A 135,022-nucleotide genomic window follows, 5' to 3' on the forward strand; every position below is an offset into this window, starting at 1 on the left:
AATTTTTTTTTATTTCCGCTTACATTGGCTCTCTAATAATAAATTATATTCTTCTATGGCAAAGCAAACGTTTCATTGCGCCAATACTATCTATCCTGTAAGTACAGAAAATAGCTAGTAATTAAACGTTATGGCGAAAACGCGGATTGAAATTATACGATTTACATTTTTTTTTTTTTCGATTTTTGATAAAAAATATTTGGTTGTTTGTCGATAGCAGTGAAAATAGTTGTCCAAAAGTGGAATACCATACCTCGTTAAATTCGTAACAAAATTCCCTATCGATCCATGTACATACATTAAAATGCTAATTTTTTGCCATTTTTCGCAAATTTTCATGATGAACTTATCGAAAATGCAAAAATTTTTCAAAAAATTGTTTTTTTCGAAAACCGAAAAAGAAGAGATAGACATTGTTAGCTATGTTTATTAACAGCACAAAACAGTATTTATTTTAGCTGTGCGGCCATTTTTGTCCAAGTTATGGCAAAAACGCCTATTGAAAATATACGATTTTTTACAACAATTTTTTTACCGATTTTTTGCGATAGCAGTAAAATGATGATGGTACCCCTTATCAAAAATGTGATTGTGATTTAGAATCAATGGCTAACTGCCAATTTTCGTGGGAATTTTGCTGTCTCCCAGTTGATTCATGAATTTCTAAACATTTATAAAACTTTGCTTCTCCATTTAAAGGTTGATATTAAAAAGGCAACCAAAAGTTAGACTTTAAAGGGCTCAACAATGCCGAAGTCAAGCCATAATTTTCCAAGAACATGTTGGCCAGCCACGCCCACGTCCTCGACTGCAAGACCCTGCCACCAAGGATGTCAGAAGTCAAGATCGAAAACAAGTGAAAGTTGCAACAAGCCATTCTGTTTGAGGTCTGCGTTTTATTTCGATTTTGAGGACACTGTAGTAAGTGAGTCGAATTCGAACAGGACCTCCTTCTTTGACCAAATAACAAACTTTGGCTGAATGGTTGGGAACATCTGCGCCACGAGTTGCGGCACGCAACAAACATCGAGCCCACAAAGCCACCGAACTTTATTGAATGGAAAATTCGGTTTCGTTTTCAGAAAACTTCATATTTCTGTAGTTGGTGGTTCCTTCCTCCGCACGAGATACTTTTTGGCCAGTTGCTGTCTGGCGGCGATTCGGTTTCCAACTGTTAAACATACCCCTTTCTTAAACATGATGCTTTTTTGTATCTTCTTAACTTGGCAAGTAAAGGGGTTATGCCTAAAATCACGAAAACACAAACTTAAATAAGTAATTTCGGTATACAATTTATTGTTGATTCGAAATTTTCTGAAGACAAAACGTAATTATTTTTACATGAACAAATGGCCCGAAAGGAATGAAAAAGTAATGCAGCTCTAAAGCCCCAAAACCAGAAACAAAATACTTGGCAGCAATTGGCGCTGCAAGGCGAGGCGTGTCCGTGCTGACATTTGGTTCCTGGCCAGCACCTTCCGACGCATTCGATGGAATTCACGTGGCAGGGAACTGGAACTGCTAAAGTCCAAATGACTGGCTCTGTACAAATGGTGATATTTGTTGGAGGACACAAAATGAAGCTATCAATATCTTAATATCCTTGTAATAGGTGAAAGTCAGTGTCAAGATTGAAATTGCTGTCGATTTTAAGCCAAGATAAGCTAAAATAATGAATTCTAACCTGAGAAAATCTTTAAAAGCAATAAATATTATATAATAATAATTATTAAATAAAATCAAAACTATATTTTAATATTTTTTAACTAATTCGGTATTTTTGGGAATTGGTTTTATTTTTTTGCACAAAGTGGCGCCATCTGCTTGTCGCAAAAAGCTTTAAAAGCTTTTAATCTTTAGATAAATGCTTTAAAGAGATAACAATGAGTAGTCACAATACTCTATAATTTAAGTATTTAGGCCACCTTAACTTATTTTTTGTAATAAAGTCATAAGAATATAATTTTAATGTCCAAATCATGGTGGATACCACCAGGCATTTTACAGGCATCTAAAACGGGAACTACAAATAATTAATTATAAGTAGTATATCCCTTACCCGTTTCAGTACAATTGATCGATCTGTTAAGCTAATGTTCTTTCTCTCACGTTCCACTGTAGCTTTCATAGACCTTCTAAAGTGAAGTTAGCTTTCTTATGAACCGGTTCATCGCAGTGCTCCTATTATTCAGGTTCTAATTTGACAGACGTCCAAATCGTTAAGTGAGTGGGCACAATTTTGAAGTCGTTCGGGCGAGTTGATGACAAATCGAATTTCAGAATGGCAGCTGCACAGGCAAATCCCCCGGAGGTCGAGGAGCGCCTGAAGGCGCTGACCAATTACCGCACCAAGCTCCTCGAGCACCGCGAGATCGAGTCCAAATTGAAGGCTTTGCGGGACAAGCACAAGGTCGTGAATGCCCAGTACGAGAAGTCCGAGGAGGATCTGAAGGCGCTCCAGAGTGTGGGTCAGATGCTCGGTGAAATTCTGAAGCAGCTGACCCCGGACAACTTCATCGTGAAGGCCTCGAATGGACCGCGCTATGTGGTCGGGTGTCGCCGACAGATAAACAAGGAGAAGCTGAAGGCCGGCACTCGGGTTGCTCTGGATGTGACCACTTTAACCATTATGCGCTACTTGCCGAGGGAGGTGGATCCCCTCGTGTACAACATGACCCATGAGGATCCTGGTAATGTAAACTACGCTGAGATCGGTGGACTTGGTCAGCAAATCCGTGAGCTTCGCGAGGTCATTGAACTGCCGCTACTAAATCCAGACATATTCCTACGCGTCGGCATCAATCCGCCTAAGGGATGCCTGCTCTACGGACCACCTGGCACCGGAAAAACTCTCCTGGCCCGCGCCATCGCCTCCCAGATGGACGCCAACTTCCTGAAGGTAAGTATGTACATAAGTGATTTGTATGTATTTCTAAAAACCTAAAAACCCAAAGGTCGTTTCCTCTGCAATTGTGGACAAGTACATTGGCGAGAGTGCCCGCCTGATCCGGGAGATGTTTGCCTACGCCCGTGACCACCAGCCGTGTATTATTTTCATGGACGAGATTGACGCAATCGGAGGACGTCGCTTCTCGGAGGGCACTTCCGCCGACCGAGAGATCCAGCGCACACTGATGGAATTGCTTAACCAGATGGATGGATTCGATGCCCTGGGCCAGGTGAAAATGATAATGGCCACCAATCGGCCGGATACTCTGGATCCTGCTCTGCTGCGTCCTGGGCGACTTGATCGCAAACTGGAAATTCCGCTGCCCAACGAAGTGGCGCGCATGGACATCCTCAAGATTCACGCCGGTCCATTGGCCAAACGCGGCGAAATTGACTATGAGGCGGTGGTTAAGCTCTCCGACATGTTCAATGGTGCCGATCTGCGGAACATTTGCACGGAAGCCGGACTTTTTGCCCTACGCGGCGACAGGGAGTACGTCATTCAAGAGGATTTCATGAAGGCCGTTCGCAAAGTAGCGGACAACAAGAAGCTGGAGTCGCGTCTGGACTACAAGGCCATTTAGGAATCAATGGGATAGCCATTGGCATCCTAAGGTGTATGTAAAAAATTGTACAAAATGTTTGGCATATGTACATATATATGTCTTAATACAACTAATTGCGCTAAAAACTCCTGTTTAATTACTGAAATTATATTTGCAAATTTAATGAACACTTTACGAACGGCTGGCAAATGAAATGCAGCTAAGAGGAACAGGCTCCGTAAGTAAATTTAGTTTCGGTGCAGCTCTGTTTGCCAACATCGAAATACTTATCCGCACAGCTAAAAGGAGTTGTTTCCCGGCCATCGACACACTCGATGTAGTCGTGGCATCCATCGATTTCAGCCACTTCGAAGCCATCCTCGCGGCCATCGCATCTATCATAGTCGCACTTTTGGCTCTCGCGCGGCATGCACGCCTGCCGTTCCACATTGAAGAAGTTGTTCTCGTCGCACTGCTGGAATATGGGATCGGGATCGGGTATTCCGGAGCCCAGATCCCGGCAGAAGTAGTAGCCGCGACATGTGGCCATATCCGAAACGAATTTGTTGCGCACCGCCAGTTTCTTGTTGCCACACACTTCCTCCGGCAGCGGATGGTTCTCGCAGATAACGTCCTTCTTCTGCACACAAGTTCCGGTGGCCACATTGTAATACAGGCCATTTTCGCATGTATTCGTTACCAGGACCTTCTTACTGCTGCAGGTAAAGTACATGTGGCAGTTGGCCTCATCGCGGAAGGGTGTGTTTGTGGGCACAATGTCGCAGAACTCGTATTTGGCCGCACACTCTGTGTCTTTCGGATAGACGCACCTCTTGTCCACCTGATCGAAGTACATGCCCTGGGTGCATGTTCCCTTGCCCAACAACGCATCTGCATCACAGTAGTACCAATTCGCACAGTGTATGCTATCTCCAATGTAGCCCGTTCCAGATCCTTTGCATATTTTGCTTGTGTCGCAGTAAGTATCCGCGGATGCTGTGCACTTACCACTGGAGCCACTGTAATACGACTTGGAACCCGTACAGGTTTGGCCCGGTGTTGATTCAAAGTTTTTGCAAATTATCGACTCGCTGCAGGTGCCGGGCTTCAGGAGTTCGGTGCCATCCTTGAACAGGCGACAGATATCGTCGGTGGCGTTTAAGTAACGCGTTTGGGTGCTCAGATGAACCATCGCGGCCAGCAAGATGGCTTGCAGGACCAAAGTGCTAGAGAGTCCTGTAATATTTCATACAAATTAGATTCACGTTTTTGTGTTCTTACCGCCTGGTCACTACCTCGCATTTTAAAATACCTCCCCCTTCGCTTTTACTTAGATAAATTCAACTAACAATTGGCAAGAGTCAGCTGTGTCTTTTATAGCCGCAAATACAAGATTTTCCCATTCGGATGACTTTAATTTACTACAGCAAACTAAGATTAGATTTGGCTCTTGTCACAGACAGAGATCACTGGGTTTTCAATTAAATTTTTAGTGACGGTCTAGCACACACTACCTCCCATAAGTTTACGTCTGCTTTAATTGTAATTAATAAAATAATTTCTTTAAAGCAAAGGTGTTTTGGAGATAAATTTAAAGACACTGTTGGAAGTAATAGTAACAGGTCTCACATTATGATTGTTAAAATTGATTGCTTTTAATAATTAATTGTTTTTTATATTACGTATTCCTTTATTATATTTTGTTTTTATATACCTCCACTTAAACAATAATCGTGTGAAGCAACATGGATTGTTAATTAAAGTTTTGAAATTTAGCCGATATACTGCAAAAAGGAATGCTCTTTTCCTTGAACAAAAAAATATATATTTAATAACTGCATATAATTGGTGATTTCTGCTAATTATCTGTTTCACTGATTTTTTTTTCTGTATTAAAAAACAAGAGTATGCTGCAAGTCGATATGCGAAGTCAAGGTCAGATGTTGGTAATATTTTCGCTTAGAAGAGTATTATTACGCTCCAAACAGGTGGCGAATATTTATAGCTGTCTGTTGAGATAAGAATGCTATTAATGTTAAATTACTTTACTATCTATAATGTAGATATATTCTATAAATATAAATATGTTGTGGGGCAATGAATGCTGAAGGACTAGGAAAGTTGCGGTGGTCAGAAAGTGTTTCACATTGTGTAAACATACTTTTATATCGTTTACGCATTTTAATAAAATATTTATTTATTGCCCTATCTGTATCATATCTATGAGTTTGTTAACTTGTCGATGTACGAGTCTGTTCTTGGGGAACGTAATAAACTCGATCTACTTGATGTACTTCCAGAACGGAAAAGTCCACAGTTTGGGTGAGAACACGAAACGAGTGCCTCCGCATATAATAAATTCTTAGTTCTGCAATAGGTGCCTTTCTCACAATCAATAAAAACTTGGTGTCAACTAAGAAGTCATGTCACACTTTTTCGCCAAGGCAGCGATAAGGAATCTATTCCCATTGATGACACAGCAATTGTAGTTTACTCATTCTGATCGGTGACTGAAGACCCGGTCAACGAGGCGGCTTGCACTTGGTTGGCTTCTTTCGGCAGCGCGGTTACAACTTGGCACTCATTGCATGTTTATTTGAGTATATTTTTTTTGTAATAAATTCGTTTAAAATTCGTATTTAGAGTGTTCCGATTTGAGTTATTTAACAGCACATGTGAAGTTCGCTTCGATTTGACACTTCGCTGATTGTTTCTTATCAAAAGCACTGATTTCGAATGGTGCTAGAGTTGAATTGAGTGGGTTGTCTTGATATCTATGCACCAATCGATCTCAGTTCTTCGATTCGAAGTGGTAGGGCAAGAAGGTAGCTCCTGATTCCGATCCTGCACCCTTTGGACTGATGAAACCGACTGAAAGCCGTACTAACGATCGCTTGCGAGGCGAGTTGATTCGATTCGAGTCGAGTCGAGTGTCTCTGATGACTGTGTATAACACAGGCGCGACCTCTGTTTAAATCTGAGAAACCTGTTACACCTGAGAAGATTTTTATAATAGAGACTGTATGGGTGCAATGGCAGATCCACTCATATTTCCGCTGGCCCGTCTTTTGTTGTCCCATATGGCCTCAGACGGACAACATCTCCAGTGTAATGGACACCAAAGAGTCTAAGCCTTTCCAACTCAAGTGCCAATAGGCTCTAGACTTCAGAGTTCAGACCTCAGAGCACTTTTGCTCTCCTTTCTTCCATTTGGGCCTCGCCCAAGTTTGGTAATTTAATTCAAGCGTACTTCTCTAGCGTTTGAATAATTAGAATTGCATTGTCTTCAATTTCATCTGCGCAGAGTCGTCGAGAGCAGGAAGCCGAAGCCTCTCACCGCAATCTTCTTCTGCGATGCGCCTCCGATCGTCTCCGGTTCTTCTAAGCCCATAACAGTACTTGTCATGAACCGATTGCGTTTCTGTGACAAATACACTTCCATGCCCCAAAAGACCCCCCCGAGAGAAATGACAGGGAAATGTAATTTCCGTCATTAAAATTGGCATCCAAGCTAAAATCGCATCTCCCGGTGAAACGAGTAGAACAAGTAGACTGCTATTTTGAGTTCTCAATGATTTTGTTATCGAAATACTCGTACTTGAACCGCTGTGATTGCATCCGTTTCCAGGAATTGAATAAGTGTATTCGATAGCGGTTATAGCAGCTCCTAACAATTGACGGTGAACTTCTCATTTGTTAAATTCAATTTAACTTGATCAAATTAAGATAATGTCTATACCGAAAATGTTATCAATACAAAATTCTCCGCTTAAATACATTTTCCTATTATACAATTTAGTCTGTCATGAAAGTAATCTTAAAAGATTGTAATAAAAACGCATAACTAAAATACAAAGTATCTCAAAGTCCATCTTAGCGGTTGTTCTATGTATCTGGCACTTCATTTTGAGCGACAGTAAACGTCATTTAATTTCAAGTGTCAATAAAGCGAATCGAGTGATTAGGTATACGTTATGTGCTTATCTAGGAGTGTGTGGCAAAACATAAATTAGGCGGACGCCGGGACGGAACCCATTCAGTAGTCGAGAATCCGTAGACCTATGCCAAAATAATGGGTTCTCTTCAGGTTGGAGGGACTGAAGTGCAGGTCTTGATAAGGCCGCCCGAATCCCAGTGTGCCGAGCTACAGACACGCACACCTAATTACACCTGCGATAGCGTTGTGGCGCAAACAAATCATTGCCGAATTAATCGAGAGATTCGGTAGGTGATTGGTATTATCAGAAGATTGACTACTGATTTGGCGCACTCATGGCAGTTAAATGGTGCTACTCGGTGCGGTTTGCCACTTAGTCGTTCGCGAAATTCGAACTACTTTGCAGGTGATCTCGGGAAAATGCGACTAATCGATTTTGGTGGTGAGCTGGTGCAGAGTTGGCTACTTAAAGCTGGCAACTCATTTCGGATTCATATTTTAGGTGTCTGTCTTTGGACAGTTCTGCTGCTCAGCGCAGGTTTGCACACTGTGTTCGCCCAGTTGACGAATGTCTGCCAGAATCAGGAGGATGGCACGAGACTTCCGTTGGCCACCCACTGTTCCCGATTTGTGCTCTGCCTGAAGGGAGAGGTTTCCATTATCGGCAGCTGCCCTCGGGGACTCCACTTCAATCGGGAGCTGAGGGAGTGCGACTTCCAGTGGCGAGCCAATTGCTTGGGACTCTCGGCTTTTGCCGGAGTGGATGATCAGTGCACCTGCGATTGCTGTGCCGAGGAGTGCCAAGATCCCATCGACGATGTCGATGAACCCACCACGGCCGTCACCGAGGACTGCGATCCGGATACGCCCACTTCAGTCACGAATCCCTCGGATTCCACGGAGCCGACGGATGCAACAACATATGACGATAGCAACAACTCCTCCAATACCACGCCTTCGAGTCCAGGTGTGGTGCCCACGTATTGCAAGAGTTCTCGCACGGATTGCGTAAATCAGGAAACTGGCACCTACATAGATATGCCCGGAATCTGCGTGAGGTTTATCCAATGCAACAGTGGTTGTGCCGAGGAACTCCAGTGTCCTTCCGGCTTGTACTTCAACAAGAAGATAGACGATTGCGACTACTGGTGGAACGTGGACTGCACTCCCACCGCCGATGGTTCCACTGAGATCGAGGGCCCATCGGGAACCAGCTGCTCTAGTCAGGGCAGGTGCGCTGGTCAGAGGGATGGCCACATGATCGAGGACCCCGATACGAATGGATACTTCGTCTGCCAATGCCAGTGCCCCATTGCGATGCCCTGTTCCGAGGGTCTGAAGTTCAACGAGACTGCCCAAGTGTGTGATTGGATTAAGGACACTAGTACCGCAATTGGTTCCTCGACGGTTGAATGTTACGGTGACCTCGTCTACAATGCCACCTCGGATCAGTGCGACTATCCGGAGAACTATGTGCCCAAGGTGGACTGCAATACCACCAGCACCGTGTGCCAAAATCAGCAGGAGGGCGAACTCTTTCCGGTGGAAGGCAAGTGCAACATGTTCTACAAGTGTAACTTCAACTGTGCCGTGGAGCAGTATTGCCCGAACAACTTGGTCTACAACCCCAATACCGAAGAATGCGAATATCCACAGGACTACGATTGCCCGTGGGAGTATACCCCGCCCTCTGGTCCCAACGCAGGACCTTCGGGAATCGCCTGCGAGAGTAATGGCCGTTGCTTGGGAGCACACGAGGGCACCTACTTCAATTCCACCACAAATTGTGGCCAGTACGTCGTCTGCCAGTGTGAGTGTGAGGTCGAGATGGAGTGCCCCGATGGCTTATACTGGGATCAAAAATTGTTAACCTGCAATTATAAAGACCTAGTGGCATGCACTCTTTAAGTGACCGATTGCCGAATAAAGAAATTGATTATCAAAGCAACTAGGATGTGGCCTAATCGACCCATTTATTAATGAAACTCTGGGTCCGTAAATCATTTTAATCAGTTTTGTGGCGGGAACATGTGGAACATCAGGTGTCGGCACTCAATAAGATTGGCAGAGATTGGCAAAGATTGGCTTATCGAACATATCTACTCGTTCATTTAAGACACACCCCTTGTTCCTTGAGGCAGTTTGTAGCTGGTCCAACCACTGCTATCACAATATATAGAGTTTTAAATAGTCAGATAGCATCAGTAGTTCTTATTTTTAATATACTATACTATAGTATACTGTATACTGTACGATTGCTGAGATCGCTTCTCATATGTGAGCATCTTTTAGCAACTGAAACATTCAACTTGCATGTGGAGAATAATTTCTTTTGGTCCTCTTGGTTTTATAAATAGTGACAATATCGATTGCTTGTATAACTACTGTAAATATATGCTGATAGTATCACGGATGTTTCAACATTATCACCGCCACATGCTCTGGTTCTGATGCAGGAAAAGACATTCAATTATTTTAATTGCCGGTAAATATAAAAGGCGATATGGTGCGAATCATCATCAGCAGTAAGCGTTCGATATGCGGAGTGCAAAGATGGCCCAATTCAGAACTAAACACTATGGTAAGGAAGGAGCGAGTTAATATTTGAGAGGATAATTGTTGATCCGGAGTTTTTAACCAGGAGTTGCCCTGTGCCTGATACTTTCCCTCTTCGTGGGATCGTCAAGTGCCGAGTGCTGCACAGATGGCGAGACAAAAGTGGATCCGGATGATTGCACAAAGTACCTGGCCTGCTGTCACGGCGAATTTGTATCCAAGTCGTGTGCAAGCGGATCCTATTGGAACTCGGATTTAGAAGTCTGTGCCGTAGACGAAGGCCAGTGCAATCCTCCAGGCTGTGTGGAAGGGGAAATTGCGCCGAATCCGGATAACTGTGCCGGCTACTTAGAGTGCGTCAACGGAAACGTAGTGATCCAGACCTGCCCGGATGGTGACTACTTCAACTCGACCCTGGATAAGTGCGTTGAAGATACCTGCGGAGTGTGCATAGGCTGCACCGAGGGAACCAAGAAGGCCGATCCCAGCGATTGCTCCAAGTTCCAGATATGCGTTGACGGCAAGTACGTGTCTCAATCTTGTGCCTCCGGATATTACTGGAATTCAGTAAACAACGAGTGCGAAGTGGACAATGGACAGTGCAACGGAGGTGGATCGTCGTGCACTGATGGTGATCTTAAAGTAGACGCCACCAATTGCGCAGGATACTTGGCATGCTCGAATGGCAACTGGGTGAGCAAGCAGTGCGCCGATGGAGCTTACTTCAATGCCACACTTAAGACTTGTGTGGAGGACGTCGATGGAGTATGTGTTAACTGCACCGAGGGATCTACGAAGCCCTTGGACGACTGTACCAAGTATGAGATCTGTTCCGGTGGCCAGTATGTGACCAAGTCCTGCAACAGTGGTTACTACTGGAACAACCAGACAGAGGCCTGCGAAGTGGACAATGGACAGTGCAACGGAGGTGGATCGTCATGCATTGATGGTGATCTTGAGGTGGACGCCACCAATTGCGCAGGATACTTGGCTTGCTCGAATGGCAACTGGGTGAGCAAGCAGTGCGCCGATGGAGCTTACTTCAATGCCACACTTAAGACTTGTGTGGAGGACGTCGATGGAGTATGCGTTAAGTGCACAGAGGGATCTACGAAGCCCTTGGACGACTGTACCAAGTATGAGATCTGTTCCGGTGGCCAGTATGTGACCAAGTCCTGCAACAGTGGCTACTACTGGAACAACCAGACAGAAGCCTGCGAGGTGGACAATGGTCAGTGCAACGGAGGTGGATCGTCGTGCACTGATGGTGATCTTAAAGTGGACGCCACCAATTGCGCAGGATACTTGGCTTGCTCGAATGGCAACTGGGTGAGCAAGCAGTGCGCCGATGGAGCTTACTTCAATGCCACACTAAAGACTTGTGTGGAGGACGTCGACGGAGTATGCGTTAACTGCACCGAGGGATCTACGAAGCCCTTGGACGACTGTACCAAGTATGAGATCTGTTCCGGTGGCCAGTATGTGACCAAGTCCTGCAACAGTGGCTACTACTGGAACAACCAGACAGAGGCCTGCGAGGTGGACAATGGACAGTGCAACGGAGGTGGATCGTCATGCACTGATGGTGATCTTAAAGTGGACGCCACCAATTGCGCAGGATACTTGGCTTGCTCGAATGGCAACTGGGTGAGCAAGCAGTGCGCCGATGGAGCTTACTTCAATGCCACACTTAAGACTTGTGTGGAGGACGTCGACGGAGTATGTGTTAACTGCACCGAGGGATCCACCAAACCCTTGGATGACTGTACCAAGTATGAGATCTGTTCCGGTGGCCAGTATGTGACCAAGTCCTGCAACAGTGGCTACTACTGGAACAAACAGACAGAGGCCTGCGAGGTGGACAATGGACAGTGCAACGGAAATGGAACGTCGTGCACTGAGAATGAAGTTAAGGTGAATCCTGCGGATTGCGCCGGATACCTGCAGTGCATAAACGGAAACTTTGTGGCCAGGAAGTGCTCCGCTACGCAGTTCTTCAATGCCACACTGGAGCAATGCGAGGTCGACACTGAGAATGTGTGTATTCCCAAGACCTGCGATCCCGACTGCTGCGATGTGCCCAACAATTCCATCTGGCCCGTGGAGAAGAATTGCTCCGCCTTCTACCAGTGCGTAAATGGCATTAAGTACGAACAGCGGTGTTCCAACAATCTGCAATACAATTCGAAAATAGAGCAGTGCGACTATCCCGAAAATGTTGACTGCGACGATGGATCGGCGCCGCCAAGTGGTCCAAATGCCGGACCCTCGGGAACCTATTGCGAGAGCCACGGACGATGTGTTGGCCAGCGGGATGGTACCATGTTCGGCGCTGCCAGCGGAACATGTAGTTCCGAATATGTCGTCTGCCAGTGCGAGTGTGAGGTGAACTTCAGTTGTTCGTCTGGACTTTTGTACAATTCGGTGGTCAAATCCTGCGATTGGGCCGATAATGTTAAGTGCTAAATGGTTGCAATAAACAATATTCTAAGCAGAGTATTAAACGAGTATTACATAAAACTATTTTTGTTTCCTTTTCATAGATGAAAGCTATTCACTTTAAGCAGATGATGACATTTCTTTCAGTCCACGTCGATTTAATGTGGCTACCTTCACCTTTCACTTTATTAAACCACAAAGGATATACCCTTATACCCTTATAGTTACTAAGCATTGGACTTTTTTAATTCAATCACTTTATTGGGGTCTTTAGAAAATATAGTTAGAAGCGAAGTTTTTTCGCCTTGCGAACAGGTTTCCTTGACTTGGATTTACCTTTGCTCTCATTCCGCTTCGTCTGGCATTTGGCAATTTTGGGATAATCGCAACGTGACGAGGCGGTATTGAAATGCAGGCCAGTTGGGCAGTCCATTACCAAAAACATCATGTTGCTGCAGAGCATAAACTTGCCACAATCGCTTCGATGTGCAACAAGGGAGTTTTCCTTTTCATCGGAGCACACGCCACCCGTAGTGGCAGGACTATCCAATTCTTTATTTTCTTGGGATCCCTTGGAACACTTGGCTTCTGAGGGCTTCATGCAAATGCGACGAGTAGGACTAAAGTGTTGTTTGCCAGGACAAGAGCGTAGATGGGGCTTTTTGGCCTTGCAGACATAATATTCCTGGCAGGATCCGGTCCTTGCAAGCATCACTCCATCCTTCTTGCCAGCACACATTCCGTCCTGGATTGTAGGCCGTGGTTTTTTCGTCGGTTTGACAGTAGTAGGAGGATCAGTTTTGGGCACTTCGTCTTCATCGTCTTCATCACTTTCGGAGCTCGATGTGTCATCACCCACATTATCCTTGCCATCGAAAATGCAATCCACGTTGTCAGGATCATCGCAGTGCAATGTTAAGGGATTGAACAACGTATTTTTTTCACATGTTCCGGTGACAGCGTTTCCATCAGCACACACGTAATATCCCTTACATGATCCAAACATTGGCAAGAGCCCCCCATTTTTACCCTCGCAATGGGACGTCTTGAATGCGAATCCGTTCTGTGAAAGTGGACATAGTTATTTATCATACTTTCACAGGTGTTTTCCAACATACTTGTAAAACAGCCAGGGTACTTTCATGAAGTACCAGCATTCCACAGAGCAGTCCAAATAGCTTCATTTTGTGTGGTGCTATCGAGTGTTTTATCGAACTGAAACTTTCCATTCATTGAACTGCGTTTTTATACGCTAGAATAACTTGGAAATTTGCATGATTTGTCAGCATGTAAAATGCTGGAATCTGATTGTATTGTTCATATGATAAAGGAACTCTCATATGAGTACTATCTTTATCTTCTTACTGAGAATTGATAAGCGTTCATATAAAACATATGTTACGTCTGATCAAAAGCATGCCTACATTTGATCGTGTGCCCAGACTAAAGTCCAATTTTTTGGGTTCACTGCTCTATCAATTGTTCTTACTTTGATGAAGGACACGAACCATATATTCAAGAAAATCTTATTTACTAGCTTTCAACTATCCTTTTCAGCAGGTAAGCTAGTGCTTGGTGCAAGGCCAATATACATAAAAAATCTTACTTCTATACTGGTCTTATTAACATTATCCAATGAAGCCTAAAAGTAGGTACTACCTTTCAAACAATCGACCACGTTCTTCATAAAAATGTAAAACATAGGGTTCCTACCTGCAATCACACTTAAAAAGAGATTGGAATGCTTAAAGTTTTCGGGGAACTTAATTGTTGTGATATCTCGCCGAAGTTAATTATAACGAAAACAGAAGTGAAGAGATGTTTATCAGCATTAATAAGCTGTTGTCTACTTCCCTGACCAATAGAATGTTATCAATATTATTAGTCATTATCAGCGGAAAAACGTAGAAGCAGATTTCAATGGCAGTCTCCTATAAGGGAATTGTTTTGAAACTGCCAAAAATGTGGTCCCATTTCAGTTAATTCCAAGACGTTGGCACATTGACACACGAAATTAACCATAAAGAAAATATATTTAAATTTTAAACTTAGCAGTAAATTAACTTTCGGTAATTATTCGTAAAACAGTAGAGTCTTAATCGTAATAGTAAACTCTTTCCTCACATAGCCCACACAATGAAAGGTGAGTAAAATACAGATCACAGTCTAACAAAAAATCACTCATAATTGGGTATAATCCTTTTTATAGTGTGTGCGGTTTTCCCGATTATTCTTTGGCTTTTGGGACCACCTTGCGTGGATGTCCTTTCAATCCAAGGATCGTATAGTGTTGGATGGAATAATATCAACCAAAATGCTATATTACCCTTTTTGAAACGCGAATCACATGGGTGCGTAACATCTTCGGTACCAAATTCCACGTACTGTGAATCCTTATCGAATGGTTTTTATGAATATCCCTACAACTGCAACGCCTATATATCATGTTACGATTCTTGTGCTGATTTGGAGTACTGTCCCGACGGAAAGCTGTTCAACAATCCTCTGCAGATTTGCGATACTCCAGGGACCGTCGACTGCGAACCGTTGCCATATCCAACACCTGCACCCACAGAATCTCCACTGGAAGATCCTTGTTTGGGCATAGGGAACAACACTTTACTGCCCTCCGCAGAAAATTGTAATGAGTTTTACGTGTGCGTGAATCAGCAAAGTCATATTTATCAGTGTCCCGGTGAGATGCTTTTCAATCCGGATTTGAATATTTGTGATCATAAGGATAATGTGTGGTGCTATGGTGACCGTACTACTGAAGATCCGTTGGATACCACCACTCCGGCTGAGGAGTCCTTTACGAAGTGCGAGGATCAAGAGCGGGGAACCTACTTTCCGGACCCACAAAACTGTCAGCAATACTATTACTGCTGGGGCAACAATTCCTACACCATATTTCCATGCCCCGTCGACAACTGGTACAGCCCGATCAGCGGCAACTGCGGTCCCGATATAGCACCAGAAGCTTGCCGAGAAACCGTTCCAACCACGACACCAACTATAGTTACTTCATCATCCACAACTGTAGCCCCAACATCGCCGGAAGATGATGGTGCTAATCCATGTGCTGATCAAGAACTGGGTGCTAGCTTTCCCATAAAATCCGACTGCCAGTCCTACCTTCTCTGTCTCAATAATGGTGAATCGATGACTGCAAAATGCATAGCGAATGCCTGGTTCGATCCCAAAACTGGGGAATGTGGTCCAAGTGTGTCACCCACCGCTTGTCTTGAATCCTTCGAGACTACCACAAATGCGCCAACAACACAAGTCCCGAAAGATCCTTGTGCCGATCAAGAATTGGGCGTCTCGTACCCACTCGTCACAAATTGTCAGCAATATATTCTCTGCATGGGAAACGGAGAGTCCGCCATTGCCAATTGCATTTACAACTCCTGGTTCGATCCGCAAACCGGCAATTGTGGCCCTGATGTGTCTCCGACTGCGTGTCAGGAATCTGGAGCTACCACCGCTTCCACCACAACTGAAGCCACCTCCACACCCACAACACCTACGTCCAATACCCAGGAAACAACTACCAATCCTCCGGATATTTCAGACATTTGTTCCGGAGAGAGTGATGGATATTATGCCACGTATCCCGAGGTGTGCAACAAATACATAGTGTGCGCTAGTCCTGTACCCATTGCATTTTACTGTCCAGAGAGCTTGTTTTTCAACGAGGCTCTGCAGAGATGCGTGGAGTGGGAATCCAGCGATTGTTCAAATGGAGAGACCACAACAGAATCGCCAGGACTAACAACTCCTAGCCCCGACACTCCACTCTGTGCCAATAACACTGGCCTTAAATTGCCTTACGAAGAAAATTGCCAATGGTATTTATATTGCACAGACGAGGACTCCTACATGATGGGTATTTGTAGCAGTGAGGAATATTTCGATCCGTGGACCGGGCAATGTGGTTCTGGTGTTTCGCCCGAAGCATGTCGTGAAATCGAAACCACATCACCTTCAGTTACAGAGACCACAGAAGGTACAACCACGGTAATAACACCCAGTACGCCAGGTTCGCAACCAGATCCATGTGATGGAGCTCCTGAGGGAAAACTGGTTCCCTATCCGGACGACTGCACCAAGTTTATACAATGTATTCAGCCCGATCCCATCGTCTATAACTGTCGCGAGGGTCAGGAATTTAGTGCCGCCCAGGAAAGATGTATGGCTCCGTGGTACGCAAACTGTTCTATTCCGGTTACAACAATCCCTCCCGTAGCTACTCCGACTACGACTACAACCACCATAAAGCCCTCGCCGGATGGCATTTGTGCGGATAAAGCCGAGGGAGCAATGGTGCCCTATCCCGGAAATTGTAGCAAGTACATAGTTTGTGAAGACCCCATTCCGGTGGGTTATGCCTGCCCGGAGGGAGAGGAGTTTAATCCCACGATTCTCACTTGTACGGATCCTCAGCTGGCGGGCTGCAGTCTAAGTGCGTTGCACATTTTACCGAAACACTTTTCACCGACATCTAAATCGGATGATTTAAGCTTTTCTTTGTGGCAGTCCTTAAAAAGGATTGCTAGTTTTGTTACCGCATTGTAATCATACATTTTTTATTGAATGCTTTTGTAAAAGTAATTATTAAAACGTTGTAACTTCATGCCATCTGTTTAATTGTGTAAATTTTGGGATTCGGAAGTCTGGTTTCAGAGCTCTGGTTTGCTATTACTGGCACCCATCGCTGGAAATGGTGCAGGCACGTTGGCCAGGATTCCACTTCAGGGAATCTGGGCATGTAAGAATGGTTGCTGTTGGTCCGCAATGGATAAACTTGCTGCAGTCGCCCGGATAAGGAATGTATGAATTGGGAGGACTAATATTGCACAACGGTTGGACATCAATTGGCAGTCGGTTAGATTCCGTAGGAGTCATGGGCGGTGGAGTAGCAGCAGTGGGCATGGGATCATAGGGGAGCACGGTGGGTGTAGTTGGCAAGGGAGGCAATGGGGTAAAGGGGTATACGGGGGGCAAGGCTACAGGAAACCTCTGGCAATCTCCATTCAGTGGGGGTACACAGCTCTGGTATACTGAACTCCACTCGAAGTTTTGCTCGCAGCGAAGGATACGTGTCTCGTAGAATCGACTGCAGTCTCCGGGATATGCACTAAATGTCACCCCAACATCCTGATTAGGTCTTGGATTGTCCGAGTTGCAGTTGGAGTACTCCTTGTAGTCACAGCGGTAGGTCATCTGGCTCCAGAACAAATTCGGAGGACACTGGTGCTCAAAGGCCCGTCCTTTTTGGCATACGTAATACTTGCGACAGTCGTTGGGATATGGCAACATCACATTATGGTTGGGATCGTCGAACGGTGGGCATTGTATAGAGTGTTCGGTTATTATGGGCTATAAATAAATATATAAAAAGATGTTTCACATTATCCTTTTTAACCGGTTTAATTACTTACCACAAGATTATTGTTTACTTGACCTTTAACAATTGCAATGGAAGCCAACAACCCTAGGTAGATAACAGCAGATCCTTGCAGCACTGCAAAAATTAATTTGTTAATGCCTTACGGGTTTAAGATCATATGCCTTTTGTTACTTTTGATGTTGTTTGGTGAAAGTCCTCCAAGAAAGTGGATGCTACAACTTGGAAAAAGTCGGCCTTTTATACCAGCAATATGCTGGAAGTCTTTATCTTTATCACGTTGAAGTGCTCAACACTTATTTATCGTACATCATTTTGCGTAAACAATGAAAGACAAATCTTTTAAAACTTCCCCCTAGATATGCCATGTGTACATATGGAATTCTTACTGGCCAGGTCTGCTCTTTGCAACAGACAGCTATTTTATCTAAACCATCCTCGATTTACAGTAATAGCAATTATTTTTATAGGTTATTGAATATGATGAGCAACAGCTAGTACTTATCTTACGTGTTATTTTACCTTCCACTTGACCGGACAAGCTTATCATTTCAAGGACAGGTGTGATATGAAAGCTAATAATGGAAATTCTCCTGAAAGCATCGTATCAATTTGTCAATAACGTGTATTTACTCAGCAATGATTTATAAAAATCCAGTCGCATCGGACTACCAGTCTCAGACAGAAAAATCTTCTCGAAGCAGAGAAAAGTACGAACTGAAAATACTTTCCCAACATTACTAAAACATATTTTGCTTCTACCAGTGCTAAGCCTTATAACCCTGATTGTAACACTATGTGCATTGTTCTTCGGATGTTGCATACCACAAGCTGTGAAGAGATGGCCCTATCCTAATGACTGCCATCGGTACTACGAGAGACGATTGTTTGACTGTCCGCCGGAATTTAATTGGAACCCACAGCTTCAACAATGTGATCTTCAGACCCCCACTGGCTGTATCCCCATAAATTCGAATTCCAGTCCACCAGCGATCATAGATCCAGAAAATCCCGATCTCTCGAAACTGTGTGAGAATAAGCTCAACCAACTAATACCCTACCCAGGGAATTGCAGCCAGTACATTCAGTGCGATTATCTGCCCTTCGTAATGCCCTGTCCACAATATCTCTTCTGGAACTCCCAGCTCCTTACATGCGATAAAATTTGTATTTAGGCCACAAGTAGTTCGCAATAAAGGAATCGAAACAAATTAGTTCTTTTTTGGTATGTTGTGTTTTGTTATTAAATATTAATTACAGTTGCAAGTCGTACGAAATATTCAAGAAATGGCAGTGAAACCTTTGTTTATTAATTGCGAAAAACACTTAAGTGTTCAAGAGCAAGCTGCGTTGAAATACAAATAGGTGTTTGTAGATGGCAGTTGGTTAAGCTATTCTAAAATTGAGCCCCTCTGGAACTGAACTACTATAATATGGGTGGGGTTGGTAAGAAGGGATGCGTATTATGCTTCCCTAGCACTTTCCATTGGTGGGCGCCTTGGGCCGGCAGATCTTGCTCCTTCCATTGGCGCCGTAGACAATGTTGCAGGAGAAGGTGAAGTAGCCGCATGTCGAGGACTTGGTGTAGTAGGTGGACTGGAAGTTCTTGTTCTCCTGCGGTGGGTTCTTGGTGTTGTCCATGCTGCCGGTCACAGACTTGGTGACGGTCACATAGCTATCGGGAGTACGCCGAATGGGCTTGTCACCCCGCACCGGACCCTCGTCGTTGGTGTGATCGGGTGTGATCTCCACTCCCTTGGAAGGATGCAGCTCCAGGGCCTTGGTGTGGAACTTCTTTTCCACATTCACGGTTCCTCGGAATCCTGGTGGTATGGCTTCGGTGGTCGAGGGCTCAGCATTGACGGTGGCCTTACCGTTCTGCTTTTGCACCACCTGATATTTTTCACCTGGCGCCGCCACTACGACTGCCTGTTGGCTTTGCGTGGGCGATGACTGCTCGTAGACCTTGGGTTTAGGTGTTGTCTCGGGCGGCTTTACTATGCTGGCCGACTTGGGGGTTTCCTCTAGCTTCACTGGCTTCTCGTTGTAGTACTCATCCTCGTCGTATTCATCCGGATCGGTTTCCTCCTCATCATCGTACTGAACGGGCTCCGGTTGCTCCGGCTTCCTCACTTCCTGCTCCGCTTCCTCCTTGGGCTTGGTGGACTTCAGTTGAGCCTCTGGCACTGAATCGGACTCATCAGTCAGCGCGGGACCACTGTAGACAGCATCAGCTCGATCAGTAACACTGGAAGTTAAGACGTTATTAAAAATAAAATGAAATAAAATTGTATCAATTTCTAATTTAAAACAAAAAGGGGGGAACTTACAAAAGCACGTACTTCCCTTTCAAGTAGTAAGTAAAAGTAGTTAGAAGTTTTTAAGGATTTATTCGTTTATGTATGCAACACAAATAACCACAGAAAATATACATACAAAAATGAATACGTTTTATCAAAGAATTGCTAGGAATTCTAGAAAGGCATGGCAGTTATAAAATCACAATAAATTGATTGAGCTAGAGCTTGAAACTTTTCCAAACCAATTTTGAACATATTTAGCCAATTTGAAAACCACAGGATCAAACGTTATCCCTGGTAAATACTACAAACATGTTAATATTACTTACGCATTCCCGTTGTTGCCAAACTGACTGATGGTATTGAAGAGTTCCCTGTTTGCTTCCCTGTAAGTAGCCACCTGCTCCTTGGTTCCCGACGCAGATTGTGCAGCACCATGGTAGGAAACACCAAAGCTGAAATGCACAACCGATAATGAAGCCATTCAGTGATCAATAATCCTATATCTCCACTACCTGGATGTTCCGTGAATTTGCGAGCTACTCTGACTAGAGTGAGTGCCAGATGAGGACGATGCCTGGCCGCCACCATTGGCTGCTGCCGGATTGGCCTCCTGGCCGGGACGGAAACCGATCTGCGCCTGGGAGGAGGTTTGCCCGGGTCCGCTCGACTGCGCGTCCGCCAGACCGCCCTTGTCATTGGCGTGCACCTCGCTCTGGCTCTGCTGGATGATGCCGCCGCTCTGGGACGAGGCCTTGGTTCCGCCGTCCTTGGCCACCTGTACCTGGGCCTGCGATTGGGCAGGACCTCCCGATCCCTGCGACTGACTCACTGCTCCATCGGCATTTCCGGTAACCTGGGCACTTGCCGCACGATCCGCATCGGACGTCATTGCACTGGCGCTAAACGTTCCGCCGGAGCTGTAAGTTCCCGACACCTGAGTCTTGGCCGTGCCTCCATTCTTCTTGCCCTGGGCACTTGCCGAGGCTTGTCCGTCGCCAATCGATGACTCGGCCTGGGAGAAGGCATCGTCAGCTCCACCGGTACCGGCAGCACCTGGAAAACGAACAATTCAAAACATTTCCTTCGATCCCTCTACCTTGATAGCCACTTACCAACTCCACCAGTGCCAACAGCACCAGGTCCACTTCCATCTGTATACCGACCTGGCGCCCCAATTTGACCTGCCTGGGTTCCGTAGCCTGGTTGTCCTACACCGCCTCCGGTCTGTCCGGGTTGCCCTCCAATGACTGCATTTTGGCCGCTGCCTCCTGGCTGTGCTCCATAGGCTGGTGACCCACCGATTCCGGGTTGACCTCCGTATCCACCTTGTCCGGCTCCGGTCTGTCCGCCAATTCCGGGTTGAGATCCATATCCCGGTTGTCCGCCAACACCAGGTTGTGCTCCGTATCCGGGTTGTACTGCTCCAGTCTGTCCGCCAACTCCTGGTTGGCTTCCATATCCGGTTTGTCCGGCTCCAGTCTGTCCGCCAATACCAGGTTGGGTTCCGTATCCGGGTTGTCCGGCTCCAGTCTGTCCACCAATACCAGGTTGGTTTCCGTATCCGGGTTGTACTGCTCCGGGCTGAGAACCAACACCTGGTTGGTTTCCATATGCGGATTGTCCGACACCGGGCTGTCCGCCAATACCAGCTTGGCTTCCGTATCCGGGCTGTCCAGATCCAGTCTGTCCACCAATACCAGGTTGGGTTCCGTATCCGGTTTGTCCAGCTCCAGTCTGTCCGCCAATACCAGGTTGGGTTCCGTATCCGGGTTGTCCAGCTGCGGTCTGTTGGCGTCCGTACCCGGGTTGTACGGCTCCGGGTTGTCCTCCAAATCCTGGCTGGACTCCGTATCCTGGTTGTCCGGCTCCGGCCTGTCCTCCAATACCAGGTTGAGTTCCGTATCCTGGTAGTCCCGCTCCGGTTTGAGCGCCAGCTCCGGGTTGGCTTCCATATCCGGGCTGTCCGGTTCCAGTCTGTCCAACAATACTAGGCAGGCCTCCGGCTCCAGTCTGTCCATCAATACCAGGTTGGGTTCCGTATCCGGGCTGCCTTCCGCCGGCTCCTACTTGTCCTACAATTCCTGGCTGAGCCCCATACCCAGGGACTCCACTAATTCCAGGCTGACCTCCATATCCTTGTCCGGTTTGTCCGCCAGTGCTGGGTTGGCTACCGTATCCGGGTTTCCCAGTAATGGGCTCGGTTATACCTCCAAAACCTGGCTGGGTTAAAAATCCAGGCGATCCACCGACTCCAGGTTGGACTCCATACCCAAGTTGTCCGGCTCCGGTTTGTCCACCAATTCCAGGTTGGGTTCCGTATGCGGGTTGCCCGGCTCCGGTCTGAGCCCCAATTCCAGGTTGGCTTCCATATCCTGTTTGTCCCGCTCCGGTCTGAGTACTGACACCTGGCTGGCTTCCATATCCGGGTTGACCGGTCTGTCCGCCAAATCCAGGTTGGGTAATGTATCCGGGTTGCACAGCTCCGCCAACTCCATGTTGACCGCCGTAGACGGGTATCCCTCCACTGTAACCGCTTTGACCCCCAGTTCCTGGCTGAGTTCCGTATCCGGGTGATCCTCCAACTTGTGGCTGGCGCACGTACCCAGGCTGACCTATTTGTCCGCCAACTCCAGGATAACCTCCATATCCGGGTTGCCCTCCAATGACGGATTGACCGCCGGATACTGGTTGGGTTCCATATCCGGGTTGTCCGGCTCCAGTCTGTCCGGCAACTCCTGGTTGGCTTCCATATCCCGGTTGTCCGGCTCCAGTCTGTCCGCCAATACCAGGTTGGGTTCCGTATCCGGGTAGTCCGGCTCCAGTCTGCCCACCAATACCAGGTTGGCTTCCATATCCAGGTTGTCCGGATCCAGTCTGTCCGCCAATACCAGGCTGGGTTCCGTATCCGGGTTGTCCGGCTCCAGTCTGTCCGCCAATACCAGGTTGGGTTCCGTATCCGGGTTGTCCGGCTCCAGTCTGTCCGCCAATACCAGGTTGCGCTCCGAATCCGGGTTGTCCGGCTCCAGTCTGTCCGCCAACTCCGGGTTGTCCGGCTCCAGTCTGTCCGCCAACTCCTGGTTGGCTTCCATATCCGGGTTGTCCGGCTCCAGTCTGTCCGCCAATACCAGGTTGGGTTCCGTATCCGGGTTGTCCGGCTCCAGTCTGTCCGCCAATACCAGGTTGCGCTCCGAATCCGGGTTGTCCGGCTCCAGTCTGTCCGCCAACTCCTGGTTGGCTTCCATATCCGGGTTGTCCGGCTCCAGTCTGTCCGCCAATACCAGTTTGGGTTCCGTATCCGGGTTGTCCGGCTACATTCTGTCCGGCAACTCCTGGTTGGCTTCCATATCCAGGTTGTCCGGCTCCAGTCTGTCCGCCAACTCCTGGTTGGCTTCCATATCCGGGTTGCCCGGCTCCAGTCTGTCCGGCAATACCAGGTTGGCTTCCATATCCGGGTTGTCCGGCTCCAGTCTGTCCGCCAATACCAGGTTGGCTTCCATATCCGGGCTGTTGGGCTCCAGGCTGTCCGCCAATGCCAGGTTGGGTTCCGTATCCGGGTTGTCCGGCTCCAGTCTGTCCGCCAACTCCGGGTTGTCCGGCTCCAGTCTGTCCGCCAACTCCTGGTTGGCTTCCATATCCGGGTTGTCCCGCTCCAGTCTGTCCGCCAACTCCTGGTTGGCTTCCATATCCGGGTTGTCCGGCTCCAGTCTGTCCGCCAACTCCTGGTTGGCTTCCATATCCGGGTTGCCCGGCTCCAGTCTGTCCGCCAATACCAGGTTGGCTTCCATATCCGGGTTGTCCGCCTCCAGTCTGTCCGCCAATGCCAGGTTGGCTTCCGTATCCGGGTTGTCCGGCTCCAGTCTGTCCGCCAATACCAGGTTGGGTTCCGTATCCGGGTTGTCCGGCTCCAGTCTGTCCGCCAATACCAGGTTGCGCTCCGAATCCGGGTTGTCCGGCTCCAGTCTGTCCGCCAACTTCGGGTTGTCCGGCTCCAGTCTGTCCACCAACTCCTGGTTGGCTTCCATATCCGGGTTGTCCGGCTCCAGTCTGTCCGCCAATACCAGGTTGGCTTCCATATCCGGGTTGTCCGCCTCCAGTCTGTCCGCCAATGCCAGGTTGGCTTCCGTATCCGGGTTGTCCGGCTCCAGTCTGTCCGCCAATACCAGGTTGGGTTCCGTATCCGGGTTGTCCGGCTACATTCTGTCCGGCAACTCCTGGTTGGCTTCCATATCCGGGTTGTCCGGCTCCATTCTGTCCGGCAACTCCTGGTTGGCTTCCATATCCGGGTTGTCCGGCTCCAGTCTGTCCGGCAACTCCTGGCTGGCTTCCATATCCGGGTTGTCCGGCTCCAGTCTGTCCACCAATACCAGGCTGGCTTCCATATCCGGGTAGTCCGGCTCCAGTCTGTCCGCCACTACTAGGTTGGTTTATCTGGCTCTCTCCAGGTCGTGTTTGCCCACCCGGAAGACCTCCGATTCCTGGCTGACCTCCGAATCCTTGCTGACCACCAAGACCTCCTTGCACACCTGTATTAGGTATTAGAAAATAAAAACATGAACCGCATAAAGTTTTGGTCATATACGACTTACCTCCCCCGGGTAAGCTTATTATAGCATCGGGTCTACCGACCACTCCGGATCCGCTGGCATCCAGAATTCTGCCTGCAGAAGGGTAATCCGTTTGGTAGCCAGAACATCCATTGCAGTCCCCTGATGAAAACTGGCTCTGAGCCTGACCCATTCCATGGGTGCCAGCTGAAAGAGGTTTAGGACAATAGATCAATAGATAAAGTGCTAATGGAACTCATCTGAGCCGTACTTACAGACAGTTGAGCGAGATCCATTTTCCGTGGCCTCTGCCTCGGCCTTTCCATCCTCCTCCGGCTTACCGAAATTTAAGTACTGAGACTGGGTTTGTCCCCTTGAACTGGGAAGAAAAGTGGAAAGGGTTTTTTACTTTTCAACATTTTTACAAAATAAAATTAAATAACTTACTAGCCTCTGCCGGCTCTCTTCTCCCGCTGCAAGTCGCTCAGACTAGAAACCTCATTTTCCTGAAAGTAAGGTAATACATCGATTTAAATTCAATGCTAATGTCAATCTAATCTTTATTCATTCAAAGGGTCTTTGCAAGTGTGCCCGATTAGATGCTGCTTGTAAGAACTGACCTTGGTCAAATTATTTCTTATCGCCTAGTTTTCGAACCGAGTTCATTTACATTACACTACTCTAGTTCCATTCAAACACAGAAGCACCAATTCTGGGCGCTATTCATTAACAATTCGGAAACTTACGATGACAGCTCCATTTACGCATGCCACGTAAAGCACGGCGCCAAGTAGCAGGCCCAAGCGAAAGGGCAACATTTCAATAAATTAAACCCTGAATCCAATTGAAATGCGTCGACGTCGCGGCAACACAACCAGCAAACTGTAAGATGAAATTGAATTGAATTCTATTATCAATACACCATATAGATGCGTGTTATTATTAGTTTATACTCCTTCTCTCTGTTTCTTGTCCGTCACTTTCAGGGGTTATCACTTTTCTTTCGAATGAGCACGCACGCTGTGCTGTTCGATGCCAAAAAAAAGGCCATCGATCTTGAGTTATAATTCAGACTTGTGAATGATGTAATCGCTAAGGCTGATTAGTCTTAGTTTTGATTTATAGTTTTTGACACGAACGTATCCGTTCTTGAAAAATACACGCTTTAAAAACAAGTCACAGAAGCACTTTACACTTCGAAAGGATAATAGCACTAGTATCCTGACAACTATAAGTTCTTACAGGAGTGCATATATTTTTGTATAGAAATGTTTAATATATTATGGGTCTACACACATAATTGTTTTACAACTTGTATGATTTCCATTGACTTATACAACATTCACAACTAGCACGTATTGTATATGTTCACTTTTTGTTCTTTGAGAACTTTAACTAAGAAAAGAAGCCTGGTACATCATTTGATTTTAATTTCACTGCATATTTTCCCATAACAAGAGGTTCACGTTTTTCTTTTATGAAAACAAATTTTAAAAGTGATAGTCCGTGTCGCACTGCACAATAGATAGGATGCTTCATTTTTTTCACAAATCCCTTGTCCTTGGCAGCTTTTTTTGTCGGTGTCCTTGATTCGTTGGCTTAAATCCTAGGCACATACTTTTTCGGCTGCGTGTTCTAGGAATCCAAGGGAGATTTTCCGATTTGCTTCCGATCGCGACAACTGCTGGATTGCGAATAACGCTGGGCTGTGCGAGCATCAAAACTCTAGAGCTTGAGCAGAACTCAAATTCATTGAAGGCGAGCAATTTCCAATACATTTGCATTTGGCCAGCATGAATATTTATGGAGGATCCACACCAGCGCAGAGTGCTGGTATCTGTGAGACGGATCAGGGCACTTGGAGCCCCGAGCTGGGAGCTCGTCGCCAGTGCTATTCATTCGAGTGTCTATTCCATTACGTATCAGCGCTTTGATCGTGTCAATCGATCACTTGGTCGCCTGGCGATGGAAGGGGAGGCGCTGACGTTCCCCTCGACAAATGAGTTTCTATGGGCATTACAACATCGTAGTCTATGCCAACGGATGGGGGACTCTTTTGACCCATTTTAAGGAAATGTGCTGGCATTTATTAGCATATAAAGATACGCAATTGTATATCTCTTGGATACATTTCAAGTGTGTCCCCGCCCACACTCATTCACTTGACTTGTTGTGGTCTCTTTGCATCTTTGCATCTGGTGAAGGCTTAATCGATTGGGCTTTCGATTTCCCAAGCCACTTATTTATTTTTACAAACCAAAAATTGGCGGAAGTAATTTAATCAGATAACCTTTGAGTCTAATTATTTGCTTTCGCTTTCTGGTAAGACTACCCATCGTCATATCTATATATAGAGCAGTCTCTACCAGCCCCCATTCAATGTTGAGTTCGGCTTTATTCCCTTATCTGCTGAAAGCTTCTATGAAACCATGTGTTTAAATTGAACTGAAGCATTAAATTTTCAATTTTTAAATACCCATCGTTTGTATGGGGTGTGTTTCAAGGCTAGTAATATTTTTAATTGAAACCTAGATTGATAAGATCTACAAAAAAGGCCTACGAACTGTGGAAAGCAAATAAGCCGGCTAAAGTGTACCCATTACTTATTTTACTATATACAATTGCAATTAAAATTTTCTTTAACCTTGTTTTCCAGATCTTTTAATGGGAATAAAGTGTCCTAAAATTTGTATAGCATTGTAAAAAGAATTTATATTAAAAGCAATTTCTTTACCACCATAAGATGAATTTGAGAATACCTTTTGTTTCTATATCAATGGGTACTCTATTACCAAAGTGCCTCAGTCTATTGAAATAAATTTGCATGCATCCACAAAAGATCTATTTAGATCATCTCAAAATAACGCAAGTAAAATAAACATGTTATTGAATTTGTTTTTTTAATACAACAATACGAATTTAACATTGAGCTTCTTTATTGGGCATTCTTTTTATTAATAATTTTGCTAAGATTATAAAATCGATTGGTAATTTCAATAGAATAAATAAATTGGTTATAATTGCTATTATTTTTGCCTCCTTTTCATGTTATTGATTACATAAATATTGTGTTTGGAAGATCCACTGAAGAATGCCCTTGCACTGCTTCTGAAAGATAAAGTATCGTTATGTATTATCAATATCAATAAAATATTTAAAAATTTTAATAGGCTTACTTTTATGTGCAGAACCGCTTGGACTTTTCGCAAACTTGACTAATGGGATTCCAGTAAAGTCCTGAATTACAGCTCATGACGACACCTCTCAAGCCAAAGCACTTGACGTATTTAGAGCAATCGCTTTGAAAAACTTCAAAATTCATGCCCACTGCGCAAGAAATCGATTGCGCCGCCCGAAGATCTGTGCAGTATTTATTTGACCAATCACACGACTTTATCTCCGGGTTCCAGTACAGAGGATCTGGACACTTCCGCTCTAATGCCTGGCCATTACTGCACTGCAAATACATGGTACAGTCCGTTGGATGAGCAAGGAAATCCACTCCAGGGCCGCAGACCTTCTCCTCTGGATTTGAATTTTCACTGTCGTTGTAGCAAACACTTGGGTCTCCACTGCAAGCGAATTTCGTATAGTCCCAATAGAGATTAGCTGGACACTCCATAATTAGTTCATATCCGTTGCTACACTGAACATATTTATGACAATTAGTTGGGTGGGGTAAATATTGATATCCGCTACTGCAAGACAGTGGTGGCACATTGGAAGTTGTGGTTTCAGGGAGAGAAGTTGATGAGGTTTCTAAAGTTGTGGAACTTGAAGAAGATGGAATCGGACTACTTGTAGTATCGTATACTGGTGTGGAACTTGTGTCAGGTATGGTTGTACTCTCTCCAGGTTTGTTTTCCGCTGTAGTGGATTCTTGTCCTGCAGTACTGTTTTCACCAGGTGACAAAGTAGTGCTTTCCTTGGGAATATTCGTCGTAGTCACAACTGTGCTACTTTCATCTGGATACGGTGTTGAACTCCCTATAGTGGTACCGTCTACTGTCGTGCTTTCCGTGGGGCTATTTGTAGTATGCTCACTACCTGTGCTAGTATCTTCCGGAGATGGCGTGGAATACTCTATGGTGGTGCTCTCCATAGATCCAGGAGTAGTTGTTTCGACTGGAACACTTGGGACATCCTTCGTTGTATCCTGGGCGATAGTAGTAGATGTTTCAGGAATTGGTGTTGAATCTTCCCCGGTAGTATCATCCTCCGGTTTATCGGAAGTCGTCTCGGTTGCAAGAGTCGTGTCTTCTTTAATCGTAGTGCTTTCTTCAGGATCATTCGTTGTGTCCTGGGCGATAGTAGTCGATTCCTCAGGAATCGGTGTAGAGTCTTCTACGGTGGTTGTGTCTTTCTCAGTCGTAGTGCTTTCTTCAGGATCATTCGTTGTTTCCTGGGCGATAGTAGTCGATTCCTCAGGAAAAGGTGTAGAATCTTCTACGGTGGTCGTGTCTTCCTCAATCGTAGTGCTTTCTTCAGGATCATTCGTTGTGTCTTGGGCGATAGTAGTAGATTCCTCAGGAATCGGTGTAGAATCTTCTACGGTGGTTGTGTCTTCCTCAGTCGTAGTGCTTTCTTCAGGATCATTCGTTGTTTCCTGGGCGATAGTAGTCGATTCTTCAGGAATAGGTGTAGAATCTTCTACGGTGGTCGTGTCTTCCTCAATCGTAGTACTTTCTTCAGGATCATTAGTTGTGTCCTGTGCGATAGTAGTAGATTCCTCAGGAATCGGTGTTGAATCTTCTACGGTGGTCGTGTCTTCCTCAATCGTAGTGCTTTCTTCAGGATCATTCGTTGTTTCCTGGGCGATAGTAGTCGATTCTTCAGGAATACGTGTAGAATCTTCTACGGTGGTCGTGTCTTCCTCAATCGTAGTGCTTTCTTCAGGATTAGTTGTGTCCTGGGCGATTGTAGTCGATTCCTCAGGAATAGGTGTTGAATCTTCTACGGTAGTCGTGTCTTCCTCAATCGTAGTGCTTTCTTCAGGATCATTCGTTGTGTCCTGGGCGATAGTAGTAGATTCCTCAGGAATCGGTGTAGAATCTTCTACGGTGGTTGTGTCTTCCTCAGTCATAGTGCTTTCTTCAGGATCATTCGTTGTGTCCTGGGCGATAGTAGTAGATTCCTCAGGAATAGGTGTTGAATCTTCTACGGTGGTCGTGTCTTCCTCAATCGTAGTGCTTTCTTCAGGATCATTCGTTGTGTCCTGGGCGATTGTAGTCGATTCCTCAGGAATAGGTGTTGAATCTTCTACGGTAGTCGTGTCTTCCTCAATCGTAGTGCTTTCTTCAGTATCATTCGTTGTGTCCTGGGCGATTGTAGTCGATTCCGCAGGAATAGGTGTTGAATCTTCTACGGTAGTCGTGTCTTCCTCAATCGTAGTGCTTTCTTCAGGATCATTCGTTGTGTCCTGGGCGATAGTAGTAGATTCCTCAGGAATAGGTGTTGAATCTTCTACGGTAGTCGTGTCTTCCTCAATCGTAGTGCTTTCTTCAGGATCATTCGTTGTGTCCTGGGCGATTGTAGTCGATTCCTCAGGAATAGGTGTAGAATCTTCTACGGTGGTCGTGTCTTCCTCAATCGTAGTGCTTTCTTCAGGATTAGTTGTGTCCTGGGCGATTGTAGTCGATTCCTCAGGAATAGGTGTTGAATCTTCTACGGTAGTCGTGTCTTCCTCAATCGTAGTGCTTTCTTCAGAATCATTCGTTGTGTCCTGGGCGATAGTAGTAGATTCCTCAGGAATAGGTGTTGAATCTTCTACGGTGGTCGTGCCTTCCTCAATCGTAGTGCTTTCTTCAGGATCATTCGTTGTTTCCTGGGCGATAGTAGTCGATTCTTCAGGAATAGGTGTAGAATCTTCTACGGTAGTCGTGTCTTCCTCAATCGTAGTGCTTTCTTCAGAATCATTCGTTGTGTCCTGGGCGATTGTAGTCGATTCCTCAGGAATAGGTGTTGAATCTTCTACGGTGGTCGTGTCTTCCTCAATCGTAGTGCTTTCTTCAGGATCATTCGTTGTGTCCTGGGCGATTGTAGTCGATTCCTCAGGAATAGGTGTTGAATCTTCTACGGTAGTCGTGTCTTCCTCAATCGTAGTGCTTTCTTCAGGATCTCTAGTTGTGTCCTGGGTGATAGTAGTAGATTCCTCAGGAATATGTGTAGAATCTTCTACGGTGGTCGTGTCTTCCTCAATCGTAGTGCTTTCTTCAGGATTAGTTGTGTCCTGGGCGATTGTAGTCGATTCCTCAGGAATAGGTGTAGAATCTTCTACGGTGGTTGTGTCTTCCTCAGTCGTAGTGCTTTCTTCAGGATCATTCGTTGTGTCCTGGGCGATAGTAGTAGATTCCTCAGGAATAGGTGTTGAATCTTCTACGGTGGTCGTGTCTTCCTCAATCGTAGTGCTTTCTTCAGGATCATTCGTTGTGTCCTGGGCGATTGTAGTCGATTCCTCAGGAATAGGTGTTGAATCTTCTACGGTAGTCGTGTCTTCCTCAATCGTAGTGCTTTCTTCAGGATCATTCGTTGTGTCCTGGGCGATTGTAGTCGATTCCGCAGGAATAGGTGTTGAATCTTCTACGGTAGTCGTGTCTTCCTCAATCGTAGTGCTTTCTTCAGGATCATTCGTTGTGTCCTGGGCGATAGTAGTAGATTCCTCAGGAATAGGTGTTGAATCTTCTACGGTGGTCGTGTCTTCCTCAATCGTAGTGCTTTCTTCAGGATCATTCGATGTGTCCTGGGCGATAGTAGTAGATTCCTCAGGAATAGGTGTTGAATCTTCTACGGTGGTCGTGTCTTCCTCAATCGTAGTGCTTTCTTCAGGATCATTCGTTGTGTCCTGGGCGATAGTAGTAGATTCCTCAGGAATAGGTGTTGAATCTTCTACGGTAGTCGTGTCTTCCTCAATCGTAGTGCTTTCTTCAGGATCATTCGTTGTGTCCTGGGCGATTGTAGTCGATTCCTCAGGAATAGGTGTAGAATCTTCTACGGTGGTCGTGTCTTCCTCAATCGTAGTGCTTTCTTCAGGATTAGTTGTGTCCTGGGCGATTGTAGTCGATTCCTCAGGAATAGGTGTTGAATCTTCTACGGTAGTCGTGTCTTCCTCAATCGTAGTGCTTTCTTCAGAATCATTCGTTGTGTCCTGGGCGATAGTAGTAGATTCCTCAGGAATAGGTGTTGAATCTTCTACGGTGGTCGTGTCTTCCTCAATCGTAGTGCTTTCTTCAGGATCATTCGTTGTTTCCTGGGCGATAGTAGTCGATTCTTCAGGAATAGGTGTAGAATCTTCTACGGTAGTCGTGTCTTCCTCAATCGTAGTGCTTTCTTCAGAATCATTCGTTGTGTCCTGGGCGATTGTAGTCGATTCCTCAGGAATAGGTGTTGAATCTTCTACGGTGGTCGTGTCTTCCTCAATCGTAGTGCTTTCTTCAGGATCATTCGTTGTTTCCTGGGCGATAGTAGTCGATTCTTCAGGAATAGGTGTAGAATCTTCTACGGTAGTCGTGTCTTCCTCAATCGTAGTGCTTTCTTCAGAATCATTCGTTGTGTCCTGGGCGATTGTAGTCGATTCCTCAGGAATAGGTGTTGAATCTTCTACGGTGGTCGTGTCTTCCTCAATCGTAGTGCTCTCTTCAGGATCATTCGTTGTGTCCTGGGCGATTGTAGTCGATTCCTCAGGAATAGGTGTTGAATCTTCTACGGTAGTCGTGTCTTCCTCAATCGTAGTGCTTTCTTCAGGATCTCTAGTTGTGTCCTGGGTGATAGTAGTAGATTCCTCAGGAATATGTGTAGAATCTTCTACGGTGGTCGTGTCTTCCTCAATCGTAGTGCTTTCTTCAGGATTAGTTGTGTCCTGGGCGATTGTAGTCGATTCCTCAGGAATAGGTGTAGAATCTTCTACGGTGGTTGTGTCTTCCTCAGTCGTAGTGCTTTCTTCAGGATCATTCGTTGTGTCCTGGGCGATAGTAGTAGATTCCTCAGGAATAGGTGTTGAATCTTCTACGGTGGTCGTGTCTTCCTCAATCGTAGTGCTTTCTTCAGGATCATTCGTTGTGTCCTGGGCGATTGTAGTCGATTCCTCAGGAATAGGTGTTGAATCTTCTACGGTAGTCGTGTCTTCCTCAATCGTAGTGCTTTCTTCAGGATCATTCGTTGTGTCCTGGGCGATTGTAGTCGATTCCGCAGGAATAGGTGTTGAATCTTCTACGGTAGTCGTGTCTTCCTCAATCGTAGTGCTTTCTTCAGGATCATTCGTTGTGTCCTGGGCGATAGTAGTAGATTCCTCAGGAATAGGTGTTGAATCTTCTACGGTGGTCGTGTCTTCCTCAATCGTAGTGCTTTCTTCAGGATCATTCGATGTGTCCTGGGCGATAGTAGTAGATTCCTCAGGAATAGGTGTTGAATCTTCTACGGTGGTCGTGTCTTCCTCAATCGTAGTGCTTTCTTCAGGATCATTCGTTGTGTCCTGGGCGATAGTAGTAGATTCCTCAGGAATAGGTGTTGAATCTTCTACGGTAGTCGTGTCTTCCTCAATCGTAGTGCTTTCTTCAGGATCATTCGTTGTGTCCTGGGCGATTGTAGTCGATTCCTCAGGAATAGGTGTAGAATCTTCTACGGTGGTCGTGTCTTCCTCAATCGTAGTGCTTTCTTCAGGATTAGTTGTGTCCTGGGCGATTGTAGTCGATTCCTCAGGAATAGGTGTTGAATCTTCTACGGTAGTCGTGTCTTCCTCAATCGTAGTGCTTTCTTCAGAATCATTCGTTGTGTCCTGGGCGATAGTAGTAGATTCCTCAGGAATAGGTGTTGAATCTTCTACGGTGGTCGTGTCTTCCTCAATCGTAGTGCTTTCTTCAGGATCATTCGTTGTTTCCTGGGCGATAGTAGTCGATTCTTCAGGAATAGGTGTAGAATCTTCTACGGTAGTCGTGTCTTCCTCAATCGTAGTGCTTTCTTCAGAATCATTCGTTGTGTCCTGGGCGATTGTAGTCGATTCCTCAGGAATAGGTGTTGAATCTTCTACGGTGGTCGTGTCTTCCTCAATCGTAGTGCTTTCTTCAGGATCATTCGTTGTGTCCTGGGCGATTGTAGTCGATTCCTCAGGAATAGGTGTTGAATCTTCTACGGTAGTCGTGTCTTCCTCAATCGTAGTGCTTTCTTCAGGATCTCTAGTTGTGTCCTGGGTGATAGTAGTAGATTCCTCAGGAATATGTGTAGAATCTTCTACGGTGGTCGTGTCTTCCTCAATCGTAGTGCTTTCTTCAGGATTAGTTGTGTCCTGGGCGATTGTAGTCGATTCCTCAGGAATAGGTGTTGAATCTTCTACGGTAGTCGTGTCTTCCTCAATCGTAGTGCTTTCTTCAGGATCATTTGTTGTGTCCTGGGCGATTGTAGTCGATTCCTCAGGAATAGGTGTAGAATCTTCTACGGTGGTTGTGTCTTCCTCAGTCGTAGTGCTTTCTTCAGGATCATTCGTTGTGTCCTGGGCGATAGTAGTAGATTCCTCAGGAATAGGTGTTGAATCTTCTACGGTGGTCGTGTCTTCCTCAATCGTAGTGCTTTCTTCAGGATCATTCGTTGTGTCCTGGGCGATTGTAGTCGATTCCTCAGGAATAGGTGTTGAATCTTCTACGGTAGTCGTGTCTTCCTCAATCGTAGTGCTTTCTTCAGGATCATTCGTTGTGTCCTGGGCGATTGTAGTAGATTCCGCAGGAATAGGTGTTGAATCTTCTACGGTAGTCGTGTCTTCCTCAATCGTAGTGCTTTCTTCAGGATCATTCGTTGTGTCCTGGGCGATAGTAGTAGATTCCTCAGGAATAGGTGTTGAATCTTCTACGGTGGTCGTGTCTTCCTCAATCGTAGTGCTTTCTTCAGGATTAGTTGTGTCCTGGGCGATTGTAGTCGATTCCTCAGGAATAGGTGTTGAATCTTCTACGGTAGTCGTGTCTTCCTCAATCGTAGTGCTTTCTTCAGGATCATTCGTTGTGTCCTGGGCGATAGTAGTAGATTCCTCAGGAATAGGTGTTGAATCTTCTACGGTGGTCGTGTCTTCCTCAATCGTAGTTCTTTCTTCAGGATCATTCGTTGTATCCTGGGCGATAGTAGTAGATTCCTCAGGAATAGGTGTTGAATCTTCTACGGTGGTCGTGTCATTCTCAACCGTAGTGCTTCCTTTAGGATCATTAGTTGTGTCCTCTGCGATTGTAGTAGATTCCTCCGGAATCGATGTTGTATCTTTTACGGTGGTCGTGGGTTCCACAATTGTAGTATTTTCTTCAGGACCATTCGTTGTGTCCTGGGCGATAGTAGTAGATTCCTTTGGAATTGGTGTTGAATCTTCTACGGTGGTATCATCCCCAGGTTTATCGGTAGTTGACTCGATGGCAAAAGTTGTTGAATCTTGATATCTTGCACCATCTGATAGTGTTATTATACCCGAAGTAACATTTCTAGTACCTTCTACTTTGAGCGGCAGCGATTTGTTTTTTGTTAGATCGGTTATATTTTTTTGATAGTGGTATGGTGCGCCAATTTCCTGCTTTGAAGCCGTATCATCGTTTTTGTGTAAAGGGTAGTGGCTAATTTTTTCACTTGTGTGAGCTTTATTCAACTGAGTATCACTATCGAATTGATGGCTTAGTTTTTGTAAAGCCTGTTGATCTTCCGTTTTTGCGTGCACTGTTTTTGTAAGTACTATTGTCAACACAACGCATAAAATTAAACTCTTAAACTCTTTATTCTTCATCACTACCGATTTACGTTCGAGTTGCACAGAAGCATTAGGTGAAATGATACCTGTGCTTTGTGCACTCATATTTATAACCCCAATTGAAGCTCATTCCACATCTTATCTGATCTTTTTCGCGAAGTCCGCTATCTTTAAGAGGAATTCAATTGTATTGCCGTCTGGTGAAAACCAATTACGTTGTATTGCTCTTTCTTTATTTTGCTAAGTATTAATGTACATTTTTGGTTATTACAAAATACTTCCTCGTCAATTGGCGGTTATTGCACCTGGTGTGAACCCGTAAACTCAATCGTATTATCGCAGGTATAGTCACACGATTGAAGAGGTTGGCTCCAGTACAAGCCACCCGGGCAGCTCAGTTTAAACCCAATGTTGTAGACACACTGGATGAATTTGGTGCAGTCCGGTAGATAGGGCAAAAATGGTAGGCCGGATGCGCAATTCAAGGTCGGTGCTTCGGTGGACTCGTTTTCGTCATCGACACAATGCAAAGAGTCCCAGCTGCAAACATTCAGCTCCCGATCCCAATAGAGGCCGTCCGGACATATTTTCAAAATTCCCACACCGTACAGGCATTGATAATACTCTCTACAGTCGGGTGCTGGGAGAAACAGATCTTCATCAGAACATAGGACTGGAGGTGGTAGTGTTGTGGCTGGAATCTCCGTAGTATCCTCCACAATGGTGGATTCCTCTGTTGTTAGATCAGTAGTGGTATCTTCTCCAGACGTGCTGTTTCCACTTACAAGGAGTGCAAACAATCCAAGCAATCCAACAATCTGAAAACCTTAAGGAAATTACGATATTGGTTTTCAGTTCAGGGTGTGAAAAAACTGAGCTACCTCTCATGGTTTTAAATCACTAGTTCTCACAAAGTACAACTTCTTACTAAGGTACAGTGCTTATATAGCATATTACAAACCTTTATACTGCGGCAATTTTCTTGTTTATCGTTGCAATCTACTTTATTTACACGTGTATTGATAGTCATGTCATACTAAATCAGCTTTACGTCCTGTGATTAATATATTGCCTGCCCTTTTTTCTAAAAATGGTGAATCGAAAGGAATATTCTCTTTGCACCACACGCTATAGAAATTTTATTAGTATTTTTAAATATATTTTATTTATGCAAGCTTATTATAAGTTAACCCTATTGTTCTTAATTGGTAGGATACTAAAAAATTATCCACAATAAATTTATTGTTGTTATTATTGCAAAGTATTAACGTGTCGATTCTTAGGTATTAACTTGTCGATTCGTAATTAGTGCGCCTTATCAGTATTGGCCATTCTTAACTACTAACACTGGAGCAATAAGTTTTCTAGGAATATAATACTTCTGTCCTAGTTACTTTAAGTGCATCCGGAAACATATAAACTGCGATTCGCAAACAGTTTACAACCACTGTATTTAATTTGTAGTTTCCCTTAGATGTACTTTAAATTTTTGTTTTTGACTTGCGCGATTTACTTTAATTTGATTTTTTTTTTCGATCAGAAAAGATAAGAATCACATGACAATTAAATTATTAATTAAAATCTGTGAGGACGTGCACGTGTTAATTAAGTAACTATATGCGAATAAAACATATGTCTTATTCAGCTATAAAATTGGGGGAAATCCACAGAATTAAAACAAGTAAGAAATAAATTAACGATTTTAAGTTTCAGTTTAATGAATGTTAACTTGATTCTGTGACTCATCTCTGTAACTGCTTTTTTGCCTTAACATTATCTTATCGCGTTTAATTGAAAAGTCAATTACTACATCTTGATAACCATAAGTTTAAGGGCTAATAAGTTAGCAGATATATTGTAACCATATAACTAGAGCATCCGTAACTCAAATAAAATACATTCCAATTAGATTTTGTAGGTTTTAAGATCTTGTTTAATTCGACTAATTATAGTTGTTTTCCTTACTGTACTTAATAGTTCGAATTCATTATCAATCAAGTTATTGCAGTCTTATCATGTTTGCCCAAGATAGTGATAATGAGAACACTTTAGTGACTTGTCGTATGCTAATTAAAGGCTGAATCTGATGCAGCTGGAAACGCTATAAATGCACCGCTTACTGCAAACTATTCACTGGTTTTGGTTTGTAGTTAACCGATCGTCGCTGCAATGAAGTGTAAGTACCCGAAGAGGATCTGAATATTATTCCTTAACATTAAAGACAAACGCTTTTGGGTTTCAGTGGTCTGGATGTTGATGTCCTTGCAGCTTATGCTTCTAGCAACTGCTCTTAGTGCCAGACAATGTGTCAAGCCAACTGCTTCACCAAAGCCCACCGAGGATCCTGACGATCCCACTGATGATCCCTGGGATCCCACAGATGACTCATCGGAGGACCCATCGGATTCAACCGACAAACCATGGAGCCCCACTGCTAAGCCCACAGTAGTACCAACTCTACCGCCCTCTAATTCCACATCCAATCCATTGGATCCCTCGGGAGCGCCCACCAATGAACCATCAGAGCCAACCGGAGAACCGACTGAAAGCTCATCGGATCCCACCGGAGAGCCCTCCAATGATCCATCGGAGCCAACCGAAGTACCCACTGAAAATCCATCGGATCCCACAGGACAGCCCACTGGAGAAACATCCAATCCATCAGATCAATCCACTGACAGTCCCACAGATCAACCGACTCAGGAACCAACTGAAGAGACTAAGATACCGACGGGGGAGACCACTGAAGGTACTTCGGAGCCCACTGGAGAATCATCAATTTCCATCGATCCATCGGATTCGACAAGTCCAACCACCCAGACAACTCCCAGTGTGGATGCGAACGCCTCCTGTCGAGCTCATCTAGGAGTCCAATTCCTGCCGCATCCGTACGATTGTCATTTATACATACACTGCGATGGGGATGCAGGATACATCAGGGATTGTCCAAGTGATCTATACTGGAACTCGATCAACCAGACTTGTGACAAGACCTGTGCCTAGGCAAATAAAGTACATACAATAGCATGCTCTCAAAAAACGTTCTTCTCCCTAGCTGGGTTACATTTTATCTTTGACTGATCTTGAAGCAGAATACAAGACCTTGTTCGTGACATTCATTCATAACTTTGCGAATTCCAAACACCAAATTTTGGGGAGTGGTTACACTGCGATAGGTGATGACTTCCAGGAACTACAGTGCCCAAAGTTCACACCTCAATTAGATTGACATGAAAGGGCCATGTCTAACATGATCAACGTAATTGATAGAGATAAGGGTCAATTAGAGTCTGCCAGTCAAAAATAATGAGCTATATAAAAGGCACCAACTTTTTGGCAATTATGCGGAGTACATCCCTATCATCACAAGACGAAGAATAGAAGTCAACAAGATGAATGGTGAGAGTGTGCAGTGTTCTAACAGTAACAAGGACTCAAGTTACTTTTCTCACATCCAGCTACTCTGCTCACTGTGGTGGCACTCACTGCAGTGGCTGCCCTAGTTGGAGCCGCCGATCCCGAATGCCTATACCGGAGGACGAGGAACCTTTCGATGCACTGGCCAAAACCCTTAAACTGTTCCTCCTACTACCGTTGCAGCGCCAAGAACTCTGTTCGCACGGTGACGTGTCCACCGGGCAAGGAGTACAACCCCAAGAATGGCAAGTGCACGATCGCAGGACGAAGTCTCTGCAAGCTGAGTCTTATAGCTCCACTTGCTGAGGTAGGTTTTAGATTCTCATTTCGAGTTTGATTAGGTCCCATTTATCGCTATACCTTCTACCCGATCTTCTGCAGTCCACCAATGTGTGCTCCACCGAGGTGAACGGAGCCTACATAGCCAATAGTGGAGCTTGTGGCGAGTTCTACATCTGCGACGAGCAGTCTGCCTATCCACAGAAATGCGATCTGGGTAGCTACTTCAATGAAACCCTGGCTGCCTGCGTACCGGATACCAACAGCACGTGCTGGCAGAACCTGTGCATTAATAAGACCAATGGTGCCTTCTTGGCCAATGACGAGAACTGCGGTAGCTACTATGCGTGCTCCGATGGAGAGGCCACTCTTACGACTTGTCCCCAGGGCAGTTTCTTCAACACCTCAGTTAACGCCTGCACTGTCGATGAGGGAAACTCTCAATGCTGGGTTAACTACTGCATTGGACAGAGTGATGGGTCCGCTGTGGCCGACAAGTCCAACTGCACCGTGTTCTATGTGTGCTCCGATAATACGGCTACTGCTCAAGAATGTCCCGAAGGAAGCTACTTTGAGGACACCAACTGGGGTTGTGTTCCCGGCACTTGCACCACAGAGGCACCTTGTGATGAGGTGACCACGCCACCTCCGGCATCCTGCGATTGCGGTGACATTAAGAACGCCGACTTCATTCCCGATGAAGAGAACTGTCGCAAGTACTTCATCTGCATTGACGGTGTCCTGGTGGCTGGGGATTGCGGCAAGGGTAACTTTTTCAATGCCACCCTCAGTGTTTGTGAGGTTGATGTAGACAACACTTGCTGCGTGGCGGATTGCACGGATGGAGAGGCTAAAGTGGATCCCCAGGACTGCACCAAGTACTTCAAGTGCCAAAGTGGCGACTGGACTTCCGTTTCCTGTGACAGTGGCAGTTATTTCAATGCAACTGTGAACTGCTGCCAAGTGGATGTGAATAATGTGTGCATTAGTGCATCAACCACCTCAACACAGAGTCCCACAACCTCAACAGAAGTTATCCCAGCCCCAACCAGTGAAGTGTACAAGTGCAATGCCCGAGATCCTGCAGCCAGTGGAAAGAACTGCTGGACCTACCAGGTCTGCATCAATGGCCAGTGGGAGGATGGCACTTGCCCCAATAACACCTACTTCGACGCCTCCGTTGGCGTTTGCCGCGAGGACACCGAGAACGTCTGCGTGGAGAACAGATCGAGCGGATCGCGCCAGAAGCGAAGTGTGGGCGACTGCGAGGGCGGCATCCAGCAGGGAACCATTGTGGGTCACTCGACCGACTGCGATAAGTACCTGATCTGCGAGAACGGACAGTTGGTGGAGGGTGTGTGCGGCTTTGGCAATGTCTTTCAAAATTCCAGCGGCGTCTGTGTTCCGGACACCAAGGCCACTTGCTGGGTGTGCTCCAACAAACCGAATGGCTACCAGATGCCAGATCCCACCGACTGCACCAGCTATTTGACCTGCTGGGATGGCCTGGCCACGAAGCACACCTGCGGATCCGGCGAGTGGTACAATGCCGATGGTGAGTGTGCCATCGATGTGAATGCCAAGTGCATCAACCCATGCACCTGCGGCAACGGCAACGTCGCCCACCCCATCTGCACCAAGTACTTCCAGTGCACGGACGGAGTCCCCAAAGTGATGCAGTGCGTCTCTGGAGAGGCTTTTGATTCAGCCACTGGTCAGTGCTCCACTACTGTGGAGTGCTCTGCCAAAAATTGCGCCACCGCCAGTGATGGCACCACCTACGCTATTGCCGGAGAAACTGGCCAATTTTACGTCTGCCTAAACCACGAGGCCACTATTGAATCCTGCCCGGTCAACACTGGATACTCCGACGACCTGGGCATATGCTACACCCAACCCAGCGTAAGTTAAGCCACTTAAGTAAGAGCAACAATTTGTAGTGAAAAGGTCGTTGAAAAAGTTGTGATTCTTTGATAACCTTATAAATTAATACCTCGTTCTTTTCAACAAATTTAGACCGATTGCGATCAGACCGTTTGCACCAGTACCAATGAGTACTCGACGTATCCTTCTGGGAACAACGACTCCTCGACCTTCTGCCTGTGCGAGAATGGTGGTGGTTATATCAAATCCTGTCCAACCGGATTGTTCTACGACGCGACTGAAGATGCCTGCTCTTTCGTAAGTAATCGTCCACAAAAGTTACGACCTACAAGTTTTCAACAACAATCCCCTTATTTCCGTATTACAGTCCGGAAACTGCGATCCTCAGGTCTGCGTCGACCAGACGGAGTACTACATCTCTCCGGACTACGAGGACCCGAATAGTTTCTGCCTGTGCCGCGCTGGAACACCCATATCAGTTCCCTGTCCCATTGGCTACACTTTCGATAGCGAGGAGCTCGAGTGTGTCCTCATTCCACTGCCAGATGTAAGTCATTGGAATAGGTCTCAAAATACATACATGAGTGCATAATGTATTCCAAATCCTCTTACAGCCACGTTGCCACGACTGCTGCGCAGGAAAGCCGGAGTTCTCAACATTCCCGGCCTTAGATGGTACCGATGGCTTCTGTCTCTGCGTAGACGAAGTTCCCAAGTACAACAGCTGTCCGGACAACACGCAATACGATTCTGAGGCAGGTGCCTGCCTCAGCACTGAGGTAAGTCATTGTATTTCAACAATATTTTAACAATATTTCAACAATATTTCAACAATATTTCAACAATATTTCAACAATATTTCAACAATATTCCAACAGTCTTTCAACAATATTCCAACAATAATTCAACAATATTCCAAGAATCTTTCAACAATATTCCAACAATCTTTCAACAATATTTCAACAATATTTAATTTACATTTGCAGGAGGAAACCACATGCCCTGTGAATGCTTGCGATGTCGGCGTTTGCGAGGACGCTGCGGATTACGATACCTTCCCAGTTTCAAATGAGCCCTCCGCGTTTTGCTACTGCGCCAACTCCTGCCCCGTGTATGAAACCTGTTCCGACGACGAGGTCTATAACGAAAATCTGAAGATGTGCAGGGAAGCAGAGGTGGGTGTTGCTAGTTTTGGATTTACAATATACAGATTGTAAATATTCTGACAAATTCATATTTTCCCTCCAGGATCCCTCTGTTGCCGGCTTGTGTGATGCTGATACATGTGACAGCACTCCGGAGTATACACCATATCTGCCCAACGAAGGAACGGATGGCTTCTGCTATTGTGACGCCGACGGCTTCCCCGTTTATCAGCCTTGCGACCAAAACGAGGAATTTGATGAGAACCTGGGAATGTGCAAAACGATTGTTGTAAGACATGACCACCAAACACCAAGATCAATTAATTTTAGGTTAATGTCGGATTATTTTCAGGATGCCTGTGTGACCGCCCTGTGCGACTCTGACCAATGCGCCATCTTGGGCAACTACGTGCCCTTCCCAACAAACAACGCCAACGAGGATACCGGCGAGTTCTGCTACTGCGACAATGGAGAGGTGGTCTTGGTACAGTGCAGCCCCGAAATGGTGTTCGATGCGGAGCAGGGACGATGCGCAGTTCGGGCTGTAAGTAAACGGATGCAGCTTCTGAATGAATCACTAATTTTCTACATTTTTCGTAGGCATCCGAGTGCGTTTGCGAGCCCGGTAAGTGCGACAACTCCGATGACTACAACTCATACCCGGCTCTGAATACGAATGAGGGCTTCTGCCTGTGCGTGAGCGGAACTCCTGTGTTCAAGGACTGCTCAGAGGGCCAAAGCTATAACAGTGTCTTTGGTGCCTGCCTTGATAGCACCAAGGCATTGGCCTTCGGCCTTTGCGATGACAGACAATGCCACAGTCGCGCCCTCGTGGCTGCCACTTTTGCGGCAGTGAACACGACCAGTGGATACTGCCGTTGCCAGGCTGTGGGCGTGTCCACCTTCATCAGTTGTGCGGATGAGCATGTTTACGAGCAGAGTGCGGGAGCTTGTGTGGTCGAGGCCTGCGAGTACACCAGCTGCTTGAACAGAGCTGCCTTCGAAGCCTTCGAGGCGAAGAACACCACCGAAGGATTCTGCTCCTGCGATGATGTGCCCAATTTCCATCACTGCCAGGCGGGACACGTCTTCGACAAGACCCAGGGCATATGCCTGCTGAAGGACGCCATGGCCATGATCTCTTGCAACCTGAAGGAGTGTCTGAGGCGAAGCCAATACGAGCCTTTTGCCGCCGAAAACACTCAGTCCGGATTCTGCTCCTGTGATGATCTGCAGCGCGTTAGTGTCACCTATCATCCTTGCGGCGAGGGCGAAACTTTTGTGCCGGAACTCGGCTTGTGCGCCAGCCACAGCATCCAGAAGCGTTCCGTGGAGTCGGAGGAAAACGTAAGGTCCCTGAACTTGTTCAAGAAATTCTTCCCAAAACTCTTCTAGGCCAGCTTTGAGCTAGCTTTCTATTTACTCTTATATACCTACTTACTTATATTCTACGACCTTAGTTGTTATTTATGAGTTATGTTATATGTGAATGTTCCGCTTGTTCCACTTCTATACGTATTAAATACCCAATAATGTACTCTAACCATATATGCACTACAATAAATTCAAAATGGATGAATTACAAACATTTCGGCTTTTTATTATGTGTGCCTATAGAATGGAACATGTGGATATGGCCTTCTTTCAGAGAAAAACTAAAAGTTCGATGTAAAAGGTTGGTCGTATAACAAAATGTATTATTTCAATGCGTGAAAAGATTGATTTTATTTGCTTCTCTTCCGTTCTAGATATGTAACTCGGATGAAAAGCGGTCGGTACCAGCGAACTGCTCCCAGTACGAGGTGTGCATCGATGGTCATTGGCGCCGACGCACTTGCTCCGACCAGCGATACTACAATCCGGAGCAGCAGAGATGCCTGGAACCGCGAGATGACTTGGTCTGCGCCCACGCAAGGGTATCGAACGTTCCCACCTGCACCACCATCAGCGAATCCCTAACGATTCCGGCCAAAAGTGGCAATTGCCTGCAGTACTTCCGCTGCTCCGGCGGCAAATGGCGACTGCGCAACTGTCCGAAACAGCACTACTACTCCCCATTGATAGGATCCTGTCTGCCATTCCCACGCGGCCATGAGCAGGACAGGAATCAAACTATTTGCACTTGGGTGATGAGCAAGTCAGCTGGTAATACCTCGGAAGATTGCCAGCACCTCGCTGTGCGTCCTTCTCTGGCGGGCGGCTGTCAGAGTTACCTGATGTGCCTGGACAACTCCTGGTGGCTGCACCAGTGTCCCCTGGGCATGTACTTCAGTCGGGAGCACAACTATTGCCTGCCCAATGATGCGGGGCAGTGTGTCCTGCCGGCGGAGCGGAGTGAAAGCTGCTCCAACGGAGAGAGCAGATCCGTGGTGGGCAGTTGCCACAGCTACGACCTGTGTGCGGATGGCCAGTGGATGAGGAGGCGCTGCCAGGAAAGGGAACAGTTTGAACCCATGCTGGGCTGTGTGCCCAGCGATGGAAGCTGTCAAGACAATGGGATGCGACGCATCTGCCGGGAGGGGGAACTTCAGGCTCAAATCGGGAACAACTGCTCCCAGAGATTCCTATACTGTGAGGCGGAGGCATGGCATCTGGGCAGCTGTCTGAGGGGGCACAGTTTCGCTGGGAATCGCAACAAGTGTCAGTTACAGTCACAGTGCCAACTCCAGATAAGGGAACTCACTGCGGAAAACCAGTGTCTGGGTCAAATGGATGGGCTTAGTGTCCTCGATCCCACAGATTGCACTCGATTTTACCTGTGCCTGCAGCAAGTTCCCACCATCCTGCAAAGCTGCTCCTCTGGCAGCTTCTTTGACTCCACCCAGGGTTACTGCCGACCGAATGATGGTTCCTGCCAGCTGGCGATTTGTACCGGACTGGAGGATGGCAAACTGGTAGCTCATCCGGAGGATTGCCGCTCCTACTACAGCTGCTCCAGCCAGAATGGTACTAGTCTGTTGCAATGCGATGAGGGTCAGTACTTCCACAGTTTGCTTTCAATTTGCCGCGCTGATCATGGCCAGTGTCGAAACGTTTCCCATCAGGATGACCCGGAAACTGCACCCAGATTGTGCTCCGGCCTCCATGGAGTAAAACTAGCTCACGAGCGCTACTGCAATTTGTACTACGCATGTGTCAAGGGACTAGCCTTTCCCGTTGAGTGCCCAGTAGAACAACAATTCAATCCGGTGCTATCCATGTGCGAGCCGGAATCATTGGCCGTACAGCCGTGTCCGAATGGTCAGCTGGATGGAAACGTAAGCTACGTTTATGGCTGTGGAGATCTGCAGGACGGCACCTTCCTGGCCAATCGGACAGACTGTACTCGGTACTTTATCTGTGCCGGTGGAGTGGCCACTGCTCAGCGATGTGCTGTAGGCACCTTTTTCGATCCGGAGCAACTACTCTGTATTCCGGATGACGGCTCCTGTCCGCTGGTGGAATCAGTACCCGACGATGATGACAATCCCAACAACCAGCACGTGCCTCCAGATCCGGTGGTTTGCGAAGGCAAGCATGGTTACATAATGCCCGATCCGGCCAACTGTAATAACTTTTATCTCTGCGTTTCTGGAAAACTCCGACATGAGCTTTGCTATACGGATAACTTCTTCAATGCCACATTGCAGCAGTGTCAGCCTTATGAGATCACCTCTGATGGGAATAACCAAACAGAAAGTCCCTTACAATTCCGACAGATCGAACTTGGTGGTCAGGAGAAGGCAGTTACGAACGGTAACTGCAAGGATGCACCCACCTCTTTTGCCGGAATATGTGGAGTCATCGGAAATGGTGCCTCCGTGGCGGAACAGGGTGATTGCCGTAGATATACCAGCTGCGAGGACGATGAGCCCGTTTCCCAGCGATGTCGCAATGGCGAGAGCTTCGACAGCCTTCTGGGAATCTGTCGTCAAAGCGATGGAACCTGCCTCCTGGAGAACGGCGAAAGAGTGGGAGTCTGCAACGGAAAGCACGGACAACTGGCACGGGATGCTGACAACTGCCGGGGCTACTTCACCTGCGTCCATGGCCAGCAGATCGACGGCGAGTGCGCCCAGGGAGAGTTCTTCAGCCGGTTGACCAACAGCTGCGAAGTGGATGTCCTGCAACAGTGTAGAAGTGATACAGACGACGTGATTATCGCCGACAATGTGGGTTAAATGAATGATTGGGGTCGACGTTGATCTGCTAAGTTAAGTCAAACTTGTGGTGGTGGTTAAATACATTTACTAAGAAAGCAATTGCATAAAGAAGGAGGTTTTTGTTCTACTGATAATTAGACTTATATCAGACTGGGCGGAGCACTCGGGACTTTGAGTTGCCTAGTTCCCTAAATAGGTTGCTATAAGAGGGCACAAAAACTGACCAGAGACGTCTACTTTGAGTTCGTGACGCAACACAGAAGACAAATAAATGTCAATTACCTACTTTCATTCTTGAATCGCACTTGTATTTTACTAACTAAACGATATTGTCAATCAAAAACAAAGCAGACCGACAAACGTCGAAATCAGCACGTACTTACCCCCGAAAATAACCAAATGCGGCAAGGGTTCTGAAATTATTAATGACGTGCATTCAATCAAAATAGACTCCCAGCCATACAATAATAGTACTTATGCCATACGAGTGGCGCACAATGTCGCATATCACTCTATTTTTATGGTCTCGAATTTGACCGAGTAATCGTGAAGGGTGCGTTGTTTAGAGTTCCCCGGGGATAGCTTCATTCGGGCCACCAATAAATGTTGCCTATAGGTCAACCTCTCAACCTTAATGGCATGTATGCGAGTCAAAACTCCATGACGACCATAGGGCCTACAAGTATATAGGACCCTATGAACAACTGACGTCACTCACAACTACGAGTGTCAATATTGTGGTCAGTTCGGTGGTCGGCCCAATTTAAAATTAGAAAGTCATCACGAAGAACCTCGTGCAACAGCGAGTCAAATACCATATTAATAGGATATTCGTGTTAAAAGTAGCGTCCGTATGTGCCACATGCCTCTTTAGTAGAGTGGGTGTGAACTTTGCTTTGGTCAGTGATGGGAAAGTGCAGGTACTTTAATCAACGGTGCAGGATAAGTAGGAAGGTCTAATACATAATATCACTACTTCGCCTGATCATATATTATGATCATTGCTTAAATCATTATAGTGCAATTTTTAAAGCTTTCTGGATTTATGTAGTACTGTCTATCCAAATATACTTACATTTGACCGTATATGCATTCTTTTTGATCTCAGATAATTTACGCAGACGGGGAGGATTCAACGGAATTATAATTGCACGGAACTTTGAAAAGTCCCATAGGACCCGGACACTTAATATGCGCTTTTACGGGTTTCCACGTAGGTACAATCCGTACTCCATCCACAATAGGCCACCACCCAGAGCCGAGAGCCACGACTACGAGTACCACCGTGATTAGCTATCTGTCCCTGGGTGTCACTGTCCTGGCCAGAGGGTCATAGCTCCTGGTCGGTCAATCGGTCGGGAACCGTCGTGGTGAGCGGTACGCCGTAAGCAGAGCGTATAGGGTCAGAGTAAATGGCCATTGGAAGTGGTCGGGATGGACGTGCGAGCGTGTGCTTGGATAGTGTGAACCTTGATTGAAAGATAATAATTACAAGCCACACAAAATCAATAAAAGTGGCCAGTTCCTAGTGTGAATACTGCAATAGAGTGAAGTGTCAGATCTGCAGTTAAACGATCTTTTTTTGTGAATGTGAAAAAGAGATACGCAATATTAAAAAACTATTGAAAGCCCAGCTGCATATGAATAGGAACGGCAATCAATAATCGATTATCCATATGCGAGTAGTGCTTGAAAGCGACAGGAGCAAATCAATAAACCTTCAATTGTTGTGATTACTTCAATGGCATGGGACTTTTCACAACTGCCAACGAACGCTGACATTTCCAGGACGTCCGTCGCACGCTTATTAGTGATCCAGGTACGAGTTGGATTTATTTGTCCGTCGTCTAGTGGCAATCCACTGACCACCACCCATTGACATATGCACATCCACACATGGTACTACACATATCCCAATACCAAATCTAGGGCAATTATTTAGAACTATTGTCATTCGCCCGCCTGGGAAAGTGGTCACCACTCGTAGCAACAAGTTTGCTTCTGCCCCACTAAGCATTTGGCGACCCAACTGGACTCGCTCCCACAATCCCACAATGCACTGAAGCAAATGTGAAGGCATTAATCCGAATGGCTGTAGTTTTGCCTCCACTGCTCCCACTGCTAACCCAATGAAACCCTTGTCTATACGCTGGGCTATACAAACACCTTCCGCGGGTCAATGTCAAATGCGTGCCCGAGTTCACCTTTTGATTGGAACGCGCTTGCAAATGAAGATACAAATACTCTTCGGGGTATAAATTAATGGCCTGCCCGAGGCCAGTAGTATAAACATACATGAATAGTTAATGCACCCATTGGACCCATTGGATCCATTGGAATATCGGGGGATAAAAGTATGCGCTGCTACGACAAGTCTTGAATGACAGTCGCCACCAAAGGCTCCCCGCAAGTTTCCGAACTTGTCACTTTAAATAGTTTATCATGGGTAACGGAGCAGGTGCTCCGAACTAGGCCAAATTGGAAAGTGGCCCCATATGACCTGCCGCCCATCCACAGGATTCCATGACGCCATAGAGAGAAGACGATGAGCAGTCAAGAAGGAAGGTCCGGCGAGAGGTCACACATCTTTCAGATCCGCATCGACAGCGTCGAGGATGAGAGCACCGCCCCCATAACGGAGGCCAACTCACGGGAGGATCTCATTGGTAGTGCAGCCCGGGAGGGCGACAGGTTCAGCGAGCAGTCCGTCTTTCAGTTTCCCAGTGAGTAGCAATGATTATGGCTTCTGAATTTATTAACCAACTTTGGACCATTCTCCCTTTCAGGATTCCTTTCGGTGCCAACGCTGCGAAGCCCACGACAATCCCCAGATCCCTCCACCACCAGGCAGGTGATGTCCAGTCCCGCCAAGAGCGAGCGCATGAGCCGCCGAAGTCAGACGAAGCCGCGACCACGAAGACTTAGCCAAGATAGTGGAATTGTGGCAGGAAGATTGATGGGATACGGGGTGAGTGTGGTATCGAATTAACATTTCAAAGCTACTGAACCTTCAATATGTAACGACAGGAGGGGGCCTTAATTGACTCCGATCTGCAGCCAAGGCAAGTCGAATCGGATCCGATAGATAACGTTTATAGCTGCCAAGGGAGCCATAATGTTCCGGTGGAAGACCCCAACAAACCCGCCACTCCGATTCCGCCCAAATCCAAGCTAAGTGCCAGTCGGGCACGGGCCGGATCGGCTGTCTACACGGAAAAGTGGCTAAACTCCTCGGTGATGCGGACCAGCAATGGCAATCCCCTGTTCCCCAAATCCAACTCGATAGCCATGCCACTGCCCACGCATCTGGAAGCGGAGTCCGCGGAACCGAGTCCCACGCAGGCTTTTGGGCCCAAGATAGTTGGCAATAATGAGGAGGATATACCTGGCACCGCCATGCGCAGGAACTTGGGTCTCAACTTGAGTCCCACGCTGGGTTCCGCCGACCGAGTGAATCAGTCCTATGAGGTAATGGAGTCCTCGCACTCCAACGTTTTACCCGACCAGTTCGGCTATCGACAACTTATACCCACGGAAAGAAAGGCCTCGGACACCGCGAGTTCCGTAAGTGGAAGCTACTACGGCAGTCGAAAGGCCAGCAAAAGCAACAGCCTGGGCGGCGAGTCCGGAGACGAGAGAAGGGTCAGCAAACAGGACAGGGAGGGACTGGATCCGGAGTCACTGATGTTCCGAGATGGCAGGCGGAAAGTGGACATGGTGCTGGCCTGGGAGGAGGAGGACCTGGGCGTCATGACTGAGGCGGAGGCCAAGCGTCGCGATAACCGCCGCTCCTTCATGGACAACCTTATGAAGGAGGGACTCGAGGTCGAGCTGGAGGACAAGTCGCAGTCCTTCAACGAGAAGACCTTCTTTTTGAAGATCCATCTACCCTGGCGACTGGAAACACGACTGGCTGAAGTCATGAATCTGAAGCTGCCCGTGAAAAGATTCATCACCATATCCGTAAAGCCATCTTGGGTGAGCATTTTGGTATGATATTCAATTACAAATTATCTGAATGTTTCTCTGCTTAAAGGATGAGGAGAATGTTGTACTTAGGAATGTGCAATACTGGAAGAATGTGTGGCAGCGCCTGACCAAGAAGATTCAGCTGGACCAAACCCTTCTGGAGGGAGAGACCACCTTCAAGGCGGCAACAGCTAATGGCAATCCGGAGGAGCAGTAAGTAGAGTCATGTAGTTTGTTTAATGTAGTTTAATTAGGATAATAAAAAGAATATTTAATATTAATTATACGTATGACAACAAATTATCATAAGTGCGTACTATTCTCGCCATATAACTTGTCATATAATTTTGCAAAATGAATAATTTAATTTCGCCCACTTCAGGTTCATTGTCAAGGACCGCGCCACGGCCTTCACCAGTGCCCAACGATCGCTGATGGTGATGCAGGTGCTCATCCGGACACCCTTCGACGAGAGCGACCGCAGCGGCATCCGGCGGCTGATGAACGACGGCACCTACCTGGGCTGCTTCCCGCTGCACGAGGGGCGGTACGATCGACCCCACTCCAGCGGGATCTCGCTGGACCGCCGGGTTCTCTACCAGACGTGGGCCCATCCCTCCCAGTGGTACAAGAAGCAGCCGCTGTGCCTGGTGCGCAAGTATTTCGGCGACAAGATCGCCCTGTACTTCTGCTGGCTGGGATTCTACACGGAGATGCTTGTCTATCCGGCCGTGGTGGGCACCCTCTGCTTCATCTACGGACTGGCCACTCTGGAGTCGGAGGACAACACGCCCAGCAAGGAGATTTGCAATGAGTATGGCACGGGGAACATTACTTTGTGTCCACTTTGCGACAAGGCATGCAGCTACCAACGACTCTCGGAGTCGTGCCTCTTTTCACGGCTCACCTATCTCTTTGACAATCCCTCGACGGTATTCTTCGCCATCTTCATGTCCTTCTGGGGTAGGTATCATATAAATAACCTTTGTTATTTCATTTTGTATAAATAATTTCAATCGGTTTCGTATTGAATCTTATTGGTAACTATTTTCAATAGCAAAGTTTTGATTTCATTTTTATCTCTTGTTAGCGACCACATTCCTGGAGCTTTGGAAACGCAAACAATCGGTTCTAGTCTGGGAGTGGGACTTGCACAACGTCGATATGGACGAGGAGAACCGACCAGAATTCGAAACGAATGCCACCACATTTCGCATGAATCCTGTCACGCGGGAAAAGGAACCCTACATGTCCACCTGGAACAGGTCCATACGATTTGTAATTACCGGTAGTGCAGTACTTTTCATGGTGAGATATACTTAGTTATATTTAATTTTACAATATATAGCGTTGTAAACTATTTGTAGATATCTGTGGTCCTCTCTGCCGTGCTGGGCACCATTCTTTATCGCATAACCCTGGTGTCTGTTATTTATGGAGGAGGCGGATTCTTTGTCAAGGAGCACGCCAAACTCTTTACCAGTGTCACGGCTGCCCTAATCAATTTGGTGGTCATAATGATACTAACACGAGTAGGACTACATTTTGAAAGTCTGCCATTAAAACATTGCAAATAAAACACTTTGACTTTCCAGATCTACCACCGCATGGCCATCAAGCTGACCAATCTGGAGAATCCGCGCACGCACACGGAATACGAGGACTCCTATACGTTCAAGATTTTCTTCTTCGAGTTCATGAACTTCTACTCTTCGCTCATCTACATTGCATTCTTCAAGGGACGGTTCTTTGATTATCCCGGAGATGATCAAGCCCGCAAAAGTGAGTTCTTCCGGCTGAAGAATGATATCTGCGATCCGGCGGGCTGCTTATCCGAGCTGTGCATCCAGTTGGCCATCATTATGGTGGGCAAACAGTGCTGGAACAACTTCATGGAGTACCTCTTTCCCAAGTTTTGGAACTGGTGGCGTCACCGGAAGCATAAACAGGTGGGTACTGCTGCTTTGTGGTAATAATGCAAGTTCATGTTCATCATTACTCTTTTTAGGCCACCAAGGATGAGTCGCATTTGCATATGGCCTGGGAGCAGGACTATCACATGCAGGACCCAGGACGCCTGGCTCTGTTCGATGAGTACCTGGAAATGAGTGAGCATCTGATAATATATTTGATATCCATATATAATGGTTAAACCCACTCCATTTCCAACAGTTCTGCAATACGGCTTTGTTACTCTGTTTGTGGCTGCTTTTCCACTGGCACCGCTTTTCGCCCTACTGAACAACGTGGCCGAGATCCGTTTGGATGCCTACAAGATGGTCACCCAGGCCAGACGTCCCTTGGCGGAGCGGGTTGAGGACATTGGAGCTTGGTACGGTATTCTCCGAATCATCACCTACACGGCCGTCGTTTCAAACGCCTTTGTGATTGCCTACACGAGTGACTTTATACCCCGCATGGTGTACAAGTTTGTTTACTCCGAAACACACACGTTGGCTGGCTACATCGAGCACTCGCTGTCCATCTTCAATACCTCGGACTACAAGGAGGAGTGGGGTGCCTCGGTCAGCGAAAAAGATCCCGACACCTGCCAATATCGGGGCTATAGGTAGGTTTTTACAACTCCACTCTTGGTTGTGCACCACTTCATTCGTATCCATTCAGGAATGGCCCGAAGGATTACGAGCCTTATGGACTGAGTCCCCATTACTGGCATGTCTTTGCTGCCCGCTTGGCATTTGTGGTGGTTTTTGAGGTGCGTCTTATAAATATCAATACTACAATGATATATAACTAATATGTCCAATTTCCAGCATGTGGTATTTGTGATAACTGGCATCATGCAGTTCATCATTCCGGATGTTCCATCCGAGGTGAAGACCCAAATGCAGCGGGAGCAGCTGCTGGCCAAGGAGGCCAAGTACCAGCACGGCATCAAGCGGGCTCAGGGCGACAGCCAGGACATTATGAGCCTGTTCCGGGACACCAGCAACCGGGCGTCGATAGCCGGCAGCACGGTGACTACCCGTGGCAGCTGGGCACGTCGTTTCAGCCGGCTAAGCGATGGACTGGACGCCCACGTGGAGGTGGCCGCTCGTCCACGAAGGTCTGTGGAATCCACGGTCTGGGAGGTTTCCTGACACGAGGAGGAGGCCGAGAGCGAGGCCCAGGATCAGAACAAGAGATGAGGCAGCAACAGCAGCAGCAGCAGAATTCCCTCATTCAAATACCAATACTCGTCTCCTTTACAAATTCATTTAATCATGGTATTTTATGTGTAATTGTCGTTAAAGCTCCACAGTTTATAGTTGTTGGTTAATCGCAAAATAAGTAATGTAAATAAATTATTTTCAATGTTGTCTGAAAATTGAATTAGTTACAATCCTTGCATTACTGTTTAAGTGAGTATTCAGTTCTTTATATTTAGCATATTTAAATTCTTACCTTTGAACTCAGTGGCATCAACCATACGCACCGTTGCCACAACAACCAATCCGACGTGACTTTGTTTATACCGTGACAGCTTGTCTATATATGTGGAAAACAGTCTGACGTATAAATTTAACAGAATTTATTCTGAAACATAAATTATTTGATGATGAACAAGAAGCTATCGCCAGAAGATGCATTTTATGAAAATTTGACCCTTGGTCTGATAAGGACCCTGTGTGAGTATGAAACCATCAACAGATTGAAGTCCTGTAACACTGGGTCCTCCCAACCTTTCAGCCAATGTGCCAAGGGTATGTAATGTGACGTTGGAGCGACGACAGCCTCTGAATGCCTGCCAGGTGGTTAATTGGGAGCAGAGGCACTGCGTCTACCTCCCGGAAGATATGAAGAAGTTCTACCTTTCGTCGGATGGATTTATCCTGAACTGGAGTTACCAGTATGCTCGTGAGTTAGATCTCCGTAGTTTCTGGTTTCTTTACTATATCACTTTAATTCCAGCTAACGATATTAGGCGCGTGGGGCACATACACTTTCCGCACTTGCTCCAGGTAACTCTTCTGCGGGAAAACATAGAAACAACATCGAGCCACTCCAGCAATTCGACGGCTCTGCCCAATAGCAACTCGGATGTTGTGGGAGCAACCGGCAGTTCACAATCCCTTCCAGCTCCGATTGCCACCGGAAAAGACAAGTGGGGCAATGCCACGCCTATTATAACGGCCAAGTCAAAAATATTTGAGATCAACAACGTGAACGAAGTGGCCAAGGTGGGTACTTTAATATAGTCCAGACGAAGTCCAGAGATGGAATATTTTGTGGCTAATTTGATTTATTGCAAAATATCCCACTGATAGGTGTGTATGTTGTACGAATCCACGAGTTCCAACAATCCCAAGTTCTATCTGCTGGAGCTGAGCACCCTCAGCTGGCAGTTTTTGGCGGACACCTTTAGTGAATACCTTCGAATGGCCATCGCGCACCTGGGATTGCCGTACTGGGAGCTGTGCTTCTCCACCTGTGGCCTGCCCTCCTGGACAGAGCAGCTGTTTCTCCTCCTGGCACCTCATCTCCTTGAGGAGCACGAGCCACGACGTGGACGAGTACTGAATCCCGCCTGCGAGCATCCGTACAACATCATCGATCCGAACATTTTCCGTGGTAAACCGAAAAGCGTGGCAAAAGCAACAGCTAGCAGTACCAAACAAAATCATAACAAGTGACTTTCTGTAGAAAAGTAAACAATTTATTTATGAGGGTACATAAATGCTACAAAACAATGAAATGAAAACGTGCAAGGAAACTTCCTGAGTATTGGGTAATATATAAATCAATAAGGTTCGCTCCAAACAGCGGATGTTTACGTTTCAAATTACATCTACTAATGTAATCTTAATAAGCTTACATTACGTTCAAAAGCTTAATTGTTGTTAGTTAAATGAGCCCGCATAAAAGATCCAAATTCTGAGTTTAGATTGCGCCTTACTTGATGATTCATTCTACAATATTTACCCACCCTACTGAACACGAAGTTGGATGTGAGTTATGATTGGGCTATGACTCAGTAAAAGTCCGAGCTCTTGTCCTCCAGATCGGCAAGCATTTTGTCCCTGATCTGCGGCCGTGGATCCTCCGTGATCTCGGTGGGTACTGCGCCCGCCTGGCCCAGCATGAACTCCAATTCCTCAACGGTCAGTTTGTCGCCGCGCAGCTCCAGTGGACCGATGTACTGCTTGCGCAGCGATCCCTCGTGGTAGATGAAGATGGTGGGCAGGTTCTTCTCGGGGAAGTTCGGTATGCAGGTGGTGGCGACGGAGCGCACGAACTTGGTCTGCGGAAAGCGGATGGCCAGCTGCTGCATGTGATGGTGGATCAGTGCACACAGTGGTACTCCATTGGCATACAGGTGGAGAACCACCCAGATTCCCTCGCCGGCCTTGGTCACCTCGTTCACATAATCCTGCCCGGAGATCTCGCGCACAGATCCAAATCGCGCCTTTTCGGCGGTGGCCCTCATCTCGGCGATGCGTCGCTGGCGATACTGCTCCAGAACAGCCTCGTCCTCGGAGTCCTCCAGTTCATCGAGTTCGTCCAGCGACATGTCGTCGATCTTCTTGTCCCGCTGGCCTTCATTCAGTGGAAGATCTGTGCGCCGCTGGATGGCATCATCCATCAGCTTCTGGATCTGATCCTCCGTGATTTCCGCCTCCTTCGCCTTGGGCCCAATGATTCCCTTGGCACGGAGCACATCATTCCACTCGGTATCTTCGTTTGGGTCCTATGGAGAACAAGGCCACGTGAGTTTTATTTCATTCATCATTTTCAATACCAAATATGGAGTTTATTTTTGGATGCACCAAAAACACACCCACATTCACATTTATCCAATTGGAGAAACTTTGTTGCTCGTATAATAAATTCAAACTTGCTTTTGACAATCCATCTTACCTGCATTTTTTTGATTATAATTCGATAAAATAAATTACTTAAATATATAAGATTGCTGATCGCGTGCAGCGCTTTTATAAACTAAAAATAAAACTGAATTATTCTACACGAAGTGACTCATGACCAGGGATGGAGCGAATACCGATACATCGTTTGCGCGCGGTCTCTTAGAGATGGTAGCGTAAGCGATAGTTTATGCGCGAGAAGTTAAAAAAAATTATCCGCTGATTTAAAAATAAAACACAATTTGACAATTCCCATTCATAAGCGCATTTATTCATAAATTCCAATCAACTTTAAGAAATGATGTAGACACAATTACAATTATATTACAATATTTAACAAGAACTTTCCATTTTGTAATTGGATTTTTGAAAATAGTAAGGTACTATTCTTCTACTTGCACTTTTTCTTAAACATTTAACAAAAATCTATTAGTGATATTGATACAGGTTAGTTCTTTTTATCTCCATTTGGTTAAAATTTAATTATAAGTTACGTACTAAATACATTTCTTTTAATAAGCCGATTATTTGAAAGTTAATATTAAATTAACACAACAAAACTGTTACCAAAACCAAAAAAATAGTTGAGTTTGTTTACCGAAGCTCTACATTTAAGAGATGCATTAATATTTTAAAATTGTCTAAGCTCAGCTTAATGGCAAGAGAAATCCTTATCTAACAATTATTGGCTAGCACTTTCTATATTCGATTTAAGAACCACTTGTGTTCTCAGATACCTTGTAGTAGTTGTTAAAATTAATAATACAAATCAGGTCACCGATTTCCTCCTGGTAACCAGAAGCGGCCGCCTTGTTGCCCAAATAGATGAGATACTGCATGAATTTCTGGAACTCCGCCTCCTCCTGCTGCAAGCGTTTAAAGCGGGGATGCGCAAATTGATTATCTTGATCCAAAATAAAGGACTGCGACTGAATGACTCTAAAAATCGTTTAAATTCAAATTTAAAAATGAAAGTTGCAGACTATTTAAGACGTTAACTTACTTGCAAAAGCGTAGTATAATCACCAGGATGTTATCAATGGTTTCCTTGACCTTGGCACTGCGCCGATTTAAAAGTGCTAGGAAGGCCACCCGCTTCAAGTAGGCAACATGCTGCTTGTACAACGCCTCAATGGAGTCGGCTGTGCACAACTCCTCCTTGAAGCTCTTCCAGGTGGACTGCAGAGCTTTGGCCACCAGATGGGTTTGAAACGAGGTCATAAAGTGCGACAGCTTGTGGCGTATCATCTGCAAGTGTCGGAAATGGGCACATGTCCGCAGTTCCGGGCCAAGAAGTTTGCCCATTTGCTGCAGGTACTCGTAGGTTCCCTCCAACACAAAACTAACGTGACGCAGCTTCAGCAGGTATCCGAAGATCTGGCCATATTTTGAGACCGTCTCCGAGCTGATCACCAGGTTTAAAGGCCAATCAATCTTGCAGTGCAGCTTCAGCATAGAAGTGGCTTCCACAGACAGGAAATTCAGCGTATCCGGGATGGTGGTACAGTTGAGAGTGAGATTCTGTGAGACCGTGGTCTCATCCGCCGAACAAGCCGCCAGCGCATTGGTTAAGATGGTATCAAGGATGCCCTTCTGGCAGAGACTGCGGGGCTCAATGCCCGCTCTTATTCTTCCTAGAATATCGCTCGTGAGTAATGCTCCAAACTGACCGTCCAACAGGAAGAAGTAGTTTCTTAGCTTGCGGAAATGCTCGTAGATACGCTGCTCCTGGAAGATTCTCAGGACTTCATTTCGTAGCAGCGCGTAGTGTGCGTTAACGGGCGCCATTACGGAAAGCTGCAGACAGCGGCGGGCCATAAACGGATTGCAAGCCTCAGGCAAAGTGGAAACCTTTTGATGTCTGTCCTGTTTCGGTTCCTTTTCCATTCTAAAATACGTGGGCAAAACCAAACCCGGTTTGATGGCTTTCGATAATGTGCTGGTGGGTTTAGCAATTACAAGGTCGTGCTTTGGTGACTCCGGAGACAAACCTTCACTGCTGCCACCAACATTGTTATTATTGGTAGTGTCAGCTATTTCCGGCATTTCCCTAGGAGACGGTTCACCAATATCAACATCGGAAGTGGTGGACATTGGAGTTAGCACCGCCAAGGGGACTTCGACGTGAAGCTTGTCGAGCTCTAGAGGCAGACAAGGCGTGGTCTTTGTCCCCTTATCCTTGCTGTTATAACCCAGGGTAACACCGAACTCACTGTCCATAACCCGTCGCCGATTTCTGGCACGTTCCGTATTTGAGTTCAATTGGCAACGCATTCGATGGGTGTGTTCATCTTCGGTGGAGTTAAAGCTGACGAAGCCGTCGTGATGCTCGTTGCGCAAACGGTTTCGCTGCAGTTCGCTCAGCTCCTCCGTTTCCGGACAATTGAGATTAGCATTGATGTCCGGAGGAAGCTCAGCGTGCAATCCTGAACTCGTGCTGGCAGTGGTTTTAAGTAAGTCGGACTGTTGTAGGTGTACCCTAGCATGACACTCTTGAAACTGGGCAGAGGAGAGACCATGCTGGCGGTTTCGATTGAACTCTGTTTGGGTGGTTGGGTGCTCATTGGAATTCATCACGTCCGAGTGACTCCGTTGATATTGAACCGCATTGGGAAGTTCTTCACATGGTTGGTTTACATCTACATCCGCTTGATCTTTTGGTCCTTCAGCGCCTGGCTGTTCCAATGGAATATCCAATGGCTTATCCAACTGTTCTGCTGCCTCTTCCTCCGACTTTTCTGTATTTGCATTATCTTTATCAGACGTTGACTCTGCCAGACAATCAGGTTGCTCGATACAGGAAGCAAAACTGAGGTCGCTGACTGTGCTTTGATCAGGACTGATCACTTCCTGTTTGCTTCTTCCAGTTAAATCAGTTGCTAGCTGCATAACTTTCTTTTGCAACTCTTGTTTTTCCAGCTCTAGGCGCTTATCCTCCATCCGTTCGCATTCCTGCTGAAATGCGAGCTCATTAACAATGTCCTGACGCTGCTTTTCTAAGCGGTTTTGCTGGAGACGTTCCTGCTCTGCGTTTAACTGATCGTTCAACAATTTTTTCTGGGCATTCGCTTTTAGTTGAAGTTCACGCTGCTCCTCCGCCCAGGCGTCAAGATGGGCCTGCGTTCGCTTCACCATGAGATTGGCAAATACACGCTTTGTGGCCATGCGCTCCTCAAAAATGCTTTGCATGCTGCACCATCCAAAACGTTGATAGATAATGGCATACTTATCGGCCAGGTTGCGGCGCATCTGTTTGAGCTGCTGCTCCGTTAGGCACACCATTATATCCGGATACTGCACTTCAAAAACGGGGTGCTAAAATAAAGAAACAATCATTATAGATAGATTTGCGTTTTGCATAATCGTTTTTCATACCTGAGCGTTATATGCCCTTAGCACCTGGTTGTACTTTCCACATTGAAAAATTTCCTGTTCGCAGCCGGCTAAAAATTCTGGAATCGCCTCGTTGTCCACTTGGTAGCTTTTGTCAAAGAACTCCTTGCTGCACTTGTTTGTAAACGACGGTGAAGTGTTCAGACAACGGCTAATGAAAATCTCGTTGACCGACTCGTCCAGTTCACCATGGTAGATCCATCTCTGGAGCTGAACAAAGTACGTTTGGGATATGCAGCGCAACAAGTAGATGAGCAGCTGCAGGAAGTCACTGTTGCCGCACGTGTCAATGGCCAGCCAGATGGAGCTCAACAGGAAGGATCCAGTTATCCCAGTGTCCAGGTTCACTGAAATAATTTATATAAAATACGTTTAATTTTAAAATAGTTTGGCGATGCAGCAGTCTTACATCTCGGTTCATTTTCGAACATCCTATCCAGTTGGTAGAGTAAATGCATCGCTGTAAGTGAGTCGGTCAGCAGCTGGGAAAGACCATCTGCTGGCAAAGAGAGGAAGAACTCCCGAGTGGTGGCTAGGTAATCTATAATGGTCTCTCGCATGGCCTGCAAAAGAGCATCGGTTTATAAAACATGCTACAGAAAAGCATGTATTCAATCTCACTCGACTTAGGGGCCTCTCCAGCCGCTTTTCGGTGTTCCTATTACATTTGGTGCGGGCAGTCAAACGTCTAAAGGCGCAGCCGGCGCGAAGGAAGTGATCTGCAAAATCCGCCAGCACCTCCGGCAGCAAAGTGGGCAACGTTGTGTTGGGTGTGATTTCCAACTTCAATTTATCTTCCGGCGGACTCGGAAACGTTAACGACTGAAGACCACCTGCTGCTTTCTTTAGGTGATCGATTAGTGTTGCTTCATCTATGTAGTTAAGCACCAGGTCTTTGTTTCGGTGGAGCTTAAGCTCGTTGGTCATCATATGATCCGAAATAAAGTGCTTCTCCGGTCCAGGTTGGGCCACAAAAAGTCGTTCCTCCAGTGGAGCTGGCACATTTTTCGCGAGCACTGGCAATTGGGGTGGTGGCTGCATTGGTTGATCCACGTCATTTCTCATCCTTGTCATGGACTCCACTAATCCGACGCGGGTTACAATAGATGGTATGATCCTGAGTCCTACTTTTTTTGGCGGAGGCTTTCCATTCAGGTTACTAGTGAGAAGATCGGAGTAGGGCTGTAGTTGCAGGGGTTTCAGGGCACGATTCCTCTGATCGATGCCAAGCAAGGCCTTTGGATGAACTTGCTCCTTGGGCAGAGGCTCCGTGGTTTCAAGTAGCTGCAGCAGGCCTGGTTTTAGTCGTTTGATCACCACTCCGGAGTGGTTTTCCGCATCCTTGTCCTTCGTTTCCTGGGGTTCTGCTCTCTCCTGTCTTTCCAGCAGATTTTGGAAGCTGAGCAGCATATCCTTTTGTTTGGGATTCCCTCCCACCTCGCTGCTCACCTGGTTGAGCAGCTCCAGCTTGCCCTGGGAGGACATCGTTCCATTGCGGAGTAGAGATTCATAAATTTTGGAGCGCCTTTTGGCCACCAACGCAGCTGTTGGTTTTTTTGGCGCCAGCTCCTCCGCGACCAGCATTGTGGCCAGTTTGGTGACCAGGTCGAAGACGCTGTGATTGCATTCAGCCATAGTTGCCATCGAATCGGCTTTTAATAAACAAAAACTAAGAGATATTCTCCATTAACTTAGGCAAACAAAACATAAGGACTAGAGCTCGGTGTGACCGCACCTCCGTTTTACAAAAATCCATATTTTGCCACCTTGGCTTGTTTCCGTTATTTTTCAAAATTCAGGGGTTATCCCGTTGACACCATCATTAACCCACTATTGATTTTTAACCCTAGAAAAGTATTTAAAGTATATATATATATTTGGATACTGTTTTCTTTCAGTTATAAAACAGTAGATATTGCACTCCACAGGTTGGTGCAAAGACTTAAAAATTTGTTGACTTCTAAAGTGAACCCATTTCAAATAAAAGCACGTTTTCAAAATGTACACTAAATTAAAAAGTTTTAAATATATTGTTTTGTTGTTGTTTTTACAAATACACAATATTCTATGTTTCGCCCATTGGCTTACAGTATTAGCTTAGTTACATACCTTAGTTTTGTATTCGTAACACATTTAAGACATGCAGAATTTGAAATTGAATCTATTTTAGTTTTTTGCAGGTTTCTCATATCTTTGCGATTTACAATTAGTTTATGCCATGTTTTTGTTTTGAATGGTTGGGTTTTCATCTGAACTTGCGTGGGAACATCAAGAAAGTATGGCTTTATGGCCAACGGATTAATTGTTCATAAATGGGAGCGCTCTGTGATTGTTGACAGATTACTGCAAAGATGTTGTTGCGGCTAGGAGTAGTTGGCCAGGTGGTGTGGCCTGCACAGATGCCGACGGACCCGGTGTATCCTCCTGCTCGAACTTCCTATCGTGCACGACCACGTTCCCCATCAGTACGAATCATGAGGCGCTGTTCGTCTCGCCGTTGCTCTCGTGGAAGTTGGTGCCGTTGACGATGAAGGAGGTGCCCAGGCCGTACAGGTGTCCGGAGTACTTGGCGTGGTCGATGTTGTCCTCAAAGAACATCTGAAAAGAGTTTAGGTTCCATTAGGCGGGTACAGAACAATGGATAGTATTTAGAATGGGACAGCACAACGGTTTACAAAGCAGTTCCTAACAATGGTATGGTATGTATAGGTTGTACCTATGCAAGCAAGATCAGTTCGGTTCTACAAAGCGAAAAAAGCACAAATATGTCTACAGCGGCAAAGTCTTAGAAAGTAACCCCAATTAGATTGGGGAGACCTACTAGTAGATGGGGTTTGTTACATACCGTACACCGATGTGATTGGATGAGGTTTTTATACTAGTAAGTTTCATATTTATGATTGTTAGTATGGGGGTGGGATTTATTCTGCAATTTTCTTGTTATTTCAAAACTATTCGGCAGTTCTCTAGAAGGTAAAGTTCTTGCTACGCTGATACACACAGTGAACCGTGTGGAAACATATGTCAGCAAAGCGCTTAAAATTACAAAAGAATAATTTGTTAATTCGATAGAAATGAACAGCATTAATTTAACTTAAAATTAATATAAAAACGATTATGAATTCAAACAAGCACTGATATATGTATATGCCATGCCCAAAAACACAAAAGAATGCAAATAAAAATTTAAAGAAAATTAATTCTCATTCATTTAATTTTCCATTCGAATCCAGCATCTTTCTCATTTCATTTCGTATCGCGACTTTAAAACTAAATAAACATGTTTCACATGGGATTAACAGTTTCAAACTGACTAAGAACACTTCAAATTATGGATTTCATTCATAAATTCTGGGGCACTGGTTCCGCTTATTTTGCAGGCTACAATTACTAAGTACATATATAAGTTATGTATGAAAATGCGTTGTGACAACCATGAAATACCTTAAACCTAATGAATAATGATTATGATTATGATGGGCGGAGGCAAGTTACGTTAGCAGTGGCAAGTGCAGGGCAACTCCAATGCGGTCTAATAGTTTGAAACTACTCGAAGTAGACGCAGTGCAAGTGGGCCAGCGATGAGGCATTGCCCTTTGCCAAGCCGGGAGTGTTGGGAGGTGTAACCGTATAGGCGCTCGAGGTGAGCTGCTCGGAGCAGTTGGTGTTGCCTGTGCCGTTGCCACTGCTGTTTATCGCAGATTCGTCGGGAGGACAGCCACCGATGTATGCCGGACGGCTCAGCAGGTCGATCCGGCTGACCGTCGGCTTAATGTTCATGGTGTGCTCAAGCAGATAGGGAAAGAGTACAACGGGCGTCTCTGGGTCAAAGTGCAAATCATTTGTGTGCTGTACCTCACGCATTTTGAAGAAGGCCATGCCCGTCAGCAACGCATCCGAGCCGGCCTGATGCTGGGGGCCCACGCGCCGCAGTTCCAGCTGATCGGCCACCTCCTGCAGACCGCCCTTCAGGTTCTTGCACGACTTCATCAGATACTTGATGTCGAAGATGTTGGGAAAGTAGATGTGCAGCAGCTCGAAAAATTCACCCTCGTCCGAAGGCAGGTTCTGATCGGTGAGCAGCTTTAGAAGGTAGCCAAAATCGTAGCCGGAGTGGAAGCACAGCCACTTGATGTTGTCCACCAGCACGATGCCGGAGCTCATGAGCAGCTCGGCGAAGTCGATGGGATCGATGCCATCCTCCTCGTGCTTCTTGAACTGAATTCCGGAGTTCTGCAGCAGATCGATTGAGTCCTGCGCATACATGTCCTCGCTAGGGAAACAAACGAAAATGTAGGACCCCCCATTAGAATATGAACAGAACACTTTTACCTCAGGTTAAACTTGAAGTTGAACTGCCAGGTGGAGTAGCCGGGTGGTGTCTTTCCATCGTCGTCCATGAAGGTCAGGCCCAACTGAATGATCCGCAGCAGATCGACATTGCAGCGCAACAGCTGGTAATGATAGTCCGCCGTGGAGCGGAACTCGCCGACGGGACGTGCTACCACGCCCGGAAACTCGGTGTCCATGGCCACATAGTGGTACTTCTGCACCACTTTCCGTATGGTGCGGAACTCCTCCTCCAGGTTATGCTTCCACACGTCGCGGATGCCGCACTCCTCGTTGCTGGGTATGTGGGCATGTGCCGCGCCACTCATGGCCGAGGGCATTGTCTGGGAAAGGTATTGGTTCTGCTCAAACTAGTTGTAATATACAAATATTTCAGTGGATCAAAGTGTTTACTTGTTTGTGTATGTCTGGCCCAAACGTAAGATATGGATTAATAGTTTCTGCCATTAATGCAATGATTGGTTTCCCAATAATTTATGGAGCGCAGTAAATACTGCCCAATGCATATTTATAAGATTTAAACAACATGAAGAACTCTATACACTGTATGAAACCTTTGTTTATTGTGATGTTTTACTAATTGTTGTTTACAGTGCTTGGTTATCAAATTTATCGGAATAAGGTTACCGATTTGGAATATTTCCATTTCCATAGATAAGGACTAATCCCAGTGTATTGTGTGTTTGTGTATTTGTGTGAAGGTAAGAGTTAGCAACATAATAAAATAGCTGGTCCAATTGGTTAAACACGATAGCGCAACTAAAGACGAGTTCACAATTGAAGATTGGCCAATTTCGATGTTAGAAGTGCTCAAATTTTGCTGCTGATACGAGGGAACAACATAAAATCAAATAATATCGAAACAAGGCAAGTGAAGGAAACGATTTTTGAAAATTTGCTTGGAGGTGGTTACTGGACAGGAGTGAGATGGGGTTTACGATGGGCGCTACTTACATCGTCGCCGGACGTCGCCTGGTGCGCACCTTTCGCCGCCGGATCAGCCACCTCTTCGCACTGACCTACAACCAAGCCTCAAGCAACAAGTTCCACTTGGGTGAATAGAATAGTCTTAAGCTCTGATTCGGGGGATCAATGCTCCTGATCAAATGCAGGGGTTTCGGAATATGTACAATTCAAACAATTATACCTAGATTGTATTGCATTCATTAACACACTTTCAGATAACACTGGGCAAGGTATTTAAAGCTGATGCTGGAATTACACAGCATTAACATGACTTATTTTATGACTACAGCGTGTAAAGCATGCCCCTCGTTATGCCAAAGTTTAGTTTAAGCTTTTGAAATTAGCAGGGAAGCTATGAATGCCTTGCCTAACTTTTATCTCTTGAATGACGAAGAATTTTGGTAGGATTTTCTAATTTTCAAGTATTTCAAACACTATTTACACCTTGATATGTACAAAATACTAGAATTCGTAAGTCATTTGATAGCAAGCCGTTAATTTCAATAAGTTTTTGAGGAACAGCTAGTAACACTGGCTGATTTCAGGTTGGGAATTTCGATCCATTTCGAAATCGGGTTCTCAGTGGAGGCTTTCCTCCATGGGACAAGAAATATGCACATTCTTGCATTACTTTTGGCGGAAAATGAAACCTAAAATTAATAACAGTAAAAACGCCCTAAGAAAACTGAACACACACACACTCTTGCACATGCAGCGGCATTGAAGATGCAATTGCAATTGCAGTCCATTTTCGACTTGCCATGGAAACGCAAGGCTGTGGAAATCGGCCCACCGGTGTGAAAATCCGTGGACCCACTGGTTGTTACCCTCGCAGCTTACCCATTTCATAATATTTGATGGTCGACCGTGTGGGTTTCAGCTACTTGCACAAACTAAATGTTTCGATCGGCGTCCCTTGTTTTGCGGGTGGTGATGGGGGAGAAAGCGGCGGGAAAAATAGCTGTTTTGGGGCACTTCCGCTTCCTGCGCGGCGATCTTTTTAAGCGGACACTTTAATTGATTGAGTCCTCGACGTTCGGCAATTGGCTTCCAATGGATTTTTATCAGCGAATTTTGTTTGTGAGCCGCGCAAGTGCCATAATAAAAAAATTGTTCGCGATTGCGGCAGTGTGGGTAAACGTTTGTCTTTCGATTCCAGTGCTGAAAAACGTGTAAATTCTACAAATATCGATAGTTTTGCCACTATAGTGGTTTCTGTATTTGAATTTTGAGTTTTGTGCATTTGCATATGTGATTCGAAATCTGAAATAAGAAAAATAAATGGATTTTGCTGCACTTGATTTTAAGCTACTTGGCCAAGCACTTATTGCCCTTACTTGCTACAACCGCCGCCAGAGGGCGCCAGTGAAACTGTGAAAGTTCGTGAGCGGTGGCAACTCTTGACTTTCAGCTGTTCGCTGGCAAGCAAACAAATTTATTTATTTCAATTTCACCGGTAAAAGTGTTAGCATTGCGATTTTTTTAACTTGAATGTTAAGTGTTAATAGTTGATAAATAATTTTGGTAATAATATTTGAGTAAGAAGTGTTACTGGATTTGTGATTTTGGTTTTTTACGCCTGTCCCACTTCCCTTTTAACTTGACCCATTTGTTGTTGCAAATTCTTCGGGAATTGGCTCGCGTTATAAATAAACAAACAATACTAAACAATTGAATCAACTGTTTTTGTATCTTCTCAATTTGTTTACATTTACACAAATACAGTGCAAAACTAGTTTCTTGGCATGCCAGGGTAAAAAAGAAAGCAAAAAGATAAATAAAGCTCAGTTTTCTTACGCCGTCTGTCAACAATCGGTAATTATGTTTATGTATGTATGTATTTATGTACATATATGTATTGCAGTATGTAATCACTGATCTCTCCAATTATTTTGGTTTCGTGGACCGGTAAAGAACGGATTTCTCCAGTTTCTTCGAAGGGTTAATAAACTTTTCGCACGTTTGTCATTTTTGCTCGATTCCGGTTACAAAGTGCTGATAAAACCACTTGAACTACACGTTTCCGTACTGATTAGGACTTTTCGTCTTATCTGACCTCTGGAATTCAATAGTTTATGAACCCACAAGGTCAGCCGGTAATGGAACTTTATAGATTGTCTTACGAAAATGCCAAAATGTAGTTCGTTTTTATTGTATATTTAAATATCTAAATCAAATTTTATTGTATTTTGAAATATCTACGAACCCATTTAAGTTCTCTAACATGACCGATGTATTTACACCTTCCCTTTATAGGTTTTTTTTTATAAAATCATTCTAGTTAATCGCTCTGATAATTTTAAGGCACACGATATTCCATTCTTATTTCACAATGCTTGCTAATAGTTTACTAAACGCTTCAAAACTGTCGACATTGTATGAATCGCATTATCATTGCTTGCTGGAACTAATAGCAATTCTAAACTTCCCATTCTTTCCACAGGCGATTGGCAAATATTTGCAAATGACACAACAAGCAAACAATTTCGCCATAATTATTGGCTCTAAATTGAAAAGAATAGTTTGTAAACAAAGCGAAATTCAATTAAAGAGCACGTATCTCGTGCATATACGATCAAGCAATTCGATCACGTTTTCAGCGACCCGAACCCATACTTTCAACTCCGCCACTTGCACTTGTTCAGCTAATTGAGCTGGTCGTGTGATCACTGATCAGGAATTCTTCGTTCACGCGATCGTTCCTCAGTCTCTGGCCAACTGCCGAACCGACCTGATCTTCTCCAGAGCTCCCCGCTCTTTCCGCGAGGAGAATTCGAACCGAAACTCGCGTTTTGAATGGAACGCGCCCTTCGCACAGACAACAACATCAAAACATTTGTTTAAATACGTGAGTTTCCCACCAAATTCAATGAATTGCTGTTAGATAGACTTTTTAGATTATATGGGTTTAACTTGCACGAAATGTCATATTGTGTGTCGTGTGTTAGCCCTGAGAACAGCTGTCTAGCTAAGTTACTCTTAAATATGAATATGGTGACATTACCATTATTAAAAAATCTTTAAAATAATTCCTTAGTTCAGCCACCATCAAAATAAAGAACCATAGTAAGTTAAATAGCTTACACATATGTATATATAATAATTTCTGAGGATTCAGAGAGGTTTCTTCAAAATGCTTATAATAACTTGCACATATAAATAATAATTTCTAAGGATTCAGTAAGAATTCTTTTAAATGCTGATAAAAGCTTTGATTTCTTTCGGATACTTGCCAAATTATTTTGACATTTTTATTAACTTTCAGTTCCAGAAAATGTAAAAAAACGCAAACCTGTTTTGCTGAGCTTTGTTTAATTTATACCATCTAGTTTGCTCAATGAGCCATTTGTAATTCTGGCAGCTATTTTCTTCTATTTACCATAAACCCGTATTTCGTCTATGGTTTTGAATTCTACGACTTTTATTTATGACTTGCTTATTGGTAGTAGATAAGTTGATGTCTTCTTTTCTTTGGTCTCGTCTGTCACGCAGACGTCTCGTAATCAAATGTATAATTATGCGAATTGGAAATGTCGTTGAACCTGCTTTTCGATCTTCAATATTTGCAACGTAATTCTATTTCAATCTTATTGAAAGTCCCCTTTTAAACTGGTAAGAATGAGCTGGGAAAAAATGGCTTTTACCTGTTCCAATGGGTCCAATTTGTTATATTCAATAATAGTACGTATTCTAATAGTGTTTTGTTTTTAACCCACAGAAATAGAAGCCATGACCCTTAGGGACTGGGGATACCGCCTGCTGCCGGGTCTAAAGTGGCTGCACGGCTACACCGGCCAGGATGCAGTGGCGGATCTGATAGCCGGAGTGACGGTGGGACTGACGGTGTTGCCCCAAGGATTGGCATACGCAACGCTAGCCGGACTGGAGCCCCAATATGGTCTGTACTCTGCTTTTGTGGGCGGCATCATATACGCCATGCTGGGCAGCTGCCGGCAGGTGACCATTGGACCCACGGCGTTGCTCGCACTGATGACCAGCCGGCACACGGGATTCGGATTGGGATCGGGTCCGGCGTACGCGATACTCCTGTGCCTCATCTCCGGCATTGTGGAGCTGGGTATGGCAGTGCTGAAACTGGGTGCCCTGGTGGACCTGATATCACTGCCAGTTACCGTGGGATTCACCTCGGCCACCGCCGTCATCATTGGCACCTCCCAGCTAAAGGGTTTGCTGGGTCTGCGTGGTGGATCCGGATCGGATTTCATAAATACCATGCGCTCCGTGTTCGGAAATCTACATAAAGTTAGAACAGGCGATTTTACCCTTGGACTGACTTCCATTATAGTTCTGCTGCTTCTGCGCGTAAGAGAGTCTAAAATATCTTTGCAAATATCCAGTTTAATCCCACTTCATTCCCATAGAAACTCAAAGACGTAAAGCTGGACGGTCGCATCCGCAACTTGCGAACACAGCAGCTTATAAGTGGTGGCATCTGGGTAATAGCCACTGGTCGGAATGCGCTGGTCGTACTGGTGACCAGTGTGCTGGCCTACAGCACATGTGAGCACATGGAGAGCTGCCCGTTTATCCTCACTGGAAAGGTCAAGAGCGGTCTGCCCAACGTCTCGCTGCCAAAGTTTGAGACCACCATTCTGGACAGGAATGGCACTGAGATCAGACAGAACTTTGAACAGATGGTATGTGAGCACAAGTAGACTAATTAACTTTTTTTGTGACCGAATTAATTTATCGCCAAGGTTTAACATCTGTTTAACTAAGTTCTCGCCAGTCTGACTTGTTGTTGTTTTGCTCAAGATACTTATTTCTTGTTTTTAATTGTCAGTTAGCTTTAGAATAAATTAAAATTATTTCAATTTGTATTACCTTTTAATAGATTTTGGTTTAGGTTTATAAAATTAATTGCAACCGCTTAACGAAGATAAAATAGACACAGTAACATTTATCGAGCAACTAAAAAGGCAAAATAATTATTTATGTATATAACTGATAATTGAAGAAGCTAACTAAATCAATTTAATATGATTTTCAGCTCTCGGAACTGGGTCCCTCCATGCTTATACTACCCATTATCGCCGTGCTTGGCAATGTAGCCATTTCGAAGGCCTTTGGAGGAGCCGGACTGAGTCCCACGCGGGAACTGATTGCCCTTTCCATGAGCAACATTTGTGGCGCCTTCTGCAGCTCCATGCCGGTGACAGGATCCTTCTCGCGCAGCGCCGTCAACCACGCAAGTGGAGTAAGGACGCCGCTGGGAGGGTGCTACACAAGCGTGCTGGTTCTGTTGGCGCTCGGCCTACTGGCACCCTACTTCCAGTACATCCCAAAGGCCGCTCTCAGTGCGGTTATCATCTCGGCGGTGATATTCATGATTGAGTTCGAGGTCATTAAGCCACTGTGGCGCTGCAGCCGGCGGGAGCTGCTCCCAGGTGCCATTACTTTCGTTATGAGTCTGGCTGTGGGCGTGGAGATCGGTCTTTTGCTGGGCGTGAGTACCGATGTGGCTTTCCTGGTTTACCGTGCCGCCCGACCCGTGCTGAGTGTCTCCAAACTCCAGACCACCAATGGCATCAACTACATTCTGATTCGCCCGAAGCACAGTTCACTGTATTTCCCGGCCGTCGAATGGGTTCGTTCGGGCATCTCAAAAGCTCTGACCATTCATGGTACCGCACCTGTGGTCTTGGATTGCGCCCATGTGCACGGTATGATTTGTGATTCAGTTTTGCCTATAGATATTTGAAAGTGCTTTCTTGCAGAATTCGATTTTACGGCAGCTCGAGGAATGGGCTCCCTGCAAAAGGAGCTCGCCAAGGCGAATGTGCCATTGTTTCTGATGAGCGCGGACAAAACTATTGGTGTGATCCTGAAGGAGTCGACTAATATTGACTTCCCCACGATAGACTGCCCCGATGATTTGGAATTCCTTCTGGAGCAAAGTGAGACGAGTTTTTAGTAGAACATTCATTTACGCATATCACCCCTAGTGCACTGCAAGTATCTCACGCTTTTCGTTTCCTCCGCTTTCATCCACAGCTTTCACCCATGTCTGATTATTCCCAATACAACATGCCACATCTAGCACCCAATATTTCCATTTAGTACCCACTTTAAGACTCTGGTGTAACAGAAACTTTGTTTTTCCAGCTGCCGACTACGTTCTGCATTTGCAGATTTCAGCGCCGCTCGTCGAATCCCGGTTGGTACATGGCGATGGCGGAGAACCAACTGAACTGAGTAAACTCAATGGAAAATCCTCGTAAATACAAGGGAACTACCATTGTTTATTTTAAATGTACTTAAGTATACGTCGGGGCACACGTTCTTATTTATGGCTACTTCACCCTCATGGGCCACAAATGCAAATGCTATTTTACATTGAAATGGCATTGAAAGCTCTCTAAACTTCCTACTGAGTAATCTAAGTATTTAAATCAGCACACATGTTATTCCCAACTATTTCATTCCTATGTTTAATTGTCCCTTCAAATAGCTAAGCTTTAATTGTACATACACACACATATATATATATAAGCCTACATAATTGTTTTAAATTCTGTTTATAAATTTAATTACTTTTAAATGTGTTCTGAAATTAAATTTTGTAATATATTCTGCATACGTTAAAGTAGTTCCCACTCATTTCAACTCTATTCGGTTGTTCAACAATATTCTGTTAAAGAAGCAGCTCAAAACTATGCACTAATAAATGAGGAAAGTTTAATAATCTTAGCTCAGAGAGCACAAGTATATCCCCAAAAGGCTGCATCGAATAGCAAAATAGTGTGTTTATTCAATCTTAAATGAATTCGCATTTATTTAATATTCGTTATGGATAAGAACTGATGCCTATGCTAAATCAGAGTATAAAACTAATTTTTACATGCGTAGACACAAAATTAAAAAGACAATTAAAAAAGAAATTACAAGGATAGTTTCAGTGGGTTTAAATTAAAAACATTCGAAGGCAATAAATAGCAAAAAGTAAGGTCTAGGGTAGCTCTTAAGTAGGAATAGCGATTAATTCGAAGGGTATACGACGAGTACAACAATACACAACAATCGACATTTACAAATCGGTGATCTCGTGATGAGATTCGTATGCGACGGATGCACCGCCGCCGATATTGGACATTCTGCCGGTCTGATCCTCGCTGCTGATGCTGATCCGCGTGAGCAACTCCGCCTGGATGCGCTTCAGCACCTCGACCACTTCGCAGAGCACACCACTTTGGGCGGCCTGCTGCATCGCCTCATTGGCGTCCACCAGCGCCTCATTCAGGGCACCGAGTTCCATGCGCGCCTTTGCCCTGGCGTAGTATCCTTCGTAGCTGTGCGGCTTCTGGGCAATCGCCTGCGTGGCCAAATCTATGGAGGCGTCAAGTTCCTGCCAATAACAGCAACGGTTAGTCATCTCATCTGCAACTCATCTCGTATTTTAAGGTACTTACATTCAGTTTTCGCTTGCAGCGCGACAGATTCAGCAGCAGATTGGTCCGCAGCTGGGCGAAGATGGCATTCCTCTCGAGCAACTGCTCCAGTCCGGAGATCTTGCGCAGGGCATACTGGTAGCGATGGGCAGCCTCCTGGAAGCGGTTTTTCCGGTACAGCACATTGCCATCCTCCAGCAGCTTGTTGAGCAGTATCACCAGAATCTCCGGCTTGCCCATGGCCATGCTCCAGGTGGTCGGTCCCAGCTTGGCACCCTTGCGCAGGAACACCTGTACGGCCTGGATGTTGCGGCAGGCAATGGCCCGATCCAGTGGTCGCATTCCATGCACATCGATGTGTTCCAGATTGCCGCCCTGCTCAAGGATATAGAGCACCAGGCCAGCGGCTCCCTGATAGGCTGCCAGATCCAGGGCTGTGCGTCCATTGTGATCCTCGTGGTGGCGATTACAGCCGTGTTCTATGAGCGTCTTGGCCGCCGCCAAGTGGCCACGTAAACAGGCCCAGCTGAGTGCCGTGAATCCCTCGTGATCCTGAGCTTCCCGTGCCGCTCCTCGAGCCAGCAGAAGTTCAACGAGCTCCAGGTGTCCCTCCTCCGCCGCGATCATTAGCGGCGTCTTGCTTGTCTGTCCCAAGGGTTCATCCAGCAGGGCACCACGTTGCAGCAGATGCTCCACCACGCTCCAGTGACCCTCCTTGACGGCCAGCCAAAGGGCCGAGTATCCCTGCCGATTCCTTGCATCGATCTGAGCGCCGCGGGAGAGCAGGATGCCTACCACATCAACGCATCCGTGACGAGCGGCGGCGGTTAGCGCCAGTTCACCACTGCTTGGCTCCATGCCATTAACGTCCAGGTCAAACTCGGTCTCATTGAGATCGAGAAGATCCTCAAGGATCTTACAGTGCGCCTGCGCGGCGGCTCCAATGAGTGCCTGCTGCAAGGCCACCGATCTGGTGACATCTTGGGAGTGCGGTCGTGGTGACCAGTCGCAGGCGAGCAAGTACTTAACCACACTGAGGTGACCCATGCGGGCGGCATGAACGAGGGCACAGCGCTGCGTGATGTCCAACTGGCCGAGGCTGCTGCCGGCGGCTACCAATGGACGCACTACGTCGCAGTGGCCACGCATGGCGGCCAGAATTAAGGGAGTACAGCCCTGACTGTTGGTCAGGCCCACATCGGCACCGAACTCCAGGAGCAGGCTAACCATGGGAAGGATGCCCTCATGAGCAGCTATGCAAAGGATCGGAGCTCCTCCCATGTAGTCCGTGCGGTGATTCGGTGAAGCGCCTGCCAAGAGAACTAGTCGGGAAACTTTGAGGTTCGGACTGTAGACATTTCGCAGGGCGCCCAGCGAGGAGGAGATGTTATCCGCCGCACCCGCCAACCAATAGGATTGCAGATCCCGTGGAGAAAGTAGCGTCAGGCTCGTTCCGCCATACAAATGAGCTTTGAGCATGTGGTGACCCAGTTCCAGCGTGAGCTGCGGTGACAATGGAGCCTGCAGCCGGGACAATCGGAAAGCGATTCCGGCGTGACCCAGCCGGGCGTCGCAGAGGAACTTGTTGGACTCGCCCTCATCCCGTCGCATCAGCCACTCCCTCAAGGAGCTGTGAAAGAACATGTAGGTGTTGTCCAATCTCTTGATCAAAAATCCATCCAGCAGCTTGAAGCGTTGCATGAAATCCGGCCAACTGAGTGCCTCCCGTCCGTGACTGAGTGCCTCCATGCTGTAGTAGATCTCGTCCAGCGTCAGGGGATACAGAGCTGCCAGGCAGATATTGAGGATCGGAGCAGCCTGCTCAAAGCTACGGGCGGTGGGAAAGCGCAGGTTGAAGTGCAGCAGAAAGATCTGGGCGAGGGAGACCGGTAGCACCTTGTAGCTGGACGACTTGATAACCAACTGGCCGCGTGCAATGAGATCCAGGATGAGCTTGGCGTACAGCATGGAGCCCCTGCTTAGGGACTGAAGATGGGACACGAACTTCGTCTGCGGTTGGCTGCCCGACTGCGAGTTCTGGCCTCCTCCTCCGCCGATGTTCATTCGAATTTCCGGACTATCTGCCAGCCGGGCGCCTATGTAATCCAGCATATCCTGCTGCAGCGCCTGGCTGCTGGCCCAACTGTCCAGGGTAAGTTGTGTGTAGCTGGGTGCCTTCACCAGCTCCAGCATCTGGGTCCTCACAGTGGCCACCAGCTTGAGCCAGGCTGGAAAATGCGGCGTTAGCTGTGCCAGGAAACTGGCAATGGTGTGACCATGATCGGGACGATGGTACTCCGCTTCGCACAAGGCATCCACCACGATGACGGCCACTTTGGCTGGTATCTTGCCCGCCCGGTGAAGGTGAGCGAGTGGCTCCAGGATTGCCAGCTTCATCACTCTCTCCGCATCCGCGATGCACTCGCGCACACTGAGAATGTCCTGGAGATGCTGCTCCGACAGCAGGTAATCCCTGTAGGCGGTTAACTGCGGTGCCTGGCACAGTTGGGCGGCCAGGGAGTGCACGAAATCCGGCACCTGGCAGGTGAGATTGGCGTCCGCCTGGCAGAAGTGATAGCCCACCATGTGGGAGGCCAGTCCGCGCATGCGCTCACAGTGGGCGCCCAACTGGAGCTGGCTGTAAATGCCATCGGGATCATCCTGCATCTGCCGGCGGCCAAAGCATGAGTACTCCACCAGCTGCAGGCAGAATGCCGTCTTTCCAGTGCCCGGCTGTCCGTTGATGAGCACCACCCGTGTCTCGGTTCCCAGCAGGATGTTGGACAACTGCTGCACCAGCCACTGGCGACCCACGTACGGAGGATCTGGCTCCTGCAGCGGCACCTCAAAGAACAACGGCTTCAGGGCCAACTGAACAGCCGCCAAGGTGGAGGCTGTCACCCTGGAACCCACTGCCGCTGCCGCCGATGAGCTCGAACTGGATGCCTGCTGGCCACGCGTCGATCTCCGTACATTTCCCTTGCGACTCTTGCTGGGCAAGGCTTCGTACACGTGCAGCATGGAGCAGCCGGCCTTGAACTTGCCGCACAGGCTCAGTGCATCCTCCTTGACCCCGTGACTGGTGGCCACCGACAGCTGGCTGCCGCTAAGCATTCCGGCTCCGCTGGCCAACGTTTGCTCCGGACTGACATTCTGCGAGGAGCCACTGGTGGTGGTGCTGGCCGCTCCCACGCCGCTGCTACTCGTGGTGCTGGTGGTGGAATGGGCCGAGATGGGTTCACAACCACTTCCGCTGCTGCTGCTGTTTCCATTGCTGCCAGGATCGTTGAGCAGCAGACCGAGACGAGCGTGGAGCTGATCCTTCTGCAGCTTCTCGTTTAGAAGAGAGGAGTGGTGGTCAAGGGCATCGCTTCCTATGAAGGAAAGGCAAAGTAATACATATTAGATTACTTATAAATATATTAGATTTTTTATAAATATATTAGATTATTTATAAATATATTAGATTATTTATAAATATATTTATATTATACATATTATATATATAATATTTATAAGTTGAAATAATAATCATGCAAAATCTTTACAAGAATTAGGACGAAAACTGGATTAATGATCGACAATGAGGATGCAACGTGCAAACAGAAACGTTTGAATTAGAAGGATGCACGTAAGTGGATCGGATCCGTGCCTGCTAACTGATTCAGTCCCGCCTCGCTGGAGTTGGAGGAGTTCACGCTCCACAGGGACTTGATCTTGCCAAAGACCAGAGAGGACAGATGACCCGCATAGACGGACGTTCCGGCCAAACTGAGCCTGTTCAGGCGATTCTCGCTACTTGCTCCATGGCGGGCGGAGGTCTTCAGGTTGTGGTTGCTGACGTTCTTCCGCCGTCTCCGAGTGACCGCCGAATCCGAGCAGGTGGATGTGTTTAGGGCATTGGACTCCTTGCCCTCCGGCTGGTTATCATGGTGATGATGCTGATGAGGATGATCTAGTGATGGATGCTGGGTGAGAATTTCTACTTCGAACTGAAAGCCATTCCTTTCCAGGTGTAACATTGCCTTTCCCCGCTGCTTTCAAGCTTTTAGTGCCACCTTTTGAACCTGACCCACACTTAAACTTCATTCTAAACTTACCTCCGGACAGGATTGATGCCGTGTCAATGGGACAACCCCCATTGGAGGCAGTGCGTCGATGGCCACCGCCCACACCTCCAGCTCCCCCGCCGATGCCGCCGACTCCCGATCCACCGCCACCACCTCCGCCAGTGAGGGCACTGCGCAGATTCTTGTGGTTGAAGAACCGCCTACGCGTCGGCGGTGTGGCAAAGGCCGGTGGTGCGGCACTCAGTTCGCTGTAGGCCGCCGCATGGATGTTGTGGCTCAGGCTGCTGCTGCGGCTGTGGCCACTGATGCCGTTGCCATTGCCGTTGGCCAACAACTGCTTGGCGGCGGAGGCACCTCCTACTCCTCCTCCTCCTCCTCCGCCGAGATGGTGGTGCACATCCACTGTGACCGTTTGCGTGGTGCCGGTGGAGAATCCATTGCCATTGGTGGACAGTGCCGTCGCTCGGGGCAGTTTGCCATTGCTCGCATAGCGATGGTGGTAATCCGGCGACTGCGACTCCTGGCGGTGCTGCTGCAAGAAAGTATATGGTTGCCAATGAGTTCAGACTTATCGATGATGAAAGTTAATATGCAGAGAAAGAATTATATTGTGCTGCTCTGTCTATCTATTGTCTAAAAGTGAAACTTGCTAAGTAATATCATCATAATAGTGAAGTTTTTCGCTCTGTGCACATTTTCAACAGCTTTCGTCAAAGTTGATCGGGCCCCAAAGCAAAGGCGTTACTCTTGATTGGTCACATGTGTGGGCCATCCCAGATGAAAGCGTTCAAATGGCCACAAATTTGGAGCCAACGAGGCGCTGCTTCTAGGCACAAAAATCCCACCTCGTTGTGGACCTAAGCCAAAGTATTGTCAGACTTATCAAGTGGATAGCATTACCACCCGGTCCAGACATAATTATCATGTCAAGATCAGCCTGGATTGGTGGGCACACTTTGAAAAATTTCCACTGAGGAGTGCACTTGAAGAAATTATTACCTAATATAAAAAACAAAGTACTCGTTTATGCAACACTAAAACCTTGAACCCAAAAATAAAGCCAAATAATGGGGTGCTAAAATAATCTGTGAAAATGGTGAAATGAAAGTCAACAAGAGGTTTCACAAGTAAACATTATAACATTTTCACAAGTCAATAATTCGGTTGAAAGAAAAGCTAGCTTGGCGCAAAATGACAGTTTCTTGAAAAGGTAAAGGCTGATAAATTTTTCTCAGTGCAGCTCCGCCTGGCAAAGCCTACTTGCTGTCCAGCCTGTGGACTGTTGTCCTCCCAACTGTCGGGAGACAAACCGAAACCAATTTCATTCACATGCGCCACAAAGGCCCCTCCATCGTGCTCTTAGTCATCGTCTAGTCTCTGGCTCCTTTTGGATCCGGGGGTTTCGTCTTAATGAACTGCAAATCATTTTCTGTCTGCGTTGGTTTTCGCCTCCAATTCAGCCGATTTTTTTCGGGTAGGCCGAGAGACTGGACATGGCACAGAAAAGCACAGAAACGTGATTTCCAGGCCAGAAGAGAACAGTAACAGAAACAGAACCTGAGAACCAGTTTCTGGGTTCTGTGTGGGATAATAAGATGAAATTGGTATTGGTTGGCTCCGCCAGACGGCGATGGAGATGGAGACGGAGATGGAGTTGGAGTCGGAGGCCATTAATTGACGGGCAGGTGGCTGGAACCCAGGGAGGAACTTTGGACTTTGGAGCCAGCCAAGGGAATCGAAAGGGTCTGCAATCGATGGTTGGAATATTAATTGAAAGCAAAGAAATGCAAAGGATCGAACATATTTCAGCTCATCGATTGGGAATATAACAGACTTGCTGAAATTATGTTTTGGTTAGTAAAAGAGTGGCGGCTGTGAAGCTTTGCAATTTGGACCGCTTGATGATTGTGATTTGGACAAGTCACCTAGCTGACAAGTTGCAACGCCCGCGGATGTCTGAGTGCTCTGGTTTCTGGTTCTCTTCCTCCAGCGGATGTATGCATGTCTGGAAGTTCTTGATCTTTCACTCACGACTATGAGTCGCCCACTTCCGCTGGAGGATCCAGTCTGCCCACTGTCAACCGTCTAGCTACTTCCACTTTTCTTATGCGTGGAAAAGAAGATGTTAAAGACTTGTATATCGTCAAAATAAACATCTGATTTTTCTTATTTTAAATTTGAATATTTGTTTAAATAATTGTTGTATTGTTTTTGAAACGCCATCAGTTCAAAATCCACTTAGAAAGACGATGTCTTCAGTGCAGTGCCATCATTTCAGTGACCAACTCTCTGGGGTCTCCGTTTGCGGATATCTGTGATCGGCAGGCCTCAATCTCGGATCTTTAAGCCACCGGGATCAGCTGGGGAATTCCGTGGCGCTGATCTGCCATCCATCGATCTGCGGATCTATTGATCCGTGGGCTGAGTTCCGCCTCTATCTCATCGTAATTAAGCTGCGGTTCGTTTTGCTCCGTTTCGATGCGCTTCACTCAAACCCAGCCCAACAAACTCCAATCCAATCCAATCGAATCCAATCCGATCCGAGACCAAGACCAAGATCAAGACCAAGTCCGCACCCAAGCCCCACCTTTCTTTCTTTCACTCGTGTGGTGGAAGAAAGGCTTTCTTTAAACTAGTTCGTCGTGGGGTCTGGGACTCTTATCGCATCCCGCGGCGGCGTTTTAATTGGCCCCATCACTTTGATTAAGTTGTAGCCGGCGCACGAGCTGTGCTTTGGAAAATAATTAACAAATTATGCCTGCCATACATGGGGGCCGTGGAAAATTTGAAAATTGAAAAAAAATCACATCTCAAGAGGTGATTTTCACTTTTTCCCGCTCGGCAATTTGTCCACTGTGTGTAGAGGAGTTGCCGTGGCTACCGTGAAAAAAGCGCCATAAAATTTGCACTGCTGGATGGAGATGATCGCAGTTGGTGAGATGGAAACAGGATGCCATTAAATAGTGCAATTTGTTAGGAAACACAGGTCAATGTCCATTACAAGGTATGCGATCATAATGCTATTGGACATGGATACATTACTACTTCAACTTAATGGGCATTTTTCTGATATCATTACAGATTGCCAAGGTATCTTAGAGTTTCTTAAGGCTTAAAGGTTATTTGCGTTATCTACCACATGACCAATTTGGATATAGAATCATTACTCAATATTTTCAGTACCAAGCGCAATTAAAATTTTTGTCAAATTACAATCGTGAGAACACACCAACATTTGGTGTTTGGAAGGAACAAATCAGGCTGAAAAACTTATGAACTGTCAACCGTTTCGGCTGAACTTTGGCCGCTCCCAGTGGCTTAAACAAATGAGCAGAACGGGCCAATTGACCGACCCACTACTAGCCAGAAACCATATCGAGTTATGGAGTGAAACCGCCATACCGAACCGGATCGAAACGGCTGCCACCCCAGGGGGAGTCGCTCCGTCTGTCGTCTACCGTCTGCCGACTGCCGTCCCATTGAGGCGCAGGTGTAATAATGCCAGCTGCCACAGAGCCGGGCCAGAAAAAGGCAGTAATTGTAATATGACAAACCCGCATTAATTTGCTCGCAAAAACTAAAGCGAAACCGAAACAGAGAAAATCGCAGAGGCAGACAACGAGGCTCACACAGAGAAAAAAAATATGCCCAACAACTTGAGCTTCTTAGATACCAAAAATCAAGCATTTCGAGGCTTTGTCTACCAGTAAATATTGTTACTATAAATTATTACTTTATATTATTACTATATATTATATTATTACTATATATTATTACTATATATTATATTATTACTATATATTATTACTATATATTGTTATTGTTATTCAAATGAATACAACAGTTTTTTTTTCAGTGTCTGCACTGCAATTACAGCGGCGGTATTTAATGACCGAGTCCACCGAGCTGGCAACAAGATTAATGGTTCATTCAAGAATTCGATTTTCGGCCATAGGAGCCAACAACAAAAGCAGGTTCATATCAAAATGCATGATTTTTTTTTGGTCAAGTATTTTTTTGTTGTTGTTTTATATTATGAAAAATAAAATATACATCTCGTGTTTGGCTGCGGGGCGTTTGCGAGAACAGCAACAGTGTCGAAGAACTTGGCGGTCCCAGACATTGTGACACCAGCAAAATGCAGCACCACCACCACCACCACCACCATTACCACTCCAAACCCAATCTCAATCCCTGGCCAAGACTCGTTTTGGCCACATCCATTCCACCATTCCGCCATGAGGGTGTGGGCCCGGCCAACTGGCTGGTTAAATCAAATGATATTTCAACAACAGTTGCTTGTGCTGAAAAATAATTGTTTAAATGTCATAAAATAAACAACGCAAACCCAGCGGAGGGTCAGCAAGTGTGGAAACCCCATGGAAATTGCGCTGAAAACTGGCCAAATTGAATGGAGGCGAAGAGGCAGCATTAATAGTTAGATTCCATTTTAGATTACTTTAATTGAGGAAATTATTAGGATCATACTCGAGCTAAGCTTTCAATAAAGCTATAATTATATAAATTAAAACAATTTATTTAAGCTCAACTAAGAAAACGTGAGGCTTTTATATTTAATTAAACTTTAATGAAGAATGCTGCTAGTAAAGCAAAATTAAATCATTTTTAATGTTAGTACTCAACTACTTCACAAGTTATTTCACATAAATAAGGCGTAAATACTTAAATGAAATCTTTTTTAATGTTAGTACTCAACTACTTCTTGAGATATCTTACATAAATTAGGCATCAATATTTATTTGAACCGCCCTCTAAACCTTGAAATCATTACAAAACACCACTCAGCATTATTCATCCATGACAAATGTTTATGATCACGAATCTTGCATATGGATGAAAATGTTCGAGTATCATTTAGTTGGAAGCATTAGCGAATCGCATGCAAAAGTTTTTGTGCGATTTTAAACGCGCTGGCATTTGAAAAGCGCCCGCAAAAATCGCCCACTTTGCATTTGGCATCTAATGGAAATCGTTGGCGGTTTTTGAAAAAGTGCCCATAAAATCTGGGGCCCAGCATTGTTGGTACTTGGGTACCAAATCGTATATTGGTTTTCAGCATTTTGGCTAATGCATGCGCATTTGATTGCCAAATCTTCTGGCTGGCGTTATTAAAGCATATTTCTTGTATTGTAATCATACTTAGAATGTTGGCCAAGTGCGAGGTGTTGGCTCAAATTGGTTTTCCTTGTCATGCAAGCTGCACTGGGGCAAATAACCATTTACAAACTGATATCGGACAGCAAATAACACTAAATCTAAACAGCATAATAAACGCTTTATTTTGTTCCGTGTGAGCTTTGTTCAAGCCAAACACTTCAAGGCAAAGTGATTTCGGCACTCACAAGACTTTGTTTAATTAAGATTTCGCATTAAGTTGTGTGTGCTGGCCGATGTCAGCCCAATTTGAATACCAAATGTTACGAGGATCACCGAATGGCAGTGCCATTCAATTGCAGTCAAGTGAAAGCTATCGCTCTGCTACTGGTAAGTGGAAAAGCTTGCCTAACAATAAACAAGAGCCGAACATTAATCAGTTGGGTAAACAAATCCAACTGGCTATAAAGAGCCGATTCAACGATATAACGATATATAGAGTTGTTGGTTGGAAATATGTCATTCATTACGACAATTGCCGCCGAATTGAGTGAGAAATTAAAGGCCACAGAGCACTACATGGCCATAATTAATTGACAAGCTGGGAATTAAGTTTTCCACTGGGCAATATAAATCAATGCTGGCCGAAATACTCGCACAACAAAATATATTCATGCTGAGCCTCTTTACTTCTACTGCGAACATGGCCACGAGCGGTGAGAAAAATTAATGCATTTACTTAACGATCGATAAATCGCGTCGAAAAAGCCGCTCGACGACAACCGAATTGCGCAAAAATATTATGACCATCGTCGTGTGGCTATGGCAGTGTTGGCACTGTTGTCTGTGCTCCATGCTCATATCAAAGGCCTCCGCCAACTCTGGGCCAAGATAATCCAATCCAATCGAATCGACTCGAATCGAATCCGGCCAGATCAACAAGACCGAACACACGACCTGAGAAATTGTTTCTCAACATGCAAATGCCGTGCGATTTATTTGAGGAAGCGGCTAGCATGCCAAAATCCCAAACCAAACTCCCAAACTCTGGAAAACCGAAAACACCCAAAGATAGAGATACGGGGAGATAAACGGCTGAGATATTGAGACAGCCACCTGACTCGGTGAAATGGGTGAGAAAATATACAAGTATATACTATATATCCATATGCTTGGCAGCATGCTAAAAATGCAAATGCATTTGCCAAGCGCGACCAGGTCGGCGAAATTAAGTTGTTATTTACCCGGCTCATTTATTTATGGCATTTCGAAAGTTGACAATCCTTTCGCTATCTGTCATCTGACCCATCGGTCACATCCACTGGCTGCTACTGGCGTAGCCACTTCCATCTCGTCTCCCCAATGGAGTTGCAAATGGATTTTCCCATCGGCTTTCTCATGAGCTTGCCAGAATAATGGTGCACTTAGCATACGAGTATACTCATCTTTCCACGGTGAAAACTATGCCCCTTGTTGGGCGCCAATTTAATTTTTCAGGGGGAGTTTGCTTATTACAATAGCCCATAAAACTTGTGTCTACGTGAAAGAAGGCGCACACAAATCATAAAGCAGCGAGAAAATCACATAAAAACGTATTTCGGTTTATGCGTTAATTAATGAGATGCAAGGTATGACGATAATTGGGCACATCTAAATTATTTCCCCAAGCAAAACAGACACAGTCTTCTATTTTTCCTTTTTCCTAACCAAAATATTACTTAAAAATCCTAAGTACTAAGTATTTTTTGTTGTAACTATTATTTATTAATTATCATAATGGCTTAAAGTAATTCATCGGACTGGCAATCCATCCAACTATGTAAAACATAACACATTAATTAACTACAAATATGGAAAATGATTTTTGTAGTGTAGGATTTAATTGTTTGGGATTGATTGGAGCAATAGGTACTTTCACGCGGGGCGTCTTCAATATCACGGCATTATTGATTTCTGGGAAAGTGAAATGCACTTTTGAGCGCTTCAGTTGGGCTCGGCGGTTACGGATTTGAGGCACTCGAAGAAGCGTTAAGGTAACGAGAACAAGTTGGGCATAAAATGCATTGCATGTGCACTTTCTGAGGCGGCAATAAGCATTCGGCTTTCGGCTTTGGGCTTTTGGCTTTCTAATGCCTGAGAGCCGTGGTCAGGTCGGTCATTTATGACCCTGCCGCTTTGTGGATTTCCCTGGGAGTGTGAAACGTGCTCGGCATGCCGAATGCAAATGGAAATGGACCAGACCAGACCAGGCGGCACTGCCATCCACATCCACATCCACATCCATTCTCCAGCCGCCTAAGTACTCCACTTGAGCCCGGCTTAGTTGAGCGTAAATAATCTCGAGATGCAGGCTGCCACTATTGACTTACGGGTCAGGTGGAAAGAGTCATTTGGCCAGCTCACGCTTGGTAAAAACCAACTAAGGAGTGCAGAGTGCGATCCTAAAGACGAGCAATGGTGTTAGGGGTTAATGAATTTTATGGGGATGTTTAAGAATAAGCTTGAACCAGATATTTTCCATTTCACAGTTTTATAACTTTATAACCTGCCCTCTTTGAGTTACACACCACACTGCAGTTACAACGATGCCATAAATCAACAAACCCAGCGCATTTCCCAATTTAATTAGCAGCATTTTAAGCAAACAAAACGCCGACACTTTAACACCTTTTTCCAGACAAATCCGGAAACGATTGAAGAGCCCTTGGGTTTCTTATTTACCTTTTGGCCAAAGCTTAGAAAGTGAAAACTTTCATGATCAATCTGAGCTATAAAGACCAATTCGTTGATTGCAGTTCGTGGCTTGCACTTCTGTAAACAATTTTGAGTTTCAAGTGTAGTGGAAAGAATTTCATTCAATGTTAACGATGTTAATAGGCCATTTTTGTGTGCTAATGAATCTAACTACAAAGTGCATTTGACACTTAATATATATTCGCTTTTAAAGTATAAATATTTAATGCTTCCCTCTTAAAACCAGATTTAATTTTGTAAGTGTGGCTTGGACTTCAGTTTCTCTGCACATATTATGAAAATATTTTCACCCATTTCACCGCCGCTTCATGAAAGCAGTTTCAGCCAAAAGTGTCTGCATGTTTTATCACTTTTCGCACAGCCCGCAGTCAAATTAATTTCAGTCAAAAACTTTGGCCCAGCCCTTTTGAATTCATTTTTTTGAGTTGGGTTTTGGGTAGGTGTGTTTTATCCGCTGGCTCTTTCTTCGCCCGACTTAATGATTAATTTGGCTACATGTATGTTTTATATTTCGCATTTATTGTGGCCTTTTGGCCAGACATCTTTTGCTCTTGTACTCTTGCTCCTACAATGTGGCTCATATTTCTGCTGACAAGTCAACTGATGTCCACGTCTTGTCTTTCTTTCTTTAGTAAGCCCTTCTCGAAAGCCTCTTTCTTTCCATTTATCATGGTGCAGAATTCTGGGCTGTGGCCTTTTGTTTTAATCGCTAATTGCACTTTGTGGCAGGCCACAATTTACTTGTTGGCAAATTGAAATTTGGGCCAATAAAGATAAGCCGTATAATTTGTTTTATATATTTCTGCGGATTTCTGATGTGGGCAGTTTTGGGTTTATTTCGATTTTAAATACGGGCCAGCTGAAGTCAAATCGAGTTAATTTGATGTGGGTGTGTTTATGATATGGCGTGGATTTTTATCAGAATTGGTTCGTAAATTATATTTTGCCATTAATTGAAAATGGCATACAGTTGGCCATTATTTTGATTCAGTTTTTAATAAATGACTCAAGCAGTATACTGACAATTTAGCAGTTTCTTAACTGGATTTCCTAATTAAGATAAACTATTAATTACACTCTAAGTTCAGGGGACTATGAAAGTTTACAAAACAAATTTACTGACAATGAAAATGAATGGGAACATGAAAAATGCTATTATGTAGTTATTAAAATTCGGAAAAGAAATACTCATTCCATTGTAGATAAAATTAGTATAATGTCTTCGTTTAGTGTAAAGTAGGTAAATGTCTAAGAGGCGGCTAATGGGCATATTTCGCGGCATTTATTGAACAATTCCAGCAATTTACGTTTATTAGCGGCCCGCAAGTAACTAGAAACGCTGCAAAGCCTTTGACTCATTTGCCTTTTGCATGCAAATGTGGTCAAAACACACATACTAAGTGTTTTCCAGTGGCTCAACCTGAAGCCAATTAGCGACTTATACTGCTGGCCTTTCAATTGACTCCCTGGGCGATTTTTTCAACTACAAATCGCTTTGGCAAGCGCATAAAGTTCTCTCTGTGTCAGCCTTAATTAAAGTCTAATTCTGATTGAAGATATTATGAAAATTGATAAATTGACGGTTAGGACGGTCGTTTTATATGCGCCCAGCAGGTGGCGCTTGCGCGCGTTTTTTGTCGCCCGAGAGTCGCGCCGGGAGTTCAATGACGCGTTTGTGGCTTTGTGGAAATAATCAGTCGCTTGTTCGACATCGGATTATGGTAGTAAATGATATGTTGGCTATGGTATAGTACCATTTCACTTAAAGAAATCGTTTTTAAGAGTACAAATTAGCTTAGTGTATGAATATGATAATTAAGTGTATTACAGACACACAATCGTTTCTTGGCATCACTTTGTGAATATAATATTCTGATTTCTTGTCTTATATAGTATATAATTAATCTTGTCAGACTGCCATTTTCTTACTTAGCTTAATGAAATCTAAATTGAATCGCCGGATAATGTGCATATCTTATTTATATCGCCATCGCTCGAGAACAAAAGTGTTTGCATTCGAGTTCCTGGGTCACACCCTCATTCGATTCAACTTGAACCCATGAATATTTGCACACATGTCACAGTCGAAAGTCATCGCGTTCAGTAATGAATAATTGCACAGCGGGCAACAAGGAAAGGAAGAGAAAAAACCAGACAAAGAAACCTGTGGTTTCACACAATCGAATTCAGTTCGAGATGCTGGGGATTCAGGCAGGTGTCGCTATGCCACTATGCCAACTAAATACATAAATCTCTTGCGAAACCGAAACAGCAGCTTTTAAATCGAGCTAATGATACACGGCGACTGCCACACATCCATCCAATCGAATACCAATTACAATGTTTGACATTCCGCAAAGTAAAAGATACAGACGCGTACTCAAGGTGCGCTCCATTTGATTGATTACCTTCCCCAACTGGCTATTTTATTTATTTTTTTTTTTTTTGGTTTCACTAATCATTAATACGTGATGCTATCGAAATTGTGGATAATTAACGCCATATTTGTTGCCAGCAATGGACAATTAGACGAGGCACAGACCAAAAGTTAAAATAAATTGCATGCGAGATAAAAATCGCGCTTGGCGTTTGCTGCCTCGCAATTTTCCTTGCGTTTCAGTGGTTTCAAACTAATGGTTCGAGAAACGCGCTTGAATCGCTCGCGAATCGCTGCTCGATATCGGCTTTATTTGGCGCTTTTAATGCAAACTATTTCGCATTTGAATCACTGGCATTTTCCAGCTTGATTTGTCGCCTGTGCATGTCAATCACAAACTTTGAGGTATAGCTCTGATTTTCTTGCGCCTGGATATGTATCCACACACCAGTGGGCAAAAAAATAGTTTAATCGCTTTTAAATACAAATGTCATAATAAATTAAAAACTGGGTTTAATTAATGTTTAATCTTAACATATATAAAGTATAAACTTGGATCTTACTGGAACATATTAGAGTAGTGTTATAACTTTTTCTTAGCATTTTCCAGTAAAGGAAATAAAAGTTTTTACGATCATATAAATACGCTCATAGCTGTTCGTATCTTTTTTTCGCCGATCAGCGCTTATAACACGATTTCCAAACGATAATTAGACAGAGACCACGGGGCCAGCTGCCACTTAATCTAATGACAGTTCTCAGACCCCAGCACACCTCACTTGGTAGCCAACTCCCAACTCCTAACTTCCAACTCCGCGGCTGAGATAGGCAATTGCCTAAACGGCTTCTGGTTTGGCTTAGATAGATAGTTATGTAAAGTGCTCGTTGGCTGGCAAACGATCACTATATCAAGGCGCACAGATAGCTGACACACTTCCGACATACGGGTATCACCAGTCCAACCAAGTCCACATCCATATCCACATCCACATCCATATCCATCGCGGAGAAATGGAAAATCAAGGCAACTCCGACACTTTGGCGGACGCTCCAGTTGCCAGTGGCCAGTGGCCAAAACAGTGAAGTGGCACTCATTCTCCGGCCATAAACTCAATTCGCATCAATTGCCTGTCATTGAGCAAGTTTTTCCGGGCGCATCTGCACTCACTCATCTCGTCTCAAAATCAAATCAAATGAAATCAAATCAAACCGATTCGTATAGTATCGCTATGAGTCGCATTAATCAGGCGCGATTGTAAAAGGAAACTTTCTTTCTTGGGCATTTCAAAGACGGCGACTTGTTTGTGGATTTTGACTTAATGGCACTTAGGTGTCGAAGATTTTATGATTTTACGATCGATGGTGTTATATGGCGCTGTTGATTTGTCCAGGCAAATTGTGGACCTTCCCAAGACAAATGTGGTCTTTGTTTGCAAAGCGTTATCTAGGGAGGTGCCAATCCTATGCTTTTTATGGAAATTGTAAAAGATAGGTAACCATCTTCTATTGATTTAATAAATTCTTTATTTGGATGGCCTACTAAGCAAGAAAAAATCATTTCTCTAATACTTTGATAAATGCAAATCCCATAATTACTTTTCAACTTTCGCAAACACTCAAATCAAATCAAATCTTGTGGCCCCACAATATGACAATAATTAGAAATCAATTTACACGTCGGATTTGAGATCACCGCCAATCTCTCCGTGTGGAGCATTGTTTGTCTAGTCCGTCCTTTTTGACTGTCGGATCAGAGAGTCGGCGGCCAAAAATTTACATCCATGTCCATGTCATGTGTCCAAAAGACTTGGCACGTTTATGTTTGCTTATGTGCCAGTATTAAAGTCTTAAGTGAAATCCCATGTCACGTGTCAGTGAGCGGTCCGAAAATATACAAGCCCAGCCGAAAACGAAAACTGAAAACTGAAAACAGAAAACTGAAGCTCAGCCCCCCAAACCGAAATCAATTGAGAATCGCTGCGAAATAAACACTTCAGCAAATGCGAATCTTAATAAATATGCTGCAAAAAGTTGAACAAAAATGTATACACACAGAGAAAAAAAATAAATAAAAGAGTTTGAACTCTTTTTTAAGATTATTTTCATCTTCATGATTTGTATTCACAATTCAAATCTTTGTAATAGAAACTGATGTGCACAATTGTGTTTTCTTTTATCTGAAAATATTTCTGTATAAATGTCTATATTCATTTGTAATTTCTGGTCTTATTTGGTGGTGAACCGCATAACGTTCTACATTTCTCTTAGTGCATAGTGAGTATTTTTGGCCTGGCTTAGAAAGCAGAAGACACTGGACGATGTTTTGGAGCCTCAGGCGACGGCCGTCCGCCGAAGTGACCCAGTTTCCCTCCATCGCTATCCCCATCCCCATCCCCATTGCCATCGCCAAAGCATCTCCATCTCCAGCTCCATCTCTGTTCGGATCTACAGTTCCAGGCCTACAGATGCTGCTCCTCCTGCCACAAACTGCTACCCAACTTCGTCTGGCGGCGAGCGGTGGAAAAACAAACTGTCAGTTTAACCATTTGACAGTCGCTTTGAGATACACAAGCGCAGATATGAGATACGACTACGGGTTCGCGTATCTGCAGCTACTTCTGCGGCGACTGCATCCTGCCAGACCAGCTATCTGGCACTGGCGATCTTCTCCAGCCCCCCATTTTCATCCTCATCCTCATTCCAATCCACAGCCCCTGATCTTCCCAATCCTCAAGAATTGGCTCCCAGCGGCGCCCGACAATTGAAACTTTTGCGCCGTTTTGGCGTATTTAAAGTGACATTTGCTGACAGTCGGTCGGCGATGATCCCGATGGAAAAGATTGGAGAGGATCGGTGGAGGAGTTGGATGTGGTGGAGGAGGTGGAGCTGCCGGTGATCTATGATACAAGCAATGGTTGATCTTTAATCGACCAGTCGATCAGTTCAGTGGGAAGAGTTACTATCGTTATTGTTAAATCAAATGCATTTAATTAAGAGGAAAGTGATGGCTGTAATTGTTTTGTAGATTTATGGCCGAAGATAGTTGAGTTTTTATAAAACTGACGATGCTCTAGAGCTTGACGATTTCAACTACACTAAAAATGTTACTTATACATCAATTTTACTATGACTTACTAAATATAACGTGGGAGCACGAAAGTGGTTAAATTCTTTTTGAATCCATTTTTTATAGTAACTCAAAAGTTCTTGGTTTAAATTTGGCCTAAAAGCTGTCTGGTGCCACCCAGAATATATTGATTAAACCTTTAACGACTGCTTAGAATCCTATTTTACATAAAACAAATTGTTTCACACTCTTTGATGACTTGATTAAACGGAGACTAAACCGTTTTACGATCAGCCCTTTGACATCATTTTGGAGCCACAAAAAGGTGTTTCGCCCACGATTTCATCCACATTTCGTTGAACGGGAACTCTTTTTTCTAAAAAACTTGAGTTAAAGTGGCGCTGCTGATAGCCCAAATGGGCGACAAAAGAGGCGCTTAGAAAAAGATGAGCGGAAATGGCAGTCGATGAGATACATATATAACAGAAATATCAAAAAGTCGCTTCACCGCCAGTTACAAAAGCGACTTCTTTCCCTTTTTCCATTCTTCTGCGTTGAAGAAATCAAGCTTTTCTTTTTTCCCCCCCCAACTTCTCCATTTCTTTGATGGAGTCTCTTCATCTCTAGTGGCAGCATAATCAAGAGGCCATTAAAGTAAACACACTAAAGACGACGCCGATGCCCCTCCAGCATCGCCCCTCTTTCCCCTTCAAATGCGTTGAGTGATATGAAAAGGTACTATTTCTTTTACGTGGGTAAGATACAAGATGAATACCCATAATTTGCTTGGAGGTGGTACAGTATAGTTGTACAGCTTCTAACGGTTCGGTACTTATAACTTAAATAAGTTAAATGCAAATTTAAAGGTGTTTAAAATGGATGTTTAAACACTAAGATATACCTGCTGTTGAAAGTAGTAGTATGATATTGTTCGAGAACTATCTTTAATTATTCCCTCATTCGAAGCAGATACTTTCCACCACTGTTCGCCCCACGTTGCACCTGAGTGCGATGAATGTCGAAAAGTATCTTAGAGTACGCACTCACCTGCATGTAGCGCGCCAGAGCCGCGTTCCGTTGCGCATGCGATCTGAGCTGCGGCTGCGGGGATCCCAGAGGACTCACTATCGTCGATGTGGAGCCACCGATTCCGGTGTCATAGCCCTGAGCGTTGGCGCCATCAACATCTGTGGGGTTGCAAACCGGGGAAAAAAGGCAAAACAAATGCAAAACGATGTTAGTAATCAAGTCAAGAGATGTTTGCACAAACGCAATGCGGGAAAACCGGGGGAAAAATGCAAAGTTTAATTGTGGAAATGTGTGAGTGCAAGAAGTCGCGGCTGAAAAGTGGCACACATATGCATTTATGTATGTGGCCCTTGAGAAAGAGTTTTTTCCTGCCAAATGCATTGGGTCAAAGATGACTGATGTGGGTCAAGAAGTCATCGCGAGCTCGTGAATCTTTATTGAACTGGTGGGAAAAGTAGCGTGCCAAATTTCTCCGCTGGACTTTCAATTAAAACAAACAAAAATGCCTGCACATAAAATATTTTCCATAAAAATGTATAAGGAATTAAAATAAGTGGGTAATCAAAATATTATTTTCTAATTTTTCTAGTTATGAATAAGCTTTGCAACCTTTTCTTCGAGTGCCTCGTTGAGTCCCACATAATTATCCCATCTAAATGCCGTAACAACAACTGGTTGTAGGTAATTTCCATACCACGAACTGTATCACTTAATTAGGTATGCAAATAAAGCAGAGCCCTCATCATAAATAAAGAGCAATCCACCGATCGTAAATTCTCACAGCCAGAGGCCCCAAAACAGGTGACACGATCGTGTACGATTGGCAGCTAATAAATCCAGTGGTAAGATGGTAAGATGGGAGTTGGACCCATGGAATCGTGTCAGCAGTTGGCTAAGTACGGGCATAACTTTCGATTTTCATGGGCATGTAACCAGTAGGAGTTGAGTCCCCACTTTGTGCGGACTACTGTACCGCGAGCTTCTGATTTTTATGAAGTTAACCGACAATACGAGCCCTGCATGCTAAGCAACTTGTACTCATTTCGAATATTAATTTACCAGAAATAAATGGTGAATAAGCCCAGAACAGGTATCACATATTCCGAGCTGCATTTGCAACCAGAACCGCTATTTGAATGACACAGTAAATTGCCAGGCAATGCAAATTCTTGGGAGTTAATTTTGTACCTAAACCTTCAGGCCTTTGGCAAATTTTAAAATAAATATTTTAAAAAGTCTGTAGAGAGATTTTATTTATAGGAAGGCTTTCACTTCCGCTGAAGCATATTATTTTGTTTTTTCACAATATATTTAGCAAACCTTTTATGAGGTAAAATACTTTGAAATTGAAACCAATTGGGTGTCATTATTTTTAGCCACCCTTTTTTGCTCCACTTTGAAGATGCATCTTTGACCACTTAAATAGCCATTTGTTTCGGAATTTTTTCCACATCACAAGAAACAAAACACCGGGCATTATTATGGCGGCAGTGCAATTTCTGTGGCATTTTGCACTCAACATGTAACAAAATATTTGCCTGCCACATATGGCATATCCGAAAGATATGCGCAAAAAGCGACGAGATACACAGCGAAACAGCATATCTCTGGATACTGAACACTGAACACTGAGCAGTGAACACTAAATACTGGATATTGAATACTGAATACTGGATGGTAGATGGATGGTGGATAGTGGATAGTGGACTCACCTTTCAGCGAGCTGTTCATGCACATGGGGCACTGGTCGTTGCGGAACATGCAGGAATAGCACCGCTCGTGGCCGCAGGTGTCGATCAGTTTCCGTCTCTTGCCCTTGTCGAAGGATATGCGGCAGGAGGGGCACACGGATCCACTGGCATCGTGCTCCAGGAGTCGTCGGATGGACTGGAGATCTGCAAGGGGAGATTGGCAAACAGGTTAATGCACAGGCTAAAGTAAAAAGCACGAAACAGTTTAAAGCGTTTCAAAATGGTAATGAGCGAATTACGAGAAGCCCTTCAAAGGGCTCCACAAGCAGGTGTTTATTTATGATTCCTGGAATCAGGATTAGTCCTGCAGATTATCATAAGCTTACAGCCCACTTTATTGTAGTTTAATGGAGGCCATAATCATTTTTTCATAATGGTAATAACAGTTCGTATATTGGTGCATAATAATGGGTACATATGTATAATAAACAATCCGCATGCAACAATAGTTATATAAAGTGGATTAAACCATTTTATTGAGCTACATTTTGAAAAACCACAACTAACAATCGCATTAGTTTCAGTCTTTCAGTTTAGATGGCATTTTCTAGATTGCACTCCTAACCAGAGCGAACTGCCAAAAAAGTAGTAAAATTCAAATCGAAATACACAAATCTCGCTGCACTTGTCTTATGGCCACCGTTTGCATAAATTGACTCTGTCAATTAAATCTCGTTTGTGCAACTGTCAATTGTCTTGGATCCAATCTCAGTTCGCAACAGTTCAGCTTTTTTGTTTTTAGGATCGTTTATCGTTTGTTTGCTTTTTTTGTCCAGCTGCACCTGCTCCCCTCCTTCTGATTTTTTGCCCCACAAAATGGCCATTTAAACCAATGCCAATCAGCGGAATTCTTTACTCGACTGCACTTGCATCGTACTCGTACTCGTAATTGATTTAATCTACGCCGCCTGCCTGGTTTATTATTTCTATTAGCACTTTGTCTTTCTGTGTCAATATTATGTAAAAATGCCGGCCACCAAACGTCAGCGTTTTAATTTGCTTCTGCTTTTTTCCCCGATTTTGTTTACAAATTTGGGGTAAAAAAAATTGCTGACGATCAATTGGATTCGTTGGAATCAGAAGCAATGGGAGTAAGTGATTTCTTAATTGCTTGAGCAATATTCTTGGGAATATGAAAACTACTACTGAAATGTAAAAAATAAATGTATTTTTATCAACTAGTATTAAAGAAAATGCCAGTATGTAATCTTCTATATTTTATAGCTGCATTTTTTGTACTCTTCCATGTGCTAGAGAAACATCCCTCGCATCCAATTTGTAGCTTTAGAAAGTGAATGTTTTTGCTGTCATCCGTTGTTTTGCATACTACGCTCCCCAATTAGTGGCACAATTTGAGGACGTCAGTTGCAGTGGCAGTTGCAACCCCAACATGCAGCTTGCCACCCCTGAGATGATGATGTTTCCCTCGCTTTTGCGGCATCTGGTGCATGTGGTGCATTGGCTGCTGTTGCGCCTGCGCACACGACATGCCACCGCATTTTCTGCCATTTTTTGGCATTTTCTGCAGTATGCAAATTGCAAATGGTAAATTGTAAATTGCCTTTTGTCTGCGGCCAAACAAATGTCGGATGGGGTGCACTTGTTGATATGGAACAGTTGTTCAAAAGTTGTGCCATGTGCTGTTTGGCAGGGGTCACACATGGGGATGGTCAATTGTACCATCATGCAACACGCTGACTTTGCCAGTGAAGTTCAAAGATAGGCCAGTCCATGTGGGCTGTGCTCTGTGGTGAGCTACTCCTCCTCATCGTCCTCCTTCATCCAAAGCCTCCTTGCTGAATCCTCTTCGATTCGGAGGACTAGCAGCTGCGACGACCCACGCGGGAAAAGCAAAGAACCGGCGAAAAAAATCAAAATGCGGCTTTTGATTTGCAATAAATAATGGAGGAAATGGTTGCCTGCTCTTTTACCCTGTTATTGTAGGGAATTTTGGAATCGTACTTTAAAAGCATTCCATTTCCATTTAGAGAAAAGAAGATTGCTTTTGCGAGTACTTTCAGAATGGCTAAACCTCATCATATTCTATTCTCTCTGCAAAAAGTTTAGTACTAAATATGTTACTTTTACACCATGGAACTTGCTATACATACAGGGCATTCTGTAGTCGGTTGAATCGTTTTGCACACTCTTTCTCGTTTTTGTCAAGTGGGCATGAATGACTGTGGTTATGGAAATGGAAGTTGGAGTAGAAGTCGAAGTCGAAGCCCATGCGCTTGTAATCCACTTTGCCCGCCGACCGGACGTGGTTCTCGTTGGCGGTTGTTTTTGGTTTGTCGCAGTCGTTGTTTCCCACTCTCGAAATCCCCGAACAGGAATCGCATAGCCATCCACTTGGTCTGGCTTTTTGGCCACGGCGAGTCATCTTGGCCAGCAGAGAGGAAACTGAACGACGACCATTTGTACTTATGCCATCGATAAAGTGTTATCGCCGAGTCCAAGTCAAGTCACCTGCTGGACATGATGATTTGTTGGCTGTCCTCCCAGGTTACAGTTTTATGTGTGGGCTGGGAAACGAATAAGAAAAGGTTTTGGGGCTATCAATGGCAAAAAGCCATCGAATTCGAGTCTTGCCTTGGCACACGACTCATTTAAGTCATGGGAATCATGGGCATACAGCATTTAACAGTACTTTTTCATGGATATACACTATATATTATATATTTAGTTGGTTATCTACGCTCAAATGGATGACATTCTGCAATAAAAAAGAATATGTAATAGTTTCCTGTTCCTTGAACTTCCCTAAGAAAAGGCAGCTGGTTATGCGGAGTTGATCTGATATAAAGTGTGGGCTGCCCGGAGGTACTTACTTGTAAAAACATTTACATTTTTATATGCATTTATCAGGCTTAGACACGCACCTTGTGCTGTAGAGCGTGGAAATATACTTAATTTCATGGGTATTAAACAAATTAATTGCGTGGATGCAGACTGCAGTTTCGCAATTCTTGGCTCGTAAATTATGGCCAAAATGGGAAAGATCTCAGCTGTTTAGCTGCTGCTGATTTATGGATTTATTTCTTGAGTGCAACGAACTCGCTTGCTCACATTTAACTGCAACAATGCGAAAACCAAATCTAAATTGCTAAATTATGCGAGGTTAGCTACTGAGATCGCCTCCCTCTCACAATTTATCCCTTTTTCTATTTTTCTATATTTTTTTTCCATTTTTTTCTACGCATGCGCGGCACAATTCTGGGCTGCTGTTCATTGGATTTATCCAATGGTAGGCTCGACTCCGAGTTGTTTGCGGTCTGCGCTAAATTGATTTGAATTTTCCGCCGCATTTTCCTCTCTCTCTTTTTGGTCGCAAGTAAATGGTGGTGGCATGCCGGTTTGCCCCCTCAAAGCTTCCAAGTTTGTGCCTCGCATGTGGGCGTTTTATTTCTGCTAAATTGGCAAACCGCATCGCACGGATCGTACGGCTATATAGTCGTATAGTCGGCGTGTGGGCGATATATCTGCGTGTCTGCATCTGCATTCGACTGCGGGGTTGTTTGGTTGTTGGCACTTGTTTTCCTTTATGTAATTTCTTTGCAAATTATTTTCTTAGTACCCAGCTCGGGCCTAATTCAATTTGTGGTTGCTTTTCCCTAACCGAAACGTTCCCAGCGGAATGCAGAATGCAGAATGCCTTTGGAATGTGAAATGATGATGGCCGTAGTTATGGCGGGTTAGCCACAAATTCTAATTTGTAAGTGCATAAGTAGTAAAGTGGTTCTCAGCGGAATGTGGGAATCTTAGAATGCGAATGCTCAGTCAGCAGAGTTCAAAGCAATATAAATGAATAAGAATGCGCAAATGCATCCTTTTACCTTTTTGAACACCATATTAGTATTTTAATATGATGCATTTCGAGTTTACATAGCTATTTAAGTGGCATATCTGTTTACACTGCATCGAATCCTATTTAATTCTATTTTCTACACTCATGTTTCTACTTTAGTGCATTTCTTTCAGAAATGATTCTGTTACGGCTAACACTGAGCTTAGTGCTTCTCAGAAGTACCACAAATTGTGCTTTTCTAAAGGGTAAATCCATTCAATTCCCTCATCAGTCTTATGAATATTAAAGCTCTAAGGTTGCAACTATGGTGGGTCCTGCGTGGACGAGAAATGGAGAAACCACACTCATTGGAACATCATTTGCATGGAGTGGATGGAAGTTGATGAAGGTGATATTGATACCTGTCCAAAACCCTGGAAATGCTGCCATACTACGCAGTACGAAAAGAAGATTCCATATCCAAAACACTAACCGTGAAGCCCTAAACTTTAATTCACTCACAATATATGCATGAGACTGTAACTGGTTTCTCATTTTATGGCCCAATAAAATGAATAAAGTCAAAACAAAAGGGCACGCGCTTCTCTTGTTCTTCTGTGAAACAAAGACTATTCAGCAAAGATTATTCGAAAACGTGCCTGCGAATTAGTTAGAAATGTAAAAGCAGCGACCCATTTAGCAGAGAAAACTATCTTAAAATAAATCGAATAAATGGTATACTTCAGTGTCAGAAACAAATTTGCAATTGTAAAATACATTGCCATTAAAAATAAACTGAAATAATGGCATCTTTTAATTGTAGGCCCATTTATAATTATTATTTTTCAAATTAATTGTATTATATTTTAGTAAAAGTGGTTTTTTGTTTGGCAGGGCAGGTCAGGAATTTTCTAAATGGATTTCCCCCCACCGATTGGACAGCTCAGGGTCAAGTGGAGAAACGACTGATCCAGCGGGGGTATAAAACTCCCGCTCCAATAGAAAAATGCGTATTCATTACAATTGATTGACAGAGCAACTGGACTCGGACCCAGACCAAATCAATTCATGCCTGAAGTGAGCGCCCAACGGACCATGGGCCATTTGCCAGTTACCATTTACCATTTACCAGTTACCATTGGCTTCTAAAGAAAAAATGCCAAGCACCACTGACCACCAGTACGACCACAAAAGACAGCTTTTTGCAGCCTCAATTAGGTTTCAGCAAAAAAGAGCCAGAATGGAGCTCACACTTGGCTTAAAACCTGTGTAGTTCAGAAACGATTTTAAATATCCCAAGTTTAAAATTCAAAGGAGAGGTATTATATTGCTACTTCTATTTTTAAAATATCTCAAGTTTAAAATTCAAAGCAAAGGTATTAGATTGCTACTTCTATTTTTAAAATATTTAAAGCCATTACCATAGGAATTTCCTAGCATTACATACATCTTCAATATTATATAAAATATATTTTAAATATTTTCCCGAGTGCAGCAGAGATGATTCTTCAGTGATATGAAACATTATCTTTCCACCACGGCAGCTTTTCATTGTTCAAAGTTAAAGCAAAATATTTTTTGTGTAAATTGCATTGACTTTGGATTTTGTTTTGTTTATGTTTAATTGCTTCTATCATAAATGCTGTATTGTGTTTCAAATCTGATCGTTTTGAAGGGCTTTGTTTCGATAAAAACATTTTCAAGTTCACCGTGTGGGTAGAAAGTGTTGTGTTATATTTTGTTGTACTTTACTACACGTTTTCTGGCGGCTAGTTTATTTTCGCCTTTTGTTGTTAACAATTTGCGTGGGTCATGGTTGCCATTGTTGCTATGTTGCGAGCGGTATTTGTGTGGATAGTGTTTGTCATCGTTGGTCTCCGAATGAGTCAGCTTCCCGGCAGTCGGAAGTGAATCGAAGCGATCTATAATTACTATATACCGGTGTATTCCTGTGCACTCAAATTTGCATTATTCTGGGGAAACAGTGGGTATATGAAGGTGTACCTGCACTCGGGCGTCTTTAAAAAAGGTGACAAAATAAACAAGGAAAACACATTCAGGAAGAGAAAGGTGCTGGCTCACAAGAAGAACAACAAAATGATAAAACCAACGAAAACAAATCAAATTAAGCGCGAAATTGGACGTGTTTCTTATTCGTTTCTCGTTGCTAGCAGTTATGCGTTAACTTTTTCATTTAAGCCTTATTTTCTTGAAAGGCTTGTCCAGCGAATTGTAAAGTAAACCCCGAAACAAACTGTTAAATGTGTCATAAAACCGCGAGTGCTGTCCGCTTAAATGAGTCGCAAACAAATCGGCGAACATAAATAACCCAAATGTCCGCTCGAATGGCAAATTTCGTGAGATTCTGCACTTTGATGCGCTCACTGGCAGTTCGTGAAAACGTGAGCTCAGTTTGGTTGAGAAGAGTTACCTAAGCGTAGCCTGCGGGAAAATCAAAAAAAAAAAAAAACTAAAAAAACAAGAAAAAAAGCGAACAGGAAAAGCGAGGCGTTGCCAACTGGCCAGCGGTAAAATCTATGGACCACTGCGCAGAGGGCTTTGCTCACTTTTCAGGAAAAACCTCATAGCAAAACACAAGAAAAAAAATTTAACTATTAAGTATTAGTAATTATTTAAAGAGGTATACCAACACATATTAATATATTTATATCTTTAATTTAATATAATTTCCTTAATAGTTGAAGGGTATATAATAAGCATATTAAATAGACATCTAGACATCTCGAATACATACTTTTTAAGCCAATGGTTTATTGCAACATTATTTCCCTTTTATAAGACAGTGGTTCTATGCTCCCTTGCAACACCTTCTCTGCAATGCTTCCAGTTTCCACAAGTGTTAGCCGCTCACAGCCTCAACTCTCTACTTCTGCACTCCACTTTAAAGTTTAAACTCATATGTCTTTTCTTTTATCTGCCATTTAGCATTGACCCACATTCCTGGAAAGGCGGCAAAGACAACAAGTTCAAGCCATATGGGGCCATAAGTATAAGACACCATCTCGAGGTGGATCGTTCGTTGAGTGAAATGTCACCATTAGTCAAAAGCGAATCAAATGAGTATGGCGGTAAATGAATATTTATGGCACTTCAAAGTTGTGCGACACATGCAAATTCGAATGTGTGTCAAGCAGGCCGGAAATTTGCCAACACACACACATGTGGCAAATAAGCAAAAATACAAAAATACAAAAATAAAATCACCCAAATGCGAATAAATCAAATGGCACTTCCGCTGCAACGTGGGCAGTACGGCTATATAATATTTTATAGAGCTGCAGGCAAATGAAAAGTGACAATTTCATTGTGGAAGAGACGTCGAGTATCTGCGGCCCCCAGACGAGCGCCCAAGTCAATGCCGTGCCGGGATTTCGTACTTGTAAACAGTTTTCTTGTGTGTTTTATTTTTTGCAATTTTGGGGGAAGCCCACGCACAAATGCACGAATGTTTCGGGCCCAGACAAGCTGGCCACCTCGTCTGTTGGCTGGCTAACTCATTCATTCCCAATACGCCCCAGCTGCACTCACAGCTGATTCATTCACTCGATCACTCCGTTTACGTTCCCATTCATAAGACATTTTTGACAAACGCTCTTTGGAGTCTTTGGAGTCTCTAGTGCTTTTTTGTGGGTCGTCGCCTGCATTCATCGTGGTCGTATCGAATGTGGCCGTTTTAGCCGTGGTCCAGAGATCGCTGACCATAATTGGCAGCGACCATCGATCAGTCGATCAGTCGATCAGTTGCACTCACTAATGCGGGCTTGTAGGCTGCATTTAGCATTTGGCCAATGGATTCGTGTTACCAAAGATTTAGTGCATCGCCTTCGCCTCAGTTTATATGAGTTGGGCAATTTGTTAGGCTATAATTGCCTGCATTATGCGGGCTCGAGGTGGGAATGAAAAACAGGTGATAAGAGCTAATAAATCTTGGATTAACATTTTTATGGACTCTTTAGCTTTCGGTTCTGAAGAGATTGATGCGTGATGGATTTTATTGGATCCACTTTCAATGTTTTCTTACCATACTACTTTTATCTTCTAAAACTATATAGTAATGTTTATAGTTTGCGAATTTCTAAGCCCGCTTTCTTTCCGTGAAAAGTTTCACTTTAAATTTCAATGGGATAATAGTTTTGATAAGAAGCATTGAATTCCGTTCATTAAACATTCGAAAACTTTTAATTTCACATTTCGTTCCACTTAATCCATAAACCACTGATATCTGCAACCACAGATCTCTTTTTAAACGCATTTCATAAGGAAAACCAAAACATTCCTAGTCGATACAAAGGCAAGTCATCGCTTAAAAATTCATTTCAATCGATTTAGATTAACTTTCCATCAACAAAAGCCCACCACACTAAGCCGACCTTGGAGCATTAGTCTTATGCATAATCGGTGGGCCTCAAATGCATAATTATGCAGATGAAATATCATCTGCCCAAAAATCTCTTCTTTTATCTGCCTAACTAGTCGGTTGGCTTTGGAGTTGTTATCCCCCTTTGGGGTTAAAAATTAGACTGAAATTAATTAAATGAAATTAAGTGGCTAATTAGGGATTCGAATTTCCTTAAAAGTAGAAAAAGAAACCAAACAAGCCGCCCAAATTAATTACGCATTTTCATCGAAAACGTATTAATTTACTGAACATGATGACAGGAAAAGAATAACAAACTTGCATTATACAAATAGGAAATATATAAATGTATTTGTCATAAAGGTTCGCTCAACTCTAGAACTTCTTTTGTTTGGCAATAAATCTGCAGAGATTTGCTTTGCTAATGATATGTTTAAACATAAATTTAAGATGCTATCTTAATAGTTTATAAACGTTGCTAATGTGCTAAAATCAGTTTTGGTTATGGTAAATTCGCGAGAACGTGAGAAAAATGAGAATGTTTGGGAATTGAATTTTATTAAAATATTTTAAATATAAAATTATCCAAGTAGGTATAGAAATATAACATATTTGCCAAAATAACAGTTATATTTATTCATTCATATATTGTATTGTATATTCATATATTATTTTACTTCTGTCTATGGGTATTTAAATTTAAGAGCCCCCTTGGCATCACGCTTCTATTTTGAGTCTATCACCATAATTTGTAAAAACAATATTTCTGTTTTGGTTGTCAAACATTGTTGGCGACATTAGCACATCATTAGCGATATATGTTGCTACTTCTGGCCAATGATTTTTCTGCCATTTCTGGTTTTGGCTACTGATCTAAGAAGTTCCTTTTGGCCAACATTGGTCCATTATGCTAATGGGCCAAAAGCGACTTTAGAGTCCACAGTTGTTTGCAGAAGCTTATAAAAAATTATAAAATATTTCTCTCAACTGGATACGGCATAAATCTGCATAAATTACCCAACTGGGCACCCTACATCCCCCTCCAGGAATTGACAAGTTTTCAGCATTTGTCTGGCGCGTTACGCGACGCCATCGATGGTAATCTGCCACAAAGACACAAAGACTGCGAAGGCAGCATACCAAATGAGGATGGCCATCACGTGTGGGCGCCACTTGGAGTGGATGCCACACACTCGGCGTAAAAATTGGTGAAGAAAAACCACAGAAAACCACAAGGAAATAGTTCAAATAGTTTAGATAAAACATAAAGTTTATCAAAAGTTTAACGGACTATACTAATTTGGAATCATATTTAATTAAAGCCTATAGCTGTTCAATTTGTATACCCCTTTTCTCTCTGTGCATCATAAGGCATACCCTATTTGTATCTTTCTCCTTCATTGGTGTTTTTAATGTGTGTAAGATTTAATTTCCCCTTTCGACCGACTGCCGTTTACTGTGGCGTTTAAGGCACTTTCTCAGCGGCGTTCTGAAGATCATTAATCAAATTTTTCTTTGGGCGGGGCAGTAAATATTTTGACCAATATTTGTACCAGTTTTTTCCGTTTTGTTATTTCTCGTTCGGCTTTTGTTTTTGTAGTTTCTGAATTTTTAATTTGCTGTAAATAGAGCGTGTGATTGGCCCCGCCGTCGCCGTCCAACTTGATTTCAACTTTTTTTCGATATCTTTTTTTTTTTTTGTATCTCAAAATAGAGTTTTTAATGCCTTTTGATTGATTGATTTCGCTTTTTATTTGTAAAAATCGAAAAGAATCAGTACAGCTAGTGCCTTTTGAAATCAATCCCTGAAATAGAATATTCGGTTACACTTTCGTAATTGTTTGATTGACAGATTGATTTGGCGTCTTTGGCAAAACAAAATTGACAAAGTCAAGCAATAACTTAACGATACTGCCAGTGGTTTAAATGAATCATCAATTGGTGGATGAACAGATGGGCCACTGGTCAGAGATCATGGAACTGGAAGCGTATTATTCAGCAAAAATGTAATGCCCTCTAATAACTGACCTTACCCACAAACAACGCAATAATTACACGGTTAACTCGGCTGTAAAAATTTGAAATATTAGCTGCCCATAGTTATAATACCCACATGATTAATGGAGCAGCATCTGTGGATCGACGGTCACTTCAAATGACACTGAGGCTCAACCAAACCCAACCGAATAAACCTCAGATTATCAGCGAGCATGAACATGAGCACTAAGTGCGCTAAAAAGAAGATCTAATAGCTCAACTTACGACCAACATCGAGTGGTTATATGTATGCACATAGTTACCCAATCGCAGTCTCAGGTGTTCCGTTTGTCAATGGATGACAAAACCAGTGTAAAACCCCATGTAAGTCCGATACTTTCCACTCCCCTCCAATGACTTGGGCAATTTGCCACGCTCTTTAGAGTGTATCAAATTCAACAAAAATAATCCACCAACAAATTGCCTCCAAAAACGTGATCGAGCTGACATTGAAATGTTGTTTTCTTGGCAAACTGGCATGGAAAACTTAATAGCTTCGCCACACATATCGCCCTATGAAATCAGCTATTCTATAATGAACCAAACAGAATTGGACTGTCAAGCGTATTTAAAGTGAAAAGAACGGAACGCTTCAATTGATAATGAAACTACACAATTAAGAGTTCAACTGATTTAACCCCACCAAAAATTGAAAGTCTCGCTTCAATTGAATTCGTTTGTTTTTTCGAAGAGCTGAAATCGGGCACGATCTTCTAAGTTATTTTGTAGTACAAACAAATTCCTATACACTTCAATGTATATATTTTTCTACTTACAACCACAAGATGACATAAGCCTCGAAAGTATTTGGCACTTATTGTTCTTGACTTTGCTTGTAAATCGTTTGACCGACAGGTTAATAAATCAAACCACAATTCAGTTTTTAACATGGGTTTGCTCCGTTATGATCTGATCTTGGCTCTCAAGATCATAGACAAGAAATGGCAATGTTTTCTTATACAAGACACCCATCAAAACCGTAAATCAGTTAGAAAAGAAGGCGAAATGATAATGTACGAAAATAGAACTTCAGAATCAAATAGATAATTTACGGAGGAACATGTTAAATGAATGTTTGTTTGAAAATTGGGTGTGTGCCTTGAGTCAATGGATACAACAATTGGTATCTGATTGATGACTGATCGAATGGCAAAGTTCTATAACTTTGGGAGAACCCACACATTTTTCACCGCTTCTGTGCGGAATTCCTTTGGCATAAACATCCAATCAATTTCCTGTCCAAACTTTCTATAGAATCGATACGAGGCTGCTTAACGATTGGAACTTTGTAATTAGAACCTTCATGAGAAGTGCGATCGGCTCATCAAAAGTTGTGCCCAGCCACCGGATAAAGTGTTTACGATGTCTTCTTGGCCATGGCTCTTGAGATTGAAACGTCTCTTAATTGCATGTTAATTGCTCCAACCACCAGAAGAGCCAGCAGAAGAGCCAAGAACTTGCAGATCGTCGGAAGATTCAGACACACAGAGAGTCTCGAGGAAGAAGTCACTGGGGATTGTTCTGTATATTCTTCAGCTCTATTCCATTCTTTTATTTTCTTTTCTTTACAGTAGTTCTGTGTAAACTGGACTGCAGGTTCGGGCTAAAACAGTTGCACTCATTTGTTGGCCCAGTCGTTCTGGCTGCTCTTGATCTTCCGTTGTGGTTCTTCAGTTCTACAGTTCGCCAGTTCTCCAGTTCTCCAGTTGCCCAGCTTTCGAGTTCTCAAGTTCCCGAGTGCAAGTAAGTGCCCACTTGTACACCAGTACCCCCCTCTATCTTCTTTGGCTGCCCAGCCTCTGGTGAAACAGAGACAAAGACAAGTTTTTCAAGTTTTCCGACGACGGGGGCACATGAAGTCATTCAAGTGGAAGCAAAAGCAACGAACTGGACGGTAGTCGTGGACAGGCGAAAGGCTTGTGGTCTCTGGTCTTCGGTCTTCGGTCTTCGGTCTCAGGTCTTTAGTCTTCAGTCTTCAGTCTTCGGTCTCTTGTCTCTTGTCTTTCCTACTCGGGGCTGTCATTCGCACTTGAAGATCAAGTGATATATGTCTGGCTGTCTGCCTATATGCGACGTATGTAAGTGTGTATCGAGTAGAACCACTGCCAGTCGTATATTTACACGGTATCAGGCAAAGTCTATGGGGAGCCAATAAGTTTCGATTAGATAAGAATCGGGTACTTGACGCACTCGCACTCGCAGTCTTAGTCTTCTGTCTTCTATGAGGTGTTGTATGTGTCGCTATTCAGATGTTCAGATGGTGTAAGTGAGCAAGTTATAGAGCACTTCACGTCATAAGCATTGGGAAACTGTGAAGTGCTCTAAATGCTACAAGAAGTTGACTAGCACCGATCTAAAGTGCTAGGAAATGGGGTCAAATGGGTGTATTAGGTATAACAAAAGCGAATTTTATATAAAGGATTAGTTGGGGATCAACTAAACTTCAGATACTCTTCTCTGAAGCTCGGTAATCCTGTATTGGTAATCCTCTACAATAGGATCATAATACTTAAAGCCTAGAAATGTGATAATAGCTGTAGTCACCAGCTCGAGCACTAAACTTAATTGCCAATGAAGTTTCATACTTCTAAGAACCTGGGGGATAGTAACTGACCGCATTGTAACACCTTTAAAGTTTGAAGTGGCTGGCCCGGCGATAAAGTTTGTGGCTATATAACCTGGATTTTGGTGTAAATAGTTGGGCATGCCCCTTTATCGCCCCGTCATGGGTTTGTGTACTTTGTGTGGCTTGGTTAGATATGTGAGTATGAATAGAAAAAGAGCCCAACATCGAGCGACAAAAGCGGAGCACTAACCCAATTCAAAACTGAAATGAATATTCCTAAGGTTTGTAAACGGGGCAATGAGCCAGTGTGTTCGGTGTGTTTTGTACGGATTCGCAGTCAGGTGTTAATTAAATTTATTTAAACCCTCTTGAGCCGAATCTACGATTTCAATGCAACGATACGAGCCAAATGAAGCGTGCCCAAATAGAATTGCCCTTTAGGGTTTGGCTTTCAGCATGGAAAATAAAACGCGCTGATAAAGCGTTGACAATTCGAAGGGGAACCCCAAACCAGAGATCTAACCACACACCAGATGGGATCGGTTCGGTTCGGCTTGGCTAGCCAAAGCCAGAGCCAAAGCCCACACAAAAATTGTGGCTAAATGTAATTGGCAAAAGCACATCAACCACTTTTATCACAAAACCCGTCACTTGCGCCGCCGACTCTGCCTGCCAAATGGCCGCAACATAACTTTTGGACATAATTAAGCCATCAAACTAAAATCTTTGCCATTTGCGTTGACAGTGACTTGTCGCTGTGTTGGACAACAGTGAGCACAGCGAACGCGGCTCGCAAAACTAATTAATTAAAATGAACTACTCAAAATGTTGGCAACACACACGGCAATTTCTGTTTTGGCATTTTTGCTTACGACATTTGTGGGTTGATGGGTTTGGATGATTTAGGCGGAATTAAGCGATAAAATCAAGCATTACCAAATTCATTTGACGTTTTTACAGTTAAATGGTATTTTTATCTGTTTATGGCAGTATGGTTTTTTAATTACTGTCTTATGAATTTGTTTACAACTTCTTTACTGCTTTAAAATAATTATAGAGGAGTAAGTATAATTGATAATTCAATAGAAGCTGCCATAACATTAAATTTCAAACTTGTAAGCAGTAAATGAAGATGTGTCTTACTATAATTTATAACCTTGAATATTCCTGGGATCCTTGGCTACCGAAAGTCTTTTCCTTTAACTACCAAACAATGCCAAGATCCATGGAAACCCCACAACTGCCAAACGAAACTCCCAAGCAAATAGTTCAGTCAATAAGTAAAACTTAAACCATGCAGTATTGCTGGCTTCCACAGGAGCGACGTGAGCCCATTTTCCGGGAAAAGCCACCAGTGGTTATCTCCAACAAGCGATTCCAGCGCATCCGTGCCCATGCCACGCAGGCAGCCAAGCAGGAGCAACTGCATCAGCAGCAGCTTCGTGCAGAGGCGGATGAGCAACTGCGAATTGGTGGCGAGGAACTGCTACGCAAATTCGCCGGTCGGAATCTCTGCATCACACGGGAGGAGGAGTGCGCCCGGGAACTGCAGCAACTGCAGGCGGAGCAACTAGAGGCCAAGCGCCTGGCGGAGGAGGAAAGCAAGGCTGCTCGCCTGGAGCATCAGAAGACCAGGAAGAATCGCATCGAGGCTGCCCAGAAACTGCTGGAGCAACTGCGTCCTGGTCCGCGGGAATTGCAGTGCGCCCGTCTGCAGAGTGAAGTTATGCGTAGTGTCAATGTGCAACGGGAAGTGCAGGCGGAATTCGCCAGGGCCAACCAGCAGCAGAAGGAGCTGGACAGGAAGATCTTCCAGGAGCAAGTGCTTCGCGGCTTCGAGGAGGCCCAGCAGCGCCACAAGGAGCAGTGTCAACAGCTAAGTGAGCATAAAAAGGAGTTGTTGCACTTGATTGCAGAGAGGGAAAAGGAACGCCAGGTGAGTTTTCAAATGAAATATATATTTTAATAAATATTACCACCATTCTAATAGGCCACCAAAGCCAAGGAATTGGAGGAGGCCCTCAAAGAGCGGGCACGTAATGAGCGCATGATGAAGGATCAGCAGGCCAAGGAGAAGGAGCTGCAGGCCGCCAAGCAGCGCCAGAAAAAAGATGAGGCACTGGCCTCCTTGGTCATGTCCGAGCAGCGCCAGCAGCGACTCCAGATGCTCGAGGAGATGGAGCAGGTGCGTTGCGATATCCACAACAAGGCCAAGGGACACCTGGAGCAGCTGAAACGGAACCGAGCCAAGGAGCGAGTGGAACAGCGCATCAGTCGAAATGAAAAACTGGCCAGGGAACTGGCTCCACGGCTGCACTACAGTGCTCGTGAGGATGAGGAGCGCCATAAGCGACAGCTGGAAGAGATGCGAAAAGTTCACAGTGCCGAGCAGGCCAAGTGGAGGAAGTCCAAGGAACAGGCCAAAACCGCCCGTTTGGCTGTGCAAAGAGCAGAGGAGGAGCTGGCCAGGAAGAGCAGGCAAAAAGCCGAGGAGCATCGCAAGGTGGCGGAGGAACTGCGTCTTCAAAACGATCTAACCAATGTTCAGTTTAAGCGGCAGCAACGAGAGGAGCATATTCAGAGGATAAGGAAACTCCGCCAGGATCTCGACGAGCAGGTTAGGAAACGCACCGAGGAGGAAACCCGTCCAGGTACCAACTACAACAGGGAGGCCCAGTTGGAGGAGCTACGCGAGGATGCCTTCTTCTTCGACTACGCGCGCCAGCTGATGGATGAAGCCCAGGCCAAAGGATGTCCCCTAAAACCCTTTATCCGCGCCGTTGGTCAGTACAAAAACGATAATCGGATAGGAGCAGAGATACGGATTCCCCGGCACATGGTCACTCGACTGCCCATGGGCAGGAGAACTCAGGGAGACAGCCAGGCAGAGGGAAAGAAAGGATCCTTGCATAAACAGGAACCCAATGCCGAGGAGTTGGGCAAAGATGAGAAGCTTTTGGGTCAGAGAATCCAGGAGAACCTCAAGAAAATCGAGGCTTTGGTTTTACAGGAGGGCAAGGACAAAGATGAACAAAAGGATTCCCAGAAATAAGCTAGGATTTACCTCTTGAAGTTTTAATAAATACTTCTACTTTTTGTTTAAACTTCACCCTTAGCAAACAGAAATAAAACTTAAACCTGCAGAAAACCTAAACCAGAATGGTTGAAATTATAAACCACCAACTTGACATCAATTGTGGTAAACTTTGTAGGCTGCAACTCGAAGTCAAAGTATTCATTTGATATCCATTACAATGGCAAGTGGAAACTGGAAACTCCTCATCAAAAGTATTGAGTTGCAATTAAAGGTGCGAAATTCAATTCGCTGCTGATCGATTTCCATTGCCATTAGTCACTGGGTGTCGAAATTGAGTTTGTTTAATATACATTCTATCACTTTGGTATGGAATCAAATTGATTTCTATTTCGATGAGCAGTGTGCTTGGGAAAAACCTTTCCAGCTTTCAGTTTTATAAAAATCGTTGGAGCAGCCAGTAGCTTAGTTTAAAAAGAAAAGAAAACATACATAAAAATTCAAATCTTTTCTGAACAGACAAAATTTTTGAAAATATCGCAATTGCAATGGCACCGAAATTCAATAATAGCGCCGACGTTCTGACACTGAACATCGTTGATCTGAGGAAAATAGTTCCCCCTGCCGAGATCGAGTGTCTGGAGCAGAAGAAACGCAACGAGGAGGAGTTGAAGGCCGAACGTGAAGATATCCACGTGAAACTGAATAAAACGCTGCAGCGCCTCATCAGAGTGGACGACCAGTTGGAGGTGGACCGCATCAGTGACCAGGAGTACCGATACTTGGAGTCCCTGAGGAGAAGGATGAGTTTGCGGCACCAACTGTTGGCCGAGAGACTGGTTCGCGTCGGAAGTCGACTGGCCAGGGCGAAATTCGAGCTCAGCAAGCTTGAAACTGCCATTTACGAGAACCTCTTAAACCGCGGATTGATTTAAAATGGGAGTCGGAAGAATGGATTTAACACACTTTTCAAAATTTAAAGTTAACGCGAGATTCTAGTCGGGCAAACTATTACAAATGGATGTGACGATGTGAGGCTCTAAAGAATTATTTTTTATATTATGCAAAGGACGTGGGCAAGCTATATATGTACCCTGTATAATATCTTTGTTCTTAGCAGTCTACGCACTATGAGTCCCCATTCGGTTTACCCTCAAAATTGTTTTAAAAATATATCTCAATAAATGTATAATTAGGAAATTTACAATAGTGTATTACGGAAAACTACTGATGTTTCTAGTTTATTATTTGTCACAATCTAATCATTTGTAAGGTGTAAAGTATCTATTAGTTTTCTTACGAAATCCCACATTTTACAATGGAAACTTTCTGACCTAGAGAGACATAAACTCGATTTGATTATAGCCACCCCCAAACCCAAATCCAAATTCATTGGTTGAACGAGTGAAGAACTATCTGCTTTGGGTTGCCACTCAAAGGGGTTTTCAGAGTTTTAGTTTTGGGGCTTTGTTTGGGGTTCTATTTACCTTGTGAGCAAAGGTCTGGCAATGAATGGGGAGCATTTGTATTGGTGCTGGTGGTTTTGGTGTTATTTTTTTTTAGGTATCTATCTGTATTTGCCCGACGCTTAAAAGTTTTTATCTTTTGTGTTTTGCCTGTTTGGCTGTTTGGCTTGCGATGTCGTCGTGAACTTGTTGATTTTAGATACAAACTCGGCTCGTTGTCGCTGTTGTCAGGCGTTGTAGTCGTTTTATTTGCGCAACGAGACGACAAAATACATTTCAGAAAATTGTCAAAAAAAAAGTAATACTCGTACCAACCAGCGAACCCGACTTGAAGGTTAATGTGGTGTAGCTTCTTCCATGCCTCGTGCACTTTTGTGTTTGATTGCAAATAAAGTCGAAACAATAACGAAACATCAGCCAAAAGGAAGTGAGATCGACTTGAGCTTCATTTATCAGTCGCCAGACACTTATGAAATATTGTGTCCACACACTCGGTTCTTAGAATTGATGTTTGAATTATGAATTTGGACTGACACAGGTAGAACTCCTTTGTTCTTCGCTTGGTTCGCCAATTAACCGAAAGGATTTGCCAGCCAGGGAAACTGGTTATGAGATCATATCGTGTTTGCCGTCTAATTATGTTAAATGATTTGGCAAATGAAGCGTTTATACCGGAGTCTGTCTAATGGAGTGTGTCAAAAAAGGTTTTACAACTAAATAACTTAATAGAGCATATTTTTCAAACAGGATATTTCTTTAATTTGGCTCAAGTGAGATCAGTGCTCGGAAATAGTTTATCTATTTCTATAGCGTACTATTTTTTGTGTGCTTAACATACAATATTTACTTACAGATGTGCTAATGAAAGTAAAGCAACCTTAGACGGCAATTAACATCAGAACTTACCTAGAAACAAAAATAAAACAGCATTAGTTTAGTTGTAGATGTGCTTTTTTTAACGATTAGATATGGGATTACATAAATATGTATAAATAGAACGGATCTCGTAAGACCCCCATTAGTAGGAATCAACATAAAACAAATCCTCTTCATAAAAATAAACTTGTAAAGAATCCTGTTGTTGGTTCGCTTTCATGGCAATTTGCTCTTACACATGTACTACAATTCCCCAACCATTTTAATAGCTCATTAAAACAGCGGCTACAGAAGAACAGCGGCAGTTCCGTGAAATTTAAGTGGCACACAGAATCATTAAAAAACAAACACACATGTGACATCAAAAACATAATGTCTCAACTTCTTGCGGCATCGCGGCTGTAAAGAGATACAAATTTGTATCTATCGCAAGTCGATTGGAATTAATTGCTTCGACATTTCACTGTATAGACCCCTAAAGACCGCTTCTACTTTACAGATGCTATGCCAATTTAGGGTTTTGCAAAACACTTGATGGCAATTAAGTGTAAGTACAACCGACATTACTGCCCCCCATTGTCACTTCAGATTTGAGATACGTTTCGCAATCCATGGGATGCTTAAAGGGCGCCAGATCTGGTAATTACATGGATCTACATATATACAAAGCACTCTAAAGAACTTGTGATTCCTATGGTATTGGGTTACTTGTATTTCCAAACCTACCTATTTTTATTTCAAGTTTTTTTTGTATATTAATGCCACATTTTTATTACATATGTAGTTAATGTGCACTATGATTTATTTTAGAATATTTCCTAATGGCTCTAAAGTGTTTACGATGCTTATCTCCTCTGAGTTACTTATGGTATTCAAGTTGCAACCATACACATTTTTTTCTAGGCGATTAGACATTTTTATTGATTCACACATTTGCATTGGTGGCATGTAATTTTCAAATGTCAGTGGTGTCAGTGTCATGTAAATAATGCAGAAACCTTCAGACGAACAAATAATAGAACAACTAAAGAATCGTGGTTACTGCAAATCACGAAGTCCACTTGATTGCCGCAATAAAAACAAATCCGAAATAATACAGAAAATTAAGGCTGAAAAATGAAACAGTAAAGCAGTGAACAATCGTAACAAAATAGCTGTGGTTTTGGGTCTTAGCCCGGTTGGATCAGCAAGTCTTCCGCTTTGTAATTAATCAATTTCAGCCCCGCAATGCATACAAAATAAATCGCGCGCATTGTGTGAGAAATCAGCAGCCGTGCCGCTTGCTTTTTATAATAAAAATGTTCAAATTTACGAGACAAAGGCGAAACATTGACGGCGGCAACATGTATCTGAATCCGACCACTTCCAATCCGCATCGCATCTCATGACATCGTATTTTGGTGGGGCAAACAACAGCTCCACAGCTCCAAAGCTCCACGGCTCAACATCTCAAGAGCCCCAACATCCGCAGTGCAGGGAAATTTTGCATTATACGGCTGCCGAAGTTCCTGGGCATGTGTACTCGTATTGTACTTATGGACTTTCGTTAAATGTTTGCCAACATTATGAAAGTAGTGGGAAAGGCGAAAAGTGCTGCTGGGAAATGCAAACTACTGTGGGAAAACAGTGGAAAATAAGACAAAGCCAAGGTGGTCGTAAATTTATTCCAAGTTATATTTTAATAGAAAATTTACTCACATTTTAAGTGAGATAAAGGTAATAGAGAAAAGTATCTAATTAATAATTTTGACTTTTTTCTTGTGCAGTTCTAGACAACAAAAATCGGAACTTGAGCTGAACATATGAAATTACATTCGAGTAGGCTATTTCTTAAAAATGTCAAATGTAATACATAAATTTATTAACTGTCAAAAATTGATTCACCTTGTTTATCAATTCAAGAGGCATTTGAATCAAGAATGAGCATATCTAGATCTGTAAGTATAAAGCCATGTAAGATTCTCATTTGAGAGCAAGGAATTCTGAGCCCACGTGATCTTAAATTTCCCTAGGTTTTTCCACTGTGCCTGGCTGGTTGGGCCGACAGTTTTCCTACTTAGCCATGGCCTATAATTTATGTTTGGCTGCGTTTAACCGCCAGGCAGAGCAGCGAGTTGGCCAGCAAGCGCGAGCGCGAGCGCATTTGGTAGTCGTGCCGTTTGGGCCTGGAAATTTGACTGTAACTGCGGTTACTTCCTTTTGGCCCCTTTGGTATCGTATCGCCCATTGAGCATCGCAACGCATAAATCAAACTTTGGCCGCCGCACCGAGGTTTTCCTCGCCAGAAATTGTGGGTATTCAGAAATGTTTGGAGCTGACTTTGGCTATATCAAGTTGCCAGCTTCTTGGAAGTCTGACTGGAGATGGTCCAGTCTTTTGGTTAGTTGTCCGTCGAATTTACGGCCTTTTAATGCTGCAAACCTTTTCTCTTGTGGCGTTGACATCGTAGCGGTAAATGTTGATAAATTAATTCGCTGCAATGTTGCAACTTTTGCAGGTTCCTGTGGTGAGTCAGAAAACTTCGTAAAGGCTTCGACAACAGAGCATCCCGAAAATGTCAAAATAACGACAGGGGTTTCTTATTAAAACCGGGTTTTTTGTAAAGCCAAAAATGTAAGAAACTGTCGGTGGAAGAGAGTGTGCTGCCTTCCCCGAAATCTTCACATCCATCAAAATCAAAATTAAACTGCCATAATCCGCTTTGAGGTTTCAGGTGTCAGATCATTTACCCTGATTGCCAAATTTTTATAATGAGCTAAGATCTGAGATAACAGATTACAGATACACGCAGTTCAGAAAACTTTTCGTGTTCCGCCCTTTTGTTTAAGTGTCTCGGTTTCATCTGCGCGATGAGTCTTCTAATTAAATGAAATGTTTAGTCATTAGGCCGTAATTTCACTTTGGCGAGGTGAAAGTCATAAGAAGAAGACAACTGGAGGAAAGGCAGAAAGTAAAAGACACTAAATCATCTGGGCGGCAATTAAAGAGAGTGAGAAAAAACACTTAATAAATTACCGCAATGCGACACGCCCACATTGTAAAACCGGTCATAAGTTCATTTTGTTCGACAACAGGAAACAATAAGTGAATGAATGACAACACTCAAATCCCAAACTCATTTGCAAAAATTAGTCAGCCAGAGTTCAACTCGAAATAAACCCAAAAGACAATCACCGTTATTATGGCAGCGACAAGCTTACGCGTAAATGTGGAAAAAAATTTTACTTTCATTCGAGTGCACTCCACATTATTGATTTTTCCGTGTTTACTGGTAGGGCATCTTAAAAAATTGCATACCATTATATAATTTATTTTTGTGACTAAGTTGGTTGGAATAAAACAAGGTAGTAAGAAAACCGAAAACTTGGTAAGGAACCAACTGGAATAAGTAGAAAGTACCTATACAATTACTATTAGTTTTTAATTCTCATTGGAATGGAATTTGGCACGCGCAATGTGAGTTCCTTTCAGATAAGATATAGCCGTGATATAGTATTACTAGGTATACCACATGGGAAAAGGTTACGTGGTGTGGTTCCCACCTTGTCCGCTGGGTGGCGCACCTGTTGCACATACAACCATATCGATAAGGTTTTCTTTTGGTGTGGTTCTTTTGTTTGCCTTTTTTTATTCCTGCGGGCGCCAAAAGTCGGTCGGACATTCGAAATATTTACAAATAATTAAAAACCGTAATTGGCTTTGCCTGTTGTTGTCGTTGCCCGGCTAAAGTCTAAACAAACAATTTTCGCCGCTATCTGAACGCAAAAAGTTTGCTTGGCAAATTGTCGCGGCGCTCGAAATAAAACAAAAAGAAAAAGAAATACTCGTAAATAGTTGAAGTCGAAGTAGAGCTGGTTGAAAAAATACTATAGATGGCTTGGGTTTGCCGTGCAAATATTATAGGTAAATTTGCGTTTGTAAACAAAAGTCCACAAATGTTAGTTAAGCGCTTTTTTGCACGTCTCTTTATTTGTACGCTGGTTTCTTCTGAGATCTTATGTTGATCTTAACTTTAATGCAGGGGAGGCTTCGTAGAAAACGTGACTTTTGTTGCGAGAGTTTTCAAATGAGGAAGATGGGCCAACCCAAATGGAGATCTCAAGGTCTGATTACGCTACTCTGTGATAGATGCAAAAATCAGATACTTTATTCGGTTGGAGTTGGGGCCAAATTCCATGTCGATGCCATGGAGACTCCTCAATGAGTTGGAATTATTATCCATAAATCAACACTATTCCTCTGGCACACATTGTCCCCACATGCTTAAGCCATTCAGGTTTTTTCCCATCGCCAATTAAATTTCATGAATGTAATTGCGAATCCATTGAACAGATCGCCACGAGATATAAAGTTTTGTATCTCCTCGCTACTTCTTTTTTGCCACTCCATTTGAATTCGGTGGCCATGTCCTCGGCTACTTGTTCACGTCTCTTTTCGAAACATCAGAAAAAGATACCGCCAGACATACAGAAGACATCGGCAAACTACTCACGCCTACAACTTCCCATAGTGCACGAGTACAGTGAAGATCAACTAAGAGGGCAGCTTAAAATATGCTCATAAAAATATAGAAACAGTACTATAGTATATGTATCTAACTCTTTAACTAAAAAGGAGATTTCTCTTTAGTTAAGAGTGTGTTTTTTGTTACCCTCTCATTTATCAGGCTTAAAATTATATAATTATTTGATGCTCAACAATAATTACCAATTAAGATTATTTAAAATCAAGGTACTGTAAAATATCTCCATATTTTATCTCCAACCTAACGAGTAAACAATATTCACTGTACCCACTACAGATGAGATGTGAATAGTTTCGAACTGCCGCTTTTTTATCTCAATGTTTTGGTTGTTTCACTACAACAAAGTGTTACGCAGCTAAAGGCAGTGGCAGTTGTGTTTGTTGTTTCTCGAATTTTGCAATCCACAAAAGAAAAAATAACAGCCACCGCAGTTAAATGGGCAAATAATTAATTGGTTTTGTGTTTTCTTTTTGTGAATTATTTTTTTTAGCATTTAAGATAAAAGTTTCAGAGGCTTAACCTTAAATTCGCATAAGCGGCGCATTCAAAATTTGTTTTGTTTGCTGTTTTATACACAGTTTTATGCGAAAAGCGGCTCAAGACTACTGATGTTTTTATGAATTTCCTAATTTAGTGTTTATGGGTGTGAATTCGATTGATATGTGCGGTTTGTGTGTGGTGTTTGATGATGTGAAGATACACAGATGGAAATGAAAGATGTGCCCGCAATTATTGATTGCATCAATTAAGAGCGGCAAAACGGCTTCTTGTGCCCAATTGCGGTTGCCAACAATTCGTTAAAAATGTTAATGCATCATATTCGCTGGCTAATGGGTGAAAGAGTGCCCAAGTACTTAATCAACCACTGAGGGGAAAAGTTGTGCAAGCTGTGCACTTGCAACTGCAACAACATCTGCAACAACTGCAACATCTGCAACAACTGCAACACCGGCAGCAGCAACATCATGCATTTGCTGCCGGTGTGCAGGCGACTTGTCAGGTTGCAGAAACTTCTGCAACACGTTTTGCCTGCCGGGCCAAGTTGATTTCAAAATAATGAGTTAATAAAGTGCTGGAAGAAAGACCAAAAAGAGCGATGTATGGCGAAACATTCAGAAGGGGAAAGATGGAAAGATGATATGCGCCTGCAAAGTGTCAAATAACTCAAAATGTCACAGCAAATGCAAAAACAAATGGATACTCATTTTTCCACACCAACTGCGGACATGTTTATGTTGTTAGGGAGCAGCCAAGTTGGCTCATTGCACTTGGTGAGTAATAAACTCCTCCTTTTTTAGACTTATCAATTACAAAATGATGGGAGATGTTTGAAAAAAAAAGGAACCATTGCTGTGTGAAAAGATATATGAACTAAGGCAGAGTTTTAACTGAAAATGCTATATGCTTTGCAGAAAGCTAATGATTCACAACATTTGACACATTTTTTATGCACTCAACAAGATGAGAGCAGGAATTGCATCCAATTTGGTAAGAGAACCACTTAGCACAGTTTAGCACAGTTTGTAAAATACGACAGCGGAATGCCATTTTATGGGATTGGAAAGACCTATTCACGAACTAAGTTTGCCACTTTTTGTTGGCCTCCTGCTCATTATTCATGCCCATTGGCTCTGCCATTTATATACATATGTACCCATTGCAATCTTGGCCAGCTGGGCCGACACCTTAGGCGCTCATTTAGCAGGGCAACCCGCAGTGCGACTGCCTCCCACCCCTTTTGCCCCTTCCGCCCGCCGCCCATGGGTTTTGACCCCCAGGGTTTTGCATTTCTAACTAATCCGGCGGCAGCTCGCGGCTCGTCTATAAATCTCACTCGGAGTGCAGGCTAATGAGGCCCGAGGGTGTGTTTTGGCAGCAAATTAACTCATTGCCACTCACAGCTCGCAGTTCGCAGTTCCTCATCTTCCTCGCCGATCTCCCTTTCTAATTTGACGGAGTGCACATGGAAAAACCAAATAACTCAGCAGCTATACAAGTTTGCACCTAAGAAGAGGCTTTAAAGCAAAGCAAAGTTGCATGTTTAATCTAAAATGTTGCTTGCTTCTAATATCTAAAATTTAATTTCTGATATAAATCTAGGAAATCAGTGGAATTACAAGTTCTATTAACTGATTAATATATATATTTATATACAAAGATACATTTATATAAAAAGATAAACCAAAAACAAACAGAAAGTGAAAGGCGGAACTGGCCTGAACTGATTATAGAATTCAATCGAACTACTATATTTGCGCAGTGTACATCTGAGATTGTATACGACCGTCTGCGAATGCAAATGTCCAGCTGGTGGATCTAAAAATATGCAAGATATTTGCTCCTCAGCGCAGACATCGCCTTAATTAGACGCAATATGACTGAACAGTCGTCGGTCAGTTTTGCAATTTGCAATTAAAACTATGCAGCCGAGTGCTTCCACGTCTGGCAGTGTAAAGTGGAATTGGAAGCGATCTGCGGAGTCTGGTGCCCCACACACGTCGCGATTCGGAATGGACTTGGCATCGGATTCAGTGGAGCTGGCTTTGAAGGCTGGTTACCAGATCGAATGGGATTGAATGAGTTATTGGCTAGTGCACAGAGCTCTGTGAGGAGTGAACTGGGTTTAGAGGCTTTGTAAATCATTTTATCGACTCCAAAGTGTGCAAAGCCGGGTTTATTGCAGTTGAGATTTAAAATACTCCCAACATTCCGGCGGTTTATCTTTAATTTGCAATGCTTGTCAATATTAGGAGTTCTAAATGTACTTCATTTTGGACATTTCTGCGAAACTTTTCAGGTTAAAGTGTGTGGAAATGAAGCGCAATTAAGGGATTTCAAATCCTGTTCCCATTCTTAAGACTTTGAAACCTGCCAACGGCTGTCAAATTGAAGAACACTTCCAATTCAATTTCTATGACTCAAACGTTATCCTGACCGGCAAACCTCTGAGAAATCCACTCAGTTCCACAAGAGAACTCTAATTCTAATTCAATCGAAAGAATTCAGCTCCGCAGCTCAACTTTAACCTTCAACTTGAAGTATCTGGCTGCGAACAAAGCCGATGGCGATGAAAAGGAGCTAAGCCAGCAAACACTTGATACACTTCATGGCCCAGGCCAAACAACCAACAACCAACAACAAACAAAAACACACACAGTCTTCCCTATGTCTTCGGATCGCTTCTGTGGTTGTTGCTCTTGTTGTCTGCTTGTTAACAAATTTCGAAGTAAAATATTTCTGGGAATTCTTGCAAGCACACAGGCACACAGCAGCAATGAACCCACTACACACGGAGAAAAAGTTTCTAACATTTGAAATTGTGAAACATGTGAATTTAAGATCAAGACTGCTTCTCTAAAGGCTTATTATTTCATATAAGTAAAACATCGTTTGAGTTTTTTGATATTAAAAACTGGCACTGTATATTTGTAGGTTAAAATGCTTATTTTTTGCAGTGTTTTGGCAACAGACAAACAAAGCGCATGTGCCGACATCCCCAAAAACCGCCGTCCCACAATCTGCTCTTCCTGAAAAGAACGCAGAAAAGGCGAAGAAGCTTTTTGCGATTGCGCCAGCGCAACATAAGAACAGAAGCAGAAGAAGGAAAAACTTGGGCATTTCGAACGAGAGATACCCTATAATTTTGTGCGTAAGAAGTTTAGTAACTAGAGATAATTAGTTAATTCATTTATACAAATGGGTAAGGTACAGCCATAATCTTAAGTACATATTGTGATAAATGTATACTGATTTAACAACAAATAAAAGTGCAGTTTGTAAAGCTTTTATATCAAATATTTTACAAAATCCCTTTTCTTTAATATGAATAACATTTTTCAAAATCAAAAAAGGTAATTCTTTTAGAACTGTGCATATACCCCGTAAACCCTCCAAGAGGAAGAAGTCTGGTAGACTTGAGGAATTTTTATGGCATTTCTCATGGTTCAAGCTCACACTTACACTTCCTCCCCCAAAGCACACACACATACACAAAGTCGAGTCGTGTGTGATCATCACAAAAGATTTCCATTGTCTCCCCGGGCGATTTTGCGGTCGAAGGAGCGACGGGGGGCGGGGGGTCTACATTTTCCACTGCAATCGGCGGCGCGACATGTAAATTAGTGCAAAGTATTTGCATTTTAATGCAAAGACAACAACAATGCCGCAAACGGGAACAACAACAACCAACTCAATTTGAACAGAAAATTGCAATTAATGCAATTTGCATTGTAAATTGTTGCTAAAAAAGGAACCCTTTAAAGGTACGCGACATAAAAGCGACAATACGGAAAAGGTAAATGCGATTTGTGAAATTGCAGCCATTCCAATGAAAGAGATGCGATGGTCATAAGATAAGCCTCCAGTGATCAAAGAAACCGCCTTAATCGAGATCGAGTACGAAAAAGTTTTAAGTTTAAGTGCAATGGGCCGCGTCTTGTTGATGAGCTTTCATTTAAGTGAAATTACTTGGGTATTGAGTTGGATTTAAAAGCAACGCACCCTTAATATTACTATCCACATAGTTATGGTTGTTGGCTAAATGTTAAAGTCACCGCAAATATGCGAAACATTCAATTAACGGCACTTTTAAGTGCTACAATTAAAATTTACCTAAAAAACTGCAGCTATTTCCACTGCCAGAGCGACGACCGGTTGTTTTATTGCAGCTCCAATTATTTTCAAAATTTCCTTTATCCTTAGCGCTGCTTGTGCCACCAATCTGATTGTTGTTGTTGTTGTTAATATTGGTGGTGCCTCCGATTATAAAGCTTGTGGTCTGGTTGTTGTTGCTGGGATTGTTGTTGGTGCGATTGCCACTCGAAGAGCGGTTGGTTAGTGGGAACATGGCATGTATCTTTTGTGCTTCGCAGGCTGCCTCATGTATGTATCTGTATCTGTATCTGTATCTGTATCTGTATCGGCACTGCTATACGGCATATATACATGTATCTGAATCTGTATCTGGATGGATGCAGTTCCAGCTGCAAATCCTTTCAAGTCGATTTTCCTCGTTCGATGTGCCCTTCTTTTGCACTTTCTGGTGGCACGTACTCTTGTGGATTTTTCCTTTACACCTTTTCGTTAAATTCGTTTTCGTAATACATCTAAAGAGCGCTTTGCAAACAAGAAAAACCACACTTGTTTAAATTTATAATTTTTAATTCTTCACACTTCACACAATCAATGAGTTTGGCTGGGATTTTGTTTCGTTTTCTGGGTTTTTGTGCAAAGAGAATTTCATGTTTACTAATTGGAATTTTTTCACTATTATTTAATGTCACATTTACAACGGTTAAATAATATTTATTTTCAGGCGGTTAAATAATATATATTTTCAGCTTTTTAAATGAAGCTTAAATATGATAGATCCATCTTAATAAATAAGTACTGAAACTCATTCAATTTTTTTTGTTGAGTAACCGTTTTATTCGATTTCTTTAGTATAAATTTTATAATCTTTTTCATGAATTTGCGAAACTAAGTTAAACACCAATTTATAGATAGTTGGTTACGGTTTATCTAATCTCTTTTTGTCTTAGCCATGAGTCAACTGGGACTCTTGGAATTTCGCCATGTAAACATTAAAAAACCTTGCACATTTGCAGACGAAACAAAATTCCTAGACAATGACACACACACACACATATATTCGTATTATGTACAGGTAAATATATTACTTTTATCCGCACTGTGGTCACATTACGCATACGTCACATGGAAACACAAAATATTTGCAATTTTCGCACATTTTCCAGGGAACTTGGCGGCACGTTGTGCGATTTGAAACCGTATCCAAAGTGGCGCACAAGAAAATGCCGGCTGATCGATCGCTCGTGTGTCGCGATGATTTTCCGATCGGAGAATGCGTTTTCCGATGCGGTACGCTTGCGCGAGCTTTGAAGTTCGTTTCGAAACTGAGACTGACACTGAGCGCAGAAAGCCAGAAAAGTGCCGGAGAACCGGAGCGGCAAGTCTCCACATTTGAGCCAGCTGAGAGCGCAACTCTCCGAAAACTCTCCACACATACCGGTTTTCCGTTTCCAGCAGCGCCGTCTCTCCGTCCCTTTCCCACTCCCACCGATATGCGATCTCTGCGGCGCTCGCCGCTTATCAGTTCCACTATCACTATCACTCTTTTTCAATTTGCGCCGAGGAAATTCATTCACGCTTCGTTGTCGTTTGACTTGTATTTGTTTTTCGTACCCCTTAGTTGTGGAGAAAGGGGTATATGGCATGTAAAGGAAGTCTCGATAAGAAGTGATACATTTATATAATCTCTTTGATCTCGGAGATCTTAAATGCTACCATTATCAATTTTGGTATGGAGGCACAGATTTTTATTATCTTTTTGACCCACCAACTTAGACCTCTTAAAATCGCAAATGAAGTCACAAATAAGTTCTATTGGTTACCTGTATTTTACGCATAATAAAGTATTATTTCCCTTACATTGCTTAAGTGCTAGATATCATTTAGTCTTTACTTTTAATAACACTGCTAACACTTGTGGATGTTCTGTTTGCTCTTCATGGGTTTTGACTGATTGAGGTGCTGGCCGTAGGAACTGTTCCTTATCGCGTTGTCAGTCCGAAACAGCAAACACAATAGCCAGAGTCAGGGTATGGTGTATCCCTTCTTCAGTCTCAGCTACCCAATGACGCAAGCGTACGTGCCTTTGGTGTCTCATTAACCCATGAGGCACTTTTCCCTCAGCAGGGGTTATCTGCCCGATAAGCGAGACACTTCTTGTGCGGATCAGGATGTTGTCCCTCGAAATGGTGTCCGAGATTTGTGGCAGGCTTTCCAATTGAGTCATCATTCACACAAATTATGGGCACCTTTCAAGTACTCTTACATTTAGGAATCATGTGTTAACAATGGAGTGGTTGCCAAAGGTCTAAAATATCAGTTTTAGTTTTGTAGTGCACTTGTAGGTGTATCTTTACTACCACAACTGAGGTGCAACAACTTTGTATAACCAATTGGCTCGTATCTTTGCGAGCTCATTACCCATTTAAAAGTATTGTTGCAATGCAACAAGCTTCATCAGCAGTATCAGCTTGCTAATCAGCAATTCTGGTAGCTCTCGAGCCCATTAGCAATCACGCTGCTGTTGCCCAAGCCACAAACATTTCGATAAGCGAAAGCCGGACACTATTTCAATTGCATTAGAATTAATCTACTCAATTGGCAGGCGAAGGAAAAGCAGCACGGCGCTCACGTAATAACATGCTACCGCTGGCAGTTGACATCGGTAATAGTTTGTAATCGCCCAAATGTTCCAGTGCTGGGGATCCAATCCACACAGACCCTGAGTCGATTTCGTGTTGAGCCCCCAAATGAGCTAATACCTTTGACACAATCTTGATTAATGGCCGTCGATAAGGGGAGCGGGAGGAGCTGAACACAGAGGTTGGGACATCTGGCTCAAGTTTTCCTATAAGTTGGTCAAGAAAATCAGTGCTGGGCAAAAACACAGAAATGACGTTTAATTGCAAGCGTTTCACTAGATAAGAAAGCCATAAATATTGTGCCAGATTAGATTGATACACAAAAAGAACAAAAAAAGATAGAAAATTCGGCAATTGAAAATGGGAAAGATTGTTTTCGTAAATTTATGTTTTTGCTTGAATATTACCGAAATTCAAATCAATTATATAAAGTACTTTTCCCAACTGTCGCTTTCAGGCCAAGAAACTAACTACAGAGTTCAACTCATAAATACTGAAAGAGCAATTTCGAATTCAGATTCAAGTGCAGCCTCGATTGTGGGAATTGCCGACTCGCGTTTTATCGAAACACAAAAAATGCATTCGAATTCGCCGGTGCGTGCGCGGGAATTTTATGAGGCTCGTATCTGTATCTGCGACTGGGTCGCACTCCCAGGATCCATTCCAATAAATAGTTGGCCGTCCGAGGAGTCCATGCTGTGCCCACGGGCAACAAAGTTGCATTTGCAACTGCGTTTGCTATGGAGTTGCGGTTGAAGTCCGTGCCGATTATCCGTCAGATGCAGTTACAGGTGGGCTTGCCTAACAAGAACTGTTCTTATTACAATTCGTTTAAGATGTCTTGTATTTAGTTTATGGCACATCTTTTGATTTAAGAGCCTTTAACTTAGAAAGTCAGTTCTTTGTTTGTTTTAATTTCACAAAACTTTAGCTTCTTTTTGCATCTCAAAGTTTCGCGTTTTCTACTATAGTAATACTTTATGCGCTTGAAATATGAAAAGTATTTTATTATTATCCTTTATTCCTTAGAGCTCTCTTGCTGAGCAAGCATTTTCTTTTTATTATTACTTAATAACTCCAGTTTTCAAGGAACTAGATTGTTTACTGTACTTCCCAGCCGGTTTGGAGTTGTTGTCCATTCATGGCAACTACCGTTTGGGTCTTTTGTTTGACTTTGTCTTGCGGCCGTCATTCCGCTTCTATTTGTAGATACAAGCCCCCGACAACTCCCCCGTTCCCCATCCGCGCTCCTCCATTTGCCATCCCCTTTCCCCTTCCCCTTTCTTTGCCCCTGTGGATCTTTCTTTGGGCGGTGTTTCTAGTGCTTGGACTCTTCTGCAGAAGAGGTATACCTGTTCGTAGACGCGTCTTCCAAGCGCTCTTCGCTTTGGTTCGCCCACCGTGCTCGTTCTCGGCGCAATCTCAAGTGTTTTTTAAAAGTTTTCCAGCGATAAGCCATGTAACTTTATGGCCCCATCCAGTCGCATATCCGATGCCCCGGCTGCTGCAGCTTCATCATCATCGCAATCATCATCAACCATCCTAGTTCGCCATGGTCGTGTGGTGTGGTTCGCTTTGGTGTGATCATGATGTATATGATTCATGACTTTTCACTTTTCCGCACACACACACACAAACACACATACACACACACGCACCACTCAGCCAAAGTCGCAAAACTGCAGCACAATGGGTTGGAATGGAAAATCCATGAGAATTATTGGTAACCTATAGCTTACAAAAGTGTAATTTTGATTCTTTTTACTCTAATTAAGATATACATAGAATTTAGCTAACTTTTAGGCATCTGTATGAATAAGTAATTCTCATTTATTGAAAATATAAAATGAGCGATGAGTGATTCGTTAAATAATACAAGCAATATGTATCTGAATCTAAGGAATTATTTGATTTTCCAAAGCATTTTGAGTGTAGATGATTCTGCCCAAATTGGTAAAATCCATTTTAATGGCAGCAGTTTTAGAAACCACCCACTATGCATCTTTTGACGAGGCTGACACTTAACCCTTAGCATAAATTCTCATCAGCTTTTTGCCATTGGAGTGGCACGTAAATTACTGTGACATTGCACTTTGCAGCATCATTTGGCAATTTGTTGAGCACTTTTGTTGGACTTTTTTGCTATTTGCTGTACTGTGTGCTTGTGTGCCAGTTTATTGATTGGTTTTAAATTAAAATGGAAGTCAGCGGCGCGTGCATAAATCTTGGCCAATTTTCTTATTAGAAACTGTCAATGTCAGCGAGTTTTCACCCCGAGGATCTGCTCGATCGCTGGACTCGGTCATATGCTAGCCAAATGGGATGGGAGATGGATAAACGCGGTGAATATATCCATTTGGATGATTTATGACCCGGCCCGGCTTGTTAAACATCTGTGTGAAATGGGCAAAGTCTGGCCACTTGTTTGGCTTTCACTGGCTTTGTTTACTCTATTGCCAATCGAATTGTGTGCACTGAAACTCGAAAGACTTTACTACAAATTCATGAAAATAGTTTTAGGATCTATAAGTTCGGAATCTGAATACCAGATATTCGTACTATGCAAAGGCTGAGTTTCATTCCTTGCCAAAGATTAAGAGCCTTATTCCATAAACCTGTAGCTGCTTTTTCTCAGTGCATGCCAACTTCCCCACGGCCAATGGAAGTTTGTTAGTTTTTCGGCCGAGGATATGGCTGATGATGTTGCACTTGGAGATTGGGGATTACGGGGACTTAGGAGACTACGGGCACTTTTTGGGGACTTGGTGGCCGCCAGAGACTTTTGGGGCAGGTGATGGTGAGAGAGGGAAGAGGACAGGGGAAAGTGGAAGTGCTGGGGGTCAGCCGCCGCCTCGCGGGCCTCCTTTCTAATGGCGAGCAGAGCGAAATGGGTCCGCTGCGAATGGGTCATTAAAACGGTGCGCCTGTTTGCATGTCCGGTAATGAAGGATTGTAAATGAGTGTAATGCCCAGCTGCACTGATGGATGGCCATTCAGGTAAAAAAGAAATCACCAGAGAAATCAATACAGTGATCAATGGGGGAATACCACTCCATTCGTGCTTACAATTTGCAGTTAATGAATCCATAACTACGGATTTATGGGTTCTTGATTCGGTGCTTATTTTAAGCGGGCTATAAATGCTGCTAATTTTATACATTAAATTTGTTTTGTTTATATCTAGGAAGTTTATTATCTTTTCTCAGTACTCACCACTTTCCGCTGCACTTAGGCACTTGGCGGCCATCTCCTCGTTGAGCTCCTCGGCGGGATTCCCATCGCCGGAGTCCAAAACACAGCTCACACTGGCGGATCCCCAGTCGAGGGCACTAACTCCGTCGCTGGACATCATGGATAGGTCCATTGGAGGCACCGATGTGCCCCGCAAAGTACTGGTTCCACTGATGCCACCACTGACCAAGTCGCCACCGCCCAGGGATGCGTACTTGAGGTCCAGCGAGGAGTTCATGGATCCTCCATACAGGGAACTGGTCAGGGAGGCGCAGGTGGAGTCGAAACTCCGATTGCTGGCACGTCGCTTTTCCGGCGTGGCATAAACGGGTTCCGCCTCCTTGCGGGGCGTGGCACATTCAGAATAGCTCGGCGCAGCAGTTGAAGACACTTCGCTGGTTAAGGAACCATTCAGAGCTCCATAGACAGAGGTCATCATAATGTCATTCCGATTGAAGCTCGGCTGCCAGAAGTCCTCCTCCACATTGCCGGAGTCCACAAGATCGGAGGATTCCTCCTCATCCTCATCCTGCTCCTGCAACTGCTCCTCGGCCACGAGCTCATCCAGATAATCGGCCTCCAGGAGGCGCGATTCATCGATCATTGCAATGGTGTCGTCCAAGTTGTCCATTTCCCCATCCTCACTACCCGACTCGTCCTGCTCCTCGTTGGCATTCAACTTCTGGAAGGTCTCGTCCGCCTGCTGCATCATATCGTAGGCATGTGGAATGGACGATCCGTGCAGCGAGTCCGAGTCGTTCTCCTCGATGCAGGACAGGTGCCGGGTGCGGAAGCCATACACGATGCCATTGGCCATCACCTTGGGCGGCGGGTTGATCGGCAGCGGCGGTGTCTGTAGCTCCGCCTGGTCGCCTTCCATTGCGAGCGCAATTTGCTGCAGCGAGGGCATACTGTAAAGTATTTAAGTGTGTTTAAAATTGGAAGTTTAGGCTTGAGGTATTTTATGAAATATTTCTTTAATATATTCATATTTTCAAAAAACCTTAGAAATACAATCTTAAAGTCAACGAGAAGTATGGCAAAGTGAATTAAAAAGTATCTTTGTATGGCTTTGAGCCATAAAAGGTAATGCTATCTGCGGAGCTCTCCCCATTTACGAGCACGGTAGCTTCTCCAAACACCACTGTACCCGACTAATGCCGCACATTAAACATAATTTGAAACATGTAATTTTGGGGCTGTTTGACTTTAACGATCCTCCATGAAGTATAGGGATTTCCAGCGGAAATGAGTTCAGCGCAGTTGAGCTAGGTGCCAGATAAAAACACGGAGAAATACTATATCCTAATTAATGTAGCTAACTCTTAAAGTTTGCAAAAAATCTGATTGGATAGGATGTAATTTTAATATAAATGGATTGAAAGACTCAAATAAACAAAGAGTAAGATCTCATTATTGTAAGTATCTAATAGTATCTAATTGAAACACACTCTAGTTTTCTCCCAGTGTAGTTGCATCTTGAGGTGCGAGCTTGTGCTTGTGAGCGATAAGCCGGGACAACTTTAATGCCACTTAATGCCCGGCCAACAGTGGGACGTGAAATTGTCCCAACATCAATCTCCAGCTCCAGCAATCTCCAGTTCCCACATGGAAGGGGGCCCGGGGAAATGGGGCATATGGGGTAGATGGGCTACTGCGGGGGTGCATGGCAACTGCAGACATGCACTGGGGAGCACTGCGGAGCACACAGACCTGGAAGCATGGAGGCGGAAGTGTCCCCCAAGCGATAGACAACGACTTCCCCTCGGTTTTATGGCCACATGCGCATCTCGCTCACATTTGGTGCGCGTGCGTATCTTTTTATCTTGTTCAAGTGTGAGGGTGCCCCCTGCAGCGATTCTGGTCTTTTCTCCAGCTGCTTCTTCTTCGGTGCAAGGAACTCGGCGTACAGTGAAGCTTGCGTAACATGAACTCATATTTCAGTCGTATATTTCCACGAATTCCTATTGCTACAATATCAATATGTGTTTTAAATATGCTAGATTTTCTGAAGACTGAAAGTGGGCTTAGGGAAGTTTGACTGTAGCTCTGCAGCAATGTCATCGGCCTCTTGACATATCCATCCCCCCTTCCCCTGCTAACCCTGCTCCCCCTGATTTTCCCCTCGACTAGGTGTTGCAATAGTTATTGTTGCTGCCGTTGGCTCCCCATTCCATTTCATGATTCAAAATTCGCTGGGGAAAACTAACGTTTGGCTTGTGCCACTGCCACAACCGCAAGTTGACTTTGGCAGTGCAAAGTTTTAAATAAACATTGCCATCGGCTGGTTTGAGGGAAAATTCGCTTTCGTTGGGGCTAAAATGGGTTTGCAGTTTGCTTAGGTTTGCCGAGTCTGCACAAGAAGTCTTCAAAAAGCTACGCAAATGTATCTATATCTGTAGTATCTATTACATTTCTTTTAACTTCAAATAAGGTGGAAATAAGTCGTTAATCATGGAATGGAAAGTAAAAGCGAAAAAGCTGGAAAAGTCTTGAAAAGCTGTTGAATAAAAATTGAAATGAAATTTTGAAGTTAAAAACACCTTATCAAATAATTTTACTTTCATTCTCCTGCTATCTGTATAAATCTGACATATATCAAGTGTAGTTTTCTATTTAGTTGTAATATTTTGCAGTGTAGATTTTCCACCAAACTAATGCAACAAACAAATTACTCTAGGCGACGAAAAACTACACATCCCTAAGCGGTACGAAAATAGATCGGGCAAATGATCGCCGACGGAAAACGGAGCGGCGCGCCGTGGTTGCAGTTGTTGTATTTGTAGTTGTATTTGTAGTTGTTTGTCGTGCGCCAAGGGGCGTGGCACGAAAGGGGGCGTGGAGGTGCGGAGGGGGCAGGGGACCCTAGGATCCCCAGCAAACTGCATTAAACTACTTTCCGTGCAGTTTATTGCTTCGTCTGCGCGCGTTTCTACTTTTAGCTACTTTTAGCTATGCCACAACTGCGATTGTGTGCGTGCGGAGTATCTGTGAGAGTCTTGAACTTGTGCTTCGTTCTTTCACTCTTTTTGTGTTGTTTACATCTTATTTTTTCTGTTTTTTTAACGCATTTTCAAGCCAATGGGCGATGGGCGCCCCATCGAACATGCGACATTTTTCAGTTGGTTCCCAATTTAAATACAGCTGCCTTTGTTTCGGCTCGCCGCTCCAGACATTTCCACATTTTCAATTAAATGCTCTGGGATGTGGTCACTGAACGATGCTCCCTTTTTAGGATCCGATCCGCAAGATCCGCAAGATCGGCGAGATATTGCGCACTCCATCAGCTACTACTACGTCGAATTACTTGGGCATTACTCATTACTCGATTATATTGAGCTTTGGTAGAACAACTTGAGCAATTACTTATTCGGCAAGAATTTATATAAAATGCCTTCGAAAATCGTAGTACTAAATGGAAAGTTCCTGAATGGTACAAAAATGTTATGTTGAAATGCAATAAAGATTTCTGAACAAACAAAATAATAATTTTCATCATTTTGAAAGCTCAATAATCAAAAAAGTATGCTACAATATCTGCATATACATATTTAATACAAACCTTTAATGGATTTTATTATTCCTCTACTTGCACTAAATGAGGAAGTTCTAGTTGGAACAATCTTGGAATTGTAGTTTTTGCTTCACTTTATAGATCTAACTCACGCTGGATGTTTATCAATATGTATTTTAGGAACTTTATGCAATCACGATTTAGGTTTTTTCAATAGGTAAGAAGTGCCACTGATTTGTCAATATTCACATTCACTTCATCACTGATAATCCAATGTGGCACTTAATCCGATTGGCGCTGCAGTATCCGTATCTTGTGTCCGCCGTAACCGAATCCGAATCCGTATCCGTACCGAACGCGCGCTGGAATGCAATTGAGACGAGCGGATTGCCGAGCAGGCGGCAACTGCATCCGATGGCTGCAATGGAATATCAGAAGTGAGGCAGCGCAGCCGCAACAGCGCCCTCGGCAACAGGAGGATATATACTATGCGTAGATGCTCAGATACATCCGTGCCTTCTGTCTTCGGATGTACGTGTATCTGCCCCAATGCTAACTAGACGGAGAGCCAAAGACTAAAGGTTCTAAAAATAGTCGCGGGCAGAACGTGCAGTCAGCGCCGGTCCATCACTTTTGTTAGATTCCGTTTCCAGAGCTAGGTTGCCCATTTAGATATTTTCCAGCCAAATTTCAAAAAATCAAGCAGTTCTTAAAGTATGCATAGAATTTTTTGCAAGCAACAGAAATAATTAGACAATGAATTTTTATATTTGTACAGAAAAATATATATTTAATTTTGGTATGTTAATATCTCAAAAGTAGGTATTTGTTAACTTTATTTATTCTATTACTTTAGCTACATTTGCATTTCATGCTGGACATCTCTTATGCCAAAAAGCAGACGTTGCGTCTGTTCTCGCTGCACCCCGCGAAGAGTTCTCGGTTTCTAATGGGATGCGCCCCAACTTTCCCCAAGAAAAGGGGGAGGGAGGGAGGAAGGTGAGGAGCGGAGTGGAGTGGAGCGGAGTTTGGCAGCGAAACCAAAGTGTCGCTTGCTTGGTTGCCATTTAATTGCACTGCGATCCCGGCTGTCGGACTTTACTCCGTGTTTGTTAGGGGAGTGAATAGTGAGCCCCCAAAAACGGGGTATCCAGTTGTGCTATTCTATACTTAGTATATAAGCATATACATTTAAGTTCTATTAAAAAAAAAATTGGATTTGCAACTATACAAAGCTGTAACGGGTAACTTAAGTATAAGTATATGGTACATAAGTATAAATATATTATATTCCATACTATTAATGATTAGTTTAGCTTTTGAGGTACACGAAGGATTCATTCCGAGTTCATAAATTATTAATTTGAATATAATAGCAAGTTTTAATTTCTTGTTTCTATTTATTTAACACAATTTATACATTTTTGTAAATTTAAATAATGCAACACCTGTTTGAGCGATTTAAAAATGCTGTCAGTAGTCACAGATCCCACATTATTTACTTCCTGGGTGCATACCTCTCCAATTAGCCCAGATCGAGGTGACTGTACCTGGAATCCAGAAGCACCTCAACCTCAACCACCACAACTCCAATCCAATAATCCTGAGCCGGAGTTCAATGCCCAGAGGGTGGGATTTTCTAACGCAACGGCAACAAGTCTGCGGCGCAGGACTGGATACAATTGCAGTTCGTTCAACCCGTGGAGGGGCCAAGGATGACGATGAGGATGAGGCGAGGTGAGCACATGGGGCTGGCTTCTATGGATCTGTGCGACGGAAATGGACTAATTTTTCATGTTTTGAAATTGGATGACAGCGACAGGAGGACACACTTCCCGCGAAGCCAGAGACGGCGACGCATGCGCAGAACGGAGTGAAGTTCATCGACCTCGCAATCGTATCGAAGATACAAGATGCATCCGTGTACTAAGTAGTTATAGTTACGCACGGATTGTATTACAGAATAGATGAACGCTTCGCTGGAACTGCGCTCAGCCGCTGGAATTTCGGTGATTTTTCCTGGCAACTGTTTCAATTTCCCGCTTTCCCCGTATTTATCTTTGCCCACTTTAATATCACTTCCACTTTCACCGTGCGACTCCAAATCTAGTTCTCGTTCTCGTTCCCCCGGCGTTTGAATGATTTGTGACACTTTCCTGATGACTTTTGATGGTCGGCCTGCGCACGAAATCCTCTTAATCTTGGGAGATTATTTGAGCACTCCCCGTTTTGATAAATTATTGTGGGAACCCCACATAAATTTTGGTAATCTTCGGGGCTGTTGCAAATGACCTTTTATTCTATGGTATAAATTGAGAATATGCCCTTTTAATGTAGATATAAAACCCTAGTGCTAAAATGTAATATATTTTAAATTAAAGTTTAAATTTGTTCATTTTTAACATTATGTGGAATAAAAGTAGACTGAGATATGATAAGTGGCGCCATAAAAGTGTGTATTCTGTTCATTTAGTGAACTACGATCATTGGTTGCTGGCCTGGCTATAAAGGCTTGTGTATTGGCTAAAAATTGGATCGTGGTCTAAAAACGAAAGAGGTATAACTCTCGTTTTGATTGCTTATTCTCTTTAAAGAATTTGAATTTAAATTTGTTGACTACGTGAAAGTATCTTTAACCCCCATGAGCACTTACGTTTTAAGTAAATAAATAAATTGTAATGCTCATTAACCTGTTGTATCGAGCTCCTGTTAAATGTTTCTCATATTATATATCACAATTTGTGTTTTAACCGATTGCGAATTGTATACCCGTTACTTGTAAAATAAAAGGGTATACTAGGCTTGTTAAAAAGCATGTAACTCAAAGAATTTCCGACACTGGGTAACTCGATTTTAATCCGCATTATTAGAAAGTAAAATTTGAAAGGGTATCAAAACAACCGTGTCGGTTAGTAAAACTGTATTTATTTATATACGTATCTTAAGAACTACTCTTAACATGATCGACTATGTCAGTTCGAATTCTAAACAATATGATAAGTTAATATGATATGCTCTGAAGATAATTATATTTAATTTATGTAGTTAAAGCAATGCAGCGTGCCTTAAATTTGGGAAATCTAACAAATTGGTTTAGACAATCATAAACGGTCAGTCTCGCTGGTTGATCCATATCATAAGCTTACGCGATTTATACAACAATTTTCAATGGCAGTATCTACACTACTAAACGTAAGAGTAGAAATATATTTCCAAACTCTGAAATTTTGGGAACCAACTAAAATACTTTTTGAACATAGCTGTGGGGCAACTTAATGTGCTAATTTACTGTAGATTACATGCTATAACTACTTAGGTCGATAACCACCTCAATAAGCTTAACCAAACGACTCAATGTGAGTCAGTCAAGGAACATTTTGCATCGGCATCGCTTTGGCGCAAAAAAAAATATAAAACTTGTTTCTCGTTGTAACATTTTCCATAGTCAATAGATGGCACTTTTGGATATCGAAGATGAAGATCTCGCGGGAGTTTCCTAGAACTTCTCGTCGTCGATATTGCTGCGGCAATTGTTCAGCGCCGATTGTCGTTTCATGGTGCCAGATTCGCAGTCGATATAGGTTTTGGCCAGCACTTTGGGCGTATTATTTTGGTGCATGTTGTTGCGGTTCAAAGTGCCATTGCCGTTGCCCAAATTACTCGTCTTGGCCGGCATCCTGAAGCTGGACTGCCGTTTGGGTCGCTGATCGTAGTACTGCAAGCAAATAGGTTCATTAGCTGCCATCTCAGTTGTATTGTATTTCTACTTACATCCTTGGTGGGCAGACTGGAATACTGATTGGGATAGCTTTCGAAGCTGGCCGTTGTCGTCGTGGTTTTGTTCAGTGCCTCCTCGGCGCTGATCAGGAATCGTTTCTTGGTGAATCTGTAGGTGGCCAGGCAACAGGCCACAGTAAACAGCAGGCAGACAAAGATCACGATGGGCAGGGTGGCAGTTGAGGCACTTTGTGTTTCTGCAAGTGTATAACGAATTTGGATAAGCAATTGCATTTGCATTGAAATGAAGAGAGGCAAACTTACCCTCGCATTCATTGGGCACACAGGCGGTCTTCTCGAACTCCGCACCACGGCACTCCATCGAGCCGGGCTGCTCCACCAGGCAGCGGCGATGTCGCAGGCGGATGCCATCGCTGGAGCAGCTGGACCACTCGCTCCAGGCGCTCCAACCCAGAAAATCTAAGGGGGGAAACCAATTATAAATTTAGTAAAGGCCAGGTCAAGTAAAGTAATAAAGACGCACCTTCGCAAGGCACCATTTCGCACTTCTGTTCCTCGAGAGCACGACCCTGGCAGAGTCTGTCGTGACCCGCCAGGCAGCGACGTGTCCTCCGGCGCAGTCCCAAACCGCAGGTCACCGAGCACGCAGACCACTCCGACCAGCAGCCCCACTCGCCGTGCTCCACCTCGTTGTCCAGGGTATTGCTACCCAGCTGTTCGTCCGCCGGACAGGCTTGCATGTTGCACACCCGGCTCTGGCTGCCACGACCACGATGGCGTTGCTGGACTCCACCGCCGCAACTTACGCTGCACGGTGACCAGTCCGCCGCATCGGAGTCGGCAGTGTCGTGATCACCCAGCCGCTGGCAGCTGCCATCGGCATTGCAATTGCGCGACTCCTCCTTGGCCTGGCCAACTCTCACGGAACTGGCATCCGGACTGGTGGCACGACAGTAGTACCTGTACCGCCGCTCCGTGTGCGATTCACTGGAGTTTCCGTTTCCGGCCACCGTTAGCCAGGGTGTCCACGCACTGAGTTTGCGCACCTCCTGACAGCTCTGCATGTTGCACTCCTCGTAGTCCAGCCGACAGCCCGGGCACTCCATTCCGCCATTGAGTGGCGCCGGATCATTGCACTCCCGTCGCCGCATCCGGAAACCACCGCCGCACTGGGCGCTGCACTCGCTCCACTCGCCCCACGGTCCCCAGCCGCCATCCACGGACTGCGGCTTGGCCACCGGACACGGCGGCAAGTGGCGACAGTACATCTCCGACTGCTCCGAACCCACACAGGTGCGTCCGCCGAACGCCGGCCGTGGATTTCCACAGGTGCGTCGCCGGATCTTCACAGCAATGCCGCAGGTCTGGGAGCAGGGCGACCATGCTGACCACTCCGTCCATCCTCCATGCTGCGTGCAGTTCGTCACTTGGGTGCTGATGCCCTCGCAGGTGGCGCCTCCATGTTGTGGCTGAGGATTGTTGCAGCTGCGCTGTCGGCACTGGCAATTGCTATCCGGCTGCTCGTGCTGCTGGCACACGGCCCACGGACTCCAGGTGGACCATCCCCCATCGATGGGGGCATTCAGCACCGGACAGGTGATCTGGGGCGCCTGATGCCAGTGCTGCAGTACCGAGGAGTCCGCTGGCTGGGGCATGCAACGCTCGACCAGCTCGTTCCAGCCGCAGTAGGGATCCATGGCATTGAGGCAACTGGACTGCGACACATGGCGACTGCAGTGCTGGGCGGGTATCCGGGTGAGGGCCAGGTCGGTGCCCAGATAGAGTGAATCGCTGACCTTCAGATAGGCCATGTTCAGCAGGCTACTGCTGCCAGTATCGTCCGCCTGCCACAGTTCCACCAGACATGTCTGAACTCCATCGCCACCGTACTTTACGGACAATTTCTTGATGTGATTCCCACTGCTGGCCACGAAGAGCACGTGCACCTGCTCCGTCTTTGTGCTCACAATGTCCAATGCCAGGCGGCCGAACTGCTCCAATTTGGAGTGATACAATGGCTCTGCTCCAACTGGCTGCACTGCCTCGTCCATCAGTTGGTAGCGGGAGCTCTCCAGCCAGTGGCCAATACTACTGCCCACACTACTCGTGCCGCACTGGAACTGACTCCGCTGATTCGTGTTGACCGTCTTCCAGGCCGCATCCGCGTGCTCCTGCTGCTTGAAGGGTCCGTCGAATGCCGCGTTAATGGAGCTCAGGTTGTAGGCGCAAACAGCTGAGCCAAATATGCTGGATCTATGAAGAAAAT

At 44.3% G+C, this 135,022-nt stretch overlaps 24 protein-coding genes across 47 annotated transcripts in view; 13 read left to right on the top strand and 11 right to left on the bottom strand.

Moving 5' to 3' along the window:
• Positions 1–2,107: 2,107 nt before the first annotated feature.
• LOC6533813 (26S proteasome regulatory subunit 10B) lies at positions 2,108–3,640 on the top strand. Its single transcript, XM_039374954.2, has 3 exons — positions 2,108–2,223; positions 2,281–2,899; positions 2,955–3,640. Exons 2-3 carry the CDS (start codon positions 2,282–2,284, stop codon positions 3,531–3,533), a joined length of 1,197 nt encoding a protein of 398 aa, XP_039230888.1. The 5' UTR covers positions 2,108–2,223; position 2,281; the 3' UTR covers positions 3,534–3,640.
• On the bottom strand, positions 3,629–6,448 carry LOC6533814 (peritrophin-48). Of its 2 annotated transcripts, none has more exons than XM_015194785.2 (2): positions 5,989–6,448; positions 3,629–4,730 (listed from the first exon to the last, which is right to left on the bottom strand). In XM_015194785.2, the coding sequence occupies exons 1-2, from the start codon at positions 5,990–5,992 to the stop codon at positions 3,715–3,717; spliced, it is 1,020 nt and encodes a 339-aa protein (XP_015050271.1). In that variant the 5' UTR covers positions 5,993–6,448; the 3' UTR covers positions 3,629–3,714. The 2 variants fall into 2 exon arrangements, with proteins under 2 accessions (XP_015050271.1, XP_002094515.2); XM_002094479.3 differs by having other exon boundaries at positions 4,790–6,448.
• Positions 6,449–7,764: 1,316 nt separating this feature from the next.
• Positions 7,765–9,385, top strand: LOC6533816 (chondroitin proteoglycan 2). Its single transcript, XM_002094480.3, has 2 exons — positions 7,765–7,873; positions 7,934–9,385. Exons 1-2 carry the CDS (start codon positions 7,852–7,854, stop codon positions 9,337–9,339), a joined length of 1,428 nt encoding a protein of 475 aa, XP_002094516.1. The 5' UTR covers positions 7,765–7,851; the 3' UTR covers positions 9,340–9,385.
• A 581-nt stretch (positions 9,386–9,966) lies between these two features.
• On the top strand, positions 9,967–12,507 carry LOC6533817 (proprotein convertase subtilisin/kexin type 5). Of its 2 annotated transcripts, XM_039374953.1 has the most exons (3): positions 9,967–10,012; positions 10,073–10,572; positions 11,209–12,507. In XM_039374953.1, the coding sequence occupies exons 1-3, from the start codon at positions 9,970–9,972 to the stop codon at positions 12,451–12,453; spliced, it is 1,788 nt and encodes a 595-aa protein (XP_039230887.1). In that variant the 5' UTR covers positions 9,967–9,969; the 3' UTR covers positions 12,454–12,507. The 2 variants fall into 2 exon arrangements, with proteins under 2 accessions (XP_039230887.1, XP_039230886.1); XM_039374952.1 differs by having other exon boundaries at positions 10,073–12,507.
• Positions 12,508–12,683: 176 nt separating this feature from the next.
• On the bottom strand, positions 12,684–13,706 carry LOC6533818 (probable chitinase 10). The gene is made up of 2 exons (XM_002094482.4): positions 13,545–13,706; positions 12,684–13,489 (listed from the first exon to the last, which is right to left on the bottom strand). The coding sequence occupies exons 1-2, from the start codon at positions 13,653–13,655 to the stop codon at positions 12,710–12,712; spliced, it is 891 nt and encodes a 296-aa protein (XP_002094518.2). The 5' UTR covers positions 13,656–13,706; the 3' UTR covers positions 12,684–12,709.
• Positions 13,707–14,424: 718 nt separating this feature from the next.
• Positions 14,425–17,062, top strand: LOC6533819 (mucin-5AC). The gene is made up of 2 exons (XM_002094483.3): positions 14,425–14,569; positions 14,636–17,062. The coding sequence occupies exons 1-2, from the start codon at positions 14,563–14,565 to the stop codon at positions 17,002–17,004; spliced, it is 2,376 nt and encodes a 791-aa protein (XP_002094519.1). The 5' UTR covers positions 14,425–14,562; the 3' UTR covers positions 17,005–17,062.
• On the bottom strand, positions 17,006–17,948 carry LOC6533820. The gene is made up of 2 exons (XM_002094484.3): positions 17,871–17,948; positions 17,006–17,808 (listed from the first exon to the last, which is right to left on the bottom strand). Exon 2 carries the CDS (start codon positions 17,746–17,748, stop codon positions 17,128–17,130), a length of 621 nt encoding a protein of 206 aa, XP_002094520.3. The 5' UTR covers positions 17,749–17,808; positions 17,871–17,948; the 3' UTR covers positions 17,006–17,127.
• A 469-nt stretch (positions 17,949–18,417) lies between these two features.
• On the top strand, positions 18,418–19,056 carry LOC26535548. Its single transcript, XM_039373837.1, has 2 exons — positions 18,418–18,440; positions 18,495–19,056. Exons 1-2 carry the CDS (start codon positions 18,418–18,420, stop codon positions 19,009–19,011), a joined length of 540 nt encoding a protein of 179 aa, XP_039229771.1. The 3' UTR covers positions 19,012–19,056.
• A 57-nt stretch (positions 19,057–19,113) lies between these two features.
• Positions 19,114–26,396, bottom strand: LOC6533821 (collagen alpha-1(IV) chain). Of its 9 annotated transcripts, none has more exons than XM_039374947.2 (10): positions 26,302–26,396; positions 25,430–25,565; positions 25,131–25,189; positions 24,959–25,062; positions 24,726–24,890; positions 24,399–24,662; positions 21,252–24,110; positions 20,652–21,192; positions 20,466–20,591; positions 19,114–20,084 (listed from the first exon to the last, which is right to left on the bottom strand). In XM_039374947.2, exons 2-10 carry the CDS (start codon positions 25,499–25,501, stop codon positions 19,310–19,312), a joined length of 4,965 nt encoding a protein of 1,654 aa, XP_039230881.1. In that variant the 5' UTR covers positions 25,502–25,565; positions 26,302–26,396; the 3' UTR covers positions 19,114–19,309. The 9 variants fall into 9 exon arrangements, with proteins under 9 accessions (XP_039230881.1, XP_039230883.1, XP_039230882.1 ...); XM_039374949.2 differs by having other exon boundaries at positions 21,252–22,120; positions 24,293–24,662; XM_039374948.2 differs by having other exon boundaries at positions 21,252–23,852; positions 24,141–24,662.
• A 1,205-nt stretch (positions 26,397–27,601) lies between these two features.
• LOC6533823 (serine-rich adhesin for platelets) lies at positions 27,602–35,511 on the bottom strand. Of its 3 annotated transcripts, XM_039374938.2 has the most exons (3): positions 32,379–35,511; positions 27,860–32,276; positions 27,602–27,791 (listed from the first exon to the last, which is right to left on the bottom strand). In XM_039374938.2, the coding sequence occupies exons 1-2, from the start codon at positions 35,494–35,496 to the stop codon at positions 27,862–27,864; spliced, it is 7,533 nt and encodes a 2,510-aa protein (XP_039230872.1). In that variant the 5' UTR covers positions 35,497–35,511; the 3' UTR covers positions 27,602–27,791; positions 27,860–27,861. The 3 variants fall into 3 exon arrangements, with proteins under 3 accessions (XP_039230872.1, XP_039230870.1, XP_039230869.1); XM_039374936.2 differs by having other exon boundaries at positions 27,602–27,788; positions 27,860–35,511; XM_039374935.2 differs by having other exon boundaries at positions 27,860–35,511.
• A 96-nt stretch (positions 35,512–35,607) lies between these two features.
• On the bottom strand, positions 35,608–36,338 carry LOC26535410 (probable endochitinase). Its single transcript, XM_015194787.3, has 2 exons — positions 36,273–36,338; positions 35,608–36,217 (listed from the first exon to the last, which is right to left on the bottom strand). Exons 1-2 carry the CDS (start codon positions 36,277–36,279, stop codon positions 35,688–35,690), a joined length of 537 nt encoding a protein of 178 aa, XP_015050273.1. The 5' UTR covers positions 36,280–36,338; the 3' UTR covers positions 35,608–35,687.
• A 1,145-nt stretch (positions 36,339–37,483) lies between these two features.
• Positions 37,484–38,431, top strand: LOC6533824 (cell surface glycoprotein 1). Its single transcript, XM_002094488.3, has 2 exons — positions 37,484–37,567; positions 37,634–38,431. Exons 1-2 carry the CDS (start codon positions 37,561–37,563, stop codon positions 38,392–38,394), a joined length of 768 nt encoding a protein of 255 aa, XP_002094524.1. The 5' UTR covers positions 37,484–37,560; the 3' UTR covers positions 38,395–38,431.
• A 310-nt stretch (positions 38,432–38,741) lies between these two features.
• LOC6533825 lies at positions 38,742–46,357 on the top strand. Its single transcript, XM_002094489.4, has 11 exons — positions 38,742–38,790; positions 38,850–39,115; positions 39,190–40,989; positions 41,104–41,268; positions 41,339–41,518; positions 41,586–41,750; positions 41,958–42,146; positions 42,220–42,405; positions 42,469–42,660; positions 42,717–43,463; positions 43,865–46,357. Exons 1-11 carry the CDS (start codon positions 38,784–38,786, stop codon positions 46,274–46,276), a joined length of 6,309 nt encoding a protein of 2,102 aa, XP_002094525.2. The 5' UTR covers positions 38,742–38,783; the 3' UTR covers positions 46,277–46,357.
• Positions 46,358–47,600: 1,243 nt separating this feature from the next.
• LOC6533827 (anoctamin-5) lies at positions 47,601–53,555 on the top strand. The gene is made up of 13 exons (XM_039374547.2): positions 47,601–48,077; positions 48,776–48,981; positions 49,045–49,226; positions 49,286–50,236; positions 50,295–50,440; positions 50,610–51,190; positions 51,318–51,535; positions 51,595–51,759; positions 51,823–52,176; positions 52,236–52,335; positions 52,400–52,796; positions 52,853–52,943; positions 53,002–53,555. The coding sequence occupies exons 2-13, from the start codon at positions 48,804–48,806 to the stop codon at positions 53,326–53,328; spliced, it is 3,690 nt and encodes a 1,229-aa protein (XP_039230481.1). The 5' UTR covers positions 47,601–48,077; positions 48,776–48,803; the 3' UTR covers positions 53,329–53,555.
• A 151-nt stretch (positions 53,556–53,706) lies between these two features.
• Positions 53,707–55,111, top strand: LOC6533828 (tubulin polyglutamylase complex subunit 2). Its single transcript, XM_002094492.4, has 4 exons — positions 53,707–53,856; positions 53,918–54,085; positions 54,140–54,408; positions 54,496–55,111. The coding sequence occupies exons 1-4, from the start codon at positions 53,784–53,786 to the stop codon at positions 54,859–54,861; spliced, it is 876 nt and encodes a 291-aa protein (XP_002094528.1). The 5' UTR covers positions 53,707–53,783; the 3' UTR covers positions 54,862–55,111.
• LOC6533829 (viral IAP-associated factor homolog) lies at positions 54,863–56,239 on the bottom strand. Its single transcript, XM_002094493.3, has 2 exons — positions 56,087–56,239; positions 54,863–55,916 (listed from the first exon to the last, which is right to left on the bottom strand). Exons 1-2 carry the CDS (start codon positions 56,090–56,092, stop codon positions 55,200–55,202), a joined length of 723 nt encoding a protein of 240 aa, XP_002094529.1. The 5' UTR covers positions 56,093–56,239; the 3' UTR covers positions 54,863–55,199.
• Positions 56,240–56,340: 101 nt separating this feature from the next.
• On the bottom strand, positions 56,341–61,209 carry LOC6533830. The gene is made up of 5 exons (XM_002094494.4): positions 60,106–61,209; positions 59,894–60,047; positions 59,467–59,831; positions 57,095–59,406; positions 56,341–57,030 (listed from the first exon to the last, which is right to left on the bottom strand). Exons 1-5 carry the CDS (start codon positions 61,126–61,128, stop codon positions 56,802–56,804), a joined length of 4,083 nt encoding a protein of 1,360 aa, XP_002094530.3. The 5' UTR covers positions 61,129–61,209; the 3' UTR covers positions 56,341–56,801.
• A 277-nt stretch (positions 61,210–61,486) lies between these two features.
• LOC6533831 (CCR4-NOT transcription complex subunit 7) lies at positions 61,487–65,979 on the bottom strand. 4 transcript variants are annotated; one of them, XM_039374548.2, is made up of 5 exons: positions 65,641–65,979; positions 64,789–64,932; positions 63,817–64,157; positions 63,340–63,757; positions 61,487–62,082 (listed from the first exon to the last, which is right to left on the bottom strand). In XM_039374548.2, the coding sequence occupies exons 3-5, from the start codon at positions 64,152–64,154 to the stop codon at positions 61,957–61,959; spliced, it is 882 nt and encodes a 293-aa protein (XP_039230482.1). In that variant the 5' UTR covers positions 64,155–64,157; positions 64,789–64,932; positions 65,641–65,979; the 3' UTR covers positions 61,487–61,956. The 4 variants fall into 4 exon arrangements, 3 of the variants coding, with proteins under 3 accessions (XP_039230482.1, XP_015050274.1, XP_002094531.1); XM_015194788.3 differs by having other exon boundaries at positions 64,789–64,981; XM_002094495.4 differs by lacking the exon at positions 64,789–64,932.
• Positions 65,980–66,183: 204 nt separating this feature from the next.
• Positions 66,184–71,511, top strand: LOC6533832 (sodium-independent sulfate anion transporter). Of its 5 annotated transcripts, none has more exons than XM_015194794.2 (6): positions 66,184–66,324; positions 68,519–69,123; positions 69,183–69,458; positions 69,812–70,484; positions 70,539–70,772; positions 70,927–71,004. In XM_015194794.2, exons 2-5 carry the CDS (start codon positions 68,530–68,532, stop codon positions 70,733–70,735), a joined length of 1,740 nt encoding a protein of 579 aa, XP_015050280.1. In that variant the 5' UTR covers positions 66,184–66,324; positions 68,519–68,529; the 3' UTR covers positions 70,736–70,772; positions 70,927–71,004. The 5 variants fall into 5 exon arrangements, with proteins under 5 accessions (XP_015050280.1, XP_015050276.1, XP_015050275.1 ...); XM_015194790.2 differs by lacking the exon at positions 70,927–71,004 and adding an exon at positions 70,816–70,920 and having other exon boundaries at positions 66,185–66,324; positions 70,539–70,718; XM_015194789.2 differs by having other exon boundaries at positions 66,186–66,324; positions 70,539–70,718; positions 70,927–71,511.
• Positions 71,512–71,567: 56 nt separating this feature from the next.
• Positions 71,568–120,961, bottom strand: LOC6533833 (protein TANC2). Of its 5 annotated transcripts, XM_002094497.3 has the most exons (8): positions 120,720–120,961; positions 119,653–120,156; positions 92,334–92,516; positions 90,640–90,779; positions 76,310–76,811; positions 75,862–76,164; positions 72,231–75,583; positions 71,568–72,166 (listed from the first exon to the last, which is right to left on the bottom strand). In XM_002094497.3, the coding sequence occupies exons 2-8, from the start codon at positions 119,885–119,887 to the stop codon at positions 71,849–71,851; spliced, it is 5,034 nt and encodes a 1,677-aa protein (XP_002094533.2). In that variant the 5' UTR covers positions 119,888–120,156; positions 120,720–120,961; the 3' UTR covers positions 71,568–71,848. The 5 variants fall into 5 exon arrangements, with proteins under 5 accessions (XP_002094533.2, XP_039230480.1, XP_015050282.1 ...); XM_039374546.1 differs by lacking the exon at positions 75,862–76,164 and having other exon boundaries at positions 119,653–120,146; positions 120,720–120,960; XM_015194796.2 differs by lacking the exon at positions 75,862–76,164 and having other exon boundaries at positions 76,310–76,808; positions 120,720–120,960.
• LOC26534731 lies at positions 96,326–96,756 on the top strand. The gene is made up of 2 exons (XM_015194797.2): positions 96,326–96,425; positions 96,476–96,756. The coding sequence occupies exons 1-2, from the start codon at positions 96,356–96,358 to the stop codon at positions 96,649–96,651; spliced, it is 246 nt and encodes an 81-aa protein (XP_015050283.1). The 5' UTR covers positions 96,326–96,355; the 3' UTR covers positions 96,652–96,756.
• Positions 106,435–108,543, top strand: LOC6533834 (trichohyalin). The gene is made up of 2 exons (XM_002094498.4): positions 106,435–107,076; positions 107,131–108,543. Exons 1-2 carry the CDS (start codon positions 106,435–106,437, stop codon positions 108,190–108,192), a joined length of 1,704 nt encoding a protein of 567 aa, XP_002094534.1. The 3' UTR covers positions 108,193–108,543.
• LOC6533835 lies at positions 108,612–109,398 on the top strand. Its single transcript, XM_002094499.3, has one exon. It carries the CDS (start codon positions 108,723–108,725, stop codon positions 109,107–109,109), a length of 387 nt encoding a protein of 128 aa, XP_002094535.1. The 5' UTR covers positions 108,612–108,722; the 3' UTR covers positions 109,110–109,398.
• Positions 120,962–131,923: 10,962 nt separating the features above from the next.
• Positions 131,924–135,022, bottom strand: part of LOC6533836 (semaphorin-5A) — a 14,279-nt gene continuing 11,180 nt past the window's right edge. Inside the window, exons 8-11 of the mRNA XM_002094500.4 lie at positions 133,280–135,009; positions 133,060–133,215; positions 132,790–132,992; positions 131,924–132,733 (exon numbers count right to left, since the gene is read on the bottom strand). Coding sequence (XP_002094536.2) covers positions 132,515–132,733; positions 132,790–132,992; positions 133,060–133,215; positions 133,280–135,009 — 2,308 coding nt within the window. The 3' untranslated portion in view covers positions 131,924–132,514. The remainder of the gene's footprint in view (positions 132,734–132,789; positions 132,993–133,059; positions 133,216–133,279; positions 135,010–135,022) is intronic.

The sequence above is a fragment of the Drosophila yakuba genome, chromosome 3L, assembly GCF_016746365.2.
Source record: "Drosophila yakuba strain Tai18E2 chromosome 3L, Prin_Dyak_Tai18E2_2.1, whole genome shotgun sequence".
NCBI classification, from domain to species: Eukaryota; Metazoa; Arthropoda; class Insecta; order Diptera; family Drosophilidae; genus Drosophila; species Drosophila yakuba.

What these genes read in the sequence shown, in the direction of transcription:
- LOC6533813 (XM_039374954.2), top strand. Translation starts at nt 2,282, where the DNA reads ATGGCAGCTGCACAGGCAAATCCCCCGGAGGTCGAGGAGCGCCTGAAG. An exon ending in TGGACGCCAACTTCCTGAAG is followed by an intron (nt 2,900 to 2,954) that starts GTAAGTATGTAC and finishes AAAAACCCAAAG; the next exon opens with GTCGTTTCCTCTGCAATTGT.
- LOC6533816 (XM_002094480.3), top strand. Translation starts at nt 7,852, where the DNA reads ATGCGACTAATCGATTTTGGTG. An exon ending in GCGACTAATCGATTTTGGTG is followed by an intron (nt 7,874 to 7,933) that starts GTGAGCTGGTGC and finishes TTCATATTTTAG; the next exon opens with GTGTCTGTCTTTGGACAGTT.
- LOC6533817 (XM_039374952.1), top strand. Translation starts at nt 9,970, where the DNA reads ATGCGGAGTGCAAAGATGGCCCAATTCAGAACTAAACACTATG. An exon ending in ATTCAGAACTAAACACTATG is followed by an intron (nt 10,013 to 10,072) that starts GTAAGGAAGGAG and finishes GTTTTTAACCAG; the next exon opens with GAGTTGCCCTGTGCCTGATA.
- LOC6533818 (XM_002094482.4), bottom strand. Translation starts at nt 13,655, where the DNA reads ATGGAAAGTTTCAGTTCGATAAAACACTCGATAGCACCACACAAAATG. An exon ending in GTACCCTGGCTGTTTTACAA is followed by an intron (nt 13,490 to 13,544) that starts GTATGTTGGAAA and finishes CCACTTTCACAG; the next exon opens with AACGGATTCGCATTCAAGAC.
- LOC6533820 (XM_002094484.3), bottom strand. Translation starts at nt 17,748, where the DNA reads ATGTTGCCATATCCCAACGACTGTCGCAAGTATTACGTATGCCAAAAA.
- LOC26535548 (XM_039373837.1), top strand. Translation starts at nt 18,418, where the DNA reads ATGGAAATTCTCCTGAAAGCATC. An exon ending in GAAATTCTCCTGAAAGCATC is followed by an intron (nt 18,441 to 18,494) that starts GTATCAATTTGT and finishes ATAAAAATCCAG; the next exon opens with TCGCATCGGACTACCAGTCT.
- LOC6533821 (XM_039374940.2), bottom strand. Translation starts at nt 25,501, where the DNA reads ATGTTGCCCTTTCGCTTGGGCCTGCTACTTGGCGCCGTGCTTTACGTG. An exon ending in AAGAGAGCCGGCAGAGGCTA is followed by an intron (nt 25,063 to 25,130) that starts GTAAGTTATTTA and finishes TTTTCTTCCCAG; the next exon opens with TTCAAGGGGACAAACCCAGT. An exon ending in TTTGGCAACAACGGGAATGC is followed by an intron (nt 20,085 to 20,465) that starts GTAAGTAATATT and finishes CTTAACTTCCAG; the next exon opens with TGTTACTGATCGAGCTGATG.
- LOC6533823 (XM_039374936.2), bottom strand. Translation starts at nt 35,496, where the DNA reads ATGAGTGCACAAAGCACAGGTATCATTTCACCTAATGCTTCTGTGCAA.
- LOC6533825 (XM_002094489.4), top strand. An exon ending in GTGCCTGCCTCAGCACTGAG is followed by an intron (nt 41,751 to 41,957) that starts GTAAGTCATTGT and finishes TTACATTTGCAG; the next exon opens with GAGGAAACCACATGCCCTGT. An exon ending in CCGTGGAGTCGGAGGAAAAC is followed by an intron (nt 43,464 to 43,864) that starts GTAAGGTCCCTG and finishes CTTCCGTTCTAG; the next exon opens with ATATGTAACTCGGATGAAAA.
- LOC6533827 (XM_039374547.2), top strand. Translation starts at nt 48,804, where the DNA reads ATGAGCAGTCAAGAAGGAAGGTCCGGCGAGAGGTCACACATCTTTCAG. An exon ending in GTAGTGCAGTACTTTTCATG is followed by an intron (nt 51,536 to 51,594) that starts GTGAGATATACT and finishes AACTATTTGTAG; the next exon opens with ATATCTGTGGTCCTCTCTGC. An exon ending in CGATGAGTACCTGGAAATGA is followed by an intron (nt 52,336 to 52,399) that starts GTGAGCATCTGA and finishes CATTTCCAACAG; the next exon opens with TTCTGCAATACGGCTTTGTT.
- LOC6533828 (XM_002094492.4), top strand. Translation starts at nt 53,784, where the DNA reads ATGATGAACAAGAAGCTATCGCCAGAAGATGCATTTTATGAAAATTTG. An exon ending in TGGTCTGATAAGGACCCTGT is followed by an intron (nt 53,857 to 53,917) that starts GTGAGTATGAAA and finishes CCAACCTTTCAG; the next exon opens with CCAATGTGCCAAGGGTATGT. An exon ending in CTGGAGTTACCAGTATGCTC is followed by an intron (nt 54,086 to 54,139) that starts GTGAGTTAGATC and finishes CTTTAATTCCAG; the next exon opens with CTAACGATATTAGGCGCGTG.
- LOC6533830 (XM_002094494.4), bottom strand. Translation starts at nt 61,128, where the DNA reads ATGGCAACTATGGCTGAATGCAATCACAGCGTCTTCGACCTGGTCACC. An exon ending in TAAGGGCATATAACGCTCAG is followed by an intron (nt 59,407 to 59,466) that starts GTATGAAAAACG and finishes TCTTTATTTTAG; the next exon opens with CACCCCGTTTTTGAAGTGCA. An exon ending in ATTATACTACGCTTTTGCAA is followed by an intron (nt 57,031 to 57,094) that starts GTAAGTTAACGT and finishes AACGATTTTTAG; the next exon opens with AGTCATTCAGTCGCAGTCCT.
- LOC6533831 (XM_002094495.4), bottom strand. An exon ending in AACTTCAAGTTTAACCTGAG is followed by an intron (nt 63,758 to 63,816) that starts GTAAAAGTGTTC and finishes TTGTTTCCCTAG; the next exon opens with CGAGGACATGTATGCGCAGG. An exon ending in CCTTCTTCAAAATGCGTGAG is followed by an intron (nt 62,083 to 63,339) that starts GTACAGCACACA and finishes AACTCTTTTCAG; the next exon opens with ATGTTCTTTGAGGACAACAT.
- LOC6533832 (XM_015194789.2), top strand. Translation starts at nt 68,530, where the DNA reads ATGACCCTTAGGGACTGGGGATACCGCCTGCTGCCGGGTCTAAAGTGG. An exon ending in TAGTTCTGCTGCTTCTGCGC is followed by an intron (nt 69,124 to 69,182) that starts GTAAGAGAGTCT and finishes TCATTCCCATAG; the next exon opens with AAACTCAAAGACGTAAAGCT. An exon ending in GACAGAACTTTGAACAGATG is followed by an intron (nt 69,459 to 69,811) that starts GTATGTGAGCAC and finishes TATGATTTTCAG; the next exon opens with CTCTCGGAACTGGGTCCCTC.
- LOC26534731 (XM_015194797.2), top strand. Translation starts at nt 96,356, where the DNA reads ATGATTCTGTTACGGCTAACACTGAGCTTAGTGCTTCTCAGAAGTACC. An exon ending in AAATTGTGCTTTTCTAAAGG is followed by an intron (nt 96,426 to 96,475) that starts GTAAATCCATTC and finishes TAAAGCTCTAAG; the next exon opens with GTTGCAACTATGGTGGGTCC.
- LOC6533834 (XM_002094498.4), top strand. Translation starts at nt 106,435, where the DNA reads ATGCAGTATTGCTGGCTTCCACAGGAGCGACGTGAGCCCATTTTCCGG. An exon ending in AGAGGGAAAAGGAACGCCAG is followed by an intron (nt 107,077 to 107,130) that starts GTGAGTTTTCAA and finishes CCATTCTAATAG; the next exon opens with GCCACCAAAGCCAAGGAATT.
- LOC6533835 (XM_002094499.3), top strand. Translation starts at nt 108,723, where the DNA reads ATGGCACCGAAATTCAATAATAGCGCCGACGTTCTGACACTGAACATC.
- LOC6533833 (XM_002094497.3), bottom strand. Translation starts at nt 119,887, where the DNA reads ATGTTCCCACTAACCAACCGCTCTTCGAGTGGCAATCGCACCAACAAC. An exon ending in AAATAGCTGCAGTTTTTTAG is followed by an intron (nt 92,517 to 119,652) that starts GTAAATTTTAAT and finishes CTCCCCTTGCAG; the next exon opens with ATCTCCAGTCCATCCGACGA. An exon ending in CATGAACAGCTCGCTGAAAG is followed by an intron (nt 90,780 to 92,333) that starts GTGAGTCCACTA and finishes GCAACCCCACAG; the next exon opens with ATGTTGATGGCGCCAACGCT.